At 45.0% G+C, this 129,980-nt stretch overlaps 9 protein-coding genes and 1 long non-coding RNA gene across 21 annotated transcripts in view; 4 read left to right on the plus strand and 6 right to left on the minus strand.

Moving 5' to 3' along the window:
- LOC132460837 (phosphatidylinositol-binding clathrin assembly protein-like) overlaps window positions 1-6,792 on the minus strand; it is a 25,636-nt gene extending 18,844 nt beyond the window's left edge. The window contains exon 1 of one of the 3 annotated variants that reach the window (XM_060055763.1): window positions 5,642-6,792. In XM_060055763.1, the coding sequence (XP_059911746.1) occupies window positions 5,642-5,771 (130 nt within the window). In that variant the 5' untranslated portion in view covers window positions 5,772-6,792. The remainder of the gene's footprint in view (window positions 1-5,641) is intronic. The other 2 variants (XM_060055765.1, XM_060055764.1) reach the window with 2 other exon arrangements.
- Window positions 6,793-13,245: 6,453 nt separating this feature from the next.
- LOC132460911 (ras-related protein Rab-39B-like) lies at window positions 13,246-16,906 on the plus strand. The gene is made up of 4 exons (XM_060055888.1): window positions 13,246-13,567; window positions 14,193-14,419; window positions 14,939-15,209; window positions 15,586-16,906. Exons 2-4 carry the CDS (start codon window positions 14,205-14,207, stop codon window positions 15,739-15,741), a joined length of 642 nt encoding a protein of 213 aa, XP_059911871.1. The 5' UTR covers window positions 13,246-13,567; window positions 14,193-14,204; the 3' UTR covers window positions 15,742-16,906.
- Window positions 16,907-22,211: 5,305 nt separating this feature from the next.
- Window positions 22,212-39,560, minus strand: slc7a3a (solute carrier family 7 member 3a). 2 transcript variants are annotated; one of them, XM_060055739.1, is made up of 13 exons: window positions 39,404-39,548; window positions 39,235-39,311; window positions 31,264-31,882; window positions 30,997-31,158; window positions 30,462-30,645; window positions 29,927-30,042; window positions 29,424-29,646; window positions 28,012-28,151; window positions 26,891-26,993; window positions 26,226-26,470; window positions 25,717-25,883; window positions 25,523-25,631; window positions 22,212-25,151 (listed from the first exon to the last, which is right to left on the minus strand). In XM_060055739.1, exons 3-13 carry the CDS (start codon window positions 31,628-31,630, stop codon window positions 25,003-25,005), a joined length of 1,965 nt encoding a protein of 654 aa, XP_059911722.1. In that variant the 5' UTR covers window positions 31,631-31,882; window positions 39,235-39,311; window positions 39,404-39,548; the 3' UTR covers window positions 22,212-25,002. The 2 variants fall into 2 exon arrangements, with proteins under 2 accessions (XP_059911722.1, XP_059911721.1); XM_060055738.1 differs by lacking the exon at window positions 39,235-39,311 and having other exon boundaries at window positions 39,404-39,560.
- A 2,041-nt stretch (window positions 39,561-41,601) lies between these two features.
- On the minus strand, window positions 41,602-46,914 carry snx12 (sorting nexin 12). 3 transcript variants are annotated; one of them, XR_009526457.1, is made up of 6 exons: window positions 46,460-46,914; window positions 44,860-44,955; window positions 44,084-44,208; window positions 43,609-43,699; window positions 43,409-43,465; window positions 41,602-42,368 (listed from the first exon to the last, which is right to left on the minus strand). XR_009526457.1 is itself a non-coding variant. In XM_060055901.1 (6 exons), the coding sequence occupies exons 1-5, from the start codon at window positions 46,622-46,624 to the stop codon at window positions 43,460-43,462; spliced, it is 483 nt and encodes a 160-aa protein (XP_059911884.1). In that variant the 5' UTR covers window positions 46,625-46,828; the 3' UTR covers window positions 41,602-42,368; window positions 43,455-43,459. The 3 variants fall into 3 exon arrangements, 2 of the variants coding, with proteins under 2 accessions (XP_059911884.1, XP_059911883.1); XM_060055901.1 differs by having other exon boundaries at window positions 43,455-43,465; window positions 46,460-46,828; XM_060055900.1 differs by lacking the exons at window positions 41,602-42,368; window positions 43,409-43,465 and having other exon boundaries at window positions 43,597-43,699; window positions 46,460-46,828.
- A 43-nt stretch (window positions 46,915-46,957) lies between these two features.
- LOC132460867 (cytokine receptor common subunit gamma-like) lies at window positions 46,958-51,995 on the minus strand. Its single transcript, XM_060055816.1, has 8 exons — window positions 51,704-51,995; window positions 51,103-51,193; window positions 50,731-50,900; window positions 50,280-50,413; window positions 49,716-49,890; window positions 48,662-48,764; window positions 48,280-48,346; window positions 46,958-48,091 (listed from the first exon to the last, which is right to left on the minus strand). The coding sequence occupies exons 1-8, from the start codon at window positions 51,762-51,764 to the stop codon at window positions 47,807-47,809; spliced, it is 1,086 nt and encodes a 361-aa protein (XP_059911799.1). The 5' UTR covers window positions 51,765-51,995; the 3' UTR covers window positions 46,958-47,806.
- A 2,099-nt stretch (window positions 51,996-54,094) lies between these two features.
- LOC132460823 (sodium/hydrogen exchanger 6-like) lies at window positions 54,095-78,665 on the plus strand. Its single transcript, XM_060055728.1, has 17 exons — window positions 54,095-54,518; window positions 54,912-55,111; window positions 55,327-55,404; window positions 58,952-59,028; window positions 59,116-59,228; window positions 60,275-60,380; window positions 64,329-64,475; window positions 64,887-64,987; window positions 65,097-65,185; window positions 65,494-65,607; window positions 66,422-66,533; window positions 67,290-67,443; window positions 73,930-73,960; window positions 74,851-74,936; window positions 75,679-75,784; window positions 76,176-76,519; window positions 76,581-78,665. Exons 1-16 carry the CDS (start codon window positions 54,248-54,250, stop codon window positions 76,458-76,460), a joined length of 2,070 nt encoding a protein of 689 aa, XP_059911711.1. The 5' UTR covers window positions 54,095-54,247; the 3' UTR covers window positions 76,461-76,519; window positions 76,581-78,665.
- LOC132460944 (uncharacterized) lies at window positions 76,384-80,998 on the minus strand. The gene is made up of 3 exons (XR_009526482.1): window positions 80,387-80,998; window positions 76,581-80,350; window positions 76,384-76,519 (listed from the first exon to the last, which is right to left on the minus strand). It is a non-coding gene; the product is annotated as an uncharacterized LOC132460944 (long non-coding RNA).
- On the plus strand, window positions 78,974-88,395 carry LOC132460888 (four and a half LIM domains protein 1-like). Of its 2 annotated transcripts, none has more exons than XM_060055850.1 (6): window positions 78,974-79,073; window positions 85,205-85,387; window positions 85,731-85,905; window positions 86,594-86,763; window positions 87,110-87,296; window positions 87,588-88,395. In XM_060055850.1, exons 2-6 carry the CDS (start codon window positions 85,232-85,234, stop codon window positions 87,737-87,739), a joined length of 840 nt encoding a protein of 279 aa, XP_059911833.1. In that variant the 5' UTR covers window positions 78,974-79,073; window positions 85,205-85,231; the 3' UTR covers window positions 87,740-88,395. The 2 variants fall into 2 exon arrangements, with proteins under 2 accessions (XP_059911833.1, XP_059911834.1); XM_060055851.1 differs by having other exon boundaries at window positions 78,991-79,077.
- Window positions 88,396-91,914: 3,519 nt separating this feature from the next.
- LOC132460812 (adhesion G-protein coupled receptor G2) lies at window positions 91,915-107,847 on the plus strand. 5 transcript variants are annotated; one of them, XM_060055692.1, is made up of 27 exons: window positions 91,915-92,052; window positions 92,896-92,993; window positions 93,304-93,526; window positions 93,700-93,725; window positions 94,070-94,218; window positions 94,946-95,176; window positions 95,363-95,436; window positions 95,552-95,619; window positions 96,136-96,166; window positions 96,245-96,267; window positions 96,651-96,778; window positions 97,131-97,260; window positions 98,114-98,214; window positions 98,582-98,786; window positions 99,453-99,618; window positions 101,199-101,357; window positions 101,821-101,946; window positions 102,069-102,114; window positions 102,398-102,501; window positions 102,752-102,873; window positions 104,069-104,337; window positions 105,381-105,486; window positions 105,817-105,895; window positions 106,232-106,433; window positions 106,796-106,894; window positions 107,337-107,501; window positions 107,637-107,847. In XM_060055692.1, exons 8-27 carry the CDS (start codon window positions 95,579-95,581, stop codon window positions 107,747-107,749), a joined length of 2,415 nt encoding a protein of 804 aa, XP_059911675.1. In that variant the 5' UTR covers window positions 91,915-92,052; window positions 92,896-92,993; window positions 93,304-93,526; window positions 93,700-93,725; window positions 94,070-94,218; window positions 94,946-95,176; window positions 95,363-95,436; window positions 95,552-95,578; the 3' UTR covers window positions 107,750-107,847. The 5 variants fall into 5 exon arrangements, with proteins under 5 accessions (XP_059911675.1, XP_059911678.1, XP_059911674.1 ...); XM_060055695.1 differs by lacking the exon at window positions 91,915-92,052 and having other exon boundaries at window positions 92,788-92,993; window positions 107,621-107,847; XM_060055691.1 differs by lacking the exon at window positions 91,915-92,052 and having other exon boundaries at window positions 92,788-92,993.
- A 712-nt stretch (window positions 107,848-108,559) lies between these two features.
- Window positions 108,560-121,146, minus strand: adad2 (adenosine deaminase domain containing 2). Of its 2 annotated transcripts, XM_060055779.1 has the most exons (12): window positions 121,064-121,146; window positions 120,600-120,769; window positions 119,709-119,785; window positions 118,315-118,432; window positions 116,851-116,953; window positions 116,400-116,537; window positions 115,869-116,019; window positions 115,253-115,423; window positions 110,378-110,595; window positions 109,744-109,978; window positions 109,424-109,556; window positions 108,560-108,829 (listed from the first exon to the last, which is right to left on the minus strand). In XM_060055779.1, the coding sequence occupies exons 3-12, from the start codon at window positions 119,777-119,779 to the stop codon at window positions 108,719-108,721; spliced, it is 1,449 nt and encodes a 482-aa protein (XP_059911762.1). In that variant the 5' UTR covers window positions 119,780-119,785; window positions 120,600-120,769; window positions 121,064-121,146; the 3' UTR covers window positions 108,560-108,718. The 2 variants fall into 2 exon arrangements, with proteins under 2 accessions (XP_059911762.1, XP_059911761.1); XM_060055778.1 differs by lacking the exons at window positions 120,600-120,769; window positions 121,064-121,146 and adding an exon at window positions 119,948-120,020.
- Between the last annotated feature and the right edge of the window lie 8,834 nt (window positions 121,147-129,980).

Consider the following 129,980-nt stretch of genomic DNA (forward strand, 5'->3'; position numbering starts at 1 on the left):
GTGTGTGTGTGTGTGTGTGTGTGTGTGTGTGTGTGTGTGTGTGTGTGTGTGTGTGTGTGTGTGTGTGTGTGTGTGTGTGTGTGTGTGTGTGAGTGTGAGTGTGTATGTGTGTCCTCCATCCATCCATCTACGTTTGGCTGGAATGGATGGACTTATCTTTCTGAGTAATACTGAATCAGGAAAGCTGTTTAAAACCACTGCAAAGATACATACAATGTCTGGATGAATAATCAATAAGAAATAAGGGACCACAAATCATAATGGGGGGAGTTTTTAAGGAGAAGCTATACTTTCAAATCATCTCTTCACTGTTTTTTTATTCTTTTTTCTTTTTTCTTATTAGACCAATTTGAAATATGTTTGGGGATCGACAGAGATGAGAGAGGAACATTGATACACAAGATACTCCTATAGCTGTGTGGCTGCACTCAGAAGAACATCGTGTTTCCTGCATGGTTATATATGATGTTAGTGTTTTCATCAGCAGTCATTCTAATGGAAGATCCCAGAACCCATCTGGGGTTTTTGTACATTGCATAACATTGGTAATTATCTGGGGCAAATCCCATCTCATTGTCCTCAACTGCAACAGGAATAAGGCCTTCGTAACATTGGGGAAACAACTCAAGGGGAACTTCCCCAACGCTATTGTCATCTACAATAAGAGCGTGTGGACCCCTGAACCCCCTTTTCCACCGGCCATCCCAAGTACAAAAAGACAGAAGAAGGGCTGTTCAGTTACTTTCAGTTTGTTCTCCTCCAATCCGCCACTTCTAGAGGATCTGGCCTGATGGGGAAGTTATGGGGAACGCTGTCCCAGCTGAACGCTGCTGTGGGGTTCAACGCCCCGTTGTCCCCACTCTACCTGCAGGCCCCGCCCTGCTCGTTAAATACACACCTTTCAAATGAAATTGCTTCGGATGTAAATGACTTATAGTAGTGGTAGACGAGATTCAAGAGCTCAATCAAGGCATGTCTTCCCTGACAAGCCAGCGGATGTTGTTTTTGGTCTTGTTTTAAAACCTTGCACTCTCTTGCTCTTTTCTTATCTTACCGACAGCAGCTTTAATGACATCTTTAAAGATGCTTCCTTTAGGACATCATTTACTTCAAAGGAGTAACGGTAATAGTCTAAGGATCTCCAACCCTGAAATGTACGCAGCATCTCTACGTTGGGTGAGTGGAAAGGCCTTTCATCTCAGCGTTAATGCGAGCCTAATGAATGTCATGGACGTCTGTTATAATGTGGGCTCCGTCCACCTCGGAGCAGAGCGCTGTGCACTCATTCATCAACAGCTCAGTCAAGAGGAAATGAATGGCTGACATGTGACCATCCATCCACTGGAACTCGGCGAAGCGTTTGGCCGTTCATCACAGGACAAGAGTCCCGCATGATAGGAATAATAAAGCTAAGGTCGTTGCATTGTCAATGAAACTAGCAATGGTTGTTTTGTCTCATCAATCGATTTACCGTTTAGTCTGTCGAGTGTCACATGTGACAGGTTACCAGGTTACCATGTTACCAGGTTACCAGAGACTACTGGGTACTGCCTAAAAGGATCTGGAATGGAGGCAAGGCAGCTCAATATTAGCATTCCTGAAGCTCATGCAGCAGATGGTGTTTTAATTGATTAATGACACAAACAGTTCATTATCTGATCTACTTTGTGTCCATCGGCTTATCTGTGCATCGTCGCATTCGTCGGAGCCAGTAGATATATACTGCATGAAATTGGTTCCATCTCACATCTCTCTGATCTCATCAACAATGATACAGTCAGAGAGAACGACGAACATCCCATCATAACCAAAGAGCCCGTGAATCCACTGGAAAGGTGAGCCGTGGTGAAGGTCATCCACCCAGACACCAGCAGACAGGAGACATGAGAACGTGAACCCTTGGGACTCCACTTTGCTCGTCCTTAGACGCCCTCAGAGATAACCAGGCAGCACGGCCAGGCTGGGGTCCTGGCATTCATTTCCATTTAACAATCCCCGGTGATGCCTTCCTATGACTCTACATCTCTATAAATGTCGCTGCAGGCTCATAAAGAAGCGTTCCCTATGATTGCGTTCAGCCTCTGCCCACAGGCAGGTTAGTGTGATGCATCCCCTTTCGACACGGCGAGCATATGCAGTGGATGCGTTGAAACGTCTCGCCGCGCCCCGTTGTGGAACAGGTGGGGGGTCGTGTCGACGCGGCGTGCTGCGGTTAGATTCCGCGTGGTTTAAGGGGGGTGGAAGAGAAGGACGCGTTGGGACACATTCAGGGGCCCGAGAGTCTTCGCAAAGGCGACCTCAGTGGTGCAGAACATGGTGGAATCCTATTATTTCTATTATATCCGTGTGTGACGCTCATCGCCTGCTATCTAGAGCGAAATAATCACTGTTGGCTGTGAGAGCCAGCTACCGGTTTGTCAAGGTCATGACATCACGCTGATGAAAAGGCTCAGAGACACACATACTGTGTAAGGAGAACTGAAGGGGGATTCGGAGTTGCTTTTGCATTAATGTTGTTGTGTGTGTGTTCGTCAGCCATTCCTTTATTTGTTCCACTTGTTTTATTCCGTACACTCTGCTGCCCCAGTCGGAGCGGATCTATGTCACCTTTCAACTTCAGTGTATTCCACGCAGCTCCATACGCACAAGAAAAAAAAAAAACGGTTTGGTCCTGCAGGACCTCAGGCCTTGAATGACACGCTGAATCAACCACTCTATCTGAAACTGAGAACCAGGCTTTACCGACAATGTCCCAGAGCTTAAGGAAAGCAAACAACGATGCAAGCAATTATGAGAATGGGACCGTTTATAAAGGCTATTTCTGACCCTGTTTGGTGTAAAGACTATTATCTCTCTTTGTATTAAACAGAGGGTCTTAATATCAGTTTCTTTACTGGGTTAAGTTTAGGTAGATGGACCCTCGGTCCCAGTGAGAGAGGAACCCTCGCAGCCAGAGAGGTGTTTCCTCTGGAAGCACAATGCATTGTGGGCCAAACAGCCTTTATATCTGCTGATCTGTTAACACACACCAACACCAACACACACACACACCAACACACACGCACACACTAACACACACGCACACACACACTTGCACACACACACACACACACACTGAATTCCCGAGGAGATTCCAGGATTCCCATCACCGATGGCTTGCAGTCTTTGATCACTTCCATAATCTCAAAGCCAATGTTCCTCCTATACATGTCCCCTATTATATCATTCTATATTATATGATATTTCTATTCCTGGTGGGTCACCACCGTCTCAGCTGCAGCACCCCAGCACCTGGCCCGTTAGCCTCTCACGCTCAGAGTCGTGTTCATGAGCCCAGGCCGAGCCCCCCAGCGGCCTTCTGGGACGTCTCTTCTGCAGGGTTCATGACCCGCCCCCCAACACACAAACACACACACATGCGCACACACACGCACACACACAAACACATACGCAACAATACACGTCACACACAGATGCACGAACACAGACACACACACACACACACACACACACAGACGCATGCACGCACACACACACACACACACACACACACACACACACACACACACACAACCATACGGACACAAACACATACACACACACGCACACACACACACACACACAAACACGGGCGCACCTTGATCACTCCTTGGAAACAGATAAAAGGAATAACGATATTTAGAAAGGAGCCCACATGGTAAACGTAGGACGTCTTTTATATTATGAGGGCCTGCTGGCCGATAGAGTGGAGGTAGATTGTGATTGACACTTCACAGAGACTGGCTATTCATGTTCTGCTGGGAGCTGATCTTCACTTACCATCTACAGATTTGTGGATCTAAGCTGTCCCGATAGACCTAATTAATCACGTTCATAATTACAGAACAGCTAGCTCCATTTGACTTTCTTCATTTAGATGATGTTACTCATTAAGTCATATGATGTATCAGCCTCCCAGCTGGTCTCCTCACCATAACCAGTGGGTAACATTAAGTAACCTAACCATAGCCAGTGGGTCCCAGCTAGTCTCCTCAGCATAACCAGTGGATAACATTAAGTAACGTAACCATAACCAGTGGGTCATAGCTAGTCTCCTAACCATAACCAGTGGGTCCCACTAAGTCTCCTAACAATAACAAGTGGGTCACACCCAGTCTCCTAACCATAACCAGTTGGTCCCAGCAACACTCCTAACCATAACCAGTGGGTCCCAACTAGTCCCCTAACCATAACCAGTGGATACCAGCAACACTCCTAACCATAACCAATGGGTCATAGCTAGTCTGCTAACCATAACCAGTGGGTCCAAGCTAGTCTCCTTACTATAACCAGTGGGTCCTAGCTAGTCTCCTAACCATAACCAGTGGGTCCCAGCTAGTCTACTAACCATAACCAGTGTGTCCCATTAAGTCTCCTAACCATAACCAGTGGGTCCCGGTTGTCTCCTTACCATAACCAGTGGGTAACAGCTAGTCTGCTAACCATAACCAGTGTGTCCCATTAAGTCTCCTAACCATAACCAGCGGCTCCAGAACCAGACAGGCTCAGGTTGCATCTTGTCAAAGAGCCCAGAAACCTCTCTCCTCTTACTGCCTGCTCTGATTGGAGGCCAAACGGGTGGCTGTTGTCTGGCTGGTTGTGTGCTTGTTTGTTTGGCTGGCAGACTGGCTGTTTGGGAGACGCTCCTTGTTCTATCCTGGGAGACTGATTCACCCTCAACGTCTTTCTAATTAGCCCGTCTCGCTGTCTACCCGTCTGTCCGGCCGGCCCCGTTCCACCGCCTATAGACTGGACCCTCCATTGATTAGCTGTTCTCTATTGATCCAGGCCAGTAATTATAGTGAGGTAGAAAACCCACCTCACCTAATAATCTCTAGTTAGATCTCCATATGGGAAATGATCCCTCTCACCTCTGTGCAGCACAACACATCATTGTCCCTCCATTCAGAATGGATGATTGGCTATACTGCCGAGCTGGTGGTACAACAAAGATCGATGGTCACATTAAACATCGTGCTATGCTGCAATCTCCTCAGGCAGCCCTCCCATAGGTGAACAATACCGGCATGTATAATGTCTCCCGTTATAGCCGGCGGACTGGATCCATCAGAGGTCAGCGGGGAGGTTTTCTCCACAGGAATGAAACGAGTGGGAAACACGACGACGCGTCGAGAGGTGATCGCTATTAAAATGGCAGAGCAGTGGAAACATTGTGTACAGAAGCGGAGGAGCCTGGACTGAGCTGGGATGCAGCCGGCTTTGGCTGTGGTGTTCATAACCAACAGGCCTACCGAGGACACGCTGTATCGGACAGCATTACCTGGCACTCCACTCAATGACATGCACACACCTCAGCAGATTTTACGCATTTTCACACCATAACGCCTGTGCCAAACGACATGTATAACACTCATTTTTATTATCGACGACAATGATTGGTAAAAAATGGTAAAAAATAATAGCAGGCTCCCAGACGCCTTTCTACCAGGAACGCTCTATTCGTCCTATCGGTTCATCCGATCAGAACAGTATTGTCCCTGATGGGAGCTGAAGTCTATCAGAGTACAGCGGTCGTTTGATGGTGTATGCATATGTGCGTGTGTGCGCGTGTGCGCGCGTGTGTGTGTGCGTGGTAACCTACAGTCCAGGTGTTTCTTCTTGGGTCCGCTGACTTCGTGCGTCGTGGCCTTGCAGGCCGCCTTGCTGATGGCCGAGCCGGTCATGCTGTGTTGCGCAGCGGCGATCCGGTCCGTAAGAGTCTGGCCCGACATGTCCCCTCACCGGGCGAAAGGAGAGGAACGGAGAGCACCGGGAAAGAAGAAGAAAGCAGCCTAGGATCCTCCAAGATATCTTGAGCTGAGTGGAGGGAGCCGCTGGTCCTCTGCACAGACCGTCTGTTGGAGGAGGAGAGGATGGAGACGGAGAAAAGAAAAGGAAACACCACACACTGACGTGAACGCGATCCGATGCGAGTTCCCACAGCAGGGGGGGGTGGGGGGGTAGGATGATGTAGGCCTGCGATCACATCCGCGCAACCGTCTTTTCACCGATTCGCTCGTGCAGCATCGGAATGACCCGATAATAAAGTCGATCCGACCGAGAGGAGAACCGACGCCGTGTCCCGCACCGCACAGTCTTGTCCCCCCGGGTCCGGATGCTACAGCAGGCCTACAGTAGGCGGCGATGTCCCCCCAGTCCCCTCCGGATTCTACAGTACAGTAGGCAGCGGTGTGGTCCTCCCGGGTCCGGGTGCTACAGTACAGTAGGATTTGTGGACCTCCAGGGTCTGAATGCTACAGTAGGCCTACAGTAGGCGGTAATGTTCCCTGGAACAGAGAGGAGGATGCTGGCCGCTGAGGATGCGCCGCTAAAGAATTCAACCAACAACCCTCCGCAGACACTAGACGGGCTCCTCGAGTCCGCTCGACTACAGTCGGATTTCACATGAACTCTATGCGACATTTGCTGGGTTGTAGACCGATTTTTCCCAAATCTCCGTATTAACCAGGAGGACTATCAAATCCTGGTTTTGATTCACAGTATCGCCTCTTCGTCTATACCGAGGAGGATGTCCGATCGCCGCGCTGATCCACAGGATCACTTAAGGTCGGCCTGTTGGTAGAAATGCCCTCTGATGCTGCTATAAAACGCTCTTTTTGTTCAGGGTTGCCGATGGACCGATTGGATTTCTGTCCTCAAAGTTGTGTGTAAAATGGCAGTAGAGGAATCAGGTGACTGGGAGAGGAGGGGATTGGACCGCTCCTCGGATGTGGGGAGGGCGCATCTTAAAGCAGAAGGATGCGGAGCGGCTGCTGATGCTTTCAGTGGGAAGAGACTGGCGTTGGACTGGAATGCTCTGTCCACTATAACGTAGAGACGTTATTATATAACGCATGTTCCGTTAGATTAACATTACAGCTCGTCGTATTTTGGTCCAAATTATAAAAAATGAAAAGCGAGTAATTTATTCTAAAATGCATGGACTGTTGCTCTCTGCTGAAATAGTGTCGGGGAAAAGCCAAGGTCAAGAGCGATTTACAAACCGGAGTTCCGACGGAGGGAATCTATGACCCAGCAGAACCGTCCTTTGTGAAGCTTGAGCTATGATTATGGCTCATTATTATCCCATTGGCCCTTTGAACATCAATGCATGAGCACATCTCTATTTAGGTGAAACGTTTTTCGTGCAAGAGTATAACATGCTTATACATTTCAATGGTAGTGTGTGTGTGTGTGTGTGTGTGTGTGTGTGTGTGTGTGTGTGTGTGTGTGTGTGTGTGTGTGTGTGTGTGTGTGTGTGTGTGTGTGTGTGTGTGTGTGTGTGAGGATGAGGTGTGTGTGTGTGCGTGCGTGCGCGTGTGTGTGTTAGTGTGTGTATATATTATGTTGCTGGCCAATAGAAGAGGAGTAGCTTGAAGACACTGTCCTCAATGGCATACAGATGATGTCAGAGTGAACTGGGACTAAAGGGGTTTGGCAGACACAGACGACAGCACCCCGGTCCCCAGGGAACAGAGGCAGGAACACACATGAGACGGGCCGTTATCAGACACAGAACGCAGGGGTTGGATAAACCATGTGTTTCAGCACTGCTTCAAAAGGAGCCGGATATTTTGAGGATGAATTCGAATGACAAAACAGCAGCAGAACGGCCAGACACTCATATGCCTTCAGGAGTGAATAAACAGAGATTTGGGGATGGTCCTTCTGTTGTCCGTTGAGTAGCTGAGCTCCACCTCATCCCCTCTGCAATGTCAACTGGTTTTAGGACGGAGCGATTTTTGAGTTGTTGTAACATTTAAATGGTGAATGGCTGTATTTCTGTTGGGCTTGTAGAACCTGTCTACACGCAAAGCACCTACAACACGCCTCTCATTCAGCCCGTCATACACACATTCACGCACCACGCCTCACAACACATTCACATTCCATTAGCGCAGCAGCCCGCTCATTGGGAGCAGTTGGTCTTAGGTGTGTTGCTCATAGACGCCTCGACAAGGTGACCGGCCTCGAACCTGCAACCTCCCGGGGTTGTGAGAGAACCTGCTACCTGCTGAACCCTTAACCACATCTCTGTTCCCACTCCCTGTTCCACTGGTCTTTCCTCAATGCTGTGAGAACCATATGGTGGAGAAATGTTCATATCTACAATTACAATTAGGGCATTTAGCAGATGGTTAATACACACATTGACACACCGACGGCAGAGTCAACCATGCAAGGCGACAGCCAGCTCGTCGGGAGCAGTTAGGGTTAAGTGTCTTGCTCAGGGACACGTCAACACTCAGCTAGGAGGAGCTGAGTGGATGATTTGTGAAACAGAAGGGAAGTCTGAGGTCGAGGGACAGAGAGACCTCATGTTAGGCAACAAAGCAGTTGACTCCAGGACTCTTCGTGCTCAGAGTCACACACACACACACACACACACACACACACACACACACACACACACACACACACACACACACACACACACACACACACACACACACACACACACACACACACACACACACACACACACACACACATACACACACACACACACATACACACACACACTCACACAGACGCACACACAGACGCACACGCACACACACACACACACACACACACACACACATACACACATGCACAATGACATACAAATACACGAGAACACACACACATCCCCAGCATTGGACATACAGGATAAAGGACACCCTGTGCCTGTTCGCCTCTTCTTCTCCTCTCCTTCCTGACGGATCAGTTCTCTCCCCATCTCAGAGCCACAGGAGCAGATCAATATGTAGTTAACATATTTCACCATATGGGTCTGTTAATTAGGGCCAGTTTAAGGGGAAGACTAACCGCATGACTTAAGTCCAAGTGAAACACAATAATGGGACTAATTTCTCTCTCTGTTGTGCACATCACATCACAACAGCACTATTTCAGATGATCACACTCTACCTTATCAAGTCTGATGTATGTTAGCATCATCACCATGACAGGAACATGCAACAGCAGCACATTTTATAACATATTTGTATATTTTCCATTTCAAATGATAAAGCGGTAGAGGACAGTGTAATACTTGTGGATTAATATTCAGTACTTCTGGGAAGGTTGCATCCTGCTGTTCATCACTGCTAAGGCCTCATATTGCTGCAGGTTCACCAACAGAATGGCCCTCAGAGTGCTTCTTACTGCTGTTGTTGGACCTATTTCCAGTAGAACATGATGTAACTAACATGGAGGCTAAACCTAGGACGAGTATGATAAGTTCCTTTGAGACTTAATCAACAGAAAGGTGAGAGAAGACCCATGTGCAGGGGCCTCACTTCCTGTCGGACGCAGGTTCAACTATACAGTCACATTCTCATTTGGTCATGACATTCAAATTTGAGACCACATAAGACTGCTTATGTGTTCTTGTGTAGCGTAGCACGCTATAGCCACTGTGTGTGGCATGAGGCTGGCGTTAGAGCAGCAATACGGGTAACCCGTTTAGCTGAGCTAAAGAGAACATCTTCTCAGGTTCTTGCCAGTGTTTTTGTCCACCTCTGCAGGCGTGGAGTCCTCTGATAGGCTCAGAGAGGGTGGCGCTGAGTGGAGGCGGAAAGCTTTAAAGTCTGGGGTTGAATGGTCAATCACTTCGTCCCATGTGTTTTCCTAACCTTTTCTCCTCGACCTCGATGGAAACCGTCATGAGGTCAACAAACGAGAAGGACCGTTCATGAGGACTTAGGAAATGACCACGGCAGTGCTGAGAGAATCCGACTGCACCTACACTACTTGATGATGCGACGGGAGTTGTTATGGACGTGGGTCCGCCCTGGTGGAGGTATATGTCCCGAAGACAGACGGCTTAAAGCGCTGTTGTTTCATGCAGCCTTCATAAACGCGGAGAACCCGGTGATGATATAACTTCCTTCCCAGGGTTGGAACTGAGATAAAAATGGAATATTGGCAAAGGTGAAAGGAAAAGCTTGTGACATTATGAATGGTTGCTCACCCTCCTGTCCCTCTCATAATCATCCACATGATTCCCAAATGGTACGATTGTATGGAAATAATTGTCTGCAAATTTTGTTGATGAATAAGACGCAGAAATAATTGGAGAAGATTAAAATACTCCACTGGTATTCCCTTGCATCTTTAACTGGGAGCTGTAGGCTGTGGCTGAGGACGTTCCACTAGACTTATGGCGTTTCCATGGTCTGTGGAATGTTACCAAGGATTTAAACACTGCAGATCTCCAGAAGACCTAGAAGTCATTACCCAGGAGCCAAGGAGACACGCTTGGTTTGGTTTGGTTTATAACAGGGATATCTGCCACCTCCTGAATCTCTCTCTCTTCCATTGGTCAGCTTTATTCATTGATTGATAAAAACACACAAACCCCCACACACCTTGGCAGAGGTCTTGAACCAGGCCACCAAGTGAACCAGGCCACCAATTTTTCTGCATCACCGTAGCTCTTCAACCGTCCTCTCCCTTGACGGCTACCAGGTCTGACTTGTTGACCAGAATCCCAGCTGGAACAGGCCTTCTCTGACCTGACATCACCCTCAGGGGAGAGGACGGTTGAAGAGCTACGGTGATGCAGAAAAATAAATCAATGTTCCCAGCCTAGTGAACCTACCTGCAGGAGTCCTTGAGTAAGACGTATAGCTCCTCCTTAATAACCTGCATCTCAATCCACAGCAAGTTGTTCTGGATAAAAGCCTCCAGAAAAGGAGCTCCTATAGCTCTGTTTCACCCCCCCAACACGTTCACACCACGCCACTGGCGCCTGACTCATACTACCTTCCCCCTGTGAGCCCTGGGCTTCCAAACTCTTACCTTTATAATGATATACACTCTTCTAAACCCTGGCCAACCATTTTGTAACTAAAGGACGCTAAAAATTGCGTGTCATACAACCTGGAAATGAATGTATCACTGAATGTGCCAAGGCCTGCCACCAAATACTTAAAGGTAGGAGATTCTTCTCCTACCTAAGCATCAGATGAGTGTTTGATATTTATTATAGTGCTCTTTCTTCTGTTTCCTCTCTACAGCGCTCCCACTCAACAACCTGCACTAGCTTCCACAAAGTAGCAGCAGGTCGCCGTGGGTCGTAGTCATGGGTATAACCTCTCCTCTCTATCGAATCTGAGCTGGAACTGTCTTCACTTGCTCTTCAAATAGTGTTTCACAACCTCTTGGAGTAGTGCTCCACCCTGTATGATCAGGTGTCGAGCTAACATCAGCTGTTAAGGGGTATGAACCCAGCCACAACCTAATCCATCAGATGCTGCCACTGCAGACCACAATTGAGTCCCCAACCTTCTTCAATTGTAGTTGAGGAACGGCTCCTTATTTCTCTGCATTATAGGGCATTCAAGGCATAAAGGAGCAGGTGAAAGAGACCGCTGAGAGGGCACGATAGAGAGGGAGGCTGAGAAGGTGCAAGAGAGATAGCATAAGAGTGCAGGAGAGAGGGAGAGAGAGAGAGAGAGAGAGAGAGAGAGAGAGAGAGAGAGAGAGAGAGAGAGAGAGAGAGAGAGAGAGAGAGAGAGAGAGAGAGAGAGAGAGAGGGAGAGGGTGTAGAGAGTATTCAGTGTAGAGCATACAGGAAGCCACTAGAGGGCGTATATACATAGCAGTTCCGGGGATACCCTGGTCTGACCTTGAAGTCCAGGTCATTTATACACCTCTCTCTCTCTCTCTCTCTCTCTCTCTCTCTCTCTCTCTCTCTCTCTCTCTCTCTCTCTCTCTCTCTCTCTCTCTCTCTTTATCACGCAATCTCTCTCTATCACACTCTCTGTCTCCATCCCTCTCTCTCCATCCCTCTCTCTCCATCCCTCTATCCCTCTCTATATAGTAAATAGTAGGCTATCTGCCCATGTTAAGTAGGGAGGGATGGTTATGCAACGAAATGTAATGCATGCCCCTACGATTTTCTTTATTTTTCTAGCAGCTATCATGAAATGAGGAAAGAACAATAGAACAGGGAATTTTTCTAAAAAGTAAGAACACAGTTTCTCCACACTGAAACTATTCAAATAAATAGCAAATAGCACTTGTTTTGCACTTCGTTGTACCCTGGAGTTTTTTTTCACATTGACACACTGTATTTGTACCCTGTACTGTATTTTTTATTGCCCCTCTTGCACGCTTGTACAAAACATATGTTTAGATGAGTTTGATGATTTATGGCATAAGCTCCATCAATTTAAGATAGTTTGACAGAAAAATACCGACTGGTGAAGTAATGAACTCTTGTACAAATTAAATGATTGATGATTTTAAAGTGAAACAAAGTTTAGAATCTTTAAATATATTTTTTGGCCATTTTATTTGTGCCCCTCTGGTTAAACACTGGCCCTTCCTTTCCCCCCCTAGTACACCCCATTTCCACTGCAGGGTGCGGAACGGATCGGATCGCAAAGGTGCGGTAGGGAGGGGGCGGTATAGCCCAGCTCAGTTCCGAGGTCGCGTTTCCACTGCCGACAGTACCCTTGGTGGTAGCCCGGATGTCGATCGCCGCGGCAGCTACGTAAACATCGTAAACAACGTCTTCCTCCGCAAGAATGCAGACGAACGTCTCCACCTCCTTGTTCGCCCAAGCAAGCTTTTTACGCGACATGTTAATTGTAAAGAATAATACCTTGAGGCTACTGTTTGTTTGTTTTTATCCCCGCGTCACCCGGAAGTGACGATTCTGTCGACCAATCAACGGAGGGGGGGTGTAGCTAGAATTCCAGGGTACCCTTTCAGGCGTCTGGTCTCGTTTTGGGTACCGCAACGGAGGAGTCCCTAGAATGGGGTCGGAACGGGTACGGCAAAGTCCGGGTCACGCCCACTTTTGGCAGTGGAAACGCGATCCGACCCGCACCTTTGCGATCCGATCCGTTCCGCACCCTGCAGTGGAAATGCGCCATAAGTCTAGAACCGCCACTACCTGGGGTTCAGAGTCGTTTGCATTCAAAAACTATTTCCCATGTTGAGTGAAGCCTGGTTCTCCACAAACAACCAAATTAGTAAAAAAAAAAAAGGCTTTTCATCTTGAGCTAATCCGAGAAGACCAAGGATTTAGCCAAATGAAGAAATTGCCAACACTCATATCATATACGTTATTCTCACTGTGCTTAAAGGCCGATGATCTTCGTTTTCTACTCATATTGGAGTCCTCCATTCCGCCCCCTCCACTTTATCCTATCTGAAAATGCGCAGCAGCTTTTATAATCTTACTTTGCGCTGATGTGGTGCTCGTTACGGTAGTGGTACTGATGATGAGGCTGGGCCAGTCAGGAGATGTGTGATGCTGGATGTTTTTCTTCTTTCGCTGATGCCATTTCATCGGCGAAATCTGTCGTACATATCAGGGAACTATAAGCATTTAAAGCGTCAATTCGAAACTAAAGAGCCTTCCCCTTTTCGCGATCAACATATTGTAAGGTTGTTAACCATCTGGGATTCCCCGGTGGATGAATTAATCGCAACAGCAAAAGCATCCGCGTACAAAGGCGAAAGTGTTACAATGGGGATTGTTTTTTCGAAGGACTGATAAGATAGGCTGTATCGTATACGAAGCAAGGTGGGTTCACGTACATTGATTCAGGCTGAATGTAGAAACAGACATCGAGTGTCAAAGCTGAGCTGTAGTGCAGCTTAGTTTTAGTTTCGTTATTTGAAGGAGAAGCTAGGCTACACCTGTCGGACATGTGAACGCTGACCGTGTGGCACACATTTTTATTTCAACAACTGTTTATATTTGTCGTGATAGCTTATCGTGTTAATTTATCGAGTGGTTCTTTATTGGGGGTCGGTGGGGGTCTTCTTCTACGCGACAACAAACGTGTCCACATGGGGGCTGCTGTTGATCGGGTTGGAGAGGAGTGGCTTCGACCTGCTCCGATTTCACGCCAACCCAGTAAACATTGTGGGCAGTAAACTGGGCGTAGAGTCCCGACGAGCAGCCTGGCATGAGACGGCACGCACATGGTGCTATGGTGCGCAAAATGGATCATAATGAATCCTCTCGTCTCGAAGCGTCGTGCCGTGTGGGCAGCACACCGCCAGCAAGTTGACCCAGGATGGTGTTGTCGCCTGTAGACAGGCGTCGTGTTGGTGGCTGCACCACCACCACGTCATCAGAACTCCTTTACACCCTTACTCGTTTTCACAAAGTATCGCCTGTCTTCTCGTTGTATAACACACAGACCCGGTGAGTTATGGAGACCATATGGCTTTACCAATTCCGCCTGATCGTGATCGGAGACTCCACCGTGGGCAAGTCGTGTCTGATCCGGAGGTTCACCGAGGGTCGCTTCGCGCAGGTGTCCGACCCCACCGTGGGGGTCGACTTCTTTTCCCGCCTGGTGGAGATCGAGCCTGGGAAGAGAATCAAGCTGCAGATCTGGGACACCGCCGGGCAGGAGAGGTTTAGGTAAGCTACACAAGGACGACTCTTTCCGATCTCAGGTCCTATTAAAATCATATGGGATTTTGGTTTTGTGTTGTAGGCCTCTGTAATTTGGTTTTGTAAAGACAGCAAAGCTATCTTGAATAACACCGACCGAAACCTTTTTCACATTTTTGATGTTGAGATAATGACACAATAGGAACTGCTTTAGAATGCTTCTGCTGTTGGTTACTTTACTGCTCCACTTTGACTCTCTTTGACTCCAGGATCACCTTTGGTCTTTGATCATTCTTTAGGCAGAACTATATGACCTTGGGTTGAGTCATAAAGAGACTCATTAACTCATTAACCCTGGTGTGACTCTGACAACCATAACCTCACACATATAGAGGGGTGGGGCTGATCCCTAGCATAGTAGCAAATAAAGTGTCTTCCACTGAAACCACGGAAACCACTTGAGAAAGGAAACCTCTGGTTTTGTCTCCCAGTAGATACCTCACCAGTGGGTGCGTTGTGGTTGTTGCTCCGTTGTCTCCTGCTCAGGTCCATCACCAGGGCCTACTATCGTAACTCGGTGGGCGGGCTGCTGCTCTTCGACATCACCAACCGCCGCTCCTTCCAGAACATCCACGACTGGCTGGAGGAGGCCAAGAGCCACGTCCAGCCGCACAACATCGTCTTCCTGCTTGTGGGTCACAAGTGCGACCTGGAGGCCCAGCGCCAGGTGACCCGGCAGGAGGCGGAGAAGCTGGCCGGCGTCTACGGGATGCACTACGTGGAGACGTCAGCGCGGGACGCCATCAACGTGGAGAAGGTGAGTCCACGGCTCGCCCCCATTCTGTTGAGTCACCTTTCTGGATGGTTCCTGTTGAGGCTGGGACCTGAAACGCACTTCACCTGGGAATAAAATGTCCGTGTGGGGTGCCCCGGTGGCTCACTGGGTAGAGCGAGTACAATATAGATTCATTCCTGAACCCAGCGGCCCTGGTTCGATTCCTGCCTGTGGTCATTTACCGCATGTCCTCCCCTCTATCTGCCATACCTTCCCCTCTATCTCACTCTATAAATAAATAAATCGTTCAAAACAACGTGTTTGTTCTGTCGTCAGCACTGTCCCCACAGACCTCTGCTGTGACGGTCGTGTTGGTCCTCCTGACCGGCCCCCCACGGCCTGTTCTTGTGTTTCCCAGGCGTTCGTGGACCTGACGCGGGACATCTTTGAGCTGGTGGGCCGGGGGGACATCCAGATCCAGGAAGGCTGGGAGGGCGTGAAGAGCGGCCTGGTGCCCAACACGGTGCACTCCTCCGAGGAGGTCACCAAGGGAGACCGCCGCTGCCTCTGCTGATCGGGCCCCTGATCGCCGCCCCCCTCCCCCCCCCCCCCCCCCCCCATCCTCCCCCAATCAGGACCTGCTCCACCATGATGTACTTTAACTTGACGGCCTACCAGGAGAACGGACCCCTGGAGCTCAGTCTGCTCTGTGAACAAAGTAGAAACGGGGGGAGTGTTGTTGTTGCTGTTGTTTGTTTTCCCGGGGGGGGGGGGCTGGGTTCCAGGAACATGGACTTGCTACCGAGGAGCTCCTGTGGGATTTTGATGGAGACCAGACAACTACAAGGGCCCCTCTTTCCACCGTGGCCGGAGGAAGGCTCGGGGAGCCCCCGGACCCCGCCTTCGTGAGGTCTCCTAGTAAAGACGGACCTCATGTTTCCCTGGCCGGTGTTTGATACACGGTCTGCATGACGGTGAACAGCAGCCCTGACCAGACCCGACGCAGTACACCTCCTGCTTCACATTATATCCCACCTGCTGTATAGGAACACCTGGAGTGTCCGTGACTCCCTCCACCAACCCCTGCACCTCCACATTTCTGCCCCATTAGAAGTGAAAAGAATTGATTGTACAAAATGTCCATACAGATACCTATGGTCGTGATTCAATTGAGATCTGAGCGCATCAAGTTGAGCCATGCTTCTGCCCACACACACACACACACACACACACACACACACACACACACACACACACACACACACACACACACACACACACACACACACACACACACACACACACACACACACTTAAAAGAATCAGATCAGCGTCACCACTTGTAAATATCTGACTGTTCTCTGAGATCAGACTGGCTCGGCCCACTGAGCGTCATGAGGAACACCTGGGGTATGGATAACGTCTGGAACGGCTGCTGTGTCTGTAAGAGAGACAAGAAGGAGAGATATGACCCATCTGACTGCCTACCTGGTCAGTGCATGTGCATCCTAAGTATAGTACACTTTCAACCAAGTGTTCTCTGTGTGTGGGTGTGGGTGTGGGGGGCGGGGGGAGTTGTGTGTGTGTGTGTGTGTGTGTGTGTGTGTGTGTGTGTGTGTGTGTGTGTGTGTGTGTGTGTGGGCTGGTAGGAGTCGGGAACTGGTTCTGAATGCCTTGTGAACTTGCCCATCATATTTGGGCAACATATTAGATAATAAAATGCCCATATTATAACTCAATATGACAATTTTTGTTACACTTCTGACCCCCCCTTCTCCACACACAGACACAAACTGTTTCCTGTGTTCTGTTCCGTCTTACCATTGTACATTTACATTTACTTGTTTGTCTGATAGAAATCTAGTCAATGTATGCATAGTTTTTCCTTCCCCATAGATCCCAGTATGTGAACCAGTACAGAAGTAGTAGCCAAAACCCTTGATGCTACTGTTGGCCTGGCCTGTTGCCCTTGTGTCGGTGCCTTGCTAATTTGGCTCATCGAGTATCAAAGCATAGTCCCCTGAATTATCACATTTTAGGAGATTTGATTCTGATTCACTGGGTATTTCTTCATGCAGATAAATTAATTTAGGATGAATTTAAGAAGATGGACTTCAAAGCAAAATGAAAAAAAAAGATTGATTAAACACTGCAATCTTAAGTCTCTAGATACTTTAGGTTCACCTCGCCCCTACTCATTGCATAACCCCTGAACACATTTTATTATTCCAAAGAGATATCTTGTATTTTTGATATAGCATTATAGGTAACCTTTACTTGACCACCGACATAATACTCATGGAAATTAATATTTAAGAGTGAGGATGATTCATTTGTAAGTGTTGGACAATATGCTGACTGAATAGGGATCACAGATGAAGCTCACATCTTTGTGTATGATTTGAACTATGAGTCCAGCATGCAGCTTTCCAGTGAGAAGGACGACTGCCTGAAATCCCAGACTTTTATCTGAAATAGTTGATAAATTGTGTTATTGTTTTTAAATTCGTACAACTCTGAAGCACAATGGTCTAGTGATCCAGCACTGGGGAGGACTTGGTATTTATGCAAAACAGTGAAACCATTTAAATCGCAATAGAACTAATAATAATTCAAACCAATTTATAATGCTTGTTATAAATCTGGAACCCAAAATCCTGTACCACGGATTGATATTCTATGGTTATGGCTCGGGGACTCGTACTGTCATACATTTAATTAGCACAAACTGTTACTAATAACCATAATACATGCTTCGAAAGACTATTAAAACATGTGCATCGTACAAAATCCGGGGAGATTCCTATTATTGTATCCTATAACTTCCACCTCACATTGCGTGTTATGAAGGTGAGGGATCAGTAGGATGACTAGCCATTTCGAGCTACATCACAATTCATCCATGTGATGTAAGGGTGCATTGCAGGACAGTCCATAGTTGGAGGTAGGGTAGGCCGGACAAGATGTGTGGCCGGAGTTCATCTGCCATTATTTTGACGTCCCAGGAATATTTTGTACACTTTTACACAGAAATGTGATGCGCAATCGGACAACAAACCAACACCCTGTAAGAACTGGCCAGTTTGAAGTCAGTGTGGTCAAACCACCACTAGAGGGAAGAGTAACCCAACTAAAAGGCATTTAGCCAAGACAAACGCAGATTGGTGTGAAGTCCCTCGGAAGCGTGTTGTTGTGCGGGTTTTTTCCCAGATAATAATAACAGGCATTCCTTGTGAGAAACAAACGCGTTTAACACCAGTTTTGTAATGAGTAATGTCAAAAAGCAAGTAGGTTTTGCAAGTTCTAAAACAGTGGCCTATATTCCTCAGAAGCTGCTGCTAGTCCCTTTCTCCATCAGCGTTCATCAGCGAAGTTCCACTTCAGAAAGGTCGTAACACATGTCTACATTCCTCGCTGAAGCCTCAACATGTCGACAGCTGGCGTACCAGCCAGTGATGCAGCCTGAGAGGATGCACTCAATGGTGCACCTGTAAACGTTTGTGAGAGTTTTTCCAGACATGCCAAACTCCTTTGCCATTAATCTCCCCCCCCCCCCCATCATCATCTCCTTAGTCTTGCAGACATTGAGAGAGAGGTTGTTTTCCTGGCCCCATGCCACCAGGTCCCTGACCTCCTCCCTGTCGGCGGTCTCATAGGTCCCTGACCTCCTCCCTGTCGGCGGTCTCATCATTGTTGGAGATGAGAACCAGGATGGTGGTGTCGTCTGCAAACTTAAGGATGGAGTTGGAGCTTGTGTGGCTACACAGCCATGAGTGTACAGGAGGGAACTCTGTACGCAGCCCTGAGGGGCACCGGTGCTCAGGGTCAGTGCAGAGAGGCTGGTCAGCGCACCCTCTGAGAACACAGGCTACCTACCTCTCTCATCTTATGCACAGAAAAACTATGGTTCAAAGGTTGTTCAAGTAAGAGAAGACAAGAGACATTTACATTTAGGGCATTTAGCAGACGTTTTTTTCCAGAGATCTGCAATCACTAGTGGTCTTGCTACATACATTCTTCAGTAGGGAATCAAACCCGGGTCTCACAGGTGTCAGGCAGGAACTCTAATCTACCACTCAATTTACAATGATTGCAAACCTTTGGCATATTTTCAAGTTGTCATGAAAATGTATTCATATTTAACGTTTTGATGATGCATCCCCTCATAAATCGTTAGTCGTTACTAAAGGACGGTCCATTGTACCCTGAAGGAGATAAGAAAGGAAGCATTGAAGCACCTTTCTCTAGCATAAAGAGAATCCCAATAGCCCTTATCCTTGCTGCCACTTAGAAACACCCAGGTCCTTTCAATCAGTTAGGAACCTTCCCAAGCAAAAAATACAATTTGACCTAAGCCCAAGTTTATCCAATTGCGTCTAGAGGCATGTTGGTCCTTGATAACGTTTTTTTTTTCCTGACAAATAAGCATTTGTGAATTGTGTCTGGCGATGTCAGGCGTTTTTTATTTTATTTATATTTTAGATCTTTATATATATATTAGATTTATAAAATTTGACAAAAAAGCCCAAGGCTACCCTTCATGCTGATGAAGGGTCTTGAGCTGCCAACACATTGTCCCTCCATAATGAAATCAACAAGCTGAGCAGCGCCTCAGAGGATGGGACTTGCTTATGTAAGGTTAAGGCTTATCCACAGTCCTGACCATGACACACTGTGCCGAGTAGATTCAAAGATTCAAAGGTATTTATACAGGATGTGCAGTAAAATGTTTGTGGGACATCCTCTTTGTTGATAGCTGTACTGTTTATATGTTTGAACCTTAAGTGTTACCGTACTATGAGTGGGTCTCGCGGGATTAACTTCAGGTGATATGATCACTTTTGGTGATGCGGATACCCGGAACTCGATACGCATGTGTTCCTGTTAGACCGTGGTCATAAATAAAGAAGATTCTAACTTTACCATTCGGATACTTTATTGACCAAACAACACTCTGTAGTTCTGTGCTTAAAATATAAATAAAATAAGATAGAATAAAAATATAATAAAATACGATAGAATTTTTAACAGAAATTAAGAATATTATAAATATATATAAAATTAAAGCTGGATAAACAGGTTGATGTACAGATTTTATTGTGCAATATGACCAGGGTTAAAGTGTCAAAGTGCAGGGGGAGTGGTGTGGGGATGGTCCAGTGTTCAGCTCTGGTTGGCAATTGTCTGGTATCACTTAGTGACTGAGTTAGGGCTCTGATTGCCTGGGGGAAAAACTTTTCCTCAGTCTCTCTTTGCGTGTTTTGTGACAGAGCAGGCGTGAAGACATCCCTGTGGCAGTATCAGGGGAAATCCTGGTGTTTAACAGGCTCAAGGGTGAGGGTCAAGGGATGAAGAACCACAGAACAATTACCGGTATACGAATTTGATTGTATTTTATATATACTCCACTCCACCATACATGCATAGCTTTCAAACAAATAGGCCTATTATTCAAACATGCTCTTTGGTATCCCATTTGACTGATCCCATGGGCCTTTTGTTGATGTCAGAGTTGACCTTACTGCCAAACCTTGGCTTTGGTGAATTGACACCACTGATCCTCTGGAAGTTTGACCCTAGCTAGGGTCTTCCAGGTGAAGATGGACCCTAGCTAGGGTTTTCCAGGTGAAGATGGAGCCTAGCTAGGGTCTTCCAGGTGAAGATGGACTATAGCTACCATCTTCCTGGTGATCAGCGTTGACCTGGAACACGTTGCCCTGAAGACACTTATCCTTGGGAGATTGGGCCAAGGAGCAAGGGGGGGGGGGCTCAAAGCTAAACCACAAGTTTCATCCTGAGAGGACGAAGGGAGTTGGGGCATCCCTATCTGCAGCTATGCCCTCCAGGACGTCTCCCTGCTTTAACACTGAAGTAGACCCCTGCTCAGGGCTCTCTAAGCAGAGACTATCTTACACGATTTTTACCCTTTCATTCTTACAACAAACTCTTAAGTTTATTCTAAGTTAAGTTGTCAATAGAGAATTTCCATCACAGTTTCGATAAATGCATGCATCTATTATTGTGTTAATTTAATTATGTTGGTATTCTTTTATGGTTTTTCGAGGGCTAAAGACAAGGGCGTAAGTTTGGTCTCAGCTTTGGAAGGGATACTTCACATACCCAAAATCACTACGTAGACAGCATCATGCTGAACAATAAATAGGCTACTTTATTCAAATAAAATCTAGATTTACATGTGCACTTATTCACATTCAAAGTATAGCGCGTGCACTCCAAAGGTTCACGCGGATAGGCTACGAACCGAGGGGCTTCTCGCCGTGGTCCGAGTTTGGCAAGGTTTTGCAAAAAAATATATTAAATGCATTATGCATAATATAATTCTGTTATAATAAATAATAAATCGAAATATTCGTAGGGACAATACTTTCTTTCCCAAAGTTGGTCGGGACATGTCCCTCCGTCCCTATTCATAATAACGCCATTGGCTGCAGGTGGAAGATTATGGACTGACAGGAATAAGATCCTAGATGTATATACGACTTGAAAATGTATGGATGATAGTAAATTAATTCAACACTCACTCCTGTATAGGCTGACGTGATTGGTTGATCCTAGTGAAAACATGACTATCATGTGTGATTCTCCCATCCTATCAGACCTCAGTACAACCATGTGAAGATTCGAGGAAGATGTCTGCCCGTGTGACGGGAGATTAATTATGAGGTGTGGCAAGAATTAGACAGGTTAGGCTCCTTCCTCAGAGGCGCAACTGTCAGTGTTGAGTGATTAAATCCGACACAAAACTAGTTGACCCGTCTGTCTACTAATAAATGGCGTCGGCATTAGAACTCAAATGAGTAAACATGCATGACTCATAGTGAATCATATTTCAGTTGTTATTGGCAGCTTGTCAAATCCAGCAAATGTAAAACATTGTAGGCATTTTGCATTTGTGACATTTTATGGACCAGATCAGAAATAGATTCTAAATGGAAAACGATACATCGAACTAGGAATGGTAAAGATGGGACCCATTTTGTATTCTCTAGTCAAACAGCAAAGAGCATCACACAGCACAGGTCATAGGATTGTAATGAGCAAGGTTTTATTCAAAAAGAAAAAAGTACAGCCCATATTTGAACATAAAGATATTTACAAGATATTAAACTGAGTGAGATAGGACAAAAATAAAAATCATGGTGTTAATTTAAAAGCATGTGTATGAGATATGATTGTTATTAAAAAGAAAAAGGCACAGAGGCTGGGTACGGTTCTCGGTCAAGCGCTGAATCAAACTGATCGGTGGGAAGATCATGAGTGGAGTTACATGGACCATGTAACTGCAGAGCTACCTCCACATGGTCTGGGGGCTCCGACGGAGGAGGAGGGAGGGCTAACGTCCCTCCTACCAGCCTGAGTGCCTTTCCGAAGAACAGACATCGTTTTAGTTTAGATCTCGCTCCCGAGTTAGGGGAAAATTCATTTTTGGTTCCCGTCCTGTGGAATCCCTGGCACAGCCCAAGCCCATATACAGCGAAGCAAATGATCTCCTGGTTCAATTGATGTCCAGAAAAAACTACTGGAGAGAACGGAAATGAGGCTTATGGCTAAATGCCATTCTGCCGCCAAAATGTATTTCTCTGATATAGCAGGAACTACTCTTCCAAATTAGAAAAAATATATATAACACAATAATAATAATAATGTATTTATTATTATTATCATACAAAAATAATAGCTATACACAAATACTGTACAATCTACAGTAAGCATGGAGCTAAGGTAAAATCACAACATTTAAGCTAATCAATATAAATTATGAAGGACATAAATGTACAGAATTTAGAGCCCCTTCTTTGAGGGGTTGCTCTGATGGAAACCCTGTGTGCTTTGTTTGGTCAAGTTGGGTTCACTAGTTCATTTAGTGGCGCAAAATCAATTAACGGAAACCACTGAAAAATACTTGGGTACGGGTCGAGAGGAGGGAGAAACTGAACATGTAATAGTTTAAGCACTCTGCAGGTGTGGACAATTTTAAAATAGATCCCACGTTGATTTGCAGCAAGTTAATATTAAACAACAAAATGTACAAACACCTCTGAGCAGCAATTTGTACGTTAAAAAAATAACCATTAAAAATATGAGCAACAACTAAACAGTGAAAAAAAGTGTAGTAGTGAGTAGTCAAGGGGACGTCTATAGCAACATATATTCTAAAACGATATATACACATCTCCACAATCCACACAAAATAACCAACCAGACGTGGATAGAGACAGACTCCGGGCGTCCGGGACTCGGGGGGTAGGACGTCCACACATTGTGTGGACGTCAGGCATAGCAGCTGTAATAGACCAGGATTGTAGAAAAGTATGTGTTGCAATAACATCAGTAAGAAGATAACAATAAAGGCCAGGTTGAATCACGAGGGCCACATCTCTCATGAATGTCGCAAGGCCATCCGTTTACATTCAGACTGCGCCTCCTCTGGTCCTTTGGATGAACTGCACATCCTGCCCAGTGGGATAATGACTAGCTGATATGATGTTGTTTCTCAATACTTCACTGGTTAAGCAAGAAGAAATGCTAACGATTATCAGGAGTCGCCATTTCATCCCTATTCTGTCCCACATCTCGCTAATTAAAAAAATGAAAACAAAAACAGTAACTGCCAGAATATTTTTCATATCGTGTGAATGGTACGTCAAGAAATCTTGGTTGTTACACGAGTACATATATGCATGGTTTCTGGATCTTTTCTACCATGGCTTTCTCTAGGGGGTTAAAATCTTCAGCAGAATCACGCCTATTCCTCATGGCAGATGACTTACGTTTACATTTAGGGCCCCATGCTATTGTCAAAAGCGACAACCATTCACACACATACACACACCGACGGCGGAGTCAACCATGCAAGGCGACAGCCAGCTCATCGAGAGCAGTTAGGGTGAGGCGTCTTGCTCAGGGACACCTCAACACTCAGTTAGAAGGAACAGGTGATCAAACTAGCAACCTTCAGGTTACAAGTCAACCCTCTGTAGCTCCCGAGCTAGTGCCGCCCTACTTGACTTATTATAAGTTAGGATTTGCCAAAAAAACATGAAGCATTACGCAATGCTTTGGACACAGGTTTAGATGATGAACATGAGACGTGGACAGCGTTATTAACCTGGCGTCGGCCTGAAAACCACAACAATGACACCCTTTGTGTCTCCACACAGCCCCGCCCACTCGGGAATGGACCAGGACATGCCTTTTGGCCAGGTTACCCGACTGGCAAACAGGCCTCCTCTTCTCTAACGTCACCTCCTCGCGTCTGGAGGTGAGTCGGTGCTTCTAGCATTAGCCTTTTTCATTTCTCACCAGTTTGCTCTGGTGCCATGATTTAGCAATCTGGCCCAAAAACCAAAAGGCACGAGTAAACAAGGAGGCACTAAAACTGCTCCTCCCCCGCCAGTAGCCCCTCCCCCGAACTGGCAGAAGAGCAAGTCTAAAAAAAAACAACTAAAGAGTTCTACCTAAGTTAACAAACAGCAGTATAAACCGAGAGAGAAGGGAGGGATAAGAGAACGCAGCACGGCGGCGCAGCCCTTTGTAACAGGTCGTTTAGGTCTGCTGGTGAGAGGTCAACCACGCGGGCGCCGGGCCCCCGGGGTGAAACCCTCAGCAGTAGGAGGCTCTTCGCTACGCCCCCCTGGTCTCTTTCCCGTTCCAGTTCAAACTGGCTTTTTTTTAAAGTCAGCACATGCGCCACCCCGCCACATCCTCCCACTTCCTGTTCACATCCGGGGTGCAAAACAGCGGCATCCGTCGAGACTTCGCCCTTCCTGATGCCCTGGACCCCCCCCCCCCCCCTACCCCCCCGGCCGCCCCCTTAGAGGGAGCTGCCCCCCTCCGTGTCGCTGTCGTTGGGGGCCCCCCGGTAGACTGGGCCCTTGGCCTGCAGGGGCGGCTCGTATTTGCGTTGAGAGCTAGGGCCCTCGCTGCTGTGCCAGATGCCGTAGAAAAAGTAGATGGCGAAGCCTGCAGGTGGAGGAGGAGAGAGATGTAAGGTTGTGCAGGGTTAAGTGGTTCAACACCAGGGTACGAGCTGCTGTCCGTGTGTGCCTCTCAGACGCACGTGACCACAAGTAAGGGCAAATTTCTGATTCACTTCCCTTTTCGCAACTTCCTGCTGTCAACTATCAATACTACAAAACTATGCCTACACATTTCTTCCATGAAACATCAACACCTCAAGACCTTGAATACTTCTTTATAAGAAGCCATTTGTAGCGAGTGACTACTCTAGACCCTCTGACACCCTGCTCTGTGAGTTTGTGCGTGTGTGTGTTTGTCTGTGTGTGTCTCTCTCTGTCTATCTGTCCGTCTCTGTGCGTCTGTCTGTGTCTTACCGAGGACCATCCAGACTGCGAAGCGACACCAGGTGCTCAGGTCCAGCTGCATCATGAGGTAGATGTTGACAAACACGCTAAAGATAGGCAGCCAGGGCAGCAGAGGGACCTGGAGACACCAAAGATACCCAAGACTCAGTACAACTGTATCACACACTGGAAGGTCATGGGTCAAGGGAACAGGAGGAGGTTACCTTAAAGGTCAGCTCCTCCTTGCTCTGGGGCTGTCGCCAGATGATGACGACGCAGACGCCGCAGAGCAGGGTCAGGACGACGACGGCCGTGACCACGACAGGTCGCGCTGCGATGAGCTCGTGGAGGTGAGTGGCCAGCACCACGCACAGTATGGTGATGAAGACGGCTGCCGCGCAGGGAAACAAGTGTTAACCTAAAGCAGCCACACATTGTTGTAGACGGTCGCTGGACAATTAAAACAAGATCCATGCCAGAAGAAGCACTTGTGATTCTTTTGGACTGTGTGAGTAGCATGCATGTTAGAGTCCCGCTGGGCCCGCCAGAAACAGCAGGGATTGGACAGGCTGCACTCGTGCGACTCATTTGTCACACGCGACAGAAAGAGGAACAGGCACTACCACAAAAGCCACAGCATTCAGAGAGAGTGGGCTCAGTGACCAGACTGGCTCTGGAGGTGATTCAACATCTCTAACAAGAGAGCAGCCCACCAAGACGCTGGGACACTTACAGATGATGGCGGTGGTGGCGTAGACGATGTTGCCCGAGATGAGGGTGGGGCTCTTGTGGCTCGGCATGAAAAGCTGCTTCAAGGTGAAGCCCTCCTGGGGCCCGTCCTCCAGCTCCCCGCTGTCCTCGTCGCCGCTGTCGCAGCCCCGGGTCACCGCCACCTTCTCCCCGCCCACCAGCTCCACCAGCTTGTCCGTCTGGCTGGAGGAGCCTGGCACGGACCCGCCCAGGGTGCCCGGCTGGTACCTGGGAAGGAGAGTTCCACCATGACCGCCTGCTTTGCCTTCAGGGACTCTCTCTGTCTCTGTGTGTGTGTGTGTGTGTGTGTGTGTGTGTGTGTGTGTGTGTGTGTGTGTGTGTGTGTGTGTGTGTGTGTGTGTGTGTGTGTGTGTGTGTGTGTGTGTGTGTGTGTGTGTGTGTGTGTGTGTGTGTGTGTGTGTGTGTGTGTGTGTGTGTGTGTGTGTGTGTGTGGAGAGTTTTCTACATTTCACATGTTATGCTCCAAACAGTGATTGGTGCTTAGAATGCTGCTTGCATTTATATTTCTGAAATGCAATACCCATCGACTTCATTCGGGATGAATAAAGTAACCCAAAGACAGTACTTGGGTATAAGCTGAAACTGGAGGGCGGCCCTGCATGCGAGGGCAGGGGATGCAGGACTAACCGGAGGATGAGGACGCAGATGGCCACCAGGGAGTATGCCAGCAGAGTCCCGATGGACATCAGGTCCACCAGGGCGGCCAGGTCGAACAGGAAGGCCATCAACGCTGCCGGAGAGAACAGAAACAAACATGCGTCTCACATCTGTAGCATGAGGTTCTGTCTCTAGAGACATCTCCAGGGGATCATTGTCTACTGGTGCCACCATCATTGCATTGGGTGGCACCCTATCAAATTTGGTCCCACCCCCCTGTCGCAGTATTGGCCTGTCCTTGTCACGTACCATCCATCTGTGTAGATTCATTTGAAATACATTTTAAAATGTTTGTATAGCACAGGAACCGTCTCTTTATCCGCCTCCTCCCTCAACAAACATCTCTGCGTTCTAATAACAGGCTGCTAATTCGGTTATTGACTACCCATCTCCTTCCCTTTCCTGGTGATCCATCAGCCAGAATAGGGCGTGAATATGCTCTTCCAACAGCAATAGTGTAAAGCCCAACTTTTCAGCGGGTCTCATAACTGGAACTTGCATGGGACCCGTTTCAAACGAGATCACTAACCCCAGCACTGTTCAAAACCTCCGCCCTCTCTCTACCTCTCGAGGACAAGTGTTTGGGGAGAAAACTAACTAACACGCACACATATATATATATATATATAAATACATACACATATATATATAAATACATACACACACGTATAACATTTGCTTCAGAAAACTTTGTTTGTGTGTATATGCAAACTCGAGTCTGCCTGTCCACCAACCGAGTTCATTTGTAACGAGGAGTACTCGAGTAATCAATTCCTCACGCCCATCCCTAACACACACACACACACACACACACACACACACACACACACACACACACACACACACACACACACACACACACACACACACACACACACACACACACACACACACACACACACACACACACACACGCGCACACCTCCGTCTTGATCCCTGATCTCAAGCAGGAACTAAACGTCTAGATTCAGATTTTCCTCATGAGAACGATGGAGCAAATCAGATTAAAGATAGTCTGTAAACCATATGAACCGTAGACAGATCAAATACTACTAATCAACCAAAGCAAAGAGGTGTATATAGAGGCGTACCAGCCACGATGCCGGACACAATGGTAGCCAGCAGGGGGGTCTTGGTGCGCCCATTGATCTTGCCGAGCACCCTGAAGAGCAGGCCGTCCTCAGCCATGGCGTAGATGACCCTGGGCATGGGGAACATGGAGCCCAAGAGACTGGGCGAGGGAGAAGGGAGGGAAGGCTTTAGTATACAATAATCCGGCGCGAAATCTATGGGGGTCGCCATCTTTGCCTGTCGCCATCGCTGCGTTGCTGTAATGTTACTTGCCGCTGCCCTCTAATGGTTTTTCAGTGAAAAGCATCCTGCTCGCGGACTATTCGTAGTGACAGGTATAAACAACAACATGGAAAATTGGATAGATGATGTCAGGCACTGGCCAAAACGTACCGATGAAGGTAATTTATTGACAACATAATGTATTAAGATGTGTATTAAATTAATGACAACAATGAAACATAGCTGCCATTACTAGCTGCGTTTGCTAATATGTTCACAAGCTTCACAAGTTGCAAATAGCTAACCACGACCAGTTGTAGCAGCTGTAGCAATAAAATACATGTCCTTACAGGTATTCAGGATTATTTTATCAATCGTCTGGCATGCGATGAGCTTCAAAACGCAAACTTCAGGGCACTGATTGAAGGTCAGAATTATATGAGCTCCGGATGGATTGGCTACACGCCATCGCAGATCAGCTCATCAGGTTAAAATGTGTCGTGAGGTTTTCACAGGCAGTGAACTCGTACCATAATGTGTCAGTAACCATACAGAGAGAAGATGGCACAATTCTTGAATGTGTGTGTGACTGCGTGGCCGGCCGAGGGAAGTGTTGTAGCCATACAGCAGGACTACTGTACGAAATTAGAGATGCAACAGCAAGAGGGTTCACAGGCCTGGCCTGCACAGACACAGCATGTTCTTCCCGGCATAATTGAACAGCTCATGTGCTAAAAAAAACGAAAGAAAAAGGAGAACATTTCGCATCAGCAACAACCGCCTACGGGGACCAACGCGCTACTTCCGTAGCAAAACACGGCAAGTGATGTGATTCCAGCACCTCAGCAATTTCGGCGCTGCTTTACTTCCTGTTTCGCCGGATTAGTGTATCAATATCTTTATTGAAGCATTCTGGGAAATATGGCATTTTAACACATTTCTATGAGCTCTAAAGCAACTACGCGTTGTAATGTCAGTGCTTTGGTAATGGCAACATCCATCGCAGGAACATTTAGCCAGTATAATCAAAAATCGATATAGTCAATGGTTACAGCAACGAATATGAAGCAGGGCCAGATGCTGACAGACAACTGGTGTCAAAAACAACGGACAAATTGGGCACCGACTGTAAATGCATGAATATCTTTGTCTTGAGAGTAAAAGTTTGCGTGATGGAGCGGAGGCTGCTGCTCGTGCATGCGCGCCTCACCTGGTGGAGAGGGCGCACAGGGAGCCCACAGCTACGATGTAGCGGGCCGACGGCCAGCCCACGTGGCTGAAGGCCTCGGGGAGGGGGCTCTGCGTGTTGAGCTGGTAGTAGGGCATCATCATGGTGAGCGCCGCCGACACGCCGAAGTAGGCGAAGAAGCAGATGAGCAGGGAGGCCACGATGCCGATAGGGATGGAACGCATGGGGTTCTTGGCTTCCTCGCCTGGGGGGGGGGGGCGTGCGGGGGAAGAAAGCACATGATGGTGAGATAATTGTCTTTGGTCACGATGAATAAGAACGCAATGCCAGACCCAAAAGGGGTTTGTCAAAATGGGCCGTTCGTCATAAAACAACAATGAGGAATATGTGTAAAAGGCAGGCTGGTTTAGAAAAAGGCTGATATAAATCAACCTCAGAGGTGCTACACGGTTTGCGTGAATAATTAGCCTGACGGCTATGTCGGATCTCCTGATTAGAACAGGATGGCGCTCACAGCCACTCACTTGTTGTAGCGATGCAGTCGAAGCCAACAAAGGCGTAGAAGCAGGTGGCTGCACCAGACAGGATGCCCTTAAGACCAAACGGAGCGAAGCCGCCAACACCAAAGTCCTTCTGGACGCTGGAACACGAAGAAGAGGATGGCGGCATTAATACAAACACATCCACTCACTTTCAACAGAAATACAATTCAAACCTCCCACTGACGATTCATTAAGGCAACATTTCATTGGGATTTCCCCAGAAAAAGCTCACAACTTGACGGTATAGATTGCACAAATATAAATATATAATTGCTTTAGGGAACAAATTACACCAGGGGTTCACTGCAAAAGTGGTTCACTACACCAATGATATCAATAGAATATGTTACGAGCCGTTTACACATTATTCCAGCTATAAGTGGCTGAGCCAGTGTGACAGGTCACACTGGTTAGTCAGTGCCGGTGGTTAGGAGCCACGGCACTACACAACAAGGACTCGGCGAACACATGAATGAAGGAAAGGCAAGCGGCATGTGGGACGGGGCAGAACACTGACTTTATGGGCTTTGAGAAGTTGCTGCTGTTGTAGAAGCGCTCAAAGTTGTCCTGCTTCAGGTCCCAGTTGGCCGTGTCCCCCTTCACGAAGCCCGAGATGATGACGAATCCCAGCACCACCAGGTTGATGCCCGTGAAGATCTTGTTCACCAATGCCGACTCGTTCACACCAAACGCCAGCAGGCCTGAGTCGTGAAGCAAGGCAGGAGGAGAGGGGGAGGTGGAAGAGGAGCATGAGGGCCAGCACCATGTCAATAACAGGAACAGCATGGCGCGTGTTTCCTCATGTTTTTGCATGAAATACGGGTGTGGGCGGAAACACTTTCTAAACATGTTCTCGCTAACACGCTGAAATGTTCATTGCTAATAACAGAAAAAAGAAAAGTTGCAAACTACATCAAACCAGTCAAGTCTACAGCAGCTGCAGGGTTGCCAATTTGGCAGCTTATTACATTTTCCAGTTTATTAAGAAGGTCAACACAGGTGGCCCTAAAAGAAAACAGATTAGCATTAGGCAGAATCTAGCCCACACTCACCAGTGAGTAGCAGGATGAGGATGAGCGCGAACAGGTCCGGGTACTCAGCCAGCACGTTCCCGGGAACCTTCATAGCCATGGCCACCTTGAAGAACCCAGAGATCTTCTGCTCCACAAGATTATCAAACGTGGAGCTCCAGGCTCTGGCCACGCTGGCAGTGCCTGGAAAGAGACGGGGAACAATGATGGTTGCGAATGAATACACACATACACTGCAACAGACCCTGCGATAAACGCCCGACCCCGGAGATGGATCCCCCAGCTCACCGATGACGTAGGAGAGGATGAGGTTCCAGCCTGTGATGAAGGCCCAGATCTCCCCCACCGTCACGTAGCTGTACATGTAGGCCGAGCCCGTCTTGGGGACGCGGGCACCGAACTCAGCGTAGCACAGGCCGGCCAGCATGGAGGAGAGCGCTGCGATGAGGAAACACAGGACGATGGCCGGGCCCGCCTTCTCCCGGGCGACCTCACCGGCGAGCACGTAGACGCCCGCGCCGAGCGTGGAGCCGACGCCGAGGGCGATGAGGTCCAGGGTGGACAGGCAGCGGGCGAAGCGGGTCTCCTCGCCATTGCAGTCCAAGGCCCGTCGACGGAGCAGCGCCTTGCCAAATGTGGCCAGCTTGTCCGCCATTTTCTTTTTATATGTGGGACTGTGTGTCTTCTATACTGTGGTGTAAGTGTGCCTCTTGCCCTGGGTTGAATGAGTGAATGTCTGTAAATGTAGAAGAGAAGCTACAACTAAAAACAGCTTGTCGGGCTGGCCGTGTGTGAAGAGAAGGGGCGGCAGTCACAGCTCCACTACGCGTGAGGATAAGAGGTCGGACGTCACAATAGATTGTAAAGCGGGCCCAGAGATATGGCCGATCCAGAAGTCTTTTATGATCTATGTAAAACAAATGCAGAGAGAACGGTTAGAAACGATGCAATACAGACTCAGTGCCGTGGTCATGATGATGATCATGTTGGACTGAGTGAAATAAACTGTTTAAATAACAACATTGTGAAAGGTTGGTTTCAGAGAACGGCTCCCGTCATTTATTCAGCAAAATAGGTTATAAACTTGAGTAAACCACTGTGTGTGAGTATGCTTTAGTACGGTAGGAGCCCAATGATGCAACGTCCTGGAATTCAGAGACTTGCCAAGCCTGATGCAACGCTGCAGGGATGTTACACAGAGAGGCTGAACCTTCTGTCCAAACACCATGGCTCTCTGCTCTCCTCGGCCACATCTGGCCTGAACTATCTTTTCATTTGTAAAACACTGCTCGCACCACTGTAAAAGCAGAAAACCAAACCCTGAGCCTCGACCCCCGGGCCATCGCCCGCAGAGCCATGCCTCAGACGGTAGGTGTGATGTTATTGCGACAGCCGGAGGTAGGACAGGGAGACGCCTGGGAAAGGCTTCCAACGCTGATAGGAGAGTAGCAAACAAGCTTTGGTAAACAAAGAGGAGAAGAGCTTTATATCATATTGGGTCCCTTACAGTAGACCCAATACGATACTGTTGAATGTGTACTTGAACACATGATTCAACCCTATATTTTACCAATGGAAGAATGTAAGGACCATGTGTTTCACTGTATATTATGATAGTGTTGCAATAATTTGTTTTCAACAAAATAATCCTTGACCAACTATTGAAAAATTATCTCTGAATATGCAACAAGCAAAGAAAACACAGACATTGATGCAAGAGCCAGGATTCGGGTCAGATGAACTACAAATAATGATGATTACCCCATGTTGGGTCGAAAAGGGCTGGACTTGCAGTTATCTGCATCAAACTTAATTACGCATGCAATCTACATAGCCAAGTACTACAGAGTTAACAATGGGTTACATTGTCTTAAATGACCAACAAACAATAAGGAAATACTAAACCAATCCAGCGGAGTGAGCCAGTGGCCTATTTGGAAGATTGCTAGGAAACTGAATGTTGTCCCAGGTTGGGTATTCTCTCCTTTTACCTTTGGCTCTCTAACAGCTCGCCAGGAAAAAAACGACGGGTATAAAGGATCACAGCAACTTTGGAAACAGTGCTGACTTTCTGTTTGTCTATGCAGATGGATGGATTTAAATTAGGGCTGTCAAACTATTCAAATTGTTAATCGCATAGTATTGTGAGTTAACTCACGATAAATCTTTATTTTATTTTTCTATTTTAAATCCACTCCGATTTAAGTTAAATTCGATTTTCAAAAGGAATGACATTATCATTCATCCCAAATGTACTTCATAGGCAAAAACTACACCAAGTGACCTTGAGGAAGAAAGAATATATATAAAAAAAATGTAATAAACAAAGAATGCGTTTAAATGTCCAATTTTAGTAATCGTTTAGTAATTTTTAGCAATAAGATTGCGTTAAAACGTTATTATCGCGCTAATTTGAACAGCCCTAAATTAATAGTCAAACAGAATGAAAAAGGACCCAGGTTAATTATACACACAATTACACATCACTTCTGTCAAGATACACATGATTGCAGACTAAACCTCATCAAATGCACGGAATAACGTTTTTTTAAGTTGTGATCATATTTGCTTATGCAAGCAGTCTTTTTCAAAAAGGTACTGCTCCGTTTCATCCGCTCAGAAGTTAAAAAGAGTCTAATGGAGAAGGCCTATTTAAATGAAGACTTGACCTTCAAGATCGGGCAGTGAACCTGCCACTTGGAGGGCTCAGAGTCTGACTCACACCACAAGTGTTCATTTGCTCTGGCTGCAGAAGGAACACTATATAATATAGTGATATATATAGTAGGGTCCGACCGATTCATCGGCCTGCCGATTTAATCGGCCGATTATAGCCTTTTTGAAAATAATCAACATCTGCCAAAAAGACGCAGATTACAACCGATTATTATTTATTTATTTTTGAAATGTTATTGCGCTTAGTATCCTGCAGATTGCGCTCCTAATCGCCTTTCTAACTAACAACTTCAGCTGGAGTAAAAAAGAGGAGATTGAATTTTACCGTACAAAATGAAAGCACGCTCGCTCAGGCAGCTCCGCGCTCACCTCACCAATGTACACAAGACGCGTTGTTTGAGCATGTTGTGCCTGTTTTTCTTTAGGTCCCAGGCCATGTTAATTTGTTATACTGTAGACTCTAACGGTGAGACCATACTGCTCAGCACGCACGTGTTAGTCACTGCTCACGAGCGCAGCACATTGGGAGTTATTTATTTTACATTACTGATTTTTGACTGTAAATGTATTCTAAAACACTCAAAGGTTCTGCATTCAATTCACATATTCGTCAAAAGTGTTTAAAGTATATTTAAGGTATCAAAAAGTATGTTTTATATGCTTTTTTTTTGTTTTGTTTTTAATCGGCCGATTAAATCGTAATTTTTCTCTGAAAATAATCGGCATCGGCACTCAAAAATCAATATCGGTCGGGCCCTAATATATATATATATATATATATATATATATATATATATATATATATATATATATATATATATATATATATATATATATATATATATATATACACACACACACACACACACACAATTTGTTGGATTCAACAACTTTTCTTTTTGTTTTTAGAAGTAAAAAAAGAAGTAAAAAAATCTTAAAAGAAGAGTGTTTTATGGGCGAAACAAAGGACGGTTAGGGTTAGAGAAGAAAGAAGGCAGGTTGTTGGTGCATTCCTCCGTTGTTTAGTTATGGAGTTCGTCAAAGCATTACTAGAATGGCCATACTCCGTCCTTGGCAGTGCATCATAACCAGAGACATAGCCAAAGCAACCGAGCTGCCCTTTAGGCTTACTTGAAAAATACTTTAACATGTGATTCTTTAGACTCTATTCACTACTTGTCTGAGTAGTTAAACCAAGACATGGACACCTCTCACAGCCGTGCACCTTGGCTTTTTCCTTTGAAACAAGATCTTGAATTTAAATATTGCTGTATTTAATACCTTCAGAACGCGCCTTATATAAATATAGTGACCGCTTATCTACAAGATCATGGCCTTTCTGGAGACCCGGTGGCCGTGGTCTGTGTGAGGCGGGCGGGGTACCAGCTCCCGGGTTGAGAGGTGACTGTATGCGGCAGACGCTGGGCTGACACTGGATCTCTGCGCTGACTGCTGAGCCGGCAGCAGGCCATTCAAGGTCCGTCAGTCACCATACACTGGCATCAGAAGACACCAGGGACACCCGAAACTACACGCCCTTATGCGGAGCGCCCTGCAGCCCCAGTCATTCCCATCTAGCCACCAGCCAATCAGACTGCCCCACAAGAGGGGATTTGCATGTATTTTACAGTTGAAAGGCCATTCCAGGCTGGAATAGAACATTGAGGCCGCATTCAACTAGTTTTTCTGCAGCAGTCTAAACCTTTGATATTCCATGTTCAAAGGCCTGAGTGGGTCAGTCAGTTCTTTCCCCGTCCAGTACCATCTCGCGTTGATACTATGCCTTATACAATGCCCCCAGTCATCACACTGGGAATAAACACAGTATCCTATTAATACCAGTAAAACAACATAACCTACACCATCAAAGCGCTCCTCGCCCCAAAAAAGAATGTCCTGTACACTATGGTTAGGCAAGAGAAGACCAACAGAGCTAAACAATGTAATGAGAAACAAAAACACAGAGTAAAGTGGGATAATAAACAGGCGTGAGAAGAGCGATGGGAATAGGCTACGGGGCGCCTGGCGCAGCATTCCATCTGCCTGTACCGCTCCAGCAGGAATACAACCACTGGTGCATGGGGCCGCCGTGTTGGTTAATGGGTTGGTTAATGTTGGTACAGTCGTGCCCCTGAAACGGGCAAACCAGTGGGGCATGGGGCTACATTGTTGATGCCCCATGGCCCTGGTTTCACAGGCTTAATATGCATTTTTGAATTTTTGAATAGAATGTATGGTTTTGATGATAAAGTATTTAGAACAGAGAGTGACTTCAGAAACACTAGTGCTGTGTGACCGTTAAGCGGTTTGTAAAAGGAAGAAGTAACCACACTTTTCATTTGCCACAAAATCGGGAGCCGTTATTGCACTGTAACAAGGCTTTTCCATGGAAACGGAATCCTTTATATGATCCAAACATTGACATCAGACTTCAGGGGGAAAGCGATCCCAGGAAGGTTTTGGTAAGAATAAACAAGTACAATTTAAAAGTTACGTTCGCAAATTCAGGGAGAAAATCTTCCCAACTACAAAAAAGCGACACTCAATTGAGAACATATAATTAATTAATATTAACACAATATATTAGTGCTTCTTTAAAATGTAAAAATTATTACAAAAACCACTCGATCACAATAACTTCTGAATGATTTACTTGACGAGTCCCCGTTTACTGGAGTCCCCGTTGTCCCCCCCACTCTCCTGAGCCTGGTGCTTCCCCTCTTTTCATCGTGTTCCCGTCCCTCACCTGCTCTTCCGCCCATTATCTTTCAGACTTTGTTTCCCCTTCATTTTGCAGGGAACTGGAGGCTTTAAAAACATAGCTCAACAATGTCGGTAATTGGACAATAAAATAAAATGTGTTCATGTTGTGGTTTGATCCCTTTTTCGTTTTTTAGGACAACATGTGCTCAGCAGGCCTGTGGGTTCCAAAGGATACCAGCAGCACTGATATTGACCACCGCTACAGAGCGGTTATCAGTGCCACGGTTAAGGGGTTAAACCTTGGACCTCAGGTTTCCGAAAGTCCCATTATTTTTTTAAACAAGCCTTAGTGTAACTTACAAAGATCTCCAAAAACGTTAGGTGGCAGAATGAACAAATAAAGGTTTAAAAAAGTACTTCATTGCACAACCAGCCACTCATAGCCAATATAAATGAGGACGCCATACATCACGATGGTGGTGTTCTAGCGATTCTTAGTGCTTTGTACTTGGTTCTATGAGAATCCTTACTGTACCGACAGCGATATACATCTTTCCCATTCTCATGACAAATGTACTTATTGTAAGTCCCTTTGGATAAAAGCGCCTGCTAAATGCCCTAAATGTAAATGTCCACATGAACCACAGGACACCGGGATGAAGGGGCCCTCTAGGACCGCCATCCCAAGCTGCCTAATCCGTTCCTTGTGGTTTTCACGAGGGTGCCCCAGTACGTGTGAGCTTGTGTAATCGCTGCAGGTTTCAGCCAGGTTGCGGTGGGCGTGGCCGTAGGCCCCGTCCTAATACTCTGAGTCTGTGCTGTCTGCAAACCCTCCCACGCAACAACACGGCAACGCCAACACAGCCCAGCGCGCATAATGGTGGATTAGCTCTTTTGGGCAGAGTCCATGTCCGGATTCACAGCCTTTTTTCACTGTTCAACACAATTTTCCCTGAGACAAGAATGGGAACATTTTAAGAAGGCGATGGTCTTCACTAATCATTTGTCTTCCAAGCTACAACTTCTTGAGCTTTGAATGTATGGAGTGAAGTGGGTCACTATCTATTCGACGAGTGCTGATTAACAAGAGACATCAAGATGGCCTTGATCATGAACTTTCTAGGTACCTTGAACTGGACAGCAGTTCTAGGAATTGATAAAGAGGGGTTTGATTATGGCTACACTATTATCACATTAGATCAGTATAAACGACAATGTGAACTTTTAATGATAATATGTACAACTTAAATTGATAATTTAGAAACCAGGAACCTTGATGCATCAATGTAATCGCTTTGCTTGGTCAACATGTCCATGAAGTGCAGTGTCTCCCTAGTTTGACACGTTATACCCCCACAGGATCATCTCAACATAGAGGATCAAAATAATAAGACTTTAAAGGCAGTATTGATAATATTGATCATAAAGGAATTTTGCATTTGTGTTGACGCTGGGAAGGCCAATGAAGGCAGAAAAAGGCCTGAAGGACTTTTTGTTCAGTTCCCTGGGTCAAACCTTTGTAAACCTGTCTGACCCTGCCTGTCCCTCCGCATCACAGCAGCAGGCAGTCTTCATCTGTAAAGCAAGTTTCTGAAGTTCCAGACAATGGATGTCTAGCTGTTTGAAGTGCCGGAACTGTAGGGAAGTGTGCTTGTTAGCCACAAATACACTGAATACTGAATGGGGACTTACTGGACAATGTGCATATTTTGGCCTGTGCCTTGCATGTATGCGTGCAATGTGCCATTACTATAGAAAGATCTATTGCATCTAGAAATTTGCACAGTTGTGCATGATTGTCTGTGGACGCACTGCTGTGACTGAACTGTAAGGGGACCTTTTAAGCCAACACCAGGTATAAGCAGTATACGTGCAGAGAAAATCTTACAAAAGTAAAGTGAACCTTAAGATGGTTGGCAAATTATAACTGACTTTATTGTGCTTTTAGAGTATAGGGTTATGGGCATTTATTGTGTCTATTTATTTATATATATTGCAATCTTTTTTGATCTTTGATCTTCAGATTGTAGACAATATGTGGTCATAGGTTGCTGCATTTCCAGTGTAAATAAATTAACATGAATGTAAATTGTCAATAATAGTTTTTGCAGAAAATAAACAGATGTCAGCCTTCTTCTAAATATGATCACTATTTTTCTGAAGCAAAAACATCTTTCCAACGCTACCTGTTGAATTCTAAATAGCATTCTGCCTTTGCGACTGGATATATATTAAATACAAACTAACAATTGGGACGGAAATTAAATATCCACAAAAGAAAGCAAATAGCATGTATATTCCTGGCCGTCCTACTCAGTCACTTACAATTTGACACATCGTTAGTGAATCTGCAGAGCAGGCATGGACATTAATGATATTGCTTGAGCCCAGCGACCTTACTTGAGCATCCACTCATACACAGAATGTCACGAAGCATGCCTTTCACTCAGGTCTCACCGGAGTAACATGCCTCATTCTTATATGTCCCACCAGTGTAACACGTCCCACCAGTGTAACACGTCCCACAGTGTAACACGTCCCACAGTGTCCTTACGTGGCTCTATGTAGTCTCGCGTCCAGCTAAAGTACACAACAATGCTAGCCGCAGCTATTAGCCGCCTAACAACAACAGAGTAGAAACACAATATGTCCACCACAGCAACTCGACTAGATACCGTTTCTAAAATAACAATTATTCACAATTGAAGACAATGGTGCCACGTTAGCGTCCGGATACCTTAGTATTTGAGACGTTTTCCGCGCTTTTCAGGAGTCCACCGTCTAACTGAACTGACAATGAACCCTCGTACAAATTACAACAGTTTACACGTAGTATAAACTAAATAACATTATTTGATAAAGACCCTCAGAAAGCAGAACCTTGTTCTTGTTTAATCCCGCCAGCAGCCGTGACAGCACGCGGGGGATTGCGTCAGACTACTACAAGGCTAGCCACTCTACGGAAGCAGAGTAACACACGCTACAATAAAAAACACTCGAAACACCCGTCAAATACGGCCGTCGACGTCTTGAGACGCAGGATATTTACCTGGTGTCGTGGTAGTAGCGCCCAAACGCCCGAAAGTTACACACAATATGAAATAAAAAGGCGCCGCCTGGCTGATGAAACAACCCCGCTCAGGGCGGGCGTGTGTGGTTTTGATCGGGGGGAACGTGACGTCGGCCGTGCGCGTGTATAAACAAACCGTGATGTCAGCCGAGGAGGGGCTTACCATTCATGAATGGAAACTTAAGGGTTTATATAATTTAGGGTTATTCGTTTACGTGTTTATGGAGTAATACATAAATTGGACCGTTTAACAGGTGATGTGCACACACCGAGAGAGTGAGGGACAGTAAAAGTGAGGTAAAATCGTGTGTGTGTGTGTGTGTGTGTGTGTGTGTGTGTGTGTGTGTGTGTGTGTGTGTGTGTGTGTGTGTGTGTGTGTGTGTGTGTGTGTGTGTGTGTGTGTGTGTGTGTGTGTGTGTGTGCGTGTGTTTGTCTGTCTGTGCCCATGTATGGAACACGAGCACCAGTCATGTCCCCTAAACAGCGCACCGGCCGCTTATGTTCCTTAGTTACGAAAAAAGGAGGAAATATCGTACACAGTAACGTACATCATCTCTCTGTGCCCCCAGTGACATTTAGGTAGACCGTGTGTCGGGGTCAGCAGCTTGTAAAAAAAACAGGTGAGGTGGTAGCCATTGTTGCGTTCAAATCTCAACACAGGCTATCAAAGATAAGCAGCCTAGCCAATGCTGTTACCTTACCAAGTATTAGGCCTACCATGTTTTTGTAATGCGTGTGTATATGTGTGTGCGTGCGCATGCGTGTGTGTAGTAAACATGATCGTTGGTTGAATTTGTAAAGTTGGGGCTTAAAGGCCAAATGTGTTATCAGCTTCAGCTTTACTTAACCTCTTTGATATGAAGTCAGATAAAATGTAATAATTAATTTGAGCTAAATGAAAGCCTTTGTGAATTCCCTAAAAGGAATTGAGCATAGGCCGTCCAGTCTCTTATCTCTACCATACTTTATTATGAAAAAATAACTCGCTACTATAAATTACACAAATATATACCTATTCGTATCATTCAATAATTGTGAAATATTAAAGCCAAAGGACAACGGTGCCGTTCAAAGGCCAACATAGAACTATTTCTTTGATTCTCTCTCATCCTCTTGAACTTCTCCTCTTTTCATTGTTTGTCAGAGCGCTATATACACTTGTAGGTGAACGTTTTGTCTGTGCCCAGCGACGCTGCTTTGGGTTGCTCTTTTCATTTACTTCCACTTTATCAAACTAAACAAACCGCCTGTCTCCCCCTATACACCACGCGTCAGAGCTCACTGGACTCCAGCGCAGAGCGCACCAGAGCCTAATCCCTCTGCTGGTCAAGCTCGATCTGTCAAGTCAGCCTGCCTTTCCTAAAACAAGGACATCACATTAAAGACCACGGTAACCTTTCTTTCTCAGTAGTGTGCATGGTTCGTGGGTCAACGATATTGCTGTCAATTACCCTGTACCCAACTTAATATTCGTGGATTTGATTGATGCATTGCATATGCTGTAGGCCTAGCCTACAGGTTCAAGCTCGTGTTTATCCTTTGCCATGGAAATGTGTGGAAAAGCAATTCTTTTTTTAATTTACGTCTTATTTGGGTGGCCTTCACAGCATGACATTCCAGGAAACTTTAATCCATCAGTCACATTCCATGGCTAACCTTAAACAAAGGACAATCTCAAGTAAATGTTTACGATGCATTATTTTTTCTTCATAAGCAAAATATCTACTTAAGGGTAAACTGATACTTTGATTTGGTAGCCTTTTCAAATATTTATAACATTGAGTTCAACAGGGTTTATTTGGCTGTGTCTTTAAAGATACAATCTGTATTCTTTACTATCCCATTTAAAAAACAGATTTTTGCTTACACAGTGCATTTCATATGGATGGTGTATACTATCATATACGTTCTAGGTCATCCCTGCATTTGAACACTCAATATCCACACGCAAATGGACACAAACACAATATCCCAATCATTGTTGATGTCCAAATCAACGGGGTCATCACCCTGCTTTGCTGCGATATCAAACTGCAAAAGAAAAAAGTAGAATCTGTCATCCATTTAATATCCCAAGTATGGAGACGGACAAGAATGAATGCCAAGCGCTGACACAGCATCCCACGCCACCCCTGGGGGCGTTACGCTGATCCCCGCAGAATGGAGCACACATCGAAGCAGGCAGCAGGAACTTTATTGGTGAATAGAAACATGGGCGGTTGCCATGACTCAATGTATTAATATGATTTGTAATAACATTCATTAAAAATATATAAAAAGCTGGAAATAAGAGCATATACAGCTGTGTTTCAGGTAAATGAAGGAGATGTTTGTGTTCAAAATAAGTTTGTCACAGTGCTTAGATATGGTGTTTACCTTACTCAACATGTCCAATAGTGTTTTTAACAGCCAAAACGTATGATTATACCAAGACGGCGTGGGGAAACCAAAGAGGCCATTAAACAAAAACAAAGCAAACATTTGGATAAAGGTGGGACTCATTGTACTGTCTTATCTTTAATAATGCTACATGTCGCTCCACTTTGGATGGTATTAAATCAACAGCCAAGCTCTGAAAGCGAAATGGAACAGATGGACTAAAACAGGAATGGCTTTGAATACATCTGGAAACAAAAGACATTCATTACAATGTAATATTCTTTGTAAAAACAAACATAGAATAGATTATAGCTGTGGTGGGACAACACAACTGTGTGGCGAATTCTCAAACCTGTTAATTATAGTTCAAATGATGTATATAGAATGCCTAGTAAAGAAATATCATACGATTCATATATTTGATTTCCTACTTGCTTCAAAACCAGAACAAATGGGAGATATCCGATATCTCTGACTCTCATCGTTTCTGGCATTACCACACATTGCAGCGCATGACACGATGTAGAAGATAATGTACATGGGTACGCCCGGCCATCCAGACGCTCTTCAAAGAGGGACAGAGAACAGGAGGGAGAGAGTGAAAAGATGTGTACACTCAAGAAATTCCTTTAGAAAATTCTTAGGGTATCAATACTTGTAAAGTATGTGGCATCATATTTCAGACCCTTGTTTAAACATTGGAATTTGATCAAGCGTCGTCTTTGGACACCTCCTTCCACTGTCCAAACCGACTGGACAGTGGTTCAGTGCTTTACAATGCGTTTTGGTTGTCATTTAGTTGCAGACGTGGTTGCAACATGTTGATAAGCAGCAGTGTGTAAACACAGAATGCTTCTGCTGCACTCAAATTAGTAAAGAACAACACCCCCTCCTACACTCACCATTGGACTCATTGAAATAGTACACTGCACTCAGGATGATAATACTGTCTGTGACACAGACCGTCTTCATACACAATGGTTACTGTGCACTTCAGTCTCAATCTGTGACATTGCACAGTGGGGTGGCAACACAGAATCGAAAGTAGAGCATTTGTTCCTTTGTGGGCACCATGGAGGCGAGCCACCTAACCAGGGCTGTTCGTATGTGCCTACTTGGGGTTGACAAACCAATTAAAAGCCATGGTAGCTGATGAACCCTTGTTCGGAATATATTGGATGGCCAACTTCCAAAATTCAGAACATGTCTACACAGTGAGAGGAGGCGAGTTGGAACAAAATTTGCAGATAGGTTGATTTACATCTCGACATAGACAAAGTCAACAATTAACTTGGGGTCTTCACAAATTGGCCAACTCCTTTAATACAGGCAGCATTACAATACCACAATGGCCTTCTTTACACAAGCCTTTTGGATCTTCTCAATTCGGGTATGCAAACGGAAAGTGGCCCAGCTCTACTCTCACCCAGAATGCATTCTGGTTGTGTGTATCAAAGGTTCTTAAAAATGTTAATAACAAGGTTGTCGGGCAGCAAGTCAATATCAGCTGCTGGTTAAGTATACATGATCCCTAGATAACATACCTGTACATATTAGTCACATAGCAAGCCACTTTGGGTCACAAAAATATAACAAAAAGTATACCTGGGCATCGAAGCATATGGGATGTCAAAAATAAAGTAACCCTTACTTTATTCATACCTAAAAAGAAAAGGAGAAGATAATGAACAGGATTAGAGACACTTTGCACTAAACATCTGCAGTATGCAGCCATGAACAATATACCACTTCATTCACAATGTTAACGCCCCCTGTACTCCCATGATAAAGCCCTAGTGCCTTACTTTTCCGGGAATGTAGTTGCGGTCAATGCCTTCCTCCTGTAGAAACATGTGAAGACACCGCTCATTCTGGGCCAACGGGTGGCCGGCAATTCTACAAACAAACAAAAAAAACATTTTGTTCAGACAATACGATTTAAATTGCAAAAGGCAGACTTGTGAGATATTAATAAAGCAAAATTCATAAATGCAAGTGAACATTGGCCATTTTGAGATTACAACCTAGAGAAAATATTAGTGAAATTAACACAGAAACTGTCAGAATTGTGCAGGCCTCACAGGAATACGCCATTACATATCGTGACTCGATAAGAAAGACTCTTATTTAGGCTGCAATGCGTGGCATTTTCAGACAGGAAACTAGTCTGGGATAAGGAGTCAAGTGTCTCTTGGCAGGTTTAATCAAGACATTTCACATGGCCCTTTACTGGGTTTTCTACGGACCCTAGCCAAAACAAGGTGCCGTGGTGTGTGATACCTGTTGATGAACTGCTCCAGGCCCACTCGCCGCTCCTCGATGAAGGACTCCTCGAAGATGCCCTCGTCTCCTCTGAACGGCAGCAGTCTTTTCAGGGCCTTACCTGGCAGAGGGGGAACTACAATCTGGAGGGAGAGTTGAGGGTCAACATGTTCAGATACATATCGGCAACTCAGGCACACAAAAAAACAAGGGCGGCTTGAATTACCATTCAAGTTCAAAACAAATGTATGCATTGTGTTGAGGGCACTCAAGGATCACATCAATGAACTCTGAAGACGATAACATTAGATTAAATATATTAATGAATTTCTGTTGTTTCACTATCACAACATTAAGAGTAGTTTATTAATCCTTCTGAAAATTGTTGCAGACAATTGCTTTGCTCAGGAAAAAAGTGGAAAAACAGAAAAAGGAATACAAACTAAAAACTACAACTCAAGAGATATTCAAGGATATGTATTGCACATACACGTGACTCGGTGCAATGTATTTCACAATAGTTTAAGGATGCAAGCAATAATAAAAATATATATACCAGTGAAGTTTAATTTCTATTTACGTAGCACAACAGACAGCATTTGTGAGCCGGAGTAAAGCCTTTCTGCTTTTGATCGTTTCACGCTATCAGCAATTAGGCAAAACATAGACTCAACGCTGGCCTTGTGCTTTAACAGATAAGTAATTCGATTACTCATCAGTTCATGGTAACCATTAGCTGGCTAACCATACTGTAATCATTACCCTGAAAGACTGCATTATCTTATCTCCCCCACCTTACTGTCTCGTTCCAACTCATTCTTCAGCCACTCAAAGTCGCTGTATCTTCTTCTCACACAGGAGTCCTTCAGCTTGAAGATGGGAAGGTTTGTCTGGCCAAAGAGACAAGGATATGTCAAATTAACTTGGTTACTTTCTGCATTTGCATATAGATCAACAATAATAATTTCAAGAAAAATGTATTAGACCAAACGTCCAGTGTTTCTAGTATCAATTCATGTAGTCTCAGGAGTCTACCGTGAAGGTGAATTGGGTATATATGAACATATACTGGGTATATACACAGGAGCAGACATCACTCATCTCCAACTCTCCTTCAGTTTGATATCTATCTTACCAACAGTCAAGAGTACATTTTTGAATGAAATGTATAGGAGGTATGGCAAGATTGGTGGCGTTAATATAAATTAATGTCTAAACGTCTAAAAAAGTGTCTAATCAGCCAAGTTATAGCTTCAATTTAAGCTTTATTTGTGATAAATGCGAGTTGGTTTTGTAATTGTCCGTCTATATGGGGAAAAAGGCTGATAAAGAGTATGGTCAGCTGCCTTTTGTCAATTTAGTGTTGGGCTATTTAAACAATCACTCGGCTAAGTTGACATTTTTGAGTTGTGTAAAGTTAGCCAGTTATGTGTATACAAGTTATGTTACAATATAGTTCAATAATTGTATGCTAGTAATGTGATTTTCCAGCACTTGTTTACGGTTTTGAGAAGGATAGGCCTTGAGAAGAGATTACGAGATATGTTGTCCAATGTCCACACTAGGTTTCAAAATTAGGCACTTGAGGTGAATCCATTCTGGTCACTTTGAGCCTGACAGGATGCTACTCGGGTCATGTACCTGAGAGGAGGCTGCTCAGGTCATGAACTTGAGGAGTCTGCTCAGGTCATGCTATAAAGAGAGATGAGCCTGAGAGGAGTCTGCTCAGGTCATGTTATAAAGAGAAGTGAGCCTGAGAGGAGGCTGCTCAAGTCATATACCTGAGAGGAGGCGGCTCGGGTCATGTATGTTAGAGAAGGCTGCTCAGGTCATGTACGTGAGAGGAGACTGTTCAGGTCAGAGGGATATGTTGTCAACACTAGGTTTCAAAACGAGTGACTTGAGGTGAATCCACTCTCGTCACTGTGAGGTTGCTCACGTCAGGTACTTGAGAAAGACATGATGTCACAGAGTGAGATATGATGTCACAGAGTGAAACTATTCAGCAACGTCAGCCCTAGCGTGTTATTCTGAATGGCGTGCAACTCATTTCCAATGACATGAAATTAATATAACCACATCCTTCGGTATACAACAATGAACACAACTGAAATACAAGCATGTAGGCATGTGTAAAGCAAAGACTAAGTGGTAGACTTCATGGGGAACTAAAATACCTAAAATATTAGTAAAATCCGAGGCCAAGGGAAATCCGGCATCTCGATTTCTCCCGGCCCGTCATCCCCTCGCCCTGCAGACGGCTTACGTCAACATCTCAGCCTCGCTGAAAGTGTTCCCAGCATGCTAACTCAGCTAGCAAAACACGGCAATAGTTAGCGTAGCTACAACGCTAACGCTAGCAATTGTCTTCAGGCGTACGAACTGTCAACCTACCCTCATGCGAACTTCGTATGTTGTGTAACGGGTGCGTCCGACTCCCACAGTTTGTGGATCATAAACGTCAATTTCCAGAAAATTGCTCGGCGGACCGTAGGCGTCTGTCAGGTCCTGGGGCTTGGAATGCAACCGGCGAGTATCGGCCACCGTAGGCTCGGACATTTTCGTTTGCTGGACGGCCAACGGAGAATCAGCGTCAAACAAATGAAATGCACAAAAACTAAGAGATTTAACACGGATACATAAAGTTGTTGGATCAGCTGACCGCTTCAGCTAGGTGAGCAACTGGCTAGTAGCAGCACTAACAACAGCCTTCTTGCGGGGACCAGCCACCGAGCGCCCTGCCCTTCTTCTGAGAAATGCGTTGACTCAGTTCCGTGCTGTGCGGGACGCTCTGCTCCCTCTAAAGGAGGGTGAGCGCACCAGGGGGCCGCCCCCATACATGCTAGACTGACACCACTGTAGGGCAGGGTAAAGTGGATAAAGTACAGCCGGTTGGGAGGTGTATTTTTTATTCAAAAGACACAGAAAGGAAATCATACGTGTAAATCATACAAGTTTTGCTGCTATATCTAAAAAGGATCGGCATAAAATACCTTCTTGACTACTTTTTAGGCAAAAAATATGAAAGTATTGTATAGGACTACACACAGTACAGAGAAGACCAAAACGACAATTCAATTGGGAACATTAAAGTAAAAACTCTATAAAAAAAATCATCAGAATATAATTATTTAAGTCACATTTTCAATAAAGGAGCGCAACATGAGACTACACCACCTGCAATTGGCCCATGTCAGCAAAGGTTAAAGAACTACTCGGACATCTCAGATAAATCAAACTAGCTAGGCCTCTGGTAGAACTATCGAGATTTAGTGACCAAGTCACACATTTTCTCATATTCGACATGTGGTTGTAGCCTGTGGCAGTGGGAATGAAATCTGACTGCAGACTACAAGATATTTAGAAAAATCATAAACCATATTGTGTACACTGTCAATATGTTGAATGCATTTGGTTTCTGACCATATTGTACAGTAACAAATGTGACAGCTAGCCAGGAAATTGCAAGTAAATATATTTGTACAGACTTTTACAAACATCAGGATACCTTGACCTGCTTTTTCTCCATTTGCTGTCACCTCATACTGAAATTTCACTTCAAGAACTGCACTAAACACTGCAGTGAGGTTTTTGCAATTTTCCTCAGTCAAATGACATGGCAAGTTACCACTCATTTAGTACTTCCACATAATTAGAATTAACCATGATCTTTGGCCATAAAACAACCCGAAACATGGACAACGGGCACAGTACATCCCTGTCCTAACCTGGCCCCTGCGTTCAAGCAGAGGAAACAATAATGGTGGAGGCGTCACAGTCACAGGAAGTCGGTCCTGCAGGTTCATCAACAGATGGGGAGACGGAGCAGTTGGTTTGATCGGTGGTGACTGATGATGCAAAGCTACCAGAGCTCTGGTCGGATGAGCTCTGGTCGGAGGAGCTCTGTTCTGCAGAGCTCTCGCTGGCAGACTGTAAGATACGGCTGTACTCACGAACAGAACAGGCCCGCTCACTGTAGTTTGCCCTGAAGCCCTCCTTGATGCTCTTGGAGATTGGCAGCCAATCCTCCAGGATTAAAAAAATAATGAATACCTTAAATATCAGTAGCATATTAACTGTCGACATAGGAAAAATGTCACTTTCCTCCGCTTTTTCTTGAATTATATGATTATTGGGTGTTCCAGCTATGTAATTACTTATTTTAAGAACTATACACAATAGTCTATTGATAGGAGGCTTTTGATGTTACTCACCTCTACATCTCCATCAGCCAGGATTTTGGTAAGGTTCTTTCCAGGGTCTGGGAGGATGGCTCTTAGCCTGCACACCAATAGCAACATGTCCGGTCATCTTTGGAATTATCGATACAGGCTTTCTCTATATTACATTTTTTCAAATACAGAACTCGTCTTTTTATGTTGTACATTCTTTTTTGTGTGTTGCATCCAAATCATTTCATAAGAACCTGAAGACTTATGAAATTTATAAAAATTAAGACAAATCATTTCATAAGTCTTTTTTTTTGCTTGAAAAAATTCTGAAACTGATTATCAACTCCATAAAAAAAGATGCAACCATTCCCTGTTGTTAGCTATTACTTTGACTAGTATTCAATGTTATAAGAGATCAACGCACCTTTCATGTCGCACAAGAATGGTGACCGATAGAATGATGAAAACTATGGACCCAAGAGCCAACAACATGGGGCTCCATACGGACATGGAGCTACCTGGCAAGTCTTTGAGAAACACATTTGAATAGATTAAACCTGCTATTATTTATGCCCTAAAAAAATGTGGAGCCTTCTCAAATAAGTTAAAACCTTGGGAAGGTCTCAGATATTGACAGACATCGGAAAATGACATACCGTATTTTCCGGACTATACGTCGCTCCCGAGTATAAGTCGCATCAGTCAAAAAATGCTCCATGACGAGGAAAAAAACATATATACGTCGCATCGGTGTATAAGTCGCATTTATTTTTAAACATTTAAACAAGAACGTTTAGTCTGGAGAGACTGAATGAAATTGCAATAGCAATATAGGTGTGTCGGTCCCTCGTAGTTCTGAGAGTATACCGAATTCAGTGACACCGGGATTCCACCGGACGCGTATGCGCCGCGGTCAGATGCCTTCACAAGTCCAGCGGAGGGCTCCAGTTTTCGCCGGCCAAGTCATGCGCTGTGATATGTGTGACAGCTATGTTGCACAAAATTGCAGCTAAGGCTGGGGTAGCTTTGGTTGAACCGGAGGACATTGAGGACGAGAATATAATTTATTCGGTGGTGCAGTAGGCTTGCAGCGTTCAGTTGTAGGCCTAATGAATGACGGTGCCCTCTTGCGGCCGAGGATTATGTACGCACAATTTTGGCATATAAGTCGCTTCGAAATATAAGTCGCAGGGCAAGCCAAACTACAAAAAAACCGCGACTTATAGTCCGGAAAATACGGTAGCTCTAACTGTAGCTACAACTCCAGCCACTAGGGGCTGCTCATGGAAGAACGTACATAGTGTAGCTTTAAGGTCTTTCATGAATACAAATTGTACTTGAATTCATGCTTTAAAGACAACATCATAATCCTCTTCACATGATTAAACTCATTGGTATGTGTGCCTCGGTAGCCCTTTGAGAATGTAGTACAATAACAATAAAGAGACAAATGTGAGACTATTTCCCTCTTGTTTTACCTGTGCCATTGCTTTCTCTGTTGGACCCCCAGAAGGCCGATGGACTCCAGTCACTCCAGAGGCTTGACTCTCCACAAAAGCTTGCTATGGTGCTTCTAACCTGCAGCTCATAACGGCAGCGGCTGGAGGGCAGGTTGATGCTGTAAGTTCTCGTACTTATATTCAAGGATTTATTCTAGCCAGTATGCGATGAACCACAAGGCAAAGAAAAAAAAGGAACGATTAGGAATATAGCCATGAAATAGGTTTGGAGAAGGAAGCTATAAATACATATTCTCTGCTGACAATTTAAGATTTTTTTTATAATTTAAACAAAACACGATGCCTTCCAAAAACACAAACTTATGAGGGAATTGCCCTAAAGACATAGGCAAGTCACTGGTGCACCAAAACCTCATTATACTAATACTTTTTAATCAAGTTGTTGGGCATATGGACGTGAAAGCAATTATGGTATTACTTGAATGCATACGTTTCATTGTAAGATAGACAAAGAGTAACTTCATGGCATCATCCCATAATCACAATGTCTGTATTCATTAAAAAAATATTATTTGTTTTTACCTCCCACTCCTTTCCTTTCCTGTGGCGAACTTGGCTCACTATGCAGGGGCTAATGTGGCTGTCATTCCAGTAGTACCACAGGTTTGAGTCACTACCATTTTTAACTGTCAGATTGATGGGGGCGTTCAGCTTGACTGATGTCGACACAGAGTACATAGATAGTTTTAGGAACACATAATACTTAACATCTTCCCAAATTCGAATCAAAAGCTAATTTAAACAGTTTTACTGTGGTTTCCTGGTTTGGGTGGTTTAGATGTTTGTTAAGTAGATTGTTTGTTGCACTATGTGTCATGAAATGTGGCATGAAATTAAATAGCCCTATAATGACCCTAACCCTATTTATAAAAATTAAGACAAAGTAAAGTTCCCTCCCAGTAGCCTACAGACATGTCATTTTAAGAGGAACCTTGGAATCTGTCTATCTGTTGGTTTTGCTGGTTCATCATACCTTTATTTTTGAGATGGTGGATCTGCCTAAAGCTACTGTTCAGGAGCATCAGTTTGGTGGTGAATGTGTTGGACCTTTCCACTATTAGTTGACTATAGTGATGATCACACCCAACGGTAGTGTTATTCTCCAAGACATATCTGGCACACTCGTTGAATCCCTTACCAAACCTGAGGATGCATCACATTTCAACAGTGAACATGTTTGTATGTTAAAAACAACGTGAAACATGACCATTAATGTCAAAGGCTGCAGTAGGTGTATCAGGACGTTACAAGTTGTTCTTTGAACATGCTGGATCAAAACCGTTAAGGAGATCCTTTAATTTGACAATCCACTCCTTTACCATTCATCAGTTATGATTTGACTCACATGCTATAGAAAGTAGAATTGACAGCTGGGCTGGCAGATCCGTTCCAGACACAGTGAACATAGTCTAAGTTCACCACCAAACAGTCCACATCTGACATACAGGAGGGAATGAAGGGAAATGTGAATTAACCTATTGGATTTAAAAGTGACGTTATCATTTCTTTGCATCGACATGCACAATCATCAACCTTTGTAGACATTTGCAGAAGCACAATACTGACAGATACACACTATTACTTTATAAGGAACGGACTGGGGAAGTGGAGTATGCTTTATAAGGAACAGACTGGGGAAGTGGAGCATGAGTTAGTATGGCCACATGGATTTCGTTTTAGCTTATTTATATCTAATGAATAGAATATGTAACATCCATTTTTTTTATTTGGCTTAATTGGGTTAGCATCAGGCCCTATAACACATTGTTAGTCTTGTGCGTGAAATTACAGCATTTCACAGCATTGGGAGATGGTTACTTGAGGTTTGGTTACTTGCCAACTAGACTAAAGCACCAAAAAAAAAAGTTGCAGTTGTTAAAGTTCTTAAATTGTCATCAAACTATTGTTAAAATGAAATGTTATGAACACAAGTAATGAATACTTACTAGGCTGTTCTTCAGATAATACAAGGCCAGTGAGGCAAAGGAGGAGCAGTCTTACCGCCATGCTGTTACCGTAATATGGTAGTCTGCTTCTCAAACGGAATGTCTCATCTGTTCTTCACTTTGTTTTGACGTCTCATACTTTGCTGGTTTTTGGTTTCCTGTAAGCGGAAGCCAACCTCTATGTTCCTGAAGCATGTGCATAATAGTGCTGTTCTCAAGCATTACATATACTTACACACCTTTTGATGGAACGGACAATATTATATAGAATCAACCTTTGTGCAAATCCTACCCTGTCTGTTTTCTAATGCCATTCTATTCAAACTGTAACTTTTCAGGCTGCAACGGATCCGTCAGCCAATCAGACACATCGCAGGGGTCGGCAACCCTAGGCATGCGTGCCACCACTGGCACGGGGCAGCATAATCATTGGCACACTTAAAATAAATTAAAAAATAAAATATTTTTTATTTTTATTTAAAAGTTCACAGCACAATGCGGCAGCATAATCACAGATTTTTTTTTGCACTTTATTCTGTTTTTGGGCATTTCCTCCCAGTGCAAATATGTTTAAATTAGTTACAGAAAGCAGTGTTCTGAAATGGGATCAATTCATAGTTTTTCCGCAAGTACTCCCTTTAAACGTTGACTTGAGTAAAAGTATAAAAGTATGTGACTTCAAATGTACAAAAGTCAAAGTAATTTGGTGTAATGTATTTCCAATGTCTTGCTATATGCTTTGTACACTCAGTCAAATCATTTAATGTTAAAAAAAACTACTTACAAAACTCTAAATACAATGTTTTGGATTTGTGATATCTGATACTGATATCATTTGAAACTAGAACATGCATTTCCTGCAGAAAATGCGGTGAGTGTTATATTGCAAAGTGAGGTTGAAAATATGATTAAGTAAAGCCATAAAGATGTGAAGAAATGTTAAATGGTTTTTGTGTGTGTGTGTGTGTGTGTGTGTGTGTGTGTGTGTGTGTGTGTGTGTGTGTGTGTGTGTGTGTGTGTGTGTGTGTGTGTGTGTGTGTATGTGTGTGCAGGGACACAGCCACAGAAAATGTATGTTTGGTACATGAGCTCAAATAAAGCAACCCTCAAAATAGTCATGCAGAAAATGATCTCACATATATGTAGAACTTCAACTTGAAATAATCATACAAGACCTTAAAGAACATCAACCGTACAGTAAACACCAGCTCGACTAAACATCATGAATCAAATCTCCTTACGACTGGCGCAGAGGTTTGAGTGACAGATCTAATGGCCTGCCCTCGCCCCTAATTACAATTGGACATCAGCCACGTTTATATGGACACTTCTAATCCGATTCGATTTCTTATTGGAATAGATGTAATCCTATCATGCAATCCGAATGTTCTATATATATGGCATAATGGCATTTACAAAAGTGGTAAGCGTAAGTTCGTTTGTATCTCGTGCACAACCGTTATGTTGGTCTGGACTTATATGATATATGTAAGGGATAATGTTGTACAGAATTCCAGTAATTATCGGGAAAATAAGCCCTGACAGGGCGAACCATACCCCGACACGAAGCGGAGTCTTGCTTCGTCCTGAACGGTATTATTTTCGATAATGACCGGCGACGTTCTATAGGCCTACATTATTACGCTTATTACACGGCTTCTTGTCAAAACGAAACAATATCTTCACACAGTGTGTCTTTTTACAATTACCATTTGTAATGTTGATGAGCAGAGAAATAGTCTGCCAAAGACGTTGACGTCGCTTAGCAACCGGACACGCTGGGGTTGATAAGTTATCGGACTACTTGCGGAGTGCTAAGAGAGACGTCAATCAGGAAAAAAAAATCCACAAAAATCCACTGTCAGAACGTGACAGCGGTCACGTTCTGTGTGCATTAAAGTAATGACGGAACGAACTATTGCAGCTGTTCTAATTTAAAAAGTGGCTGCACCCACCCCAAACAAATCGGAATAATTGTATACATGTGATACAATTACATGAGTTTTCTCTGCAGCCTTTAACTGAACAATTGCCCAATAAACGGTCAAACTCTTGACATGAAAAAATATCATTTAAATCCACAAACAACATATGTGTAATGCAGGGCATATAAAGACTGGTACCAGAAAATAATTACTTTCTTTCCATTGAAACCCATTCATATTTTTCGATCTCATAGGTCCCATGGGCTCTACCGGAAGGGTCGTGACTTCACCACTGTAGTGATTGTATTTTCAACAGGAATTTCTCGTCCGGAGCCTATTACTTTATGGTTTATCATTATATATATTATTATTTCTTATTTTTTTATTATCAAAAAAGTGCACGCACATTAATCCTTCACTTATTAACTAGAACGATTATTTCTAAACACGCCATAGGGTTGTTCTTTTATTTTGACCAAACGGAAGTGCCAATGTTTTGATGGGCGCTACGGAAGGAGCTCCGTCCAGCGGTCCAATGCAATCTTACCAATAGTCGTACGCTTTCTATCTATGTTGTTATTAAATAACCACTTAACGTTAACATCAGCCGATAGCCATAATGAAATTCATATCCCAGTACCTTACCGGTGTTAGGCTTTCGAAGGCGGCCCTGTTCGTGCCTTGTCTCCTGCCCGTCCTGCTAGTTGGGGGCCAGGGCACTGCGATGGACAACACTGCTACTGAGAGGATGGCTGAGGAGAGCCACCGACAGGACAGTGCCAACCTCCTGATATTCATCATGCTCCTCACACTCACTATTCTCACCATCTGGCTATTCAAACACCGCCGGTTTAGGTTTATCCACGAAACAGGACTTGCAATGATTTATGGTAAGGCTGTGGTAACTCCCGACAAATATATCATTTCGACACGAGTTAGTGACGTTATTCCTTGTTTAAGTGAAAGGTATGCAGAGAATGAGACATCCTCATGGATTTTGGTATTCCAGATTTCCTTTAAGCATTCAGTGATGATTTGCTTGCATTAACAGGCGACACCAAACTGACAGTATAAACTATAACCCTGAATGGTGACCAGCATTTTGTAGTATACACATGTGACAAATTATCTATTATGTCCCCAACCAGGCCATAAGTCTTCTGTACTGTGACTATTCCATGGAGATATCTCTGTATCCATGCATTGCTGATGTAAGAGGGTTTATAAAAAAGATACAGGACAAATGACCAACCCTGTTGTTTTCCCTCCCATTCAAACGTAAGGTCTGTTGGTGGGTGTGATCCTTCGGTTTGGGGTCCATGTGCCCCAGAACATGAACAACGTGATCCCGAGCTGTGCTGTCAACGCCAGTACCGCCACTCTGCTGGTCAACGTCAACGGGAGATTCTTTGAGTATATTCTGAAAGGAGAGGTCAGCCGTGGAAACGGCCATCAAGTACAAGATGACGAGATGTTGAGGAAGGCAAGCAAAAGGACAAGGAAACCAGCGGCGTTGAATGTTTAGAAAGATAGACTGGATACACGTCCGCCCCATTACTGCAAACCCAGAATTAGAAATGCATGAGTGATGATGATTATAATTATTGGTGTAACAAATACATTCGACCCTATATTTACAATACAAATAAATGGACATTTGAGATCACTTTTGATCTAATATTTACTTTGTTTCCTTAGGTGACCTTTGACCCAGAAGTGTTTTTCAACATTTTGCTACCTCCAATCATCTTCCATGCTGGTTACAGTTTGAAAAGGGTAAGCTGAACCAATACACTACAGGCAATTAGGCGCTAGTTTCTATCACCAATTAGTAAAAAGGTAACATTGAGGGCCCCTATTTCAGCACCAGGTGTGAGCTTAAGGTATGAAAAGCCATGCAAAATCGACCCACTCAGATGTTTGATGGACTCTTTCGTCCCAATCCAGGGGAAGCAGGACGCAACATAAATATAAGAGATTTGTTCTAGTCCCGTCACTGAAGGTCCACCAATCCACGCTGGAACCGGTATCTGTCAGTTCACACTGATACTCCTAAAAAGAAAGCTTTCACTCTCCACCAGGGGCGTTGCTAGACCTAGAGTTTTACTGGGGCACAGGCCCCCAACTGCCAACATTTTTTTTTTTACGTGTGCACAATATGAAATATATGGATACAGAAGGGTATGTACGAGCTTCAAAATTGTTGTCACTGTCATACTGTAGGCTATATTAAAGCACTGGTAAAGGTAAAGACGCAAAGATGGATTCATGAGTACCGTACAATTATATTTATTTAAACACATACACATCTCAAAGATTTACAAATAAGGTAACTGACAAATAAACAAAAAGTCTCTTTATGACCTTCACCTCTTTATCAGGAGAAGTCTACACATCTATATTTATTTAGAAGCTGTGTGGAAACAGCATAATTTTGCCAGAACGACATGTACTAAAAAGGCAAGAAACAAGGTTTAAAACTAATAGAATTTCTGACTTAAGGTGAGGTGGCTCATTGCCACCAATCAACCTGGAAAATGTTATAGAACCATCAAAGCTCTTAAATTAAACTAAATAAGGCCATACACTACTGCATAGAGCCTTTTTAAATGATTATTTTTTCACTATTAAGCTGTATCGCCGCGCCTTCATGGTGGCAAAGCGGTCAATAACGTGGCTTTGACTGACTTTGCATAGTTGCTCCTTTTCAATGGACAAAAGAGAAAGTTGGTGAAGCCTTCCTTGCCCCATGGTTGACCTAAGCCAGGTGTGGAGCCTTCTCGACACACTGAAAGATCGCTCACAACTACAACTGTTTACAGGAATTGTGAGTGCAATGATCTGAATTATCTGTGTCAATGTTGGGATCATTGTTGGATCCAGTAAGTTAAAAACACCCTGTATATCCATAATTTCCTTTTTTGTGTTAAGGAAGTTTTTGTCTAAAACTTCCTCAAGTTTTGAAGACAGACAATTTTTCATTCATTATTCATTTTCCGCGTGTGTGCGTGCACGCATGGTGTGTGTGTGTGTGTGTGTGTGTGTGTGTGTGTGTGTGTGTGTGTGTGTGTGTGTGTGTGTGTGTGTGTGTGTGTGTGTGTGTGTGTGTGTGTGTGTGTGTGTGTGTGTGTGTGTGTGTGTGTGCTATAAAACTACAGGCTACAGACGCTCAGTATTGAAAACTGGTGCTAATTATGTGGGCAACATTCTTTAACAGCAATCAAGTTGTCATTGTTTGTGTCAAACAAGTTGTGAATTTGTTGTAACGTTAAAAAAGGATGGTAAGGATGCCCACTGGGCGCCTTCCTTGGGAGGTGTTTCAGGCACGTCCAGTGGGGAGGAGACCTCGGGGAAGACCCAGGACTAGGTGGAGAGATTATATCTCAACACTGGCCTGGGAACGCCTCGGGATCCCCCCGTCAGAGCTGGTCAATGTGGCCCGGGAAAGGGAAGTCTGGGGCCCCCTGCTTGAGCTGCTCCCCCCGCGACCCGACCCCGGATAAGCGGATGACGATGAGGATGATGAGGATGAGGGTTAAAAAAGGAGATGAGTTACTCTGGGCTTTTTCCAGCTCCCGTGGTTTCCAACGAAACATGATCAACAAAAAAACAAGGAATTGAAAGCTACTTACAATATGCCTAGGTTACATTAATTTCCCCTGATGGCAGCAATGTTCCACTTTCAGCTGGAATTCACGGTACATCAAAACCACGTGTCTTCTTTAGATTTCAGTTCCCTTTATTTATTCACACAGTTCAGCAGCGGCATTTATTCAGAATCAGAGCCCAAATTAAAGCTGCATTTAGGGCGACTATCACTACCCAGCAGAAAAATAGATGCACTATAAATGGTTTTGTATAGCAGTCACGAACATGAGCATAGTTGTGGAAATGCTGGTGTTAGAAAACATAGTTGACGGGAATTAAAGTGCTGCACATCGACTGTACAAATGTAGATTATTCATCACAAGAATTTTAATTCAGAAATCGAATAGGCTAATAAACTCTGAATTGTGAGATAAAATTCAGCATTCTGATAATAAAGTCAGAATACTTGGATAAAATCCGAATTCTGATAATTAAATCCAGCATTAAAGGTTCATTTAAGAAGGTTCTCACCAGTCATTTGTCGCCTGGTCGCAGTGTCGAGTTTTTTTTTTTAAAGTAGTTCACTAGTCGTAGCGTGCAAATAAATTGCAGTGTCAGATTTCATTCAGCATTCAGATTTCCCAGAATTCTTTTACACTGCAAATTAAAGCGCTACTACTAGCAAACTAGTTTCAGCGTGACTGGAGAGAACTTCCTTAAATTAACCTTTAATGCTAGATTTGCATCAACGCTATTGTGTGAATTAGTATGGTTCTCTTTCATGGAAGCCGGAAGTGGGAGATTCCCTATTTTTTTTTTTACCATTATTGTTTTATTAACAAATTTCTCCTACAGGGGATTGATAAAGTTATATCTAGACTATTGAACAGAAAGAAACACTTGGTCATACTTTACACACTTTCAGAAGAGTCACGTGGACGAATCCGTAAATAACTGATTTTTTTCATTGGTTGTTGCGTTAAATCTTACCCAGATACAATAGGGCTATTTTCTGATTGGCTTTTATGTAGCCCCTTTCGTTTTTTGATTGGCTGGTAAGAGGCAGGCTCGACTGAAGACTCCCGAGGCAGCAGGAGATGCACTTGATGAATCCTGCCGATTCCATAGCGAGAGCGGCGCTTCTGCAGATGAATTTAATAATGATCAATGGAATTTTACTGGGGCACTGGAGACTTTTACTGGGGCACGTGCCCCAGTAAAAAGGGGCTGACGACGCCTCTGCTCTCCACCAAAACAGAATTATAAAACTGTTAAAATAAAATGTTAACACGTCTTTAGCCGTCTTTAGCCGTAACATGGATAGATAAATACAACCTACAGTCCACCAATCAACTCCTTCCAGTTGGTTCGAGACTCAAAAATGGTAATGTCATGAAGAGATTTTGAGGTTATTAATTGGATGGTAATAGCTCATGAACATGAGATCTGGTAGTAAAATAGGGGCCCTCTAACGATTATTCCTGTCCATCTATGTGATTGATACATATGATTATGTTGATAATACCTAACAAACCTAAATACATACTTATTTGATGATACCTTTTGAATTAGCTGTATCCAATTTATATACAGAACACAATAGAATACAGTTATTAATTATTTATTTATGTATTTATTAACATTATACTGTTTGTCTATGAAGTAGCAGTAATGCATTCATAGGTCAACAAACATAATGATAACTATTGCTGAAATATTTTTGTCTGGCTCACAGAGACACTTCTTCAGGAACATTGGCTCCATCCTGACCTACGCCTTTGTGGGAACCGTCATATCCTGCCTAGTTATAGGGTAGGTTTTGTTTGTGTTTGTGTGTGTGTGTGTATCGATTCAATATGTCCCGTGTGGCTAATGCATCTGTCGTCCATTGCCTTCTAGGTCGATCATGTATGGTGTTGTGACTTTCATGAAGGCTGTGGGACAGCTAGGAGGAGATTTCTTCTTCACTGACTGTCTCCTTTTTGGGGCCATCGTCTCGGCAACCGACCCAGGTAGGTGTCAAGACCCGCAGAGGGACAGACGGTAGATTGTTCATGCTCTCCCGTGTCCTTTCCGGGGAGGCATTAGGGGTTATTCTCTCCTCGTATCCACGTAAGCTGTCAGGTCGGGGGGACTTGCCATGCTTCTGCTGAAAACAACAAACCATTCGTAAGACAGCAGTTTGATTTATAAATGCAGTCAGTAGGATTTGAGAATGCCCTCTTAGTTTGATGCTTCTTGATGCAACCTGAGGCAGTCAGCACACGACGAGGCTTGCTGTTAGGAGGAGAAAAGCCAGCTGGAGGACTGGGGTTCAGAGAAATGAAGAATTGGTATAGAACATCCATCACAGCTATATTCTGATGGATGCACCCTCACCTTGGATGCACCATTAACTGGTGTCAAAGGTACAATAGTTTGAACTTTGAGCACAGCGGAAAGTCTGGGTGAGAAGTCGGTTGTGGTCAGGGAGGCCTGCGCTAGGTTGGTCTTCAACACTTAACACCATTGGAGAACATTGTCAAAGCTGTGGCTGACAGCTTATCACGTGTTCACAGCTTAAGTGGGATTCCATAAGGCAGCCTCATTCTGATATCCTGATTCAGCCTCAGTGTGATTTCATTATGCAGTCTCAGTGTGTTTTCACGATGCAGCCTCAGTGTGGTTTCCTGAACAGCCTCAGTGTGATTCCATAGTGGAGCCTCAGTGTGGTTCCACAATGCGGCCTCAGTGTGGTTCCATAATGCGGCCTCAGTGTGGTTCCATAATGCGGCCTCAGTGTGGTTCCATTATGCGGCCTCAGTGTGGTTCCATAATGCGGCCTCAGTGTGGTTCCATAGTGGAGCCTCAGTGTGGTTCCATAATGCGGCCTCAGTGTGGTTCCATAATGCGGCCTCAGTGTGGTTCCATAATGCGGCCTCAGTGTGGTTCCATAATGCGGCCTCAGTGTGGTTCCATAATGCGGCCTCAGTGTGGTTCCATAATGCGGCCTCAGTGTGGTTCCATAGTGGAGCCTCCCCATTAACTGCTCTGGGTCTGGCCCCTCTTCCCCTTGCAGTGACGGTGCTGGCTATCTTCAACGAGCTGAAGGTGGACGTGGACTTGTACGCTCTACTGTTTGGAGAGAGCGTCCTCAACGATGCTGTGGCCATCGTCCTCTCCTCGTAAGCATAGCAGCGGACACAAACCAAAAGGGACCTTCTCTCTCCCCAACACTCGCATCACATCATCTTATGGCGCATTTCCACTGCAGGGTGCGGAACGGATCGGATCGCAAAGGTGCGGGTCGGATCGCGTTTCCACCGCCAAAAGTGGGCGTGACCCGGACTTTGCCGTACCCGTTCCGACCCCATTCTAGGGACTCCTCCGTTGCGGTACCCAAAACGAGACCAGACGCCTGAAAGGGTACCCTGGAATTCTAGCTACACCCCCCCTCCGTTGATTGGTCGACAGAATCGTCACTTCCGGGTGACGCGGGGATAAAAACAAACAAACAGTAGCCTCGAGGTATTATTCTTTACAATTAACATGTCGCGTAAAAAGCTTGCTTGGGCGAACAAGGAGGTGGAGACGTTCGTCTGCATTCTTGCGGAGGAAGACGTTGTTTACGATGTTTACGTAGCTGCCGCGGCGATCGACATCCGGCCTACCACCAAGGGTACTGTCGGCAGTGGAAACGCGACCTCGGAACTGAGCTGGGCTATACTGCCCCCTCCCTACCGCACCTTTGCGATCCGATCCGTTCCGCACCCTGCAGTGGAAATGGGGCATTATATACAGTCTATACATCATAATATAACTATTATTATTGAATCAATAACATTAAATATATTATGCACGGTTCAACATGGATTGTGGATGATAATATTGTGAATATAAAAAGTGTTCCCATTTCTGTGGGCCATTTCAAGTAGCAGGTTAGGATAGCTTCTGTGTTATCTGGCTCGATGGCCCAAAGATATCATAATCAAGAACTAAATGTCCTTCTTCCTCATGTATTTTTCGGTTCTCTAGCTACCAGTAATACACAACTATTAAAGGAAAGCAACAAAACAGCGTCAAGGACAATACAATTACAATTACAATTAGGGCATTTAGCAGACGCTTTTATCCAAAGCGTCACTTACATCAGTTAATCCACACATTGACACACCGACGGCAGAGTCAACCATGCAAGGCGACAGCCAGCTCGTCGGGAGCAGTTAGGGTTAAGTGCTTGCTCAGGGACAACACTCAGCTAGGAGGAGCTGGGGATGGAACTAGCAGCCTTTCGGTTACAAGACAACGGCTCTACCGCCTGAGCCGACCCCATAATATGTTTTTTGTATATAATAATATCTGTTTGCTTTTCACGGGTATAAAATATCTAAAATAGTGAAGAAACACAAAAGCCAGAGTAGGTGTGAAAAGGACCCCAGAAGGGTTACAAAGGGAACCCTCTCTAAAAGGACCTGGTGACCTGAAAATCCAGCTTCTTGAAACAGGGCCCTGGTGTTAAAAGGTAATCATGAATCCTATTATGGGTGTAATGATTTACTAATTAAGGAAAACATAAAAAACATTCATATTCAAAGGCAAAGCCCATTTTAATCATCAGCACATCACATCATATTTTCCCCCACAGCGTTGTGATTGCACTCCTTCCTGTGTTAAGCACCTACTGAGGAACTTCACACCGTGCTCTTTACTAACGACTTCAAGTATTACACTAGATCAATCCACATGTGTTAGAACGACGGCACGCGCGGCTGCAGGGAGCTGTATGCTTTACAATTCACGAACAGACCGAGCGCTAATCAGCCGGTGTGCTTGAGTGGATGATGCAGCACAGAACCCACGCCGCTAAAGTGGAGAGAATATAGTCGCTAAAAGACGTGCCCCCGTTGCTTCTCTGTTCAGTCTGCACCAGAACTGCCTGCACCACCCATGCACCAACGGAGCTAGTTTTCCAGCTTTTTCAATTCTCTGAATCAATTATTGCCCTTCTACACCGGTTGTGTGTTGTTGCTTTTTACAGTCAAAATAATAGACTGAAGCTGCGTGTTTTCAGGGCTCAAAGTCCAGAGGTCAAACAACCAGACTTATGAGTGTAGGAATGTGTAGTAAGGACGAGTAATGACAGCCTTAATGGGCTCTGTTTGAATATTACAGACGCTTAAAAAAAAAACCCTGCCTGCAACGTTGTCCTGTTGCAGACATGGTAGTACACACTTTGGATAACAGAGACAGCGTTCACCGCACTAACCCCGGTGTGGTTTCATTTCACTTCCTGCCATGCTACAACCATCGTGTCTTGTGTGTCATCAACGGCCGTACGTATGTACGTACGTATGTGTGCATGCAGCGTTCTCCTGCGCTTCGACAAGCAGGCCCGGCACGGCGCCGCGCGCGCCGCCGCCGCCGCCGCCGCCCTGCGGCCCTCCCCCTTCCAGGGGGCCAACGCCACGGCCTGGCCCCAGACGGAGGACCCCTGGCTGGGAGGGAACCAAACCACCGTGCCTGGGTCGGTCGGGTGGAGGGCAAGGGATTAGCAGGGTTCTACTCAGGCCGAGGGTTGCAGTGCTTTGGTTTTCCGACCCCATTAGTATTCCGTAGTCCCCCTTTTGATTTGTTCCGCTGTGATCTTAGAATGCAGCCGTAGAGTGGTCGTTTGGACCGGAGCCCGTGTTTGACTTTAGCATGCAGGCTTTGGTTTGAATGGAGCATGTAGCCCCCGCTTCCTCCCCTGCTTGAGACCAGCTCTGTCCCTGAAGCCCTCGCCTCCGGCCGTGGAGGACGACGGGTTGTTTTAAGTCCGGGCAAATATTCCGATGTTTGAATATTTGCGCTGCAAGGGGGTTTTCAAACGCTTTTGATGCTACTTCTTCCCTTCCCTGCAGTCTCGTGTAATTCAGGAAAGGCTTGCAGGAGCTCAACAAGGTACCAAACAGGCACTGAATGACATCCTTAGTCATTCACAGAACTGAATGACATCTTTTATAATGTCACCTAGACATTCATCTGAAATATAAAAATTTGCTTATCAGAAAACTGTTAATATAGCCATATAGAACAACCATCATTTGGATATAAGTTTGTAAAATAACTTGTGTTTGAGCTTGAGGCTTGAATCATTTAGTAATAATTGAAAGGAGCATAGTGACTGACTAACAGCCAGCAGCGATCCGGCTTCATGTTCAGATCCGTGTTCAGGGCGTGTCCTTATTGAGCCAACTCCATTAGAGGCGGTTGGTTGGGTTGGTCCTCCTGGTAGCTAATCTAGTTCTTCTGTTGCCCAGTGTTCCTGTCAAATCCTCGCCCCGCCCTCTGTGTGAGATCCAAAGGCTACGTGTTCACGCCTTCCCTGCTGGTCGCTGGAGGAAAAACAAACTGCTGCATGTTAGAAACACAGGAGGTGTGTTCAAACCACATGCAGTTTTATATCAAACTCAAACTCAGTACCAAAATGCTGGTCTTTGTTAGTGTGTTAGTGTGCATGTGTGTGTGGGTTGGGAGGTATCCAGAATGGGTGCTTTGTAATCTTTGCAAAAAGAAGTAGTGTGTGTGAGAGTCAATTGTACTGATAGGCGTTCTCAGACTTTGGTCTGTTTCCACAAAAAGAGGATGTGATGTGAAGAATGCCCCAGAGCGACATTCAGCCACACATTCCCTCCAGAGAGCCAGCGACGCGGAGGCGTGAACACAGCCTCGTCCACTGGCATGCCCCCCCCCCCCCCCCTCTCTCCCTCTTGTCCCATCGTCACGCAAAAGGACAGACGACTCCAGACTCGCATACCCCCCCCGCTGTCCCTTCCTCCGGGTCAGGCTGCATGAACCTCACCCGGGGATGGAGGTTTGGTAGTTGTTGTAGACAGTTGTTCTGAAGGACGCAAAATACTGCCCTTTCTTGTCATTCTCGTTTGTAGCGTTTCCATTCAGGTTGCCAGCCCTCCTCCTCCACCCTTTCTCACTGCCTTTTCCGTCTGTTTGTTTGTGTGTGTGTGTGTGTGTGTGTGTGTGTGTGTGTGTGTGTGTGTGTCTGTCTGTGTGTTTGTCCACGTTTTTGTTTGCTTTCTCTGTTCCGTTTGTGTCTCTTGTTTCTCCTCCCTCTCCTCCGCCTTCCCCGCCTGCAGCTCCATCGCGGCCTACCAGCCCGCCGGGGACAACAGCCACAGCTTCGAGGCGCTGGCCATGCTGAAGTCCTTCGGTGTGTTCCTGGCCGTGTTCAGCGGCTCCTTCCTGCTTGGGGTGGCCACCGGCGTCATGACCGCCTTCATATCCTTCCTCATGAAACACGGCTGTTATGACACGGCCCGTTCTAATGGTGCCGTCCTCCACCGTCCCTCCTTCGTCTGTAGAGGACTGGGATTTGGTTTAACATCGACCAATCTGTCCCAATCTGGATGGGTCCAATCCAATGGCAGGAGTTGATTGGACACTCACGACTGATGTCACAATCTGTGAGCTTCCAGGCGGCACGGAGGAGTTGATTAGCCACTCACTATTGATGTAACAATCTGAGTGTCCAGTCGGCCAGTTTTTTATCAGTGACTATCCTTAAGTTGTCAGTTTGGTCTTTTTATTTATACATTTTTATCTGTTTCAAGTTGGTAGCAAGGGGATACAGATTGACAGGTTATCTCTACACTTCCTGTGCTGTTGCCTTGACTTCCTGTTTCCTTTTACGTGACCAAATTTACCAAACTGAGGGACTTCCCGCTGTTGGAGACAGCTCTATTTTTCCTCATGTCCTGGAGTACCTTTCTATTGGCTGAAGCCTGCGGGTTCACTGGTACGTGTTCACACACACACACACACACACACACACACACACACACACACACACATGCACACGCACACGCACACACAGTGTGTTTCATGCCCCTTCTCTTCCCCCTCAGGTGTGGTGGCCGTTCTGTTCTGTGGAATAACTCAGGCTCATTATACCTACAATAACCTCTCACCCGAGTCCCAGGAGAGAACCAAGCAGGTAACACACACATGTGGATATGCATGCTGACATGGTCAATGTCGGGCCCATGTTTTCTTCAGTAAAAGCGGTGGTTCATTAATCACTTTAAACACATTTTAAACACATTAACACAATAAAAATTCTCGAAACTCGCCAAAAAGTAGAAGTAACTAATATTATGGTCAAAGCTCCATGTGCCTCCAGGATACCATTAATATTATCTAACCAATAACTTATTGTAACGGGATAATTTTTATTGTTGTGATAAACACTGGCTGTATCTCTATAGTTTGACATTTTGATGGCGCTTTACTTTCTTCTCCCAGCTCTTTGAGTTGCTGAACTTCTTGGCGGAGAACTTCATCTTCTCCTACATGGGCCTGACGCTGTTCTCCTTCCAGTCCCACGTCTTCAACCCCCTCTTCATCATCGGAGCCTTCGTATCTTTTACACACGCACACAAGCGTGTCAGAAGACTAAAACTCTTTATAACAAGGTCCAGTCATATTATTTAGAAAACATTAATACTAAATGGAAGTCAGAGGCAACTTCTTTACTTTAAACTCATTAAAAGGGTCGACATTTCCCCAAGGCCTACAGTAGGTATTTCAAACAGGTCTTGATTTGACACGTGAGCGATGGCATAACTGAAGGATGACATAATGTCCCTCTTTGTGACCTGCGCTGGATACGAAGAGCACGTCTTCTGACACGCTCAGCCGCTCGCAACAGAGAACCACCGGAACCAAACCCAAAGAGGAATCAACCTTATTCATACAGTTTTGAAATGCGAATGGATGTTCAAAGCATTTCACTACAGTAAGCTGTATGTCAAACTAGAGCTTCCCTTTCCCTGAAATGAAATGGATGAATATAGGCCCACTATTATTATTTGTTATTTTAAAAGTCATTAAAAGCTGGTGATGGTACTCTCCTTCAAGTAGTCGTGCAGAGCAAGGCTGTCCATGAGTGCAAACCAGCCGAACAGGCCGAGACTAGACCTCAACCAGTAAGAGCAGCGACGGCAATGGCGGCTGGGGAATAACCCCGATCCATCACACACACGCGGGCTGCAATAGATGGTGGAAGCCTGTTATGAACAAAACATCTTTTAGGTTCAGAGATGGGGTGAACTCGTTCAGATTGAAATCAGCTGTCCTGAAACTGATCATCCAGACCGTGCAGGGACTCTTGCTTGGTTCAGTGTGTATGTTGTGTGGCTATGCCCCTTGACCTCGCTCGACCGTTGTGCAGGTGGCCGTGTTCCTGGGCAGGGCAGCCAACATCTACCCTCTGTCCTTCCTCATCAACCTGGGTCGCAAGCACAAGATCCGCTCCAACTTCCAGCACGTCATGATGTTTGCCGGTACTGTGAACAAACACAGCCGCTACTTAATGACGAGCCTTGATTTCTGTCTAGTAAATGCAGTATAGAAAGATCCGCTTCTGTGTTACAAACCCCACTTTCAGGTGATCGGGGTCTGCCTCACAGCCCCACATCGGGGCTTCGATCACTGTAGTGTTTGCCTGTTGCTCAATGGAAACGGTCAAGCTTTTCCCAGACATCCAACCGATACAACGCTGGCTGCCTGGTCAACAACACCATGTGGATGCATTGTCAGCGTCTGTGAATGTTTGGGGTTGGTACTATAATGACTATGGCAGCCGCTCTCCGTCTGCTTAAATACGACCGGTTTCAAGTAGGACTTGTCATGTACGTGTGTATAAGGGCTCAGGCAGGGGCTGGAGGGACGCGGATGGTAGGAAACTCCCGAGGTCTTTAAACTGACCACACATCGCAGTGACCAAGATGTACCATATGGACAGCACATGACGAAATTGCCAAATCCACTGTTCCTAAGGTTTCCAACCTCATGGAATACATATGGCCCTGCCCTGCCCTGCCTGTTAAGTAGCAGTAATCCTAATCATCACCCTCTCTCAAGGGCTGATATGATCATCACTACATGAACCAAACCCTCATGTTGACTCCTATTGCAGTACTGTAGTACTACAGTGCAGGCCCGTGACGAACAGGAGCCATGGCTGTGTTTTCCTATTCGTCTGCGTGGATGTAACACGCAGCGCCGTCTGTTCCGCCCGTTCTCTCCCTAACTCCCAGGTCTGCGCGGGGCCATGACCTTTGCCCTCTCCATCCGGGACACGGCGACCTACGCGCGCCAGATGATGTTCTCCACCACGCTGCTCATCGTCTTCTTCACCGTGTGGATCTGTGGGGGCGGGACCACCCCCATGCTGTCCTTCATGAGCATACCGTGAGTGTGTGTGTGTGTGAGAGTGCATGTGTGTGTGTGTGTGTTTGATGGGAGATGGAGGGAGAGGGAGATGCACTGGATGAAACTGGCTTCACTGGCTTCACTTTCATCTTACCATCTTACCAAACCAAACAGAACCAGGAAACAATGATTTTGTCAATACTTTTTAAATTATTCTACTTCAAGAAATATATTGGAGGAGGTGGAGCAATCCATTCTAAAAGGTATGATTTGTAACATAACCCGCATTCGTAAAAGAAAAAGACGAGACCCATTTTATGGATTTTGTTGAGTTGTGTCCTTGCATTAGTCTAATTGTTCAACCAATGTTAAAACCCAGGGTAATGAATAGTTTCAGTCACGGTAATGGCCCATTATATTTGGTCTCATTGGAATGGCCACCAACGAGCTAAGGGACTGTTTCCACACACAGACTTCACTTGGGAGGGTCATGTTTTTATAAAAGGTTTTTATCCATCTGAGAGAACAAAACCATCCGCATCTATGGTGTTTCCTTGCGAGAGTTTCATCCAATATACATGTTAGCGTAGTGTTGTGAGTGACTATGTGAGTTACACCCACACTGGAGCGCCCCTGGCCTGGCAGTTCTTTAACGCTTCTCACTGTTGTAGATCTAGATGCACTTTAAAAAAGGGTATTGAATCCATTGGGAACATATGGTAATGTGAGACGTCTCATTGCATTTTAGTTATGCTATTGTTTAGAGAAGGGTACATTGTAATGCGTAGAGAGATGGGCTCTATGGAGAGGAGCGCTGCTGCCAGATCTCCTGGGCAGGTGAACACTGCTGCACACGGCACTCCCGCTTCACATGGTCATCCAGAGCATTGATATCTGTTGAATATCCAATATGCTTCTAGCTAAAAAAAAAAAGAAACATAAAAAGGTTAAACCCAGATTCGGTCAGAAAGAACGAATCCAGAAGGTGAACGACGAGAACTGATTCCCAAAAAAAGAGCAGATTCTTTTTTTTCTTTTTTCTTTTTAACATATAACAAAAATATGGTCACGTAAATAAAATACATAAACGAACAGAGCTTTGTTTCCCCGCAACCGTACATTGATTGAGTCTAAAACGTTATCAACGATTCAGCCAATGAGAGTACTACAGCAGGTAGCAATCGCGTTGCCATGGCCCATGGGTAAACAAATGATAAGGCACCACCACTCAAGTTAACTAACGATCGCTGTAGGCTTCAATATCAGGCAAGCACTTTGTTTTCTTTTTATTTTGTTCTACATCACAATTGCTTGCTTTAATATAGTATTGTTTTTACCTACCATAACGTTCTCGTTTGGTCTAGTAGGGAATTCGCACAATGGTGCTGCTGCTGCTTGCTTACGTGCTTCACTGCTTATTAGTGAAACTTGGAAGACGGCATTTAATTCTGCACCCCATTATGTATTAAGGATATTTATTATAAAAAGGCACGTATGTGCTTTATATATATGCTTAATATTTACACCTAACCTGGGTATTTTTGCCAGAACATTGAAAAGTAGTAGGCCACATGCATGTCAATTAACATTTATTCCATAATTTGAGATTCCCTGCCAAATGACGTAACAGACCATCTGACTTAACGAACGAATCAAACGAACGAATCGTGATAGTGAACGGATCTGAAAGAACTGATTCCCGTAAAAGAATCGTTTGCCCGTCCCTAGTAGAGTCGAATCATGTGGGACACACAGTAAGGTGTACACTAACTCTGAGGCTTCCTGGGCCCTGATGAGAGAGAGCAGGTCCTACTCAGCCCGCCCTCCAGTGGAGGGATCGGACCTTCAGCCAGCTAGCGCCAGACTCTTGCCGGTCAGTAGTGTTGAATTGGCATGCTAGAAACACTACCAGCTGGTTCCTAGTCTGAACAAGTTTACACTCCTTATAATTTTACCAGGACTTTGCTCATGGATTCCAAAATGTGTTCCCACTCTATGGCCTCGCCTATTGGCCTGCCACACAGTTCACAGGTTTGTCTAGAGTAAGCTCAGAGCCCGCTGGGGTCTGCACTGATGTTGTGTAAACTGACATTTATTCAGCTACTCTCCTTTCCTCGGGAGTAGACTATCAAGCACAAATGAACATTGTGAGGGTCCTTGTTATAAGACCTAGGGGTTCTACTCCCAAGATGAGTAGCCGGGCTGGGTCCCATCGTATCTATTATTTTCTGTTGGTCTTAGCTGGTTTTACATTGAGAAGAGGATTCTTATCAGGAACCAAACAGTCACTAGTTTGCTTATCTTAATACTTAAGGCATAAAGGATATAGATAGGTGTATGGCACCCCCTCAGGCACGGCCATCTTCCCTGCGCATCTGGGACATGAAAACCACTCTGATCCCACTCTTAAGGCCGATTCATACCTCCGGATCCGGACGAAACTCGTCCGTCCGTACCAAACGTTGTCTCCGGGACTACCCTTCAAACCTCCGTCCGGTTTCAGCATTGTTATGTATGTTACGCAATACATCCTCTAGAGGGCAGTGACTGTCGTGTCACAAATTACCAGCAAATTAGGCAACAAACATGGGATCTGTGCCCTATACCACGAAGCTCGCTGAACATACCCAGGCTTTCTTGGGAAAACCTGGCTCGACAGACCCGCAACTCGCAATCAGAGTTAAATGGTACCACGAAGCTTACTTTAGATTCAATTAGTAGAACCAGGTTTTCCGCTTTAGGTTCAGTGCGCGTTCACGTGAAAGGGGCGTTTTTTGCGTCATTTTTCTCACCTTTACGATAGATCAAGCAGTCTATATGAGTTTAAGTGAAAAGATTCTGCATATTGTCTGTAAAATAACTATGCCAAATGCAGAATTGTTCGCCATTAATCCAAATAGAATGATGATGATTTAAATGCATAAGCAACGTCCATCCTGCCTTATTCTATCATTTAGGGAATTCACTTTAAATACACCCTATTTAAGAAATGTATAGCATGTTTTCGACCGCTGAGAGGTAGCGGCTGTAGCGTAGTGGATTAGTATAAGACCCGAACGCCAGCGACCGGGGTTCAAATTCGCCGGTCTATCATCATGCATTTTACCCCCATGTGGTGCCAGCACGGCCTTGAAAATATGGGTTCAAGTTCGAAATAAGCACAAAAATATAATTCCATAAGCTTTAGTGAATAAGTATTCCATATGCATGAGAATTAGGACTTTTTATGCTTCACATAAATTTGCATCACTTGGGAGTCGAACCCCCCGCGCAGAAATTCAAGACTGACGCGCTACCTCCACTCTAGCACACTGTCACGGAGATACAATGCGCAACAGTAATCATTGTCTACATAAGGTCCAAAAGGACGATCAAATAATGAACACCCTCTGATGAGAATCTGTATCTCTCATGAAGAACCCCAATTTCGTTGTTTGCACAATGACAATAAAGTCTGAAATCTGAATATCGTCAGACAATGCCAAGGGATCGGTTCTGTCCCGTAAAACCCTCTGTCTCCGGAGAGACGCCTGTACGAGAAGTGCGCCGGGGTCCACGGGAACACCCACAAATGGTGACGCCATTGTCAGAGGAGGGGCTAGGAAGCTGCGCACGCCGATTTAAGTAGCCGATCGAAAAACTGCTCCCGACCAGGTTTGGTTGCGAGCATAAGTCACCATGGTGATACAGCGACGCTAAAAGAGATCGACTTTCGTGGTACAACTAACCCAGGCTTGGAGCTCAACATACCTCGCTAACCCTCTAAGCGAGCTTCGTGGTACAGGGCTCTGTAGAGGAGATGATTTTGCTTTGTGTCATCCGAAATCTGCAAAAAAAAAAGTGCAAAAAGGGTAGGCCTAGGCGGCGGTGGCATGTGACACCCCTCACCAACCCGCAGATTATCTCCTCAAAATGTTGCGCCATTTTTAAATGACCTGTTACAACTCATTGCAAAAGCAATGAGTTGAGTTAAAATAAAAAGGTCAGGTATAATATAAGTCTAAAACGTTAAATAATATATATATACATATCAGATATTATACTACTCTCTCTATTTTCGCAAATGGTTGGAATTCTGTCTCTATACTACCGCCTCGATTTCCGTTGGTATTGCTCCGTTTCTCCCGGGGCACTCCGGATTCGTAAGCTCAGAGGCGACAGACCCACTGATGGACGAAACGACATCCGGGACGGGACGAAACGGTCCGTATCCGTATTTACCGTAGTGTGTGAATGGGCCTTGAGTGCTTCTAGTACTTCCTCACCATGTCCTCTTTCAGTCTATTCTCCCTCCAGGGAGGCCCAAACCTTATCTCCTACCTGGAACGGTTAAGGGTGAGTCCAGCCCGGGACTCGGTTCTGGCTGTTGAACACTCTGATTTTATCACGCCAGGCCGCCGGGAAGTTTTCCATGCTCGTATATTACAGAGGCACACTAAGGCCCAATCCCATTTCTACCCCTTATCCCTTCCCCTTACCCCTCCTCCTTGTTTTGAAGGCTTCCCCTTACCCCATCAAAACAAGGGGGAGGGGTAAGGTGAAGGGGTAAGGGGTAGAAATGGGATGCAGCCTAAGCCCGGTTCCATCATGTCCCTCCTCATCCTGTCTGTGACATGCCTTATTTGGGGGGGGTAAGGTCGAGTTTGGATTTGGGTTTACATTTCTTTAACCATTATGAACTAATTTGTGGTTTGGGTCTAAGAACAACAACTCTATGTTGCCAATCGGCTATGTAGGGCCCTGCTGCCCACAAGGGCTTGCTTGTTAGCTTCTGTGAGGCTATAATGTTGGGTTGATTCTAGCTCATTCTAGGATGGACACAGTAGAACTACTAGACTGCTAGAGTACCCCTTGCATTTTTCCAGGAGCTTGGCTTCCTTGCTCCCTTGTTCTCCTGGGTTGTTGTTCTCCTCAGCCGCTCTGTTTTTCCAGCTCTGTTAGTTCTTTGTGGTACTTCTCTTCCACCTTTTGATTGATACAGGAATGGTGAACCCTAAATACCTTAGTTTGTGGTGAACCCTTAATATCTTAGTTTTGCGTTTCTTTAGCCATATTTTTAGTGCTGACTCTGAACTAGTATACTGTATACTAGTGTCACCCGAGATCAACCACCGCAGTGGACGATAATGAAGAATTAGTTTGTAAAGTGAAAGCCGCACTTGAAAATAAGCCGCACTGGAATGACCCATCTTTGCCCACAACCCGAATTCTTCTACCAAGGCTTTGTCCACAGTAAAGGCTTTGTCGTCCAAAGTAGAGGCTTTATCGTCCCCAGGTAAAGGCGGTCTGTGGGAGTGTGTGCGGATGATGGCTGGTTTAAGCAGCCTCACCTGGCGGAGTCTGATTGGACTCTGGGGCTGGGTGAGGCTGCTCACCTGTTGCTCATTGAGTAAACAGTGTGCACAGGTTAAACCAGCCGTCCCCACACACACTGGGGAGATCTCCTGCATGGCAAACATAAAAGACAGGATAAAGTTTACGCAAAAGTTGTTTTAATGAAGATGGCAAGGGTGCTCCGCTGCCATACAGGAGATATCCGAGAGGTGAAATGATTTAGTCTAACAAGGCAAAGGTGATTTAAGGTGACCTGAAATTAAAGGTTTTATCAGCAATGTTGGGTGATGTCACTTCTATTGGTACTTGAAGCGAGATCCCCAAAGGTTGATATTACCATTTGTCTTTGTGTACGAGCTCGGAGCATAGGCTGCCTACAGAGACGTTTTTTTGACTGCCTGCTTATTGGGCGGGCAGCTAGCGGATCGTAAGGAAAGATCAGATGAATTTGATCATTTATGTTTCGGCCTAGAATCGCTGATTCGTCATTCTGTGTTTTTCATTTTGAAGAAAGGGGATGTTCAACGCGTTTGTTGTGTGCTGGCCCTGTGTGTTAATATCTCAAAGTGATATAATATAAATAAAAAAGGCCAAAACATCGTAGCTCATTATACTGATGTGTCTGACAATGCCTTCCCCCGAAACAATCCCACGTGGCCAGAGTTAAAGGAGATAGGAAACTCAACTCCCTGTATTTGGTCCTAACTTCCATACGCAGGGGACCTAATCAGGTCTGTATGGCTGGTCTTCAGTGCTCAGGCTACAGGGCTGACCATGGCCAAGGGAGGTCAGAACAAGAAGTGCAGGGCTAGGGGTTGGCGGTTCATTTTCGGGCTAACAGTTGTGTGACTCCTGAAATAAATGTGGTGGATCTTGTATGAGGAGAAATAACAAAAATAAGATGTTTTTTGAGGAGTTATTCGATAACTTCTGTGTACGTACGTGAGCTTCAGCAGTTATTACCTCAGGTTCAGTTTCCATTAAATAGTGCGTTATCTACAAACCAAGGGTATAAAGGGTAGACCATTAGCTTTAAAAAGGCTGACCTGGCCCACTGACGATCTGTCCATGACCCTGGGAGTAATCCCAGGGTCTGTGGGTGTTGGACGTGTGGTTTCCGTTCTGGCCTCTTTCAGAATACATCCATCTGATGAGCAGGTGGTTTAATACCTGCTTTGTTTCTCTCCCCAGGGTGGGTGTGGACTCGGACCAGGACAGCTCTGTAAGTAACTATGGCCCACTTGTGTTGTCTCTTAATGTGTAAACACGTCTACTTGTGTTGGGGAAGGTTGAATATGTGGGGTGCAATGTGGAACTAGCTTGCCCTACAAAGTTTCCATTATATTATGTGGATTAGCAATGTAGTCCTCAAAGGGATACAAAAGGTGCCTGTAAACTGGCTTTAGCCTGTGTTCCCCAGATTCAGAATGGTTGCTAATTCCAAGTCTTTCATTGTGCGTCCAGATGGAGAGTTCACCGGGTTAGCATCTGTTCCCGTTAGCCGCTTCCATTGAGACCCAGAGCAACAGTAGCTTCTGCTCATGTGAGAGAACACACTTTCACTTACTTTCCAAAGATTTCCAAAGTGTTCTGAATAGTCGCTTGTTCAAAACTCGTGCCAGTTAAACCACAACGAGATTTGTCTATAAGCAGTATACTCAGTGCTGTGAATTTATATTCCAGCAGACAAACTTCAGTCTTGTGTTTCGTTACTGGGTTAATAAATGCCTCTTCTGAACACAATTTAGGTCTTTGGAAAGTAATGAACAGGAGCTCAGCTTTGTTACAAATCACTGGACGCGTCTGACGGAAAGCACATTTTATCCTTCTGGACACTTAGGGATGCATCTGGATTTAAAATGTGTTTGTAGATATAAATCCTGAAATACATCTATGAATCCTTCTGTGTGCAATTATTTATATGATGTGTACATTATAGTGTAATCACCGGATGTGTTTTATACTCATGTCACCAGATGCTTGTGTATTGTAAGCGTATCACCAGATGTGTTATAATGTGTTGTCCTCATACCACCAGATTTGTGTTATAATGTATTGTCCTCATACCACCAGGTGTGTGTGTGTTCTAATTTATTGTGGTCATCCCACCAGGTGGTGCTGGCCGATGGCTCTCAGCGTAGAAGCACAAAGCACGAGAGCGCCTGGCCCTTCAGAATGTGGTACAACTTTGACCACAAGTATCCTTCACTGTTCTGACATTGAGGTGTGTGTGTGTGTGTGTGTGTGTGTGTGTGTGTGTGTGTGTGTGTGTGTGTGTGTGTGTGTGTGTGTGTGTGTGTGTGTGTGTGTGTGTGTGTGTGTGTGTGTGTGTGTGTGTGTGTGTGTGTGTGTGTGTGTGTGTGTGTGTGGAACAGAGCTGGTCAGCTGTGAACACTAGGGGGCACTGTAGAATCTAGAGCGGTCATAAAGGCCTGGTTCAAGTCACTGGAGCGGTTCTCTCAGGGAATGCAGAGCTAAGTTCCTCTAATTGAACTAATATAATTAACGAGCTTGTCTCAGGATATACATTTAGAATATGGAAGTTTAGAATAACCCAAATCACTAAATCAATCACATACCCACGGACCTGATCTCAGCTGCTGTGCTTGGAACAGGTAATTAGCTTGTGTGTGTGGGTAGATGTGAACACATCATGCTGCTGTGTGTCACGCGTTGGTCCTTCCGCCAGGGGAACGCTGCTGGTTCACGCTGTGCAGTACACCAGGCGGTTTGGCTGCACTGGCCCTAGAAAGATCTTATCTGGGTCGCGGTGAAACAAAGACTCCTAAGTCTGGCAGCAGAAGGGAACGACCTCTTGGCTGGCACTCCCTTCTGCTAATATTGACAAGAGCAGGAGGACCAGCCCCGGTCCCCTTTGCTCAGCAGGCTGGAGGCCGCTGGAGGTCCCGGTTGTTAAGCCCTTGATTCAAAGTCGTCCAGCTACGTGAAGCCCCTGCTGACCCACAGCGGACCCCCGCTGACAGCCACCATGCCCGCCTGCTGCGGCCCGCTGGCCCGCTGCCTCACCAGCCCCCAGGCCTACGAGGTGGGACACACACACACACACACAAACACACCTGGAATGACCTCATTCATAAGCACCTTTTATTATTATTTTCTGAATGAGTCTCCATCAATCAATCTGGGAGTATGATTGGATCAGCGCAAAGATATTCAGACTTCGCCCAGACGTGTGGGAACAAACCCATCCCCATGTTTGTTCTGAGGTGGAAGATCAGCCCTGCCGGCTAGTGTGGTGATCAGTGAGGCCTTGAAGTATTTGATAGAAGAGTAGAAGGTGGGTCTGTGGTAAAATGTTAAATGCAAGTTAGTTGGAGCTATCAATAAAGTTATGTTGATCACTGAGAAGAAACTCGTGTTCTCCTTACTTTCTCGCTTTAGTCGTTCCCTCACACTCTAACTTCTCCTCCGATCAGAACGAGGGTCGTCTCCACGACGACGACATCGACCTCATCCTGAACGACGCCAACGCCAGCTCCATGTACGCCGACGTCACCGTCAGGACGGACGCCTTCGGGGTCCACGGCGCCACCGACGGCAGCGGCGCCCGGGCGGCCCCCGGGGGGCCCGAGGACCCGGACCGGGAGCTGGCCCTGGGGGAAAGCGAGCTGGTGATCCGGGGCACCCGGCTGGTCCTGCCCCTAGAGGACCCGGTGGACCCGGGCCAGGCCACCTCCCCCTCACGCAGACACCGGTTCTGACCGGTTCTGACCGGCTCCACCGCTCCTTAAGGAACCGCTGGGGGGGGGGGGGGGGGGTGCTTCACTGGATCTGCTGGGGGGGGGGTCCAGTATGTGTTGCTTCAAGGTACAACTGATGACTTTACTTTGGGTAGGATTAGTTCTTATTCCCGTGGCAACGAGCCCTACGAGCACTTAGCATGTCACACGGTTCAGTGGGGCTGAGATGTAACGTTAAAATAACCTCCGGAGTCAAAGAATCTACCACATAACCTACGTCAGGGATTTATCCCCCAGGGTCGGTAGTATATACTAAATATTGCAACAAAGGCATGAATATCATCCAATACAAGGTATTACTTTATTCTCATGTGCATCTTGAGTGTTTACGCTTCCTCAAATCAACATGAATGCTGATCTTTTGTTTTGGTAGGGGGGCTCGGTTGGTCGATTTGTCTCTTTTCCGCTCAAACTCGTGGGCATTGCTGTCAATGTGAGGCTCAATGGGTCAACGTGGTGTTTACCTCCTGATAAACAGCTTGGAGGTCAACAACATGACAGCACTGAGCACGTTGTATTCACTAAACAAAGGGACTCGATCACATTCCAAGGAGGACTTTGAAGTTCAATCTCTCACGCTATTGGCTGTAGTAATATTCTCCTGTTTTTAGCCAATGGGCGGCTGAGAACGGGGTTTGGGATGCATATTGATTGTGATTTTGGTAAGGACATAATAAGGGAAGATGATATTTAGAAGAAGTCAACTAATGAGTAAATTTTACTTCATAATTAATGATGCAACGGTACAATTTGAACTCCTACCATCTACTACGTTTGACTTTCACTCCTAATCTTCTGATTTATTTATTTATTTCTTGAAGCAAATGAAAGCAAATCGATATTTATTATTTATTTATTTAAGGATGTATTATTTGTAGTTCGTTTTTGTTTGTGTGTTTGTGTGTATTATTTTGCTGTGACACTTTCTAATGATCATTTGTAATATAATCACACAAATATCCATACTGTAAACAGTTTCAAAGCCTTCTCTGTTTTACTTGAAAGAGAACAAACTAAAGGATGAGAGGGAATCACGCCTTCCACAACGGCTCTGATTCAAGGTAAACGTCTGCAGAGGTGTGTGGCTCCTGTAGCAGTACTGAATACGCTTTTCGCTCATGCTATCTCCTCTTACTTACAGAAATTAATGAGTGCATTCTTGTCTAAAGCAATTACAAGAAACGAGTTTGATTTGTTTGGATAAATGTCTTGTTTATTTTCTATGATTTTTCCTGTGGTATCGTTTATTATTTTCCCTGACTAAGCAACTGCCACATCTTTGCAAAGTGTGACTTCAACACACATCATCTTGGAAGACGACTTTGAGGGCTGATCGGACTGTTTAGATTCAAAGTGCCTCTTTAGTGAATGAGACTATTTAGACGTGTACATATTTGGTTGGCTCGTGTGTAGTAAGCTGTCCCTTTATAACAAAGATTCACGTGTTCCTCCATAGATGTTCAATGATTCAGCTCATTTCTTAAAGGTGTTCCCTTCAACATGCCTCATAAAATATGTTCTACTGTCCAAGGATCCTGTTTAATATCCCTCAGGTTATTAGCATTTTAATTCAGTGGCTTCCAAATATGGTCCTATTTTTATTTATTTATTTTTGTTTCAAATAAGCTATTGAATGTGAATATCAATTTATTGTATTGAAAAGGTTGAACGATTTTGCGTAAAATCTTTTCTTGTAGGCCTACCTACTCAATTGGAAAGGAGGAATATTTGATATCAGATATCGGTTGTTCCTATATCATGGCCACAAAAAGTGACCAGAAGGGGAATTGAACGGCACTCAGCCTGTAGGCCGATCCTGTAGGCCTTCTTTGGCCTCTCCATTATTTACGTGTCCCTTCACCTCAGCTTTGTGTTATATGGTCAGTGAACCCTCGACCTTCGTTCCTCAGAGGTCTGTTGGACGCATGCAGGGAGAAATTTTCATATGGATGAGAAAGTAAGTGGATTTTTTTTCACTTGAAAGAGGTTATTACTGAAATCTCTGACCGCGACCATCATCACATAAACACTGTCGTTAAATTAAAAAAGTATGCATATTGTTGTGAATGCATTTGACTGTTTGGAACTTTGGTGTCAACATCTGCAACATCTGAATATCTTTCATAACTGTCCTGAGTTAGCCATGCAAATTAAAATAAATCCATCGAGTTACGTTTGAATTTGTGACCGTGTGAATAAAAGTAGAACTCCACTCTATTGTTGAAATCATCACTTAAATGTCGTAAACTCTTATTTCGAAAATAAATTACCAGTGTAAGACAAGCTGAAACATAAACGTCATGAATGTTTGAGAGTAAGACAGATCTAGAGGACCACAATAACCACATTAAACAGTAGGCCTATGCCTGCACATTTTCCACATCCTGAGCACGAAAACATCTCTTAGTCCGTTTATAAGGAGCTGTTTCTGACTCCTCATTTCTATTGGTTCGGGGTTTTAGTCACATTGAAGGGGGGGGGGGGGAAGAAACCCTCCCGTCGGACGTCCCACGCACCGTTGACTAGAACGCGAGGGAACTTCGTCAGACCAACTTACCTGTCATCCTTCCTTCGGTAAGTTGGATGAGATATTATATATTGTAGATCAGTGTGGGTTATAATAACGCCTCTTTGATTTAGCTCCGACCCCGGCGCGTATCGTTGGAGACTTCTGTCCTACATGTTTCCCTCCGAGGTGTCTAGTAGTCTCATCATTAGGAGCTGAGGTGGTTACAGATTAAACCAGCGCGTCCGTGTGCTCCGAGTTTGGAATCAGGATTTATGAGACTGAGCCACAAGATTAAAAACAGGGGATTTCACAATGAAATGTCCTACACGTTAATGCTTAATGTGTGTCTGGCTGTGTGTCTGTCGGTCTATCCGTCTGTCCGTCCCTGTACTCGTTCACTTTCTCACCAAAGCTCAACGAGAGTTGAACACGGTGACTCCTGGAAGCCTTCTCCTTAAATCTGTTTTCGGTTAATAGTTTTTTTTCTCTTCAGCAGAAATCTGGGGGAAAAAATTGTAAAAATGCACAGCTAAAAGCCTGGGATGGTATTTTTCTCAAAGAAAGAAGTCTCAAACGTTTAGGTATATGGCTCTGCAACCAGGTCCAATAAATGGACGTTTAAAACATTCTGTATTAAACGTTAAAACAACTACTTTCTTTAGGTTCATAACAATAAAGTAAGTTGTCAAGTCACATCAACAGGTGAGGGACCCTAAATAACGCACACTTCCTCTATTCACACACGTGTACACACACACACACACACACACACACACACACACACACACACACACACACACACACACACACACACACACACACACACACACACTCACATACGCTCAACTAATCAACTAACTAATATGACCTCACCACATGATGTCCCATAGTAATGCATCGTTGTGTTGTCCAATGCCATGGTAACTGGGTAATGTTTTGTCCCTAAGATTTTAAGTGTCACAATGACTGCAGAAGCAGAATGAAGGTTACATTCATTGGTCCTGGCCGTGTACCACCGCACACCACTGCTTTGGGGGGAGGGGGTTTAGCACCATAGGGACACTGTTTTCCTGATATCAAATCAACAGTCGATTTTTTTGTGTTTGGGCATGTGATGTGATGTCACATTCTGCCAATGTTGGGAAACCAAGCAGTGCAAGACTGTGCGTGTGTTGTGTGGATGTTGTTCCTCAATGTTGGTTAAATTCTTAGTGGCGATACTGTGTGCTCAGCACTAACAAACCACACACACACACACACACAAACACACTTAACTGGTCGTAGATTATTTCGAAATTGGTCTAGATGACTCCATGTCAGCTGCCCTTTGTGACTGTTTGACCTTAGTAGAACACTGAGAGAGAGAAGGAGTAGTGACCTTAGTAGAACACTGAGAGAGAAGGAGTAGTGACCTTAGTAGAACACTGAGAGAGACGGAGTAGTGACCTTAGTAGAACACAGAGAGAGACAGAGTAGTGACCTTAGTAGAACACTGAGGAGTGGTGACCTTAGTAGAACACTGAGACAGGAGGAGTAGTAACCTTAGTAGAACACTGAGGAGTGGTGACCTTAGTAGAACACTGAGACAGGAGGAGTGGGATTCCTAACCCCTACCTACCCCACGTATTCACTGCCCGTCGCTGCTTTGGATACGAGCGTCTGCTAAATCACTTAGAACAAAAACAAGGACCATAAAATAATTCTATGGTCTGTCGAGAGAAGAGTTCCCCAGTCACACTGTTCTATTTTGGGTTGTTCTCGTTGTTTGTTTGGTTTTATTTCTAGTTTATAACACAATCAATTGATTTTAGGTTGAGGGTTAGGGAAAATAAGAAGTTCATAGAGTGTTTATGAGTTATTGACAATCGTTATGATTGCTTGGTTATAATACAAGGATATTGCAATCATTCATTTGAATTTAAGAATACTTCCAAACACTTGGCTGAAGGTTTTTACAAAGTGTTATATTTCACAACAAGAAGTGTGTGGGGTTAGACATCTCTGCTTTCATGAACCTGGTGTAAGTCTGACAGACTCCCAGACAGACAGAACAGAACCTTCTGCTGTTCCGTTGGACAGATTCAGAGACTGGGACATGGACCCTTTAAATGAGATTAGCATCACTACACACTACACACGCTTTCAAATCAATGACCAGGGGAGACCTGTGTGTGCGTGCAGATATGCAAGTGTGTGTGGGTGGGTGGGTGTTGGATGGGTGTGTGGGTGTGTGGGCTGTGCCAACTCCACCATACTGAAAGAAACTTCCCGTTTCTCGTCTTTCCACCAAATTCTTCTGCAATAAGCTAATGCCAACCAACACAAACACACACACACACACTCACACGCACTCATGCACAGAGACACACACACACACACACACACACACACACACACACTCACACGCACTCATGCACAGAGACACACACACACACACACACACACACACACACACACACACACACACACACACACACACACACACACACACACACACACACACACACACACACACACACACACGCGCACACACACGTCTCAGTTGCACACTGTTGTATGTTCCCTCTGCTCGTATAGAGCTCTCTCTCTCTCTCTCTCTCTCTCTCTCTCTCTCTCTCTCTCTCTCTCTCTCTCTCTCTCTCTCTCTCTCTCTCTCTCTCTCTCTCTCTCTCTCTCTCTCTCTATTTTCTTCATTCTCTATTTTGTGATTTTCTAGACAGTGTTTGTTTGTTTTACTGGCTATTTTCCCCGCCATAGTTAAGTCTGTCTCTTGGCAATCAGTCTGTCTGACAGCTTTAGCAGTCCATCTGCTAGTCTGCCGTTTCCTACTGTACATGTGAGACTGTCTTTCTGTGAGTCTGTCTCCTCTAGCATGTTGAACACGTGTTCAGATTCCTCCTCGCCAGATGATGTCAGCCATGCGGGTTTGCCCACCTCGCAGGTCTTTTTCAGCCTGCGGTTGCTAGGAGGCGTGTTGTTGCCGTGGGTTTCCGGCGTTTGGGAGGAGCTGCACCCTAAACTTTGTAATTAAGAGGGTCCTGAAAAGAAAGAACTAGGATACATTTAGGTAGGATCAGCACTTTAGCTTCAAGCTCTGTTGTGACTAGAAAACCTGTGTGTTGATTTGGTAAAGCATGAATTATGTCCCACTGCTTTCCTCGACATTGTTCTTTCATACATAGGTTATCTTGTTTCGGTTGGTGAACGTATTTGGTAACCCACTACTAAGACTACATTTCCCATGCAGCCACTAACCGTTTCCATGGTGATCTGGAAAGGTCTTGTTTACAGAATGTGGAAGTCTTGCAGACGTTGGAACCTGCGGCCGCGTTGTCTTCAGATCTCCCCAGAGCCTTGTTCTTCCTATCTCCGTCTGCTGCTCGTGTCTGGACCGGCTGTGCTCCTCTCCCCTTGGCTTATTGTTTGGCTCCAGAACTCATCAGATAACGTTCATCACGCCGGAAGACAAACGGGTTGAGATGAAAGAGGCCTCCTGCTCGGTGGTTCTAGAGACAGACAGTCAGAAAGACCCACCCACTGTCCCCGCTATGGGCCCCGGGGTCAGAGAGGGCCCCTCTGGGAGCTGACCGAGAGAAAGAAATCAGAGGCGTGTTAAGGTTGAGATTTCCTGAGCCATTAGGCGTTTACAGGTTGGCATGACGACGGCCTTTTGACCTTATTTATGCATCAATTTCCGGCCTTTTGGAAAAAACAGGAACTTATTGAGCAACTGTGACATTAACTACGTGCAGGAAGTTCCCTTCAAGTGTTACTCGGTAGCCTTCGATGATGCTGTTTCCCTTCTGACTCCATGAGTACATGGACTGCATGGGTCGTAGGGTTTAGTGGCCCAGTGGTTGTGTTGATTTTGGAAACATCATGATCCATCAATGGAGCCTTCTGTATTTTGACATGTAGAATGATAGCTTAGCTTATTCTAAGTATATTCTGAGGCAGACTAAAGAAAAAGTATTCAATCAGTGCAGCTTATTATATACCTACATGACAGTTTGAGTCTCAAACTGATTGGAGGGCAGCCAGACCTCACCAGATGCACAAAGGCGTATTAGTCTCTCAGTCCAAGGGGCGTCATCACAGGCCAGACCAGAGGTTTCTGAAGACAGGCGAACAGACCTGCCAACCCCCAGAGCAACGAAGCGTGGGACGAACGGCTGGGCTCGGCCTTATTGAATCATTTACATTGACAATGTGGCCATTTAGCAGATGCTCTTATCGAGAGCAAATGTTTAACTACTCCTGCCGGAAGAGGTGAACGCATCTTTCTTATCAGGAAAAGCTTGAAGTGCAATTATTTGAACTTCTTATTTGAATTCCTTCTAGATATCAGATGCTCCACTACAAAAGAAGGATTTAAAATGAGGGTAAAACAGTATCTGCAAATATTTCATGAACTTGACTGATCTGTTTAACTATGATAGAATAATTTTTGAAATTCTTCTGAATTTTTGTAAGTGAACTATTGTCTATGTATGTGTGTATCTGTAGTGTTCTTGTGTATGATGTTGTGTGTTTTTGTGTGTGAAGGACCCCAGGAAGAATAGCCATGCTGTTGAGGCAAGTGCCAATGGGGATCCATAATAAAGTAAAGTAAAGTAAAGTTCTAGAGAAGACCTTCCAGTTCAGTGAGTACTGTCGGGTAGCAGATCCAACACATTAGTCATCTTGCCACCCTATCCAGCCCGCCCATGTCAGGTTCTGATTGGCCGACCCGGGCCAGGTCCGCTGGATGACAGTTTGAACCTGGGGGGACCAGACAGATATACGTTTCTGATTGGCCTGACCTGGGCCAGGTCGGCTGGAAAGGAGGGGTTGACAGACTATCTGAGTAAATAAAACAGGAGCTTGCAGATTCCTCTTGTTCCCAGCCCATGGCAGGGTATTAATGGAAGAAAATAATAGAATCATTATATTATGTTATCATTTTTTAATAACATTTTACTAAGATATCTGAAAAGGGACGCCAGAATCAGTGTAGGATTGTATATTTTAGTAGAGTGCATTACATTATGTGTGGGGCGTGTATCTTAAAATATCAAAAATGGCTCAGACCAGAGTCCCATGTTCTTTGTGTTCTTTTTTATTTTCATTGTATAGGATGTGGTTTTCTAGGGAGTGGTCATTTTAAAAGTGTGCGTATGTGTGTGTGTGTGTGTGTGTGTGTGTGTGTGTGTGTGTGTGTGTGTGTGTGTGTGTGTGTGTGTGAAGGTGTGTGTGTGTGTGTGTGTGTGTGTGAAGGTGTGCGTGGGTTTATGTGTGTGTGTGTGTGTGTGTGTGTGTGTGTGTGTGTGTGTGTGTGTGTTTCAAGTTTTTGTCAGAGAGCTGTCAACATTCCAGATCCCACAGCATTATTCATTCCTCTTGTACCTATTCACCTCCATGTGGCAGAACACACACACACACTCACGCACGCACGCACGCACGCACACACACACACACACACACACACACACACACACGCACACACACACACACACACACACACACACACACACACACACACACACATATGGTTTTAACATGTGCACTTCCCACACACGTTCCAGAAATTCCACACGGTAATTAAGCGGAAACCCTAAAGTGGAAATAATCGTAACCGAACTCTGTTACACAATGTAGAGCACACACACACTCATACACACACACACACACACACACACACACACACACACACAAACACACACGTACACACACACACACACACACACACACACGCACACACACACACACACACACACACACACACACACACACACACACACACACACACACACACACACACACACACACACACACTCCAAACATCCTAAACTTGTTTCTATTTGTACGAGCCACTAACCAGCATGTTGTTTTTATCCGAAACACAAAATTATAATCCTATATCTTCTGAAGAGAACAGGCACAAGGATGTTCTGCTTCTGGTTCCCAACCCCCCCCCCCCCCCCGCCTCACCCCACCCCCATGCCAAGAGTGTGGTCAACTATTCCTGAGTGATTCTCTCTCTCTCTCTCTCTCTCTCTCTCGCTCTCTCTCTCTCTCTCTCTCTCTCTCTCTCTCTCTCTCACACTCTCTTTTGTCAGAGAGCTGTCAACATTCCAGATCCCACAGCATTATTCATTCCTCTTGTACCTATTCACCTCTATGTCTCTATCTCCCCCCCCCCCCCCCCCCCCCTCAGCCGTGACCCCGCCCCCTCCTGGTTGCCATGGCAGACACCACCCGCTGCTTCTACTGTCGCGAGGACATGGGCGGTAAGCGCTTTGTGCGGAACGAGGGCCGCGCCGTGTGCATCCGCTGCCACTCAGAGTTCTGCGCCAGCAGCTGCGTCGCGTGCCGCAAACCCATCGCAGTCGACTCAAAGGTTTGTGTTTGTGTCGGATAAAGTTAAGTACGGCCAATGTAGTTTTGAATAGATGTGGGTCCCAGGCCCACACGAGACCATACCAGCCCACACTTGTGCGTCATGTGAGTGATGACCATGCAAGATTCACATCTCTGCTCCACACAAACACATGCAGCCGTTCTCCACCGGGGATTGGAAAGGCTACACTGCCCCCTTGTGGACGCATCATCATGTTGTGGAAGGTTGAAGGCGTTCAGAGGGATCCCTCAGTCCTTTCAGTGGTCACACATTGGTTATTATTGTTATCATAATAACATGACCATCATTATTCCTAATATCTCCATTCGTCGGGTCCTGTTAGGAGCTCAGCCACAAGGGGCGCTCCTGGCACGAGAGCTGCTTCCGCTGCGCCTCCTGCTACAAGCCGCTCGCCAAGGAGCCCTTCAACACTAAGGACCAGCGCATCCTGTGTGGGAAGTGCAACTCCACAGAGGACGCACCCCGCTGCCACGGCTGCTACAAGGCCATCACCGCCGGTAGGTGATGCCCACGCCGGGAACGCTGCATGGACAGGGGGGGTACAGAGGACACACTCACTGGGAGCCTAGAGAGGGGGACAGGCACTGGACATGTCTCTCTCTCGCCCCCCTGTGGCCTTTACAGGTATCGGTGGCGGCATCAGCTAAGCAGGTAGAGCGGATTGACTGGTAACCAGAAAGTTGCTAGTTCGATCCCCGGCTCCTGTTAGCCGAATGTCGAGGTGTCCCTGAGCAAGACGCCTCACCCTGACTGCTCTCAACAAGCTGTGTTTGGCCCTGCGTGGTTGACTCCGCCATTGGTATCTGAATGTGTTAAAGAATGGTTGTAATCGCTTCGGATAAAAGGCCCTAAATGTAAATGTAAATTAGGAACGGATCTGAGATCAGATGAGACGGCAGAGGTAAAGGTGAGAGGTTAAGGTGAGGTGAGGGGAGGTCAGAAGAGAGAAAGTGAGAGAAGGTGGAGTAGCAGCAATATAAGATGGTAGAATTGGGGATTTAATAATGTTGTAAAGTATTATTTTGTCCACGATTGTGATGTTTGTGGTTTGATGGATTACTGTATAGGATTACCTGTACTTCTAATGAATATTTAATCAAAAGATGTGAAGTGTTTCCAGCCATTAAGAAGGAGGTTGTCCTTGTTATTGGTTCACTCTAAAGCCATCCTGTCTTTCTGTCCCAGGCACAGAGAGCGTGGAGTACAAAGGCAACTCCTGGCACAACGAGTGCTTCACCTGCTACCAGTGTAAACGCCCAATCGGATCGCAGAGTTTCCTCACCAAAGGAAGTGATGTGTACTGCACCCCGTGCCACGAAAAGAAGTTCGCTAAGCAGTGTGTCGCCTGCAAACAGGTACTTTTTGCAGTAATTTATTAATTACCCGTTATAACTTCTGTTGTAATCTGATCTCCAACCGCTCTCGTCTCCTCCCCTCTCCTCCTCTATCCTCTCCCCTCTTCCCCTCCTCTCCTCTCTTTTCTTTCCTCTCCTCCTCTCCTCCCCCCACCTCTCTCCTCTCTTCTCCCCCTCTCCTCTCCTCTCCTCTCCTCTCCTCTCCTCTCCTCTCCTCTCCTCTCCTCTCCTCTTCTCCTCTCCTCTCCTCTCCCCTCCTCCTCTACTCTCCTCACTCCTCTCCCCTCTGTCCTCTCCTCCTCACCTCTCCTCCTCACCTCTCCTCTCTCCTCCTCTCTTCTCTCAGCCCATCACCTCAGCAGGAATAACCTACAAGGAGGAGCCCTGGCACAGCCACTGCTTTGTGTGCAGCGCCTGCTCCAAGACTCTGGCCGGCACTAGCTTCTACCCGCACGAGGGGAAGAACTTCTGTCTGGGCTGCTTCAAGTCATCTGTGGCCCAGAAGTGTGCTGGCTGCCACAACCCCATCACAGGTCTGGCCCTCTTTATCTACCTATATCTCTGTCTCTACCTCTCTCTGATTCTATACCTCTATCTCTACCTCTACCTCTACCTCTCTCTGATTCTATACCTCTATCTCTCGCTCTAGCTCGAGCCACCTTTATCTCCAGCAATCTATCTCTCTCTCTGCCATCTACCTCTCTAGCCTACTATCTCTCTAGCCATCTATCTGTCTAGCCATCTATCTCTCTGCTATCTATTCATTGGTCTGACAGTCCGTCTGTCCCTCTAACCGTATCTAACCCAGGACCTTCTCCCCCCAGGGTTGGGTAAGGCGGTGAATGTGGTGAAGTATGATGGCTGCTCCTGGCACGACTTCTGCTTCACCTGCAAGAGGTGCTCCATTGGCCTCGCCGACAAGTCCTTCGTGCCCCAGGGGAAGGACATGCTCTGTGCCGACTGCGCCAACAAGTGAACCCTGCAGACACATCCAGTGGGGCTCTACTCTAACATCTAGTGGGGCTCTACTGTTACATCTAGTGGGGCTCTACTCTAACATCTAGTGGGGCTCTACTGTTACATCTAGTGGGGCTCTACTTTAACAACTAGTGGGGCTCTACTTTAACATCTAGTTGGGCTCTACTTTAACAACTAGTGGGGCTCTACTTTAACATCTAGTTGGGCTCTACTTTAACAACTAGTGGGGCTCTACTCTAACATCTAGTGGGGCTCTACTTTAACAACTAGTGGGGCTCTACTTTAACAACTAGTGGGGCTCTACTCTAACATCTAGTGGGGCTCTACTTTCTCACATGAGCTGATTTGAATGGTTGTATTTTCAACATTTGCTATCTAATAGCTGAATCAAATGAAATTATGGATTGGCATGTTTTTATATATTATGTATTGCAGACTATATGTTTATATATCATTACTGTGACCCTTAAATGAATCTTTCTGCATTTTCACAATGTAGGATCAATGCTTGCTGCAATTTCTTAGCACTTTGCGTCACTCTTGATTTTGAATTGCTAAACAGGGAATAACTAAATTTCCAAGACGATGCTTTGATAAAAAGAAATGATCTATTTTTTCAATTATCTTTTAAATGAAAATAAAATGTGTCACTTATGTTGTTGCCTCTTTTCTTTTGATTCTGCTTACATATTGATTCATGGAGGATGAAATTACTCATCTCACTCTGTCGCCTTGGCAGTACAGGTGGGTGAATGATACATGTTTCGCCTGACGAGGTATAGCAGCAGACCTACGGATAAATGGGATCTTATGAACGTCAAGATGGATGCCTTACTTCCTGGCTGTTACACATAACAGGTAGCCTTCATTTTAGAAATACTTATATTTGGGGGAGGGTTGAAGGGGAGGGGATTTCCATTTATGGGTGTAACTTACACAGACACACACGCATGTTTTTCTAGGAAGTCCAGGCTGGACTTATTTGCATCAAACGATGGATACGGTTCATGAAGGGACAGGTTCACTGTAGCACCTGTGAACCACTAAACAACACCTCATTCATCTGGATAACCTTCGAAGGAAAAGAAAATAGTTCTGAAGGCGGTGACCACCTCATCTCAATTGTCAGTCAATTTTCTCAGTTATCCTAGAGAATATTCAATTAGGTAAGTTCCATTTTTGAGTTGGTAGTAAAAGTAGGCTATCTTTATATTGTATTAAACATGTTGATGTACAATATATCGATTATATATATATATACACATAGATATATGTATATGCTACAAATGTATTGATACTTTATTAGTCAAATTATGCTTTGACTAAAGTCTATCTCACCAAAAACGTAAATTGATCTCATGCATGAACAAGAGGACACTGGGCAGTAATATTTCTTGTGGATGTTTATGTAGGACCTTTCATTCAGCCAGTTTCTGAAATGAAAGATGATTTGTTTTAGCTGGAATGAGCCTGCAGGTCGCTCTCCTCCTGTTCTTCCTCCGCTGTTCCACCTCCTGCCTGGATATTAGAGGTTAGAGACTTCTCAACTGTTTGATGACCACTATAATGCTTATAAGTTATAAAGTACCCACAATTATACATTATGGCCATATTTGCTTAGGATGATTTTGTCATCAATTACCTTAAAAAATAATTAAGGTAAAAATAAAATGTATTCATTTAAAACTATTTTTAAACAATCATTGCACCTCTCTCTCACATAAACAATGCTCAACATAAATAAGGTCCATAAAACCAATCATCATGGGATTAATTGACAGTAATACGTTTATTGTCTCGCTACTGGTGTACATAGAGATACACACTCTGTTATGTTGTAAACCAACACGATGTTTTGGCTAGGATGATGCTGTCATGGTACGATGAGCATGAGAGGGAATTTTTTTCACATATACGTATATTCTATTTCATTTGCATATTGCAATAATCCACAGCTTCATATTGGTTGAAACAATTTAGCAGTGATTTTCAGAAGTTTGTATACATGTTGCCAGTTTCCATCCTCTGCCTTATGACACAGATTAATAAAATAATCTGTGAGGAGAACCATACTGAGCAACAAAAACGATTTAAATTATGTAGAATCCGTATTTAAACAACACTGGAACTTGATGATAGCAGCGTCTTCAGCGCAGGCAGCCTGTGTCAATAACAATAAAGTGACACTTTATTTGCATGCCTGGTGAGGCAACATTCAAGATGTGCGAGGGTTCAAATAATAGGGTAAAATACAATCAATACAAATTTAAATATGTTATTTAGACCAAAGGGATGATTACATGTGTGGTAATAGTTTGGTGTACATAAACCTGCACTATGTAAGTTGACCATGCTTAACCTTCCTTCTTTTGTAGTTACTTTGATGCTACTTTAGTATTTTTGTAGAGTTGTAAGTACATGTCAATCTTAATCATTCCGGGTCGGAGCGACTGGGGATAACACTCCTCCATAACACTTTCTTCTCCTCCATGGAGCGAGCAGTATAGCATAGTAGTGTACAGTAACGGAGTGCAGGTTGAGTAAGGTACTCTACTCTGTGGAGGCTCCGGCACCACCAAGGAGAGCCTTTGGGGGAAGATGGCCGTCTTCTCTGAAGGCTGCACCCACTGGAGGCTGAGGCCGGAGGCATCCCTCCCGCCTCTGGAGGCGTTTACCGTCTGCATGCATGTTCAGTTCCAGGTATGTTCCCATGGGTCAGTCGAGGTCCACTGAGGTGATCATCAATGTATGTTCAGACTAGTAGCTGGCACCAGAACATGGTATCATTTGATAATGGGTTACATCAGGAATAGTAATAGGGATTTTATTGCTAATCTGTGTGTGGTATGAGAAAAATATAATAATCTCTCAATGTTCTGTAGACTTTTTGAACCGAATGTATTCCTATATTTGATATAGAGTAGCCCAGAGTTCAAACCAGGGGGCCATGATGCCTTACTGACATGGCAAACATTAGATCATATGCATTGGCCAAAAATGTAGATATGATCTTGCATAATACTTATTTTTATATCCCCTGTGTCCATTCATCCTTTTCATCACCCTCCTCCTCCACCTCCTCTTCCTCCTCCTCTTCCTCCTCCTGCTCCTCCTCTTCCTCCTGCTCCTCCTCCTCCTCCTCCTCCTCCACCTCCACCTCTTCCTCCTCCTCCTCCTCCTCCTCCACCTCCTCTTCCTCCTCCTGCTCCTCCTCTTCCTCCTCCTCCTCGTCCTCCACCTCCACCTCCTCCTCCTCCTCCTCCTCCTCATCGTGGTGTGTCAGGAGAAGGCCTCCTCCAGGTGGACTGCGTTCATGTATCATTCAGGTAGGTACGGGGATCAGCAGGGACCGCACCACTCTGGAAACATGTGGAACATTGTATTTATATTGAGTGTGGTTAACATAAGGTTTAGTGTGGGGGTTCAGCTACGCCATAGTTCTTTAAATGAACATGTCCCTACAACACAGAACATGGTGGATGAAAAGTAAGATCGGGAAATGCCTCAAAAAGTTCCCTTTTGAGCCAAACAGGAGATACAAGTTCTTGCAGAACCTAACATGAATCGATTCCACCCCCCCCACCCCCCGTAGCTGGAGGGCAGCGGGCGGAGCTCGGCTTGGGAGGGAGTGGTGAGCACCTGGTGGTCTGGATGTTTGGAAAGAAGTGGACTTCAGCCTCCACGGTACTGCTGGTGGGGGGATCGTGGCACGCCTTCTGCCTGACCGGGGCCCAGCGGAGCGGCCAACCCACGCTCTACGTGGACAGAGAGATGGTGGCCCTCGAGCCAGGTGTGTTGAAGACGAAGAGGACGTGATGCGTGTGGATGTACGGTATGGTCTCGTCGCTGTTTAGCTCCTTCGACTGTTCAAAGAGTTGGAGAGGGTTGCTGATGTTGGAATAGCTTTGATGTGTCAGCCCAAAAACTACAATGACACAATGAAGGGAGAGGCTTTGAGAGAAGAGGAAACACAACATTAATTGAAATGGTAAAATATGTAAAACTCCTCCCCCCCCCCCCTCCTCTCTCCTCCAGTGGTGGAGAGAACTGCAGACTTGCACCCCTACTGCTCTGGTAGAGCTCAGGAGGGAACCCTCACCCTGGGCTCCTCCCACTGTCGGTCACACGGGACGCTACACCCCGATGGCCGTCTGATTGGCAACCTGTCTCTGTTTCGCGTCTGGGACCGTGAGCGCACCGCACAGGAAGTGACCTCACTCTGCTGTACGGAGGGGGACCTGGTGAGGTGGGAGGCGGGGGCCTGGGCCTCTCCTGGCTGCCCTGAGCGTCCTGAGAGCCAGCTGCCCTGTGGTGAGCTGAAGGAACCATCACAATCCTGTCCAGTTCTTTTATGTCCTCCTCCCCTATTTGAGTTTTCTAACTCAAATAGGGCTTAAATTTCTTAAATTTTAAGACATTTATTTCTGTGTGTTTGTTTGTGTGTGTGTGTGTGTGTGTGTGTGTGTGTGTGTGTGTGTGTGTGTGTGTGTGTGTGTGTGTGTGTGTGTGTGTGTGTGTGTGTGTGTGTGTGTGTGTGTGTGTGCGTGCGTGCGTGTGTGTGTGACATTCAACCCAAGTTTGAATATCCTTGTTCTGTGTGCTCTTACCCAAGCTTGGCATGACGTTCATACTCTGTGACAAATATCATCTTTATGTGGAAAGAAGCGCCCCTTGATGTCCTCTGTCCACAGATTCAATATTGATGTTTCCCTGCTGTCCCAGGAATATACAAACATAAGGCGCTCTGCACCGTAATCGATAGCTCGTTGTTCCAGCAAAACCAAACCCTTGCCCTAACCCTAATGCTGTCTCTACAGTACAATGTCTACACATAACATGTCTGACAAAGTGACTGTTTTGCCCTAAGAACATACAGACATTAGTACCATTACATCCCATGATAACATGGAGCCGGATAGAACAGGAGAGAAAAGCAAAGCATCCTTAACCAGGCCACCTGAAACAGGGCCTGGCAATTCTCGTTATTAACCCGCTGTTGCAACAAATAATAAATGAGAAAAAAATGTAAATGGAAAGAAACATGCTTATGCACCAGCTACTCATTATTGTGGGGAGCTCCAAGGCGTAATCTTCCAAGGGTTACACAGATAAGAATCCAACCCGTCTCTCCAACCTGTGGTGTTTGGTGGTCAGAGTGGTCTAAGTATGAGGTCAGACTGAGGTTCCGGATAGGGTGTGACGACGGAGCCGTGACCGACCACTACAAAGCCCGGGACGCCGCTCACATCTGGGTATGGCCTCCGCTTTATGTACAGAACCTTAACCGTCATAATCCTCAGTGTTAACGGGTCAAAGGTCATCCCCAGGGTCCCTCTGTGCCCCTCCCCCCCCCCAACCCCATTAAGCTTATGATCAAACTGTACTAGGTTAGTTAGTATGATTCATATGTATAGGCTACAGACTAAAATATACACTATGTAATTGTTCTGCTACATTGAATTTTGTTTATTTGCAGTATTCCTACCTCGATGTGTTATGTTCAGACAGAGCAGGCTCTCTCCTTGATGTATGTGTTTCCTGTCTGCTTGTCTGTTGCTTCAGCTAAGAGACGTGCTGGCTTCCACCATCTATATAAACAGAGTGTCTGTGTCCCAACTGAATAAGTACGACCACACGTCCATCATGAAATTCTCTCAAATGCTTTGACATCTTACTTTGAAAAAGTATGTGTTTGAACTACGAATTGAACAAAGAATTGTAATAACACAGGTTACATGAACGAATTCTCCCTAACAGGTCGCTGTCTGAAGAAAGATCTAGAAAGGTAAAGAAACTGAAATATTTTAATTACTCTATAATAAGATTTTGAGACAGTAACATTTACTCACAAATGTTTAGATTGCATCTTTTGTTGTATCATATCACTATAATTTAGTCTAAATTATAAAGATAAACTGTTAAAAGGTGATCTCATTATTTTTTCCTTACATTCCTCAGGAGTGGTGGGCAGGTGATTTCAGCAGGTAAATGTTCTTTCAACAGTAGTACATCCCAATTCCCCATTTAGCAAAAAAAAAGAATATATATATATATATTTATGTTTTCACAAAGGTCTCTGTGAAACTAATCTGCCTTACGATTCGCCGCTAACAAACAACCAATCACTGAGTGTCGTGCAACGCATTCATGCGGACATTGAATGTTACGGGCAGATGTTGCAAGGTTCAAGCGATGTGTGTGGAAGTCGGACTTAAACCTGGTGGGGTCATGGGCCCAAACGGGATGAGGAAGCCTGCCGGCCATGGGAGTGTGTGTTGACAGACAGCGGGACTGAGAGCAGGGCTGTTGTGTGCCGGTCCTTGTGCAGGTTCCACTGCCTGGCCCACCTGAACGTGATCCCCTACCGGGACGTGGCCACGTTTCAGAGGGACATCCTCAGGCTCCTGAGAGCTTCGTACAACAAGACGGGGGTCCAGATACTGGCGGACAACGGCAGCATCTACACAACCCCTATCGGTAGAGCAGCAACACACGGACACAATCATACACATACTGTACATTATTCTATCCCATCCCATTCTCTGGTTTTGCACAAATGTTTGCCCTCAAAACACTACGTCATCCAGGCCTACACATCTTTACGTCAAGAAAAGGCATTTTTTGATAGTGGATGAGGCATTGTAGGTTTGGTAGAATGGAGAGGAATCTCAGTTGATCCAGTTTTATTGCTTTCTTCCATGACCAAGGCATGCTGCGTTTGTATGCCAATCAGTTTCATGTCTGGCAGCCAGCATGACTCCATGAACAGTGAATGATAACTCACAGGTCCCATCCAAAACAAAAACAAACAATACGTTTGAGGGAACAACATACTGGCTTTAGCATTGTTGTCCGAGGACCCAGTATTTCCACCTTCCACGCATGTTTCCTTAATCTCTGATGACATATCATGGTCATTTTATGATTTAGTCCAGTACATTTGTTAAACATCATACCTTTAACTTTTTACACTATGACATTTAATATGTGTGTTTTATGAATGTACTCGGAAGCTGCTGGTCGTAGGCTGAGTCCATCTGACCTGTGGCTGAACTGGTCCCTGGACCATGGAGAGGGCCTGTCCCTGGTGGACAAACGTCCACCCTGGAGAGTGTTTTCCCCTGGTGGACAGACAAACGTCCACCTTGCTTGCGGAGGTTTTACGGTATTTATCTAAGACTGGACTCTAACCTTTCCTCCTCAGAGGCCTTCCCCTGTGGCGCTCTACCTCTTCCGGAGACAAACTCTTCTCCCTCCACGACCAGCACTCTGAAGACCACACCGTCTGCTCCCACCTCCACCCCGACTTCCAGCACCCCCACCACTACACCCAGCAGCCAGCCCTTCAGCCCAGTGGCCACCAGTAGCTTCAGCGATGACCTGACCAGCACTTCTACCAGTCCAATACCAGTCACCACCTTGAATGCCCTGTCTGGTATGTACAATCATTTGTCCATCCATCTGTCCATCTATCTTTCTATTGATCCTTAATTATATTCCTAATGGTGAGAAATATTGGTTTCAATAATTACCTTGTGTAACGTACCAGTCTGGTCACGTTAGCCATCCGTCACACAGAGGAGGAACACTCAGTTCTCGTTCCGCTCTTTGTCCTTGGCAGAGCTGTATTTTGATGTCCAAGCAAACTTTTCTTTGGAAGGGGTCAGGAATCCTGAGGATTTTCTCCACACTTGGGTTTGTTGCAGAGTTATTCTTCTCAAATACGAAACTTTTCCGACCAAAAGTGCCTGATCTTCTTCCACTGTGGGAGTAACTAAAGAACAAATAAGAACTTCTCCGATGTCCACAGCTCAAGAACACACTTCCCGAGGACAGGATGAGCGTGCTGAACTTCAAGGTTCTTCTCAAGACCCTAAGGTAGGCAGGCAGGTAGACAGGTAGTCAGGTAGACAGGAAGGAGGGTACACAGGTAAGTATGTAGGCAGTTGGTGGGAAGGCAGGTAGACAGGTGGGCAGATAGACAGGTAGGTATGTAGGCAGTTGATAGGCTGGCAGGTAGACAGGTAGGTCGGTGTGTCGGTAGGTAGGAAGGTAGAGAGGTCAGAGAGGTCTAACTGGCAGATAGCCAGTTAGACCGGTAGGTAGGATGATGGATAGACAGGTAGGTAGGTAGACTGGTAGACAGGTAGGAAGGCCGACAGGTGGGTCGAAGGGTGGGTGATAGGTTGCTGACGATGTAGGTCATTATCAAGGTTGGAAGCTAGCATGGTGTGTAGGTGGTGGCTAGTTGGATGGGTTGGTAGGGTTAGGTCACTATAGATACATACATATACATACATTTATATATACATATATATATTCTAATCTGTAACCTCATAATCTATTTGCCATTTTGCAGATGAAAACACATACATAATTCATATTTTGTTTCAGAGATCAAGAAAATGTCTCAATCTCTGAAAGGGTAAGTAATGTAACTGACAATAGTACAACTCACTTTATGACTATGGTTTTCAATATTTAAGTGTTTTTACTTTTTCAGGCGATCTCCAATGGCACGTCAAGGTATGGGATTTATAACATTTAGAGCCCTTCTAAACATTTATTACCTCGGTGATAGATGAAAAATATGTCTGTGTACAATTATTCACTAAAATAGGAAATTCTTACCAAACCTTGAAAACAAAAGTTAAGGCAAAAAGCCATGATGGTTGACCACATGGAAAATACTACATCTGGAGAGTTGCTTGTCCGATTCCTTGAATCCTTTGAAAAGCGTTGATGTGTCTTTGTTCTTTATTTAGGATTGATGTAAGCTGACCAAACCCCTCCTCCTCCTCCTCCTCCCCCTCCTCCTCCTCCTCCTCCTCCTCCTCCTCCTCCTCCTCCTCCTCCTCCCCCTCCTCCTCCTCCTCCTCCTCCTCCTCCTCCTCCTCCTCCTCCCGCAGAGAGAGCTGTGTGTTTCAAGTCCGGGTGATGACGTCACCCTCCGACCCCGCTGAGGAGCTCCTGCGTCAGCTGCTGGAGACACCGTACAACAGCATGTTACAGCGGGACATTAACATCAGCCGTATCTGTAAGGCAGGATCAGCTCATACGTCGCGCACTCTGTGTGTGTGTGTGTGTGTGTGTGTGTGTGTGTGTGTGTGTGTATGTGTCCTTACTACGCGTGAGTCTCACTGTGTCCCGTGAAACACACAGCGCCTCCAGCCCCCCGTAGAACTCGTACATTCCTACGACCAAACCTCATCACTTGGTGAAGGTCACCAGATGCCACTGAAACTGTGACCTTTGGTGACTTTGGCCCGAATAGGTGTTAAAATCCCCGACCCACAACTGTAAATACAAGCACTGGCGTGGAGAACCAGCGTGAGGCGCTCAGTGCATCAGGGGAGGGGAAAGTGTCACTGTGTGTTTCTTCACTGCAGACATCGTGAAGTGTGAAGGGGTGAGCCACGAGACGGAGAAGGGGCTGTTCCGGTGGCCCACGACCAAGGCCCAGAGCAACGCCACCCTGCCCTGCCCGGGGAACGCCCAGCGCAACGCCACCCGCCATTGGTACTGGGGGGGGGGGGGGGGGGGGGGGGAACCACTAGTACTGAGGGCGGGGGGGGGGATAGCATTGGTACTAAATGGGGGGTGGGGGATAGACAGACAGACAGGAAGAAAGACAGGCAGACAGACAGATTGACAGAAAGATAGACAGACAGGCAGACGGACTAACCCACGGTGCTGATCCGACCAGCATGTCTGTCTGTCTATCAGAGCAGGCAGCAGGTGGCCCTTCGCTCCTTTGCAGCTGGTCAACCTTCCACCTTTACAGCCCCCACGCAGCCCGGTGGTGAGCCTTAATCTGTTTGCTCTCTGGTCTTCAGAGCCTCTGATCTTGTTGACCACAAGCAGAAGACACTAAAAAAGACATTAAGCCAACAAACATTGTAGCCATGTGTTTCCCTTGGCCAGAGGAAAGCCTTGTTAAAGACTGTGTGTTGACCTGTGGTATTGACTCACTGGGTTTATGACTCTAACCACTAGGCAGCAGCGAGGCTGAATCATAAAAAGGGATTTTTTTTATGATTCAATATTCAATATACAAAATAGAATTAGCTAACTCAAAAATCAATAGTCGAAACGCTTCCGTTAACCCTAACACACACGCACACAGACACACACACAGACACACACACACACACACACACACACACACACACACACACACACACACACACACACACACACACACACACACACACACACACACACACACACACACACACACACACACACACACACACACACACACACACACACACACACACACACACAGACACTGGGTTTGATTTGTTTGATTATGGACCGGACAAAACATCTGATATCAGATTCATCCAATCTTCCATATTATGACCAACAGTAAACTCTGCCTCAGCACTCATTGGTCGGCTCCAGACACCAATCAGTGCCTCCTAATGGTGGAAACTATTCCTGACCTGGACCACATAGACGTCACTCCTGGTGGGTCCACATGCTGCCCCCTCTACACATCCTTTACCATTCTGCTTTCAGGTTTTTCAATGAACAAAAAATATGATTAAATATGAAAAAAAATCTCAGCTGGTGCTTTTTATGGACCAGTGTATGTACCAAATGTATCATATAATGACATGTATTACTATAGCCTACATTACTGATCCCTGTGAGCTCATTTTAATCTGTGACCTGACTCAATCTGCCTGTCCTGTTTCTTTAAAAGTATACTCTATTAAAAAATAGGCTACAAACGACGACCCAATCTTACCCCACTGTTGTAGTTTTGTATGCTGTGCTCCACCAGATACAAGTATTTGCGTACTAAATGTTAATGACATATGTCATCCTCCAGAGAACAGCATGGACGTGGTGGAGTTGATCCAGCGGTTGCTTAGCGACCACTCCGAGCTGACCTATCCGGAGCTGATGACCGTGCTCAACAAGCTGAAGTCGGTGCTGAACGTCAGCCTGGTCACGCCGGAGCTCGCCCTCGCCCTCATCTCCATCATCTCCGAGATCCTGGAGTCGGACAGCGACCTGACGCCCTTCACCAACCTGTGAGGAACACCTCTCTCTCCCAGTTCACTGTGGGGTCACTTAGCAGACCCTGTGGCGCTAACTGGTCTTAACCAACCTGTGAGGACCCCCTCTCTGTCCCAATTCACTTTGGAGTCACTAAGCAGACCCTCAATATGCTGACTGGTCGTCACCAACCTGTGAGAACCACCTCTCTCTCCCAGTTCACTGTGGAGTCACTTAGCAGATAATTATGCTAAGCTAGTATGCTAAGTGACTTACAGGGACTTTATTTGTAGATGTTCTTAGGGAAGGGGTTCAAACCCAGAACCTCTCTGCTGGGACCCCCTGACTAGAACCTCCTGGGGGGTCTACATGGTTCAGTAAAACCTGCAACGTGCGATAGGTGACCTTTCTCGCAACCTGATCATCTGTTCAATGGAGCAAGAAAGGGAACCATTTTGTTTTTTCTCAAAATGTTTTTGTTCTCATAAAATAAAGGTAACAATTTAATATTCAGCTAGAGCAGCGAAAGAACACTGGAAATAAAATAGGAGAAGATAAATTAATAGTTATGTGTTTCCTCCCTCTGGGTTTATGGTTATCACACTGCTCACCGTTTAAATTAGTGGACACCACGGTGAGAAGAACAGCCCTGGGTCTTATTCACCTGAGATCTCCCATGCTGTTGTCTCCCTGCCCCCCAGGATCCTGGAGATCACGGCGGCAGTGGGGGACCACCTGCAGGGCCACAGCGGCTCCTTCAGCCTGGAGGCCCCAGCCCTGGCCCTGGCCGTGGTGGACCTCCCCAAGGGGCCCTTCAGCAGCCTCAGCTTCGGGGTCTCCTCCAGGCTGGGGGTCTTGAATCCAGAGGTACCACGATGAGGATGAAGATGAGGATAACAATAAGAGCTATATTATTATTATTAATATCCTGATATTGTTATTATATATATATATATGCATATAAATGTATACATGATATGATATATAGATCTATACATATATATATAGCCATTTAAAAGCTGCTTTAGGTAAGATGTGAGGGTTGTAAAGCGTCACAGAAGAAAACAGCGGAGATTGATTGATTAATACTTTAATAATCCCAGGGGGAAATTATTTTTGTCACAAACTCCAAATATACTTACACAAATATTAAGAATAAAATAAAATATAAAATATAATATTATATATATATATATATATATATAGAATATAAATATATATACATGCATAAAGATACAACCTAAGAAATACAAATATACAAACAACATAAATTTAAGGTCAATATAAATATATATATAACACTATATATACATACATATATATATACCCACATACACAAATATAGATATATACATATATAAAAGACAGCACTGTGCAAAAGTATTGTACAGTATTGTGCAAAAAGTGCAAGAATTATAGTCCTTGTTTGAGGTCAGAGATTACAGAGAGGGGGTGTCTGACTTTCTAAGGGAGGCGCTGTAAAGTTTAATGGCCACAGGCAGGATTGATTTCCTGTGGCGCTCTGTGGTGCATCTGGGTGAGAGGAATCTTCTGCTGAAGGTGCTCCTCTGCTGGGCCAGTGTGTCGTAGAGAGGGTGTGAGACATTGTCCAAGATGTACTGAAGCCTGGACAGCATCCTCCTCTCTGCCACGGTCGTCCGGGTGGCCAGTTCCTCCCCCACAACATCACCGGCCCTCCTGATCAGTTTATCAGTTTGTCAAGTCAGTTGGTGTCTGCAACCTTCATCACACTGCCCCAGCATGTGACAGCGAAGAAGATTGCACTGGCTACAACAGACTCATAGAACATCCTCAGCATCGTCCGGCAGATGTTAAAGGACCTCAGCCTGCTGAGGAAAAAGAGTCGGCTTTGGCCTTTTTTGTAGTAGTACAGTACACCCCCAGGTACTTGTATTCCTCAAAGAGAGTAAAGAGTTTGAGTCTTAACAACCCAAACAAATGCCCCCTCCCTCCTGTTCTCTGCCATTGACAAGCGCTGCATCTCCTGCCCCTGTGATTGACAGGTGAGGATTCCCTGGACCAAACAGGTAGCGCCGCCCTGATGGGTCAGAAATGAACCATGAAATGAGCCAAGAACGTTTGAAATGGTCTAAATCTAAATTGTCTTCTGCAGAAAACAATTCTCACATCGCGGTACACTCAATCATAGTTTACAGATGTCTTTGCCTATACACTCAATTAACTACAGCAACTTTATTATATATTTTTAATTAAAATAGTACGGTTATTATTATATACATATATTATACTATGTAAATAGTTTATTAACATACAGGACATTTTGAACCATAACAATAATGTATGAACATTTGCACCTTTCAGATTGCCATAACACCAATGATGTTGCAATAATACGATGACGCTTTAATGTGGGTAATCCTGTATACCGTCGGCTTACGTTCGTCCCGCGCTGGTCGTGTCTGCAGATACACATCAACACGGTTCCCTTCCTGGGCACCGTGGCCTTCATCTCTCTGCCATCTGCGCTGAACCAAAGCTTCCCCGAGCCAGACCCCCCCAGCCTGACCCCACCCAGGGTCCTGTTCCAGTTCTTTGGCAGCCAGAGGCTCTTCAAGGAGCCAGAGGTACGGCTCTATTTTAAATATGGGACGACGCTAAAGTGGGCTTTCTTCAGTTCTGTTCTTTTTCTGGCTTGGGCAGGATGAGAAATTCTCTTTAACACAACTGCCAACAAAGGGAGCACATGGGCGGCATGAGGCCCAGGAGGTAGCGCGGGCTGGCTGGTAACCAGGAGGTTGCCGGTTTGATCCCCAGCTCCTCCTAGCCGAGTGTTGAAGTGTCCCTGAGCCAGACACCCTATCCTCACTGCTCCCGACGAGCTGGCTGTCGCCTGGCATGGTTGACACCGCCGTCGGCGTGCGAATGTGTGCATGAGTGGGTGAATGTTAGCCGATATTATAAAGTGGTGTCCATTGTTTACTGGGAACACATATTGCCATGTCACTCTTCGCCGGTTTAGCATGTTGGTAACATAGCTAGCCGTTAGCCACAAGCCGCTTAACATCTGTATTGGGGTGATTCTGCCAGAGCACTAAGCGCCACCAAAGGCTCAACACGTTCGTGGTGGCGGCCAGCGTGACCAACGCCAGCCGTCCAATAACAGACCTGGACAAGGACGTGAAGATCATGCTCCACCATGTGGTGCCCAATCAGGTAGGTTCACCTCTAGGTCAGTGTTGATGACCCAGAGAATATCCCTGCAGTCGTAGTTGTTTGTTGATAGCTTGTATCTTAAACTTCTTAAACTGCAACAATGTTGTTTCCTTCTGTCAAAGCTCAACAGGAGCGTGCAGTGTGTCTACTGGGACTTCAACCGGAACAGTAGGTCTTTCTACCAATATATCTATATCTATATCTATATATATATGACATAATAGGAGTAATATTATAAATATCAACTACACTAAATAATGATGATAATAATTACATTTATGATTTTAGTTGAGATAAAGGTATATAATGGGTATATGTATAAATAATAGTGGTTGAAACATCTTCAATAGAATGATGTTTAGGTGTCATCAAGACGATGCATAAGTGCTGATTGGTCAGCTGATGAGGGTGATGATGAAGGACAGTGCTTCATCGTGTTTTCTGGGTGCAGGGGGGCGCGGCGGCTGGGACAGTCGCGGCTGCCGGACACACAACACCAGCGTTGACTACACCACCTGTCTGTGTGATCACCTCACACACTTTGGGGTGCTGCTGGTAGGTCACACGCCAGTCCCACACCAGTCACACACGAGTAACAAACAGGCAACACTCAAGTCACACACCAGTCCCACACCAGTCCCACACCAGTAACAAACAGGCAACACTCAAGTCACACACCAGTCCCACACCAGTCCCACACGAGTCACACGGCAGTCACACATCAATCACACACCCCGTTGAGCAGGAGGTACAGCACCTAACACCTCGTTGCTATTAAAGGGGTCACACAGTGTGTGTTTGTTAGGACGTTTCCCGGACAGAGCTGGACCCCCACGATGAGATGGTGCTGACCTTCATCACCTACGTGGGCTGCGGCGTGTCCTCACTCTTCCTGGGCGTCACCGTCCTCACATACACAGCCTTCGAGTAAGAGCTGCTTCTGGTCTTGGCTCAGAACCATCTGGTTCATTATGGTCACACTGGGTCTACTGTGGGGGGGGGGGGGGGGGTGAGGCATGGTAAGGCAGTGGCTAGGGTGTTCTGTTTGTTGACTCTCAGTCTAAAGGTTCTGTGTTCGATTCCCCCCATGTCTGCATCCTCCCTGTAGGCATCCTTAAGCACGATGCTCCGTATTAATGACATGGATCTGAGCTCACTGCAAGTCTCTTTGGGACTTCTTAATTTTCAATAAAATATGATTATATTAAATGATTATTATTATCTAGGAATAAGTGAGCCTAGATTCCAATAAAGCAGTCAATACATGACAACATCTATTCTTTACTTTCTGTAATAGGGTGTTTATATAAAAATATCACACTTTTTATTTATTTTTTCGCCACCACCCCTCTTCATTATGTTTAATGAAGCAATATATATATATATATATATATATATATATATATATATATATATATATACATATATATATATATATATATATATATATATATATATATATATACATATATATAGCATACACAATGTATTACATTCAGATCTATATACATTGCATTTACTATTTTCCGACCATAACAATTCACCCTGTAAGGTTCTGAATCCATATAAGGGGAGGGAGGATTATAGCCCCACAATAAAGTGTACCACATAACACACACAACGCGACAAGGTGAGAGACAGACAACAGACGACAGAGGAAAAGGATACAGGACGACATCAGAACTTGCAAAACGTGACTGGACAAGACAATTGACAAACACACTGGGATGGTATTAAAGATTGGGTGGAGCGATCTGTGGTTCACATTAAGTGGTCACGGTTAGGGTGTAGAAACGGGTTGGTCATGTTATGCGTGAGTGTGGAAGGTGTGTGCCTATGTGTATGTGTTAAGTGGTAGTTGCAGGGACAAAAGAAAAGGAAGAGGAAGAGAAAAATAAAATAAAAGGGGAAATATAAATAAATAAGCTTTACATGACGGAAGAGGGAGGTATGCAGGTGGTAATATACAAAAAAAAAAAAATATAAATATATATATGTATCACACACTAACACTTTTGTTACATTAGTCAAATAACTTATTCTCAATCTCAATCTCTAGCACCTCTTCTCACTACCCCTCCCAGATCCTCATCAAACTGTCTCTCTCGCCGCTCTCACCCAGGAAGCTGCGTCGTGACTACCCCTCCCAGATCCTCATCAACCTGTCTCTAGCGCTGCTCTCCCTCAACGTGGTGTTCCTGCTCAACTCCTGGCTGTCCTCCTTCGGCATGTACGGCCTGTGTGTGGGCGTGGCCAGCACCCTCCACTACTTCCTTTTGGCCTCATTCACCTGGATGGGCCTCGAGGCGGTCAACATGTACCTGGCCCTGGTCAAGGTCTTCAACGTCTACGTGCCCTCGTACATCCTAAAGTTCTGCATCCTTGGATGGGGTGAGCGAGTGTGTTTTAACACACACTCATGCAGTGTGTTATTCTGTCTGAATTTAAAATGTGTTTTTTAAATGCGGCACATGTAATATGTTGGTTATTAAGTTGCAGTGCGTTGAGCCTTCAGTGCGACTGCAGAAGAAGGTGATTAGTAATTAACAACACCTGTCTAATTATGTGCTGAGAGCCACACACCCTACACAAATACACAAATACTGAACTCAGGTTTTTGATGAATAAAGATAGGAGATGGCTTAGTGCCCTCTGTGCAAACTTTTGGCGTATTGGGAACGCCAGTATCTATGAATATGAAACACCCCAATGTCCTCCATCACCTCTGAGTGGGACTCATTTGCATATATTTGCATATCGGACTGTGGAAAACGGCTGTCTTCAAGGGATTTTTTTTTTTTTTTACTTTTGTGTTCAAATTACCATCTAAGAATCGTAGGAATGTGAAAAGTGCCCTCTGGTGACTCATAGCGGTGGTTATAAACTCATCTGGATAGTCGAAGGAATACTTCTGAGATGGAGAGAGGGCAACGCATGAGGCAAACATGCAATTTCACTATTAATCAGAAACTCTGGCTTTAAAGGAATATTTCACATGAATATTTCAGTCAATGACTGTTTGGGGTTTCACTGGAGCATGGCGGCCGGCTGGGCTTTGAGCTCAACTAGGCCATGCTGCAGTATGTGACACGTCTTTGCTCCCTCCATACTCCTGGTTGATCAAATATTGTAGGAATGGAAGACAATTTTTATGGGAGATGATGGTTGCAATGGTTATGTCATCTTTTTAAAGTAAAAATACATTTGAAAAATGAAATTATGGTAAGGTCGTTCAATTTGACTCCTGACTGAATGTGGAGGTTAGCTACATTATAATGAACTTAGTTGAATTTTATTATCATTATGTTTCATTATAGTGTGGCTAGCTGCATTATATTCTCATTACATTATATTATATTGAGGTTAGCTGCATTACATTATCTGATACATTATACTGAGGCTAGCTACATTACATTAACATTACATTATCGTAGGTATTCCCCTGGTGGTCTGCGTGCTGGTGCTGGTGCTGAACAGAGATGCATACAGCAGCCACCTCTATACTGACACCAGGGCAGACGTGAAGATGCTGTCTGGATTGTGAGTTTCTACACAACACATCATACACTTTATTCATCCCAGACTGGAGGTTTGAGGAGAACTATGATGGGATGACATGAAGATAAAAATGCAACTTAATGTTTGCTTAGAAAAAAGTGTATTCTCCATTAAATAAAGTGGTATGTCACAATAATTGAACGGATATTTAAACAAATTAAATGGGTTATTAAATAAAGTGCCACACTAATGTACAGCAAATAAAAGATAAAGATCACCTAATTTGTGTGTTTTGAGCATTCCAAGCTTTTACTGGTTGTGGCATTGCCCAGCCGTTACCCATACTGTCAACTACCTCTTCTGTCCAACCAGCTGCTGGATCCAGGATGACATGACCTTCTACGTGACCGTGGTGGGCTACGTGGGTCTGGTGCTGCTCTTCAACATAGCGGTAACACACACGTCTTGATCTTCACAACAGCCCTCCAATCAGAACATTCTCCAATCAGACTCTCTCTCCGCAGTTGTGTGGGGTGGTGCTGGTCTCTCTCTCTCTCTCTCTGCAGGTGTTTGGGGTGGTGCTGATCTCTCTCTCTCTCTCTGCAGGTATTTCGAGTGGTGCTGTTCTCTCTGCAGATGTTTGGGGTGGTGTTAATGTCTCTCTCTCTGCAGGTGTTTGGGGGTGGTGTTAATGTCTCTCTCTCTCTGCAGGTGTTTTGGGGTGGTGTTAATGTCTCTCTCTCTCTGCAGGTGTTTGGGGGTGGTGTTAATGTCTCTCCCTCTGCAGGTGTTTGGGGTGGTGCTGATGCAGATCCGTCGCATGCGGGCCAACCGGCCAGCGGGCATCAGCGGCGGTCTGCTGAGGGACCTGAAGGGCGTGGCCAGCCTCACCCTGCTCCTGGGACTCACCTGGACCTTTGGGTTCCTCACCTGGGGCCCCGCCCGGGTGCCGCTGCTCTACCTGTTCTCCGCGCTCAACAGCCTGCAAGGTCCGTCCCTCCCCCCTCCCTCCCTCCCAGACCCTGGGAGGGAGGGAGTGGGGACACGTAACAAGCTTTGTTGTAAAGGATCACGACAGAGAGGTGGTGTACCTCCAGCAATGCTGAGAACGTACGCCGCGACCTCGGTTAGGACGCTCTGGAAAAGCGTTATTGTGTGTTCTTCATCTGAGGAGCATTCAACTTGTGTGGCGTTTGTATTTTGGTCGTTCAGCCCTTGTGTTCTTGTGCACCCACAACATTGTTGATTTTTAGGAAATACATACAAACAGCAATAACTTAATAATTTATGTAAAAAAAGGCTCTTTCATGTTTAATTCATTTGCTGTTTTGGTTTCTCATTTCCATTCCAGGGCTGTTTATTTTTATCTTCCACTGCCTGATGAGGGAGAACGTCCGCAGGCAGTGGAGGATGCATCTGTGCGGCTGCCTTCGCCTGGAGGATGACTCTGGTACCCCGATAACATTACACTGTCTCAGCCTGGAGGTTGAAACGACACACAAAGCACTTTGAGCTGCATGACATTGTTTTGAATATGCTTTCCAAATGTATGATATTATTATTACTACTTTGGTAGCAGTCACACATCATACTGAAGCAAAGTAATCAGCGGTGAGTTGACAAAAGACGTATGGTGATAGTTGGGTAATAGGATGGTGATAGTTTGGTGAACTAGGCCTGAGGAACGCAGGATGGGCTCCCGCTATCCTTTTTAGGGTTAGGGAAGAGACTGACAAAATACAGACGTAATGTTGTTTTTATGTACCTTTTAACCAGTGTGTATTTGTATTTTTTTAACCAGTCTATCTGGTTTCACTGGTGTGTATCCCCGTTTAGTTTAGTTTCCCCAGTGTGTGTGTGTTTGACCATTGTCTGTGTTTGGTCCTGCTCAGAGTGGAGCCACACGGTGTCAGTGGGGGCCGGTCGGTCCAACCCCATCCCGACGGCGCCTCTAGACCAGTCCTTCCACTCGGTCAAGTCCAGCGCCTCCAACAGCACCTCCAGCACCTCCGCCTCCTCAGAGAAGAGCGACCCCTCCACCCGGAGGCCCCACCTGGGTAGGCAGGTCCTACGGGGAACCCCCGGGGGGTCTCCAGAGATCCACCAGACCCGTATCCTTCTCCCCCTAACAGACTACGTGACGGTACCCGAGCTCTGACCTTTCTCGTTGATGTAGCGTCCCTCTCTTCCAGCGCTGCTGGTGAACGGTTTGGCGTTTCCGCGGGCCCAAGCCGGCTGCTCTCATTCTGAGCCCCACAGACCCGTCGCGCCGGACGGACCCTTCGCCAGCCCACCTCCTCCGTAGGCCTCCAGGCTTACACTCTAGAAATGTCCAGCTGTGGAGCCGATTCATGTTTGATCGCAGCTATTGCAATAAAGCTTCGATGCCAGATCTTACTGTTAGCATTGCATTCAAATGTTTGTCATTTTTACAAGTCATAGTAAGAGTCATGGTTGTAAGCACGTAGGCAATTTTTATGGATACCTGCTTGGCCATGGACCACGTGGACCACGTCCGCTAGGCACTTGCAATTCAACATCGATGAGATATTGAATGACCATGTGCATAGTTAGGCTGTTGAATATCACTAGTTCATACACAAATAGCAATGAATTTGGTTGCCAGGCAACAGGTCGGCGAGATATTGCTCTCGGGAAAATTAAATCAGAAAAAAACCAAGACTGATTATGAATGCGAGCATATCTTGAAGGCCCTGTGATCTTTCCCGTTCTCGGTTTAAACATGAACCAGACGTGTCCTTGAGAGGCAGGCTCCATGTGATCATTCCAAGCGCCTCAACATTATTGCCTCGGAAATAGCATTCTCTTCTCAAATATCCAATGACCAAACTGACTTTGCTACACGTCTGCATTGTTAAACAATGCAGACGTCACTTCCTGCTGCGGTAAAATAAAAGCGGCGATGCATCATGGCGTCATCCTAGTGTTATATTTCGTTTATGTTGTTTGACGTTTATTGAACCGTTGTGGTCCACTAGAGGGCTACCTCACATTGCATAGAGCCCTCCGTTTCTTAATGTTCAGGTTGGCTCCTGCTTTCTCCTGTCAAAACTTCACTTCTCTAGATCAAATACCTCAAAATTGAAGGACAAACTCCAGTTAACCAGTGCTGTTTATTACTCTGACCACCGCTATTAACTAAAACAACACAACCAATCAAAACAGCAGCAGCACACTACAGAACCAAACGATAGAGAACTCTGAACGGGGAAAGTAACCCTGTAAAAGGGAGGGGAGGGGCTGAGGTCAGAGGTCACAGGCTGAAGCAGTCCACGAGGTGCTTGGAGTTCCATGGCCCTGCCTGGGTGAACAGGAACTGGTCGTTGACCACCTTCTTGGCTTTTTGGTAGGGATCAGCCTTCATCTGAACACAAACATAAAGGATCAGTTACCACAGCTCCCCACCCCAGATCAGGCATTTTCATGTTATGTTATGTCATCACATATCCAAGCCCTATTCCTTTTATTCAAATACATGAACACAATAAATACAAACAATACATGTGAAGGAAATATGCCTTGCAACAATGTGAATTTACATTTAAGATCATAGTTCGAGAAAATCAGTGTGTAGTATTTAATGGCATCTAGTTGAACAGATATATAGTATCAGAATCAACCGCTGGCCAGCCAGACTCCACACATACCGGGGCGGTAAACTACAAGGGTCTGCGATGCCTAACCCTCCCTCAGACACGCCTCATATAGGCCTAGTGAATATACATAGCCTTGGGAATAAAATATCGAATATATTCTATGAGGATTAAATTATAGAGGTTTGATTCTTCATCCAAGCATAAAATAGTGTAGCAGATGCTAGTTTGTGGGTGACTATAATAAGTGGGTGTGCATTCTAGATTACGTCCAGCTTTTGGGTTGTTTCCCTGTTGATAAATAAAGAGGGCTGTCAGAGGGCCAGACTGCGGAGTCCACACACCTCTATGTTCATGAGCCTCACCTTGACGTCGTGGTACGTGGGCGGCTCGAGGAGACGAGGTTGGCCGGCGCGGCGAACCACGCGGACGAAGTAGCTGTACAGAGCTCTCTTACACAGCCGGCTGCAGAAACTAGGCCCGCTTACCACAGGAGAGCTGGAACAGAGAGATGACCAACACAACATTGGAAGCAGTCAACATATAAACTGCTCTTTCCTTAAGGCCAGGCTGTTATGAGCTAACCCTATTTGCAAATCGCATTCTATTGCATGGCGATCTCGGTTTGAAATCCATCAATCGTTCAGCCCCGGTCATCATGGTTGATTGCCATAGCAGGACTCACCCATCCACGACGTAGCCACTGGCTCCATCCAGCACCTCTACCTTCCCGTCCCCCACGCACCAGTTGAGGCTGAGGTTCTGCTTAGGCCTCAGGGGGGTGGTGGGCGCCACGCGGCTCCCACACTGGACCAGGATGTCCTGCCTCCTGTAGGGTGGGGCCAGCTGTTGCTGCCAGTCCTCGCCCAGGGGCCTGTTGACCACATAAGAGACCTCCTCCGCAGAGTGGAGCTTGCTCCCTGCAACATAGACCTGATCTGAGCCACATCTCCACAACACACTGCAGTGTTCTGAAGACGGCTCTGAGCCACATCTCCACAACACACTGCAGTGTTCTGAAGACGGCTCTGAGCCACATCTCCACAACACGCTGCAGTGTTCTGAAGACGGCTCTGAGCCACATCTCCACAACACACTGCAGTGTTCTGAAGACGGCTCTGAGCCACATCTCCACAACACACTGCAGTGTTCTGTATAGAAGCATGTCTACATGTTTATACAATTACTTGAATGCAGGAAGCAGGCAGTTTATTTTTAAAGGTCCCATGCCATGCCCCAAGGTGTGAGTGTGATTAGCCGTTACAAGCCGTTCTGAAAATCCCAAAGACAGTGTGAGTGAGCGGGTGAAGTGACGTCACCTAGCACCATGCTGGCGATGTAGATGGGCTGGATGAAGTGGCTCAGCAGCGCTCCCTGCACCCCAGTGACCGCCCAGCGGCACAGCTTGTCGCTGGGCGACACGCAGCAGACCCGTGCCCCCCAGATGCTGGGGTCCAGGCTGGGGGCGGGGACCTGCAGGCCCTGGGCCTGGTACTGCAGCGGGCTGGTGCTGTGGTCGCTGCCCATCGAGCGCTGCCTGTGTGGAGGCACATCGCTGCATGAAGGGAGGGTCTGACTGACATGCAGGGTCTGTAACGACTCGTTCTACATGCCAGATCGATATATAAAATAAAGGATTTTTATCAATTCACTCTGCGTTAAAGCGATCTACAGCAAGAACCACAAGGCGGTGTTCCTCTTCTCTCATTAACACCTATAGTAGTTCCCTGATTAACATCGCTTTATTACGGAATGGGATTATCCAATATCTTTCCAATCTTGACCCAGATTGACGAGATCCATACGAAACAGAAAAAAACAGTTCTTGACTCAGTTGTTTTGATTAACATCCTGCTTGAAACAAACAAGGAAAATGTAGCATTCCAGTAAGGAGGTCTAAAAAAAGAAAAAGAAAAACATTGAATGAAGCCTTTCATTCAATTAATCAATGCCTACCGTATTTTCCGCACTATAAGGCGCACTCAAGAGCCTTTAATTTTCTCAAAAAATAATCCGGAGCGCCTTATATGGCGAACACACAAACACTAAGAAAGCGAACACACGTTCACCAAGACGGGGAGACAGCGCCGGGCGACTTACGCCACTATCTGCCAATGGATGGTGGATGCCTGGGCTGATATATCAGTCTCAACTGTGGTCCGAGCTTTCACGAAGGCAGGAATAATCACTGAACTGCCAGGTAACAGCAGCGACACTGACTCGGATAATGACGAGAGGGAGCCGGGCATGTTGGATGCCGTAGGCGCGCCCAACTGTTCAATTTGGACACTGAAGAAGAAGAATTCGAGGGATTCGTGGACGGGGAATGAACTGAAAAAGTGAGCTTTATGCGTTATATACGTAACTGAACAATGTTGAGTTATGCACCAACGTTTAAATTTGCGGTATCAGACTGTTTCTTTTACGTGTTTACAACTGAACAAGGCTGGGAGATATAGTGAATATGGCCACATCAAAAGCTAACAGGAGGACTGGACCATCTCAGACCGTCTTAGAGGGCAGCTAGCTACGATTGTGTCCACACACACACAGAAAAAAATTAAGTATTTGAAACATCCGGCCCCAATACAAATGTTTTAACTTGCAAATATATCTTAAAAAAATAAATTTTAAAAAAAGTACCGTAAGTCAGTGGTTCCCAACCTTTTTTCTCCAGGGCCCGCCTAATTCCCCCCCCCCCCCCCCTTCCATAACCATGCATTTCTATTTTTTGTGCCTTTATTTAATAAATGTATCATTTTCTTAGCTTACACGCATGGCATTAATAGGCCTACAATCATTAATGTGAAAATTGGGCTTGCATACCCACAGCCAGGGCGGGAATGTCAGGTGTAATATGAGTGACAGCCAGTCTAAAGTCGTTGTGCACCTCCAGTCTGTTGCTCGCTTTTGTTTTGATGCCGACAAGTGCGCTGAATGGCAATAATGCATTTGCAAATTGATAGGACTGACCCGTTGCTAAGCTCCGCCCTTAGAACGCAGATGAGCCAATGACATTCCAGCCTCAACTATACTCGGACATCGGCTTGGACAACTCCATTGAAATAACGGAGGAGGCGTAATATAACAATTTAATGGTGGATTTATGCTTGTGTAAAAACAATAAACATGTCAAACGATGTGCTTGGGGTACATTTAACAAGGACAGTCCTGAGAGGCTGCAGAATGGGGTATATCTCATCCCTTTTCCCAAGGGACAACGGGACAAGAGAGTTTGTAATGTGGATCAGACAGGCCAGAATACCAACTGAATTTAAGCTTGTTAACTTCTGTATGTATTTTCAAGTATTGAGTATACCCCTGCATAGCGTAATGTAGTCCCTTTTGATTGATCCTGGAAGAAATTAAATCCTTTTTCGCCCAAAACCTCTCCAAAAACTGCTTTGATATACTGTCAGCTGGCATTTTTCCATGTTTTTGTTATCGAGTCTGGTTTGACTGTCCGAGTTCGTCATGGTAACGACGGGGGGCGTGACTTAGCAACAGGTCTATTTTCAATCGCGGGGCCGTGAGATCTAAAATAGTTCTTTCAAGCTCGGATGAGCTGTTGTAAAGTCAGGCACGGGCGCACTAGTGCTGCATTTCCTACATTCTGAAATTGCGGCACTGCTCGGACGTCAATTTGCCTCTAGCCCCCCTTGGCTCTCTGGCGCCCCCCAGGTTAGGAACCACCACACCACATATCACTTAACTGCTATGTGGACAATCTACATATATTGCTTTGGGATCCGGTCGCTGGTCCGAGTCCGGTCATGTCAGAGCTTCAGTGGAGCGCTGAAGCCCTTCCAGTGTGTAGGAGTTAGGGTCATTCTCAGCCCATCGTCATGAGGATCTTCTTTTTTTTTCCCAGAGGATTTGTTTATTTTTTACAAATATTTTATTCTGACAATCTCTGAAAAAGCATGCTCCCATAAACATTACAAATCAATCCGCTAGTGGTGTGCATCACTCCTTTATAGGACGATCCGATACGTATCTAGATACATGTGCTACGATACGATCCAGGGACGATACATTTTTAATATGGAACGATTCGATTCGATTCAATGTTCCAACGATCCGGTGTGATTTGATGAGATATGTTAATATTCGTTTAATGTTAACATTCATTTTCTATTAATTAAAATAAGCCTCCTATAAAAGAAACATTGCCTCCTTTCAAATATATGATATAGGGACCATGGAATCTTAAGTTTTTATATTAATTTCTTTATGGCATGGGGAAATAATGGAAGACACATATTTATACATTAAGAACTATAAGTCTATTTATTTGCTTATTTATAGACTTGATCGCTGTCCTACACAATTAAAAAAAATAGCAAAGCTTTTGTCAATATTCCCCCAGCCAAAGGACTTATACACATATGATTTCAGATTCGCTGGTGCACTGAAAATCGTTTCACGGTTTTCGGACATATGGCTGTTATTCGCGCACTCACAACTCTGGTTGTTCCCTGCTAACGAGACGCATGGAAAACATACACAAACACAGAAGCAGATCGCCCACTTCCTTAAGTTTCATTTTCCGGATCTGTATGGAAACGGAATGAAATGAGTCGACTGTTTTGATATCAGGTTGAGGCTTCATATGGAAGCATATATGTAGCAAAATTCAAATGGCAATGCAATTTGCAATTACATTATGCAATTGACAATCCATTGTGCAATTTTATAATGTAATTTGTGTTATTCAAAGTGGATATTTTAATATGCAAAGGTACAATGCAATCCTCAATTAAATGTGCAAAAGTTATAACAATACAAATAGAATAACATTTGGTTTTTGAGTTCCTTTATTCAAATTGAAAAGCTATAGCGTCCCCGTGATTGCAATCCACTTCGCCACGCTCGTGTGTTGCGATATTCAAATGACATTTCAATCCTCAAAACGAACGCTTTGCAATAGATTTGGCAAAACGGAATCCAAAACGTTTTCCAAAACGGAATCCAAAAAGTCAATATGCTAAGTGGCAAATGTATCAGCCAATCAGCGTCTGGGTGGGAACTACGTCACTTGCTCGTAATTTCCTTGTTCACGTTCACTTCTAGTTCGTATGCGTCAGGTCCATGGTCACCAATGGAGATTATTGATACGCTCCGAAGTTTGGCCGATGATGTGGAGAACAATCGTGTTGAAGACACAGATGCAGTAGATACAGTGCGTGTTCTGGGAGATAGGATAGACGACTTATCCTCACTGGTACGTTTTGACGCCAGTGTGGTAAACACAAAGATTTCCCAAGTGCTACAGGCACTGGGTGCGAAACATAGGGTCGGGAGACCCACCGCGGAGATACCCATGGAGGCAATAGAAAGTGACATAGTTCCCGCCCAGACGCTGATTGGCTGATACGTTTGCCACTTTGCATATTGACTTTTTGGAAAACGTTTTGGATTACGTTTTGCAAAACGTTTTGCCAAATCAATTGCAAAGCGTTCGTTTTGCGGATTGAAATGTCATTTGAATATCGCAACAAACGGAGCGTGGCGAAGTGGATTGCAATCACGGGACGCTATAGCTTTTCAATTTGAATAAAGGAACTCAAAGAATTTGACAAAATGTTATTTTATTTTTATTGTTATAACTTTTGCAAATTTAATTGAGGATTGCATTGTCACTTTGCATATTAAAATACACTTTGAATAACGTATTTACAAATTACATTATGAAATTGCATAATGCATTGTCAATTGCATAACGTAATTACTTATTGAATTGCAAATTGCAAATTGCATTGCCATTTGAATTTTGCTACATATATGCTTCCATAGCTTCACTCGTTTCGCAACGTTTAAAATCGGTGCATCGACAGATTCTTGGTCATTTTAAATCGATGTAGTCGCATCTGTGCTAATCCAACCGGATACCGATTCGTATCGGTGAATTGTTACACCCCTACAATCCGCCTTTCCTTCTATGCCCAAAAGATGTGGTGCAGGCTTACATGACTATTGCATTGCACTATATGCAATAATCTGTGAGCATGCTAATGCTGGCGTGGCTAATGGCAAGCGCTGCAAATCTTAAGTCCCTGGGCCGCTATGAAGCAAACTTGTGAATGATCCAACATTGGGGCTGGTCGTTTTTGTTTGATTGCGAAGTAATGACGCTAAAGAGGTACTTTACTTTTTGTTAACTCCGCCTCAACATGAAGGAGCGGCAGACTTACTGGAAGTAGAAGTTCTTGGCGCTGGCGCTGGCGGGCGGGTTGCTGAACAGGTGCAGGTGTAAGTTGGGTTTGAGCTGCAGTTGACCGCCCTCTGCCCGGCGCTCAAAGATGCTGCACGCCCTGGCCTTGGGGTCGGGGTTGAAGAGGACCAGGAGCTGCTTGTACAAATACCTGGAGAAGAGCAGAGATTGGGACACCTCCTCCTCCCCGTGCAGACACTTTGCATCACTAGGGCTGCACTAGACAGTGTTGTGGTGATGTGGTGCTCTGAAAGGGACTTGGTATATGGTGCTATGAGGAGGGTTTAAATGTGCAAAGGGCAAGTAGAGGGGCGTCTTTTCCAAAGGTTTGACTCAAGCCTCATCAATAATCCATTCTCTCCATGGTAGTACTGAACTCTCACAATGGGCACAGGGCAGCAGATGAAAGCACACAACACCACATTGAATAAAATGTCTCTAAGAATACATTGATAATGTCATGTACGTTGATATGTACAAGATAACTCGCAGTACGATCTGTGTACAGTACGATCTGTGTACCGATCTGTGTACCGATCTGTGTACCTGCCAACTCCAGGATGAAGGTACACAGGCCTTAATGTGTGACCCCTCACCTTTTGAGGGCGCGCCTGGCGATGGTGATGGCGCTGCAGTCCTGGACCATGGTGCCTCCGTAGCAGAGCCACTTGTTGACGCTGGACTGACCGGAGCCCAGGGCCACCACGCTGTATTGCTGGACACGGCACCCAGCTGTGTCCAGCACCTCTGCAGAGAGACAACACACACGCACACACCTCTTTGTGGCGATCATCAAGGCAACAAAAAAAAATAAAATGGTGTTGAAACATTATCCTCCTTCTTTCTGGTGGGTTCCTATTGGTCAGCGGCTGGGAGTCAGCTCGTACACGGAGAGCGAAACATCAACGCTAACCTCACTTGAGAAGCCAGATAAAAAGAGACGGCAGTGCCTCTTTTAGTCTCGTATGGTCTGGAAAATAAAGGTTTAACTCTTGTCGCAACAAGCTACCCAAAGTTGTTTGGCTACCTTCAAATATTGGAAATAACAAAGAACCATGCCTTTCCCCACCAAACCGAAAGCCCCAGAAGGGTTTGTTCCTATGGACTCAGTGCGGCCCGGCGCTCACCTCTCTGCAGGACGAAGGCGGCCATGTTACTCTTACAGCAGTGGAAATCAGGGTGGCTCATCAGCAGGCGGTCAAAGAGCTCCCCGCTCTGCGCTGCCACCTGCCACTGGTGCCATTTACTCTGCCAAACGGCAGGACCTGAACCAGGGGGGACAGGGACGTGTTTACAGCCTCACAGAACATGTACTCTGCCACACCGCAGGACATGCCGGTGATCACTCAGTGATTTTACATTTGTAACAGACAGACACAATATGAATTACGACACAACACTGCCAATAAAGCTGACCGGCTGCCTGAATCGGGTAAAAAAACATAATGTGTCCGCTATTGAGATTAAAAAACAGATCAAACGGGTGAAAAGTTAACTGAATCCCCAAACCCCCTCCGTTATGACTCTTCTGAACCGCTAAAAAAACCAAGGGCCTGACCAAGAGGGAGGCAGGGGTACCTTCAGTGTTGCCGGGGCTGACTGGGCTCCTGGGTTCCCTGCGGGGGTCCGGGAAATGCTTGGGGTACAGCAGAGGCGGGGCGTAGTCGGACAGCTTCTCCACCTGGAGACAGAGAGCTTCATCTCAGCAGCGGAACTAGTCTGTCTGCCACGGACGGGGAAAGTGACCAATTGACAATGTGACAAGACTCCCTCTCTCATTTCAGCCAGAAGAGATTTAGCAGGGTTGCTTTGACGACATCACTTCAACAGACCATTGACAGGTCTTCGGAGATGTGTGGACCAAAAGCCAAACCCCTTTTTGAATCCTGCAAGATCATGATTTAATGCAAACCCAAGCAATCAAATGTAATACCCTTACCCATACTTTTAATGCATTTCAAAGCATGTGGTTCAAGAGGCAGCGGGTTGGCTGGTAACCGGAAGGTTGCTAGTTCGAAGTGTCCCTGAGCAAGAAAACCTCACCGTAACTGCTCCCAACGAGCTGGCTGCTCTCTTGACGAGTCGGCTTGCATGGTTTATACCGCCGCCGATGTATAAATATGTGTATGCATGGATGAAGGTTGGGCAATATTGTAAAGCACTTTGAGTTGTCACTGGTTAGAAGAGAGCTTTATAAATGCAGTCCGTTTACCGTTTACTATACTTATCTGTGAATCATAGTGAGGGAACAGGACAGCCATTGACTGTTTAGGTTCCGTGTCTGGTGCCAGTGCATAGATGAGTGTGATGGTGATCAATATCTACACAGACCGTGAGAATGTGAATATTAACCCTTTTATCAAATTTTATTTGTTTACTAAAATTGAAATAATTAAATGATCCTTTTGGTGGCATTGTATTTGTGAACATTATAACGTATCTGGCAGATAGTTAAATGTTCAAACCAAGGCCGAAGTCCTACTTAGAAGCTCTACCTACTAAGGACGGGTAGAGAAAAGGTAGAGATCTTCTTTAAGTTGTTGCCGATCTGTCATCTACAACAGCCAGTGTGTTTTCTCTCTCAACCATCTCCATTATTCAAAGCTTAATCAATGTAGTCAGGCCAGGTCTAAAGGCAGGACATTTTCCTCAGTTTGAGGGAAAGAGCGTTAAAAACCGACTGTTCACCCGTGTCTAGATATTCTTCTGATGACATGCAATGTGCTTCGTGAGGCAAAATACAGCACCACCATGTGTAGGCACTTCAACATGAATAAGCAGAAAACGTAAGTGTTACTGTTAACCGCATTGTTTTCAGAAGAACATCCAATGGTCTGATCCTTGTTGTAACGTGACGTCATAGCTTGTTAATACTAGCCTACGATGGCTACCAAAAACTAGATCCCAAATATTGCTCTTGCAGTACAATGACATTTTCAAAAATACTTGATTTCTTTTTTTTATATATATATAAAGTGAGCATAGCATTTTCATATTATTGAAACACTGTAGAGGGCTGACCAGCCTCGGTCCGTTCATTACCTCCTCATCAGGGGGGCAGTCATGGCCCTCTGAGTGGTTGGGCTGAGGACAGCTCGGTGACTCTCGGCTGCTTCCGATACCTTCTGCTGGAGCTTGGTCTTTGGACACGAACTCTGGGCTACACAACATTCAGAAACACAACCTCGGGGCTTTACAACATTCAGAAACAACCATTGGGCTACACAACATCCAGAAACACAATCTCGGGCTTTACAACATTCAGAAACACAACCTCAGCGCTACACAACATTCAGAAACACAACCTCTGGGCTTTACAACATTCAGAAACACAACCTCAGGGCTACACAACATTCAAAAGCACAACCTCAGGGCTTTACAACATTCAGAAACACAACCTTGGGCTACACAACATTCAGAAACACAACCTAGGGGCTACACAACATTCAGAAACACAACCTCGGGATACACAACATTCAGAAACACAACCTCGGCGCTACACAACATTCAGAGGCTACACACAGCATATATATTAGGGTGGGGCGATGGTCTCTTTCTTCATATTGTCAAATGGTGGTTATTCTAGCAGCGTGATGAAGGATGGGGGGAGTAACAACATTTGATTTAAATATTTAAAAATAAAAAAAATATTTAAAAGCAATATCTCCCATCAAACAACTTCTCCCTTTGAAAGTCTGCGTGTCGACATTGGTACTACAATATCCCAGCAGCATTATCTAATCTTTAATATATCCTAGTCCTAATCGTAGTAGCTGCTCTTATGGAGCGCAGAGCCACGTCTTGGTGAGCAGCAGGCGTGTGGAGAACGGAGTTGGAGTCAGATCATGGAAAAGGCACCGCAAACTGGGTTTGAAATGAAATCGTCCCTGTGCTGATTTACAGGATTTATCGGGTGGATCTTCTGCTCCACCAGAAACCTCTCTGACTGCACACAATTCTAGAGATCTGGTAACACTCTACCAACAGAGATTCATCTGACCCAAGGTCTCTGCTTCCTGTCCTGTACTGAGCCATTAAAAGAGTGAAAGAGATATATATTATATATATATATATATACATATATATATACATAATATGTGGTCGATTAATCAGTACATCGCTACTAATGCATGGGTTTGTTCTGACCTTGGTACAGTCAGAGTCAAGGCATGATTATTTATGGTTATTTATCCTATTAATGGTTCCCTTATACAGCTCATATTCACTCATTTCATCAAGCACTAGCATACGTTTTCTGTACCCAGAATTCTGAGTTAAACACTGATGCACATTTACAAGTCAAGCTGACATGCTTGCAATACAGAGTAAAGCCTACAGCATCTGAGATGCTTGGCATTGCTTGAAGGCACTCAGTCATAAAATATGTCTATAACCTAACCAACTCGTAGTGTAATGGTGGCGGCGTGCTTCATTACCTTGGCCGCCTTCCAGCAGCAGCAACTGGGCTGTCTGCCACTGCAGAACTGTCCTTCAGGTCCACCATCATTCCCTCCTAAAACCAGCAACCAGAAATATGTATCGACCAACAAAACAAAAAGGAGAAAAGTCATTTCCGGTGCCAATGTGTTGTTTCATTGACATAGTATATTGGCCTACTGCCATGCTCTATTGATTACCACTAAATTGGGTTGTCTACCCATCTACCAATAACCACCTGTATAGGAAGCAACCTTTTCTATCAGAAAGGGGATCAATACATCAAGGAGTTCTCCATCCCCGAGTACCTGCTCATGACACATCACAAATCACTAACTGCTGAAAACTGCAGGCGTGGTCAGTACTTGTGAATCATTGATTTATTTTACTGCAGTACGACTGGTAGAGCGTCAAGAGAAAACATGAACACCTTGTGCCATCAAGTTTTTAATTGAATGGGAAATGCGTGTTTGAGGAACTTTTGAAAAGGGCGGATAGGGATATAATAATTAAACTTTGATATGGTTAGAAGTAACATATGGGGAATATCATTTATGAATTTGTCAATTGGTAAAATAATCAACTCACTTTTTCACCAACCGAGTTTCATAACATACCCAATGCATGTATAAACGACAAAAAGATAACCAAACGTGACGTTGACGAATGTACCAGTGTTTGAACATGGTCTACTAACACGGGTTGTGATCTCACGGCAAGTTAGCTTGTGCTAGCTAGCAGCCTCGATGGACAAAGTTAGCCTACAGTTTTACATTACATCATATAACAAGATTGTAGCTATTTAGTTTCATTATAAAAACTGTTTGTTTCATACACAATTAGTTCTCATTGTACTGTGAATGAAAATACACAATTATTTGGTGACTTACAAACTAGATCGTTTATCAACCTCAAGTTCGCTGCGCAGCTATATTTACGCCTCGTGACCACTACCTCCGTCCGTTGACTGATCCCCATTGACTTTGAATGGGGACGGACCCGCAATGCATTGTGGTTACGTGCGCTGAAGGCTCCGTCAAAAAGTGGAAAAATGTTCAACCTTTTCGGCTGGAGAGGGAAAGTATGAAAAATCAATTGAGGGAATTGGGTATGCAGGAGTATACTTTGGAAAATATTTTAAAATTAATGAAGAGGAATTGTATAAAAGTATTGTTTGGCTTTTTGAGAGAAACAGGGTTATATGATAGGATATAGAGTAGAAAGAAGGTGTGAATGAGTGAGTGTTTGGATATTTTTGTTTTGATTCATTAACTGGATCAGAAGAGGGCGGTAATGCACCAAGTTGTGGATGCCAACCGCCGTAAAACCCCAAGAAGAAGAAGAAGAAGAGAACCTTTTCGGCAGCGACGGATCCGTCATCCAATCAGAACACGTATGCAAATTTAAGCACTGTGACACTACTCGGGCTCTGACGACCCGAACCGGTAAAATAATCGACTAACTTTTTCAATAACCGAGTTTCATTACATACCCAATGCATGTGTAAATGACAAAAAGATAACCAAACGTGATATTGACGAATGTACCAGTGTTTAAACATGGTCTACCAACTGTTACCAGAGAATACTCTATCACGGGTTGTGATCTCACGGCTAGTTAGCTTGTGCTAGCTAGCAGCCTCGATGGACAACGTTAGCCTACAGTTTTACATTTCATCATATAGAATAGAATAGAATATAATCTTTATTTGTCATTGGGTTAAATACAAAGCATTTACACAACGAAATTAAGGTGCAGATCTTGTTCAGTGCTTTTTCTTTAAATAAATAAATAGAATACAGTAAGAAATATTAATAAATATATAACAACAACAACAATAACCCCAATAACCCCTCCCCCTGTCTTCCACTTAAGGCACATTAAGATAGATCCTCTAACAAAGGGCTTCTGTATGTGCCACACTCACGGCTCAAGAAGAGAGGTGATAGAGCCTTTGCCATTGCTGCTCCACGTCTGTGGAACCAGCTCCCCCTGGACATTAGATCCGCCCCCTCCATTTCTGCCTTCAAATCTAGGCTAAAAACCCACCTCTACTCCCTGGCCTTCCTTGCCCCTTGACCTTTTTAGCCTACCTCCTGTTCATGTCTGTGTGGTATGCCCTGGAAATGAATGTTCCCCCTTTGTATTATTATGACCTCTATGTATTGTTGTGTTGTATTTTATTCACTTTTTATCTTTATTTATTATTATTTTTAATTATCATTATTATTTTAATTTTATTGTACAGCACTTTGGTCAGTGTATGCTGTGTGTAAATGTGCTCTATAAATAAAACTTACTTACTTACTTACATTAAAGTGTCTTACACCCTCCCCTCCCTCCCAGACAACAACGCCTTCTGCCCACATATATCTAAAAAGCAGCAGGTCCAGGAAGGTAAGCAAGATGAGGAATGTCCAGAGGTAGTGGTGATCGTTTATGTGGTTGTCTATGTATTGCATAGGGGTTATTTTTGTTTAGCGTACGTATGGCCCAGGGGAAGAAGCTGTTGGTTAGTCTGGTGGTGCGTGATTTCATTGAACTGTAAGCGCCTGCCAGAGGGAAGCAGATCGAACAGGTGGTGAGCAGGGTGCGCAGCGTCTTTTAGAATGGCACTGGTCCTGTTTCGGCAGCGGGAGCTGGCCAGCTCTTCCAGAGAGGGCAGTGGGCAGCCTGTGATCTTCTGAGCTGTTATATATATATATAGGTTTTTGTACATTAAAGGTTCCTTCAAATACTAATGACTCGACATCGTTATGTCACCGGCGAGGTCATTACAATATACATATAACAAGATTGTAGCCATTTAGTTTCATTAGAAAAACTGTTTGCGCCATACTCAATTAGTTCTCATTGTACAGTGAATGAAAATACACAATTATTTGGTGACTTACAAACTAGATCGTTCCTCAACCTCAAGTTAGCGGTGCAGCTATATTTAGGTCAGCTCTGATTGGTTGGGAGGCTGCTCTATCGCCCCCAGCAGTACATTTAGGGAATATACTGTTTCTTCTTGGAATGTTTATGTATATATCTATACCTATATATATATATATATATATATATATATATATATATATATTAAAAATGTCCCACGGACATGGAAGGGGAACTGTAAACATTTTTATTCTTCATGAGTAAATGAAATGGGGGGAAATGGCTCAACAATTCCATTGTATTAATCACATCCACTCTTAATTGTGTAACCATGCTCCTTACTAGTGGATGTTAGATGTGTGGTTGAAAGGGGGTGGGAGGATAAAATATGTTATAGATATTTGACAGGCATATGAATTTGCAGCTCTAGCAAAGAAGCTTGCAATGCGTGTGTAACCAGGCCACCCACTCATGACTCATTATGCTGACGGCCCTGATTGTCATTAGATTTTTGATTGAGTGGTCAAAACAGGGACTTTTCATGAGGGGGGTCTGCCATGTTTAATGGATGAGCAAACTTAATGAGGAAATGGTGGACAATGGTTTCATGGTTTCCATGAATTTTGAATAGTAGAACAAACACACACACAAACAGGTGAATGCACATATGAATGCATATATTCAACACACATTCACAGAAAACACTTTCACAGTAAATGCACAAATGTGTGCACGTGCACACATATGGCTGGGCTACTCTGCTGCGAAATAATGTGGTCCGAAACGTTGATATTGTTTCCAAAAATTGTCCCTTTGTGTTGATTCATTCACACCTCGACTGCACACTTTCTGATTGTCAGGATTTCTTGAGGACACATGAGACCTTCATGAAGAAATCTGTGAAACATAACTGTATGTGTGTGTGTGTTTGTATTTCAGAGTGTGAAATAATAACTTACTCTCTCAACACACAACATATTTTGTCTGTCTGTCGCTTACTTGTCATATACCTCATCCAAGCTCCTTCTCTGCGTCTCTATCCCTCTAAGTTTCTCTCTCTATCTCTCTCTTACACACTCACACACACACACACACACATACACACACACACACACACACACACACACACACACACACACACACACACACACACACACACACACACACACACACACACACACACACACACACACACACACACACACACACACACACACACACACCACATTCCTCAAACATCTCTTTCCATGTGGTATGAAGTGGGTTGGTATAAATGTGAACCAGTGGAAAAGGTGCAAGACAGGCAGTTCATGATTTGAAGCAGGATTCGGATGTCAACTAATATACTTAGTAACTTAGTGTATTGAGTATTAGAGTATTGAGTGTTTTCTAAATGCACCACTAGAGGGAGCCTTGATCAGGCCTATATGACCTACAGGCAGCATTTGAAACTGTTAAGTCTATAGTATGGTTATCATCCATTATAAATGAACACTTTCGTATGAAAATGTATCAACATATTTCATGCATTAAAATATAATCCTGATGTAGAATAAAGGGTTAAAAATACCAATCCTGTGCATCCTGAAAGGTCATTTACAGGACTGGCCTTCTGCTCTTCTGTCTGTTGCCGCCGGCAACACTGTGGTTCAATAAAGATAGTGCCAAACTGCTCAAGCTAAAGATCAATACATTTGTGACACGTACAAAAGCACACACACAAACACACACACGCACGCATAGCCTAAATACATCCACTCATTTTGTTCACCTACTTATTCCAGGTGAAGGGAGGCTGGGACATCTCTCAGTGACCATAAGGTGGGAACAGACACACCCAGAGTGGGACTATCGGCGTCCTGTCACACATTACTCATCACCAATGACAGACCCGCGTTCCCAGAAGAGATGCCTACAGACAAGGGCAGAACATGTGAACTCCATGCATACAGCACCGGATCACAGTAAGAGCTGGAGCCATTACAGCTAGCATGCATGGACTGATAGATAGATAAAGAGATAGGTAGGTAGGTAGGTAGGTAGATAGGTAGGTAGGTAGATAGATAGATAGATAGATAGATAGATAGATAGATAGATAGATAGATAGATAGATAGATAGATAGACGGACGGACGGACGGACAGACAGATAGACGGATAGAGGATGGATAGATAGCTAGAGATAGATAGAAAGAGAGACAGAGATAGATAGATAGATAGATAGATAGATAGATAGACAGAGAGAGAGAGAAAGATAGACAGATTTATATATTAATAAATCAATAAATAGATGATAGATTGATGGAGTGATTTAGAGATAGATGAATAGAAAATAGAGAGAGAGACAGATTGATAGATCGATAATTAGATGTTAGATAGATAGATAATTCGATAGATAGATAGATAGATAGATGATAGATAGACAGAGAGATAGAGAGCTAGATAGATAGATAGATAGATAGATAGATGATACATTTATCTATGTATGTATCTTTCCTGTGATTTGCATTTTTTTTTCAGACTCTCTTACACACACACACACACACACACACGTGTGTGCGCGTGCAGGTTCACCTACAGTCACCCGGTCTGCCCTGGCGGACGGTGCCTCATGCATCTTTAAAGATGGAGGAGAGAGGAGGAGAGGAGGCACCACTTTCTCACGCCATGTATGACGGGGGAGGTCAGGGGAGACCAGCGGGAGAGGGGGCGGGGGAGAGGGGGCGGGGGAGTGCCGCAGCCAGAGAGCTACAGGGGAGAGATAAAAGGTGGAAAAATCAAATCAAATGAGCGCGTTTAGAAGGAAGATGTGCGCTGTTCCTGCACGTCGATCGCTCTCTGAGCCTGGCAGGGTGTCGTGTTCTCGGCGAACAAATGTGCTCATCGTAATTATTCCCACACAAGCATCCCAGTCACGAACATCTGCCTCTCCTTCTGTTGACCTTCCCCTACCTCCCCCCCCCCTCCCTTCGGTTCTCTCCCACCGTACCACAACCAACCCCCCCCCCCCCTGCCTCCCTCCATCTTTTCTTCTTCTGTCTGCCCACTCGCATCCACTATTCCTCTCATCTTCTCTCCCTTCTCTCTTTTGAACTGGCCTCTCTGTCCTCCTGCTTATCTTCTCATGTATTATTCTTTATTCCTCTCCTTTTGTTCCTTTCCTTCATTGCTTTTCTTCTTTTTCACACATCATGATCTCTACTATGGTGATCCTTTATCTGTTTCTCTCTTGTTCTCTCTCTCTCCCTCTCTCTCTCTCTCTCTCTCTCTCTCTCTCTCTCTCTCTCTCTCTTTCTCTGTTTCTCTCTGTTTCTCTCTCTCTCTCTGACGTTCGTTCCTATCCTCTGCGTGTTTATGCGTCCGCCCTCTCCGTTGTTCCGTGTATTCATCGCTCCCTACTATGACTTGCACATCTCCTTATTCAGGGGCATCACGGACAGATGGACCGTACCAATAGATAACACAGCAGAGCGCAACTCTGCATGGGTTACATCATTCTGGTGTGCTCCATTGGAAAGCAGTGCGGAATGGAAAGGAGAACAGGTTATCTCCCCAGTGCCCCTGTCTGATGAGTGATGTCCTTAAACCCTGACCTTGCACCGAGCATCACAGGCACATATTTGAGATAGATTACAAAATCACCCATTTTTTTGGGCAAATGTTTTTATTGTTCGTCGTCACTGCGGCACAGAGGAAGAGCGAATCTTTTTCATTGTTGAATAAGCACATCAAAGGAGCCGCGATCAAAGTGATGCTGGGATTTCACGTTTTCATTTCTAGTCTAGCTTGTGCAAACAGGCAGCAGGTCCATGGCCTTCTCTGGTGTTACACTTGTCCCTGCTGCAGGCAGACCAGCAGACACCCATACTTCTCCAGTGTTACAGTAGCCCCTGCTGCTGTTAGACCAAGAGACACCCAGGCTTCTCTGTTGTTACACTAGTCCCTGCTGCAGGTTGACTACAAGACACCAGGACTGAATGCTAATGCAGAGACAGAGGGATTTGGGTCAGATGGGTTTTAGGAGTCATCAGGGAGAAATACCTGAAGAGCTCTGAGGGCATGATTATTCAAAGAGCTGTAATAATTCTTTTGGTGGAATATGTGAACGTGTGAACCTATGCTTTTAGCAGGGGATTGTGGTTGTGTTTTATTGAGGAGATTGTGACTTGTACTTTATCTTATATGGTGCAGTGCAGCCTCACATAGAATTGCATGAAGTTGAATAGAGAACGAGTATTGGCCGTCTAATGTAGGATCCTGGTTGAGTGGACCTGGACCGACTATTTACAATGTCTACAGAGGGCTTTTTAGGAGACTGTAACACAGCCTCCATTTTGGAGCCTCCTCTCATCTCCACACCCTGGCCATTTTGAACAGAGCCTGCTGTCGGCCTCCCTGATGTTCACGACACCGGCCCATCCCTCCCACAGCGGAGCAACATTCAGTCCATTCACCATCTGGACGACGTGAGCAACTTTCAGTCAGGTCAGTGTTCAAAGATAAACCAAGGTGAAGAGGTTGAGGCATAATTACATGACATATATACTGTAGAGATAGGTTGGTCAATAATGTCACAGAGGGTTAGTATAATACAGACATTGTCGAACCAAGGGTAGAGCTGGGAATGGGTTGATATATATTTTGTAATTCACAACAGGGAGATAAGCAATTGGAAGAATGATTTACCGTCTGTACATAATATATTTATTTCTGGAACACCGACAACAACACGCTAAATCTTCACGACTTAGTTTCTCTGGGTTTAAATCAATATTAAAATCTTGATGGTGAAAATGATTGGAAGACATGCTGGGGTTTGTAAGTGTTTTGCTGGATAGCTATGATACACCAGTTCATTAAATTGATTAGGTGAAGAGGTCTTTCCCCATTTGTAGTTCAATTCCTAAATTGTAACTCAATGTGTCATATTATTCACATATTCAGCAAATATTACTTGTAATGAAGATAACTTTAAGGTGTTGTGATGTAAGAGTTATTATTTGAGTATCATTTTTTCAAAAAGGAAGAGCCACTCGTCAGCTATTAGTGAATGAAATGCTCTGTGATGATATCTAATCCTCTCTGCACCTGCCTCTGCAGGATCCGATATAGGAGGTACAGCCCCCAGCTCCTTCTGACCAATCTGGGCATTTCTTCTTTGATTGGTTCAGAGAATCCATTTTGCCTGTCAATCAGAGATGCAAGGAAAATGCGTTTCTCAATGGTGGAGAAATGCAGGGAGGGAGGGTGCAGGGCGTTTTATTGGTTGTTTGGTTACAAAATCATCTTTCTGCTCTATCTTTTTTTACAAATCTCAAATGTTATCTACCTACAACCCCTTAACCAGAACCATTCATATCCGAACATGTTTCTGTTCCATACCCCACATCAAAGTCTTTGAACTCATGTCCCATTGTTTTTGGTGGTGCTATAGGCCTCAAGTGAGACATCAGTCAGCCCCAGAGTTCCTATGAAAACCCTCTCCACATAGTCTGAATGTTTTAGGATGGAGGCCACATTGAGTAATTCCAGTTCCATCGCTTCTCCTTTCTTCCTCAGTGAATACATAGAGGAATACAGGTTCAATTTGGCAAAAAGTAGGAGAGAAGTGTATTGAAAATAAAATGCCATGCATCCACAGTAAGAGGTACACAGACAGCAGCATCAATAAGATATTGCAAGCTAGCCTAGACACATCAATAAAACATCAGTGGCCATTGGGGCAGTGTTGCACAGAGATTGCAGATACACTTCTGAAAGTCTAAAATGCAACCCAGTTTTTTTTCCAGGATTGTTTTAGTTGGATGCCAATGGGAGAGAAGAGATTGTGTGTATGTGTTTTTGTTTGTGTGCATCATGTGTGCACGTGAGTGTGTACGTGTGTTTCTTCGAGAAAGAGTGTGATAGAGATGGATGTGTGTGTGGGTGTGACAAACACACACACACACACACACAAAAACACTGACATGCACACACACATGCCTACTCATGCACACACACACACACACACACACACACACACACACACACACACACACACACACACACACACACACACACACACACACACACACACACACACACACACACACACACACACACACACACACACACACACACACACACACTAAGGTCTTTCCCTAGAGCAGCTCTGTTCCTGTTCCTCTCTAAGGTGACGTGTGTTTCCATGGCAGCAACATCAGCCTAGCATCTTTCTAATGCTCTCTCCCCCACCAAGCCTTTCTCTCTCTGCTGTCTCTCTCTGTTCTCTCTCTCTCTCTCTCTCTCTCTCTCTCTCTCTCTCTCTCTCTCTCTCTCTCTCTCTCTCTCTCTCTCTCTCTCTCTCTCTCTCTGTCTCTCTCTCTCTCTCTCTCTCTCTCTCTCTCTCTCTCTCTCTCTCTCTCTCTCTGCTCACTCACTCACTCACTCTCTCTCTCTCTCTCCCTCTCTCTCTCTCTCTCTCTCTCTCTCTCTCTCTCTCTCTCTCTCTCTCTCTCTCTCTCTCTCTCTCTCTCTCTCTTTCTCTGCATACATCAAGCACCATGGTACGCAGCCTATCAGCTATCATTTTCAAGGACCTGCTGATCCAAGGTTGTCAGCAGGTCCAGCAGGTCCAGGTGGAGATTTGACATATAGCATGGAGACCTGCATTTTTCCTGTTTAAATATAGGGAATGCTGCCCCTTCCCTATGACATACACCATGGAGACCTGCAGTATTCCTGTTTGATTATAGGGAACGCTGCCGCTTCCGTATACATACCATGGAGACCTGCAGTATTCCTGTTTAAATATAGGGAACGCTGCCCCTTCCCTTTGATTGCTCAATTTGTGTCCCCTGTCTTCCTGTCCAGCTACAATGATTTATTTTCACTTCAAGTTCACATTGTCTGGCAGATACGCAAAGAACGAAGCATATTCAAATACAAACTTGAGGCACAACAAGAAAAACCTATTCCAATCATACAAAAACACACGCACACAAACACACAAACACACAGAAACACAGAAACACACGTGAGCACACACACACTCCAAATGTCATTGAGCAATTGGGTTTAGGGATAGGATTGGGCGCGCGTGTGTGTGTGTGTGTGTGTGTGTGTGTGTGTGTGTGTGTGTGTGTGTGTGTGTGTGTGTGTGTGTGTGTGTGTGTGTGTGTGTGTGTGTGTGTGCATGTACGTGTGTGTGTGTGTGTGTGTGTGTGTGTGTGTGTGTGTGTGTGTGTGTGTGTGTGTGTGTGTGTGTGTGTGTGTCTGTGCACGCTCCTATATGTGCATATGCTTCTGCGTGCCAATCTGCATCACCTGCAATCTGCTTTCATCCTATAGTTGGCACATTCACAGCTTCTATTGATAGTATCTCCGCCAGCGCTAATCATCCTCAGGAGTGCTACCA

Source organism: Gadus macrocephalus, chromosome 7 (genome assembly GCF_031168955.1).
Source record: "Gadus macrocephalus chromosome 7, ASM3116895v1".
Classification (NCBI taxonomy): Eukaryota; Metazoa; Chordata; class Actinopteri; order Gadiformes; family Gadidae; genus Gadus; species Gadus macrocephalus.

Excerpts from the sequence above, each read along its gene's own strand:
- LOC132460823 (XM_060055728.1), top strand. The coding sequence starts at position 54,248 with ATGAAATTCATATCCCAGTACCTTACCGGTGTTAGGCTTTCGAAGGCG. Across the intron at positions 55,112-55,326 it reads ATGACGAGATGTTGAGGAAG|GTGACCTTTGACCCAGAAGT; the intron begins GCAAGCAAAAGG and ends TTGTTTCCTTAG. Across the intron at positions 65,186-65,493 it reads CCCAGGAGAGAACCAAGCAG|CTCTTTGAGTTGCTGAACTT; the intron begins GTAACACACACA and ends TTCTTCTCCCAG.
- LOC132460888 (XM_060055850.1), top strand. The coding sequence starts at position 85,232 with ATGGCAGACACCACCCGCTGCTTCTACTGTCGCGAGGACATGGGCGGT. Across the intron at positions 85,906-86,593 it reads CTACAAGGCCATCACCGCCG|GCACAGAGAGCGTGGAGTAC; the intron begins GTAGGTGATGCC and ends TTTCTGTCCCAG. Across the intron at positions 87,297-87,587 it reads CTGCCACAACCCCATCACAG|GGTTGGGTAAGGCGGTGAAT; the intron begins GTCTGGCCCTCT and ends TTCTCCCCCCAG.
- LOC132460867 (XM_060055816.1), bottom strand. The coding sequence starts at position 51,764 with ATGGCGGTAAGACTGCTCCTCCTTTGCCTCACTGGCCTTGTATTATCT. Across the intron at positions 48,765-49,715 it reads CAGAGAAAGCAATGGCACAG|ACTTGCCAGGTAGCTCCATG; the intron begins GTAAAACAAGAG and ends TGTTTCTCAAAG. Across the intron at positions 48,347-48,661 it reads ATTCTTGTGCGACATGAAAG|GCTAAGAGCCATCCTCCCAG; the intron begins GTGCGTTGATCT and ends ATTGGTGTGCAG.
- slc7a3a (XM_060055738.1), bottom strand. The coding sequence starts at position 31,630 with ATGGCGGACAAGCTGGCCACATTTGGCAAGGCGCTGCTCCGTCGACGG. Across the intron at positions 26,994-28,011 it reads TGTGTCCGGCATCGTGGCTG|CGTTGATGGCCTTCCTGTTC; the intron begins GTACGCCTCTAT and ends TCTCTCCGGCAG. Across the intron at positions 25,884-26,225 it reads CGCCACCACCGCCATCATCT|CCGTCTTCATCACCATACTG; the intron begins GTAAGTGTCCCA and ends CCTGCGCGGCAG.
- adad2 (XM_060055779.1), bottom strand. The coding sequence starts at position 119,779 with ATGATGGTGGACCTGAAGGACAGTTCTGCAGTGGCAGACAGCCCAGTT. Across the intron at positions 116,020-116,399 it reads CGCCTTCGTCCTGCAGAGAG|AGGTGCTGGACACAGCTGGG; the intron begins GTGAGCGCCGGG and ends GTCTCTCTGCAG. Across the intron at positions 115,424-115,868 it reads GCCAGGCGCGCCCTCAAAAG|GTATTTGTACAAGCAGCTCC; the intron begins GTGAGGGGTCAC and ends GCTCTTCTCCAG.
- snx12 (XM_060055900.1), bottom strand. The coding sequence starts at position 46,624 with ATGTCCGAGCCTACGGTGGCCGATACTCGCCGGTTGCATTCCAAGCCC. Across the intron at positions 44,956-46,459 it reads CATACGAAGTTCGCATGAGG|ACAAACCTTCCCATCTTCAA; the intron begins GTAGGTTGACAG and ends CTCTTTGGCCAG. Across the intron at positions 43,700-44,083 it reads CTGGAGCAGTTCATCAACAG|AATTGCCGGCCACCCGTTGG; the intron begins GTATCACACACC and ends GTTTGTTTGTAG.
- LOC132460911 (XM_060055888.1), top strand. The coding sequence starts at position 14,205 with ATGGAGACCATATGGCTTTACCAATTCCGCCTGATCGTGATCGGAGAC. Across the intron at positions 14,420-14,938 it reads GCCGGGCAGGAGAGGTTTAG|GTCCATCACCAGGGCCTACT; the intron begins GTAAGCTACACA and ends TCTCCTGCTCAG. Across the intron at positions 15,210-15,585 it reads ACGCCATCAACGTGGAGAAG|GCGTTCGTGGACCTGACGCG; the intron begins GTGAGTCCACGG and ends TGTGTTTCCCAG.
- LOC132460812 (XM_060055692.1), top strand. The coding sequence starts at position 95,579 with ATGAGCGTGCTGAACTTCAAGGTTCTTCTCAAGACCCTAAG. Across the intron at positions 98,787-99,452 it reads CTGACGCCCTTCACCAACCT|GATCCTGGAGATCACGGCGG; the intron begins GTGAGGAACACC and ends CCTGCCCCCCAG. Across the intron at positions 101,358-101,820 it reads GGCTCTTCAAGGAGCCAGAG|AGCACTAAGCGCCACCAAAG; the intron begins GTACGGCTCTAT and ends TGATTCTGCCAG.